Genomic DNA, 144,179 nt, shown 5'->3' on the forward strand with positions numbered 1-144,179 from the left:
TAGATTCCACATTAAGAATTGAGCAATAGCATTACTAAATAATTCACAGGCAAGACGTCCCATGTGCTCAGGGTATCACTGATGTGAAGTTTATAAAATTAAGACCTTTAACATATAGTAGAATATTTACAACTCTTTGGGATGCAATAGGAAGTACCCACAAACAATCTTTGATTCACTTAAATTTCTCTGATCATCTCAAGCTAAAATACTTTTAAAAGAGCTGTAAACTGGCCAGGCGTGATAGCTCACGCCTATAATCCCGGCACTCTGGGAGGCCGAGGCGGGCGGATCACGAGGTCAGGAGTTCAAGACCAGCCTGGCCAACATAGTGAAATCCCGTCTCTACTAAAAGTACAAAAATTAGCTGGGCGTGGTGGCAGGCACCTGTAGTTCCAGCTACTTGGAAGGCTGAGGCAGGAGAATCGCTTAAACCCGGGAGGCGAAGGTTGCAGTGAACCAAGATTGCACCACTGCACTCCAGTTGGGGGGGGGGGGACACAGAGAGGCTCTTGTCTCAAAAAATAAATAAGTAAATAAAGCTATAAACTTAAATATTAGTTTTATGTGTATTTTTTGCACAAAGAGCAAGTATTCCACATTTTCTGACCTTTCTGAGATTGTAAATGGCCACTAGTAAACTTCAAAGTAATAAATACATCTCATTTGAATTTTCAGAGTGAAAGTTATATTTCATCACTGGGACAGAAAGTAACTACTTTCAGAGACTCGTAGTATGGAGAGTGCATATAAAAATGGCTATTTGGAAATATTTTCATCATTACATGACTGTGTTGTCAAAACCTATTAATAGTGTGACATCTACAAACACTTTCACATCTACACAACTAAATATCTTGTAAGCAGAACTTTTCTAACTTGATTTAAAATCTTTGAAAGAATTTCAAAAAGCTTCGAACCTATTTGTTTTTTATGTGTTTTTGTTGTTGTTTGGGGTCTTGCCCTGTCACCCAGGCTGGAGTTCAGTGCCGCAATCACAGCTCACTGTAACCTCGAGCTCTAGCCCCCACTTATTAACAAAGTAAATGTGCAGCACCTTCTGATTAACATGCAAAAACTACATATTCACATCGAGAAAATGGATATTTACCAGCCAGATTTAAATTTAAAAAAATTTATCTTTGGAAAATTGGTAAACAGGATTGAAAATTTTAGTAGGTATAGTTTTCCTTCCATCTGAATCTGCTTCTCTAGAAGGTATCTTTTTCAGCTCTAATAGCCCTTAAGACCAAATATTGAAATAAACTGAAATCAGAACCAGAATTTTGAATCATTCAAAAGGTGTTAAAATAAGGTTTTCAAAAATAGTAAATGTCCAAAGAATTTTATTTAAAAAACATTGCTTTTTTAAAAAGTTCATTATAAATTATATATAATATATTCTACTTCAACATCATCTCATGCTGCTCTTGATCATATTGCTGTTTTTAAAAATGAGTATATTATACTTATTTATATATGTATAAAATATATATAAACAAGTATATTATAAATTATATATCATATATACTATGTCAACATTATCTCATACTTCTTGTGTGTATATTTTATGTGTATGTTATTACTCAGAAAAATTTATTATTACTTTAAGCATATAAATAAACATATTTGGGGTGGGTGCTTATAGGTATTGGAAACTACCATTAAAGGGCAGGAGGTCTATGACCATCCAGGAATAGGGAAGAAGATAACCATAAAAAGCAAACAAGAGAGCACTAAGAAGGAAAAGTAGCACAGACAATGCGACACACATATATGGACTGCCCAACACAACGCAACGCAGTAATAGAAAACTTGTTCTGGAATAATCCAAGCCTGAGACAATGCCAAGGGGATAGAATCTCAGCAGCAAACAGCAACCAACATAACAACGAGCAAGTGCACAGCACAGACAGGCCAATATTCAAACTGGTTCATTCCTTCATCAGGAATTTATTGGCTCTTCGACATTCCTGAAGAAGAATTAGGAAGGAGGCTTACCCTCGTAGCCACCAAGACTTAAAACTGTGAGAACTAAAGCAATCTGGGACTAGTGCTGAGACAGAAAAACATAGCAAAGGGACAATGAATAAGCCAGCAAACAGATTCACATATATTGGAGAACTTAATCTATAACAGACATAAAGTTACATATTCAATAAATGCTGCTGGAACAATTAAAAAAAATAATTTATTGGCTCTTTATTTTGCATGTCTGTGGTAGATACTGGAATAAACCATGAACTTGGCAGAGAATTTGCCTTTGAGGAGATCGTAGGGTAGTGGAGAAATTAAGCATGTAAACATATGACTAAAGAGCAGTGTGATCAACTGAATTTCAATGATCTCTGTAGGGGAAAAAAAAAAAAAACCTGCGACCAAGAACTGAGCTTCTGTAGTAAGACACTCATGCCTAGACACATTTATCAATCTCCTAGTTAGTAAGACTTTGTGATTAAATGTGTAATGCTCTTGACTAGAACTTTATATAGTTTACTTTCTAATTAAATTAAGCACAGTTCTGTAGTATATACAGCAAGCACAGACCTATGTTGGGGCACTGATATAGTTCCAATTTCCCAATACTTGAAACTGTTTTTGTTCAGATCTAGTTGCTATTTCTCTTCTACTCAGATTATCCCCTCATCTGAGACGCTCACCATTCTTGCTTCATGTTAGCCTGTACTGAAGTGCTTGCCTCCTGAGTCTAAGGCCTTGTCTTCAGCCTCTGTGTATGCCCTAATCAGAGTTACAGTGTTGTCATCACCTGCATCATAGGGGCATTTTATCCCTTCCAATACCCTCTGCACAAATATTGTGCATTACTGATCACGAGGGAGTGCTTCTCTTTCCAGGCCAGAGACCCTATGGCCCTCTGACTTTCTTGAATCTCAGCACCCTGCATTTTCTGGCCAGTTAACTCGGCATTCTGTCCACACTTGAGGAGCTGGTAGAGTGGTTTTTAAATGCTCTCGTTTAATAGAAGAATAACATAGACTGAGTTCAACAATACTAAACTTTCTAGACCTGCAGCAGGTCAGGAATTTTACTGCTCAACCATTTCAGACTAACAGTCATGTCAGCTACATTAACATTCATTGTAACCTTATAGTCAAAATAATACTTACCAATATTTTTAACCAGTACAATAATGTGACTTCATAGCTTGTAAGAATTCGGTTTCCTTCCCATTTCTCATCGTACATATTATATTGTACAAATCCCTATTTAGCCTAATATGGGTTTTTCAAATGTATTTTTCAAATGTTTTTACTTTTGCACATAAAACATCAAATCTATGCTATTATCCAAAGAATAATGAATGTTTTGAATGAAACACTTCCAATGTATTCAATTATTTCATTAAAAAATTATCACACACGCACACTATATGTCTAGTTGTCTACTAAGCATAAGAAGTATAAAGATCACTTCTCTTCTTTGGAGCTCACAGTACGGTAAAGGGGACAGATATGACAACAAATAATTTGATACGTAAGACAACATGATAAGCAGATCAATGGCCAGGGCCATTCAGACAAGGGAAAGAACACTCACTCTGCTTGGGAAAGTAGCAGAGGACTTCACAGCAGAGGTGATGCTATGGCTGAGTTTTTAAGGGTAAACAGCCTTCTAGATGAACAAAAGAAAGAGCATTTCAGAGAGAAATGCATGCTTACAATGTGCAAAGGGCAGAAGAAGCCTGCAGTGCTCAGTGTTACAGAAGGAGAAGATGAGAGTGGGGAGACAAGAGGCTAGAAAAAGTAGATGAGGAGACCTCTCTTAAGGAGCTTTGTATACAACAGAAGCCATCTGTTTGCTACGCAGGAGGCTCTGAACAGCCACTGAAAGACCTTAGTCAGGGGTGCTGCACGATTAGATTTGTGTTTTCTAAGATCAGTTTGACCACAGCTTGAGAAATAAACTGGAAGAGGCAAGATGGAAGGCAAGGGAAGCAGGTGTGACACTCTTGCCTAGTCCAGCTTAGAAATGCTAAAAGGCTGGACAAAAACAGTGACAGGACAATTGAAAGGAGAGAATAGATTTAAGAGGCATTTCAGAGGCAAAATCAACAAGACCTGGTGACAGGATGGACATGGGGTGTGAGTAAGAGAGCTGTGTCTATTAAGACTCCTGGGTTTCTGAGGATGACCAAATCATCCCCACAACAAAATTATTGCTCCCTAGCTGTGGTGCCATCTGCCAACTTTCAACCCACAGCAAATTTCATTTCCAAAGCAGAAACCATGAGTAAACAGAAATAATTTCTAACTTATAAGATACCAGATCTTAAACTCATCAGGTGCTGATACATGCAGTGATGGTAACCAATAAGTAGAGTGAAAGTATTTAAATCATAAAAGGTTTCCCTCTACTAACCACTAAAAGCTACAAAGTGTCCAACATAAAATTCTAGAGTGAGTAAAGGAAGTCATGATGAAGTGAGATAATATTCTTAGGGAATTCTGTATCCAAAGCAAATACCAACAAATCAATTAATAGTCCCCAAGTCTCCATGCACCTGCCAGGACTGACCAGGTCACGACAGGACATAATGAAATACAGTGTCCACTCCCAGTGAGCTTACCTTCCTCTCACACTCAGTCGGAGCACAGTTCCTCATAAATATTTAACTTAAGTTGCAAAGTAGACAGATCAACTTGTCACATTAACACCAGGAGGTTAAGCTGAAAATCATAGGCTGATAGCCTCCATTTCAATTAATATTCTACTAGTCACACTTCTATTGGTTTTTAAAGATAGTTTTATATAAGGTATTTTATAATTACAATTTTAAAATGCAGTCTGTATTCACAAAAATTAGTTGTACAATTTCAACTAATTTTTGACATGGGAAAAATACACATACTTTGCTTTACTCTCATATAAAACACTGATTATTCGGCTGTAGTAATCCAGATTTAAGATGCTGATGAGTCTTCGTAAAGGACTTCATCTACCTTCATGTCGTTTTCATTCACTGGGACCTGGAGGCAAATCTGTTCTTTGAAAGCCAGCGCTAGGGTGTAGGGCTTCACTTCCTGATGCTGCAAACAGCGCTTCAAGTAGGTATCATAGTAGCCCTTGCCCCTCCCCAGTCGGTTGCCATGTTTGTCAAACCCAAGGCCTGGCATGAAGATGAGATCAAGTCCCCCTGCGGAAAAGAGGAACAAATTTAAGAGGATTAATTGTTTCTGAAAGATCATTTCAGGATGTGTTTTTTGTTTTGTAATGACATCTATTCTTTCTCTGATTTCTAAAAACAATTTGTGACCATTAATAGCCAAAAAGCACAGAGCTGGACAAAAAAGGAAATAAAACTTACTCAGCAACTCAGTTAAGTCCTTATTCATCCTTCCAATAGATACTTTACATATATCTGTACAAAAGTGCCAGATTCCCAGGCCTCATTCATAACTAGTTAAATAAAGAGAATCTCCGGAGATAGATAGGGCCCTCTTTTTTTAGTATCCTGGTGATTCTCCATACCTGTCAGGTTTGGAAATCAATGCCCCAGGATAATGACAGTTGGAGGGCGGGAGAGGGTCAAGGAGGAGCCATAAAGGACAGAGCTGTTCTCAGGGTCAGTGAGCAGAAAGCGAGTCCACTGTCAGGCATACCAAGCAGTTCAGACAGCCTACTCCCTCCTCATTTCCCCTCCCATTGGACAGGCAAGGCCAGGCTGCCGGGCTTCCCCAGATTCATGTGAGAGTAGGCTTTGACCTACTCAGGGACATTCCAAAGGTACAAGATGGGGACCCACAACTAGTCCTCTAGCTAGAACCCTCACAAGTAACACGAAAACCAGAACTGGCTATGACATTATCAGGACAGAATGCTGAAGCTCAGGGTGGGAGGCAGGGTCCTGGAGGCTGTAAAAACCCAACTGCAGGAAGGGTGTGTGGGGATTCCCATGAAGATGGCCATAAAGGTCACTAGGTGAAGGACCTCCATGAGGGAATGGTACTCCAGCCTCTGGCAAGAAACATGGGGTACCAGTGTTAGCACAAGAGCCACATTACATATGCAACCCAGTGGTCCGCCCTGTGGCCTCCTTGTACTGAGTCCTGGCCTCCTGACAGCTGTCCTGGGGGCTTCTGGGTGACCTATAGCTTAGTCGTGGACTAACCATTCATACAGCATTGCTGACAAGATATACCAGGGTTGGAAGCCATGAATTCTCTGGAACAGGGTGTTCAGAGTAGAGAAGATCAGACTGCTAGTACGGCTGGCCCCCGCTATCAGCAGATATTCTGACTACCTACAGAACTGTGAGGTGAACTCAGCTTCTCTCTGGCTCCCAGCATACACCGGTCACCCCTGCCTGCCAAAATCCAGCAAAGCATGCCTCAGATTATAGTAATGACCTTCCCCTGTAAACCTGCTTGTCTATTTCAATTCCAACTTGCTAAAGAGATCCTAGTCACTGACTTTTGTCTTTCCTCCCTGCCCCGTCCAGCTCATTGACAGTGGACTGTGAATTTGGACTTTACTCCCTTGTGTCCTCTTTCTGTTGCCAGAGCACCGTCAGGCTTGAAGTTCAGTTCTGTCTTCCATACCTAGAACACACAATGCGCACACCTTTCTAAGGATTCCTGCCTCTTTACAGTATGACAACGTGCTCTGTAAGGTCCTCTGGAGGACACACAGTCTCTTCCCTTCATGAGGTGGCAGTTCAGTTAGTACAAAATATATCCACATGTAATATCCATTCCAATGCGCAGCAGCAGTCTCTGCCAAATGCCTCAAAAGCAACAGAGACAAATACTAGAGACCTCAGCAGCGGGAGAGCAAACGCTGGGTGGTCAGGGAAGAATTCATGGAAAACTCAACTTGACCTGGATTTTTACGATGTGTCAGAGTTGGGTCTAAATATCTTTCAGAAACCAAAAGAAGGGTGGCAAGAGCCGAGCGAGGGAGTAGGAAGTGGGGAGCAGTTTACTTGCTGGGACAGAAGGATTAAGCTGAGGAGTAGCAGAAGACATGAATGTAGAGTTCACCAGGTACAGGCATGGAGATTTGGGGTCAAAGGCACAGAGACCCCCTAGAACACAATAGCAAAAAACCAAATAACCCAATTAAAAACTGGGCAAAAGACTTAAACAGGCTGGGCACGGTTGCTCATGCTTGTAATCCCAGCACTTTGGGAGGCCGAGGCGGGTGGATCATGAGGTCAGGAGATAGAGATCATCCTGGCTAACACGGTGAAATCTCGTCCCTACTAAAAATACAAAATATTAGCCAGGTGTGGTGGCAGGTGCCTATAGTCCCATCTACTCAGGAGACTGAGGCAGGAGAATGGCATGAACCCAGGAGGTAGAGCTATCACACCACAGAACTCCAGCCTGGGCAACAGAGTGAGACTCTGTCTCAAAAACAAAAAAGACTTAAATATACATTTGTCCAAAGAAGACATACAAATGGCCAACAGGCATATGAAAATATACTCAACATCACTGATCATCAGGGAAATACGAATAAAAACTTCAATGAAACATCACCCCACACTCACGAGGATGTCCAATATCCAAAAAATAGAAAACCACAAATGTTGGCAAGGATGTGGAGAAATTAGAACCCTTGTACACTGCTGGTGGGGATGTAAAATAATGCACCCATTAAAGAAAAGAGTATACGGGTTCCTCAACAAATTAAAAGCAGAACTACCATATAGCTCAGCAATCCCACTTCTGGGTATCTATCCAAAAGGACTGCAAGTCAGGGTCTTGAAGAGATATTTGCACTCCCACGTTCACTGCACCATTATTCCCAAGAGCCAACATATGGAAACAACCTAAGTATGCATCGATGGATGAACAAACAAAATGTGGTACATATATTCAATCAATATTATTCAGCCATATTAAAGAAGGAAATTCTGCAGTATGTAACCCATGGATGAGCCCGAAGGATATTATGCCAAGTGAAATCAGTCGGTCACAAAAAGACAAATACTTTATGATGCCACTTACATGTGCTATCTAGAGTAGTCAAAATCTTAGAAACAGAAAGCAGAACGATGGTTACTAGGCGTAGGAGAAAGCGGGAGACAGAGAGTTGCCATTCAACGGGTACAGAGTTTCATTCATGCAAGATGAAAAAGTTCCAGAGATCTGCTGTACAACTGTGCTTACAGTTAACAATACTTTCCCAGACACAACTTTCAGGAGGGTAGATCTCACATTACACGTTATTTACCACAATAAAAAATTTTAAAAAGCAAAGAGATCAAAAGAGAAGCCAGGAGAATAGTCAGGATTCCCACCAGAGTCAATACACAAGAAAGAAAAGGCAGAATTTTGGAATATCCACATTTAGGCAGTTGGAGGAAAAGAATGAAGAAATGAAACAGGTAAGAAAACAACGTTCTCAAATCCCTTGAGCAAGAGTTAATCTTACTGCCTCTTTTCTCGTTACTCCCTGTACTTTGATCACAGCTCTCACTGAAGTCTACCTTGTACCACAGTTGATGGTACACGTCTCTGTCTCCCTCACCAGACAGAAAATTTCTTTGAGGGCCATAATTTTTCCAAGTCCTCTTTCATCCTTGGATTTTAATAGAATTTTAGGCCAAAGAAACTCTGAAAAATGAGTATTTGGCTTGCAGAATGGATCAATCCCAGCATGACATCCCCTATTTTAGTAATTCCAAAGTACATAAATTTAGCTCAAAGAGGCAAAAAATAATAATAATAAAAATACAACTTTGTATGGCTGCTTTTTCAAAATGAGTTTTACACTTGAGAAGCAAGAGGAGAATGGTTTTGGGATTCCCAGGTAACCAAAGCTCAGAAAAGGCCTTTCCTACGTGGAGGTCCTTGCATCATACATGGGGTATTGTTGTTGTAGCCCTGCCCACAGAACTGTTCCTGCTGCTCCCTTCAACCACAGGGATCACAGGTTGCTCCTGGCCTCAGGTCCTTAAGATATACTTCCTAGTCTGCTCCCACTTCTGCTACTTGGTAAATCCAAGTGTTCTCCCTGAAACACATTGTGTATTCTTTGCTTGACTTTATTTGTTGTCACCCTTGAAGCTCTTCCTGTGCCTTACCACCATCTCCACATGCATCACCCACCCGCCACACACACCCCTGGGGCTCCTCACACTTTGCGAACACTATGCTGGATGTTTTTCCTCCTCAAAGGTGACAGCTCAGTGGGGTTTAAAAATCAAGCAGAGGCTCAACAAGCTTCCCTCACACACACTGGTCCCACTAATAGAGGTAGACACCAGAGACACCTTCACATACCACAAGGTTAGAACTCAATAGGGGAGACAGAAGAAAAAACTTAGTCCATGCACAGTTCATATGCCTCTGGTATGGCTCTATTTTCAGATCACCAAGGGCTCATTAATAGTGTCCACTGACAGCGCAATGTGCAAGAGCCAACCTGCTCTGATTTTGTTTAATCCTGTGTGCACTTACTTCACATTCTGTACTAGTGGGCACAGAGCTCTCTAGATGTCACAAGATTGTTCTGCAGAGTCACGGTTTGTTGAGTGTTTTTCTCCAGGTTTCACTAGCTTTCTAATGTGATCTTGCATTCCAAAACTGCAAAGGTAACCTTTGGAAAACTCACCCAACCCACACACACTGCATTTATTTGCTCAAAAACATCTTCTGTCTTTTCATTTGGTGCTGCCTCTGAAACAGCAGTGCCCTCTGGAGTCAGTCTGATGTGGTGACTCCACATCAGAGGGCATGGACCCTCAGGCTATTTCTTAGCTGTGTGATCACAAGCAAGCTACTGCAATCTCTGTGCTTCCATGTGTTTTCTTATCTGTAAAATGGAGCTGGTCATGAAAACTGTATTAGATAATGCAGTGTATCTGTTCACAACAATTACATTTATTAGGATAACTTTCTATTTTTTTTTTAAAGAAATCTCAGGCACTATTTCTTGAACCAGGTAGCAGGGAAAGAGGTATAGTTTCTCCAATACTTTATTTTTTTTTAATTTTTTTTATTTTTGAGATGAAGTCTTGCTCTGTCACCCAGGCTGGAGTGCAGTGGCCAGATCTCAGCTCACTGCAAGCTCCGCCTCCTGGGTTTATGCCATTCTCCTGCCTCAGCCTCCCATGTAGCTGGGACTACAGGCACCCGTCACCTCGCCCAGCTAGTTTTTTGTATTTTTTAGTAGAGACAGGGTTTCACCGTGTTAGCCAGGATGGTCTCAATCTCCTGACCTCATGATCTGCCCGTCTTGGCCTCCCAAAGTGCTGGGATTACAGGCTTGAGCCACCACGCCCGGCCTTCAAGTATTTTTTGACCAGAGTTTTTATAATCTTACCTTAGAACTGGCTCTTACATGTTCCCTCAGCAAAGGGGTTCAGCAGAGCAAAAAAAAGGAGGAAGAAAACCAGGGGAGAATGAAGGTATAGGATGCAGATTAGCAAATTTTTCCTACAAAGGACCAGAGAATCAATAATTTAGGCTTTGCAGGCCTTAGGGTCTCTGTTAGAACAACATAACTCTGCTGTGTAGTATGAATGCAGCCAAAGACAAATGTAAATGAATGAGTTTGGCTGTGTTCTGATAAAATTTTGTTTACAAAAACAGATAGAGGGCCAGATTTGGCCCGTGGGGCTGCAGTGTGATAACCCCCATCATAGAACATAAGGAAAGAGAGTTTCAGGGACAGAGAAGTAGACACAGTGTCAAATGTGGCAGAATGGACAAGTAAGGTAAGGACACAAAAATATCTAATAGATTTGGCAACTAGGGAATCAACAGGGCAAGGATAATATAAGTGGAGAGATGGGGACAGATGCTGAGCTGCAGAATCTTCGTTGACCAGGAAAAAAGCCTAGGTAATAGGCCTTGAAAAAAAAATGAAGAAGTAAGACTCTATAAATGCCTCTACTTCCTGAGACAGAAGTATTAGGCTCTGAGGATTCAGTTCACCTTCACAAAACATTCTTATTAATTCTGGCAGCGAGGCAGCCTGGGCCCCTGACACCTCCTAAGATGTCCTGAACTCAGACTCCCTGTCCTGAGCTTTGCAGAATATAATCAGTTCAGCCAGTGGACTGTCTTTACTGTAATACTGAAGAGAAGGCTGAAAATAAGTGTTAGAGCCCATGAAGTATGTGGGCACCTTCCTACCTGCATACCTTTGCTCCTGTGATGCTGTTCTTCATTCCTGTAAGGGCCTTCTACTCTTTTTGTTAACTTATTTATCATAACAATTATAATATCACAAATCTTAAACTTCCATCGAGTCCGCCCAGTCCATGCAGTTTGGTGTGACCAGCTCTTATCCTATACTGTAAGAATGCCTGTGGTCCATTAAGTAGTAGGACTCCTTCTCCCTTCCTTCTGGGAACAGAGCTTTTGTCTTTCCCCAGAGAATTTGAGCTCAATTCTATTTACTGTGAAAAAAAGAATGACAGTGAAGGATATAAGGGCTATAATGAGTAGTCTCCTTGTTATATTTATTTTAGCTTCCTGACTATATCCAAGGAGTGACTTGTTCAGATTACCCCATGAGACACCTAACTCTTAACCAAAGTCCTGCTTCTAAAAGAGAAGGACAGCACAGAAACTAACATTTGTACAGTGCCTACAATGTGTCGGGCAAGATGCCATACCCTGGAAAGAGAAGGATAAATAAAACCAGCTGGTCAGTACATCTACCTAGGGAGGCAGGAGGGTGGGAACTATTATCCCCATTTCACAAAAGAATAAACTGATGCTCAGAGAGGTCAAATTACTCCCTAAAGTCATTCAACTCATAAGAGACTCAGCTTATAAGAGATGAAGCTGAGGGCTTGCTGTTCCAAATGGATAATGATTCAACAATATACATGGCTTCTATTGCCAAAAGATACAAATGAGATTAAGTAAAGATATGGAGGAAACACAACAAGGCCAAGCATCTTGGAGGCAGTAGAGGGGAGGGGTTTAAGTGTGTAGGATTCTAGACAGGCTGCCTAGGTCTGAATCCAGCACTACCACTAATAGCTACGAAACATCAGTCAAAATTACCTTCACCCAAAATCTAGAATGGATAAGCATATTAAGATGTAAAGAGTCTCTAAGCTATTAATACCAAATGTCAACTTAATCAACTGCAGCATGCCTACTCCTCAGGCCACGTGGCTGATTACAGAGAGACACAGGCACTTCCATCAGACATGCTTCTAAAACATGAAGAAGCTGAAATCCTAAAATAAAATACAGAACCAATAATTCATGATAGCTCTTGAGGCAGAACTGTCAAAAATCAATACCATATGTTTTGAATTCATTATGATTGCCTTAGAAAGAACAGACTGAAGCACAACCTCCTTGAAACACTCTTCATATAAAACAGTATAGCACATAGAAGGTAATAAAACCTTTTACATGACTGCAGCAATAAAATATATTCAACTTCTGATTATATATAAAAATTGGGTTTTAAAAAAAATATGGTTCCCTGCAAATCTATAACATACTTAAGGAGGAGTTAACTGAGCCACCGCTAATTTTTAAAAATTACACTGTAAACACACCTTCACTCTTTCTGCTATGAATGGTCACAACCTATTTTGGTCATCTGGGAATATTCACACCGAATCAAACACACTGTAGTAAGAATCATCTATTAAAGACATGATCATCATAATTGATCACTTCTGCATTGTTACTATAAAATTCTTTCTTTTAACTTGGATACTAACATTTGCACCAGAATATAGGGACCATATCTGTCACAAAAGCATTAGAAATAAGTACCAACCCCATGTGAGATAGCTCTTCTCCTAGTATCCCTGGGTGACACAGGTCATTCTGCTAATCAGTTAATGAGGTATTCAGAACATAAGACAATCTGTGTGTGTCTTATATTTAAAACCTAAGTGTATTATGGGTTCAAGGCTTTCACTCAACCTTATGAACACTACGTGTTTAAATGAAGGAAGTAGGAGGTGACAGGAATTTATACTCTTCTAAGTAAAGCTGAAAAAGCAAATAAGAAATGTGAATAATATTTAGCGACTTCGCTGCTGAAGATTTCACAGCAGCACTCTCCTCCTACCTAATCCAAAGAGCCTAGAAAAATATCAAGGACAACAGGCCAGAAGTCAAGATAAAATGGGTTATAGAAACCAATCCTTCTATCCATAATACAGGTTCACCCCTTTAAGGATATCACAGGAAGGATACGAAAGAAGAGTGGCTACCTCTGAAACAAGGTATTAAGTAACAGGAGACTTGGATGAGAAGAATATTTTACACTTTCACAGTACTCTTCTGTATGGTTTAAATTTTTATCACGTGCATATGGAATCAAATTTTAAAAAATATCATCCTTATAGCACATCAAGGACAAGAGCCTTGGAGGCAGTCCTGCACAGCAGTTTATCTGTGCAGGCTTCTACAGAAACTGCCTGGGCTTGAATCCCATAAATACCATTACTAGATAAGAAACATTAGTAAAGTTACTGAGTTAGTAAAGTTACTCTCTTTGAAACCCAATTTCTTCTCCTTCAGACAAAAATAATGCTATCTATTTTATAGGGACTAAATAAAGGAGGTAAAACTCTAGTAAGTGTTCAATAAATTATAGCTGTATTATACTTGGGGATATGAATAATGCCTATCCTCTTCCTGTTGACTCTGAAAGTTATTTCTTGAGTCATAATACTAACACTCCAAGAGCTATCTTGCAGATTTCCTATCAGCCCAAACCATGGGCAAGGGTCGGCCTAGCTCTCTACCGCCACCTCCTGTCAGCTAGAAACATGCAGGTGAGAGCGGTCCGTAAGAAACTGCTCAAGCCTTAGGCAGAGCAGGAGCCGTGATGGCTCACTGAATACACAGTCTCCGAAACAGGTGTGATGGGAAAGCATTCCTCTGTTAGAAACAACCTTTCTCTTTTAAAGGATCCTTTGAGGTGTATCTGTTTACAAACCAAGAAAAATGAAGTTGCTCTTTTACAATCCCTTTCAGCACATTCAGCTGTGTGCTAGACACTGTGCTAAGCTCTTTGAAAACATGACTTAATTTAACCTTTCCAACAGTTCTGTGAGGTATATATTGTTATCCCCTTTTTTCAAATGGGAAAATCAAGATGATGTAATTTGCCCAAAGTCATACAGCTAGGATATGCAGGCATGGGAATGTGAATGGTGGTGTAGCTCTAGTGAAGTGTGGAAACTCTTTGTTCTTTGCCTATGAAATTAAAGCAGACAGGGAAAGCTCTGTTTATCTGCCTTGGTGGCAGAATCAGTCAAACTGGATGCAGCAGCTGTACCAGTCAGGTCAGGACCATGGTGAGGGACAGATGGCACACTCAAACCAAGGAAACGAGAAAAGATTAATAAAGAGATGGAGATGCTTAGAGAAAGCAAGAGAGATGGCACAGTCCCTGGGGTAGCTGACAGTACCATCAACTTGGCCTGAAGGTGCAAGGGGCAGCAATGCAGAGGGCATGGTTATAACAACCCGCAGAGCTGCGATGAGAAGGCTGCCTGACTGGAGTGTGGATGTACACTGGGGGCGAGGGGTAACACCCTGCAGCCTCTGGTCTTCATTGCTGCCTGCTGATATAGTCCACAGAGGCTGGTCTTCCCCACCACTGAGCAAGTAGAAAAGATAGACAGTGGATCTAGAGGAGGCCAACCAAAATCACCTAGCAAAAGACCGAAATGTGGTTATTATCAGTGGTTACTCTTGGCTTGGAGATTTGGGCTTATTTTTAATTTATTCTTTATGTCTTATCTTTATAATAAGAACAAAGTTATTTCCTTTAGAAAAAAAATTTTTTATCAATACTCAGAAAAATTTCCAGTCTTCTTTTTGAAGATGTACTTCAAACATGCTATTTTCTTAAGTATGTTTTTTATATCTTAAGCCTACTACATTGTCTAGAAAATAACTCTAAAATTATGTCAACAGATAATAATAATTTGATTTATACTATTTTCTTAGTCAACATCATCATCACCATCACCATAAACAACTACAATTGTATATGAAAGAAGCAAGCTAGGTTGCTGCAGACTGAAAAGTGGGAATGGTGTCCCAATACTTTACCACTGGGGTTTGCAAACTATAGCCTGCAAGTCAAATCTGGTCCACTGCATGATTTTATAAATAAAGTTTCAATGGGACACAGACACGCTCTGTCTTCACACTAAAATAGCAGAACCGAATCACTGCAACAGACACAGACACTGTATGGACCACAAAGCCCCAAATATTTACTATCTGGCCCTCTGCAGAAAAAGCACCCTGCCAATCCCTACTTTATAGCTTCTGCCATAAGGTTTTTAACAACAACAACAAAAATCTATATATCAGCTTATCCTATCTTAGCAGATATTGACAAAAATAAATCTTACTGGAAAAAAATATAATTTAAACTCTCTTTACTGCAGATATGTAAAAATGCTCTGCAGAAAATAGGATCCACATCAGCAGTAGCTTAATCTAAATGGCATTTCTAAATGTTATATTTATTTGGCATCTGAGTCGTTGATAATCAGATGGACCTAAAAATGAAACAGAGAAGACATTACAAAACTTCCTATGATTTTTTCACTAACTGTAGGCAACCCCTGCTTGTCTGATTTTACTCATCTGTAAAATGGGTGGATGGAACTTTTCAATATCTTTTTTATTAACTTTCATATTAGGTTCAGGGGTACATGTGCAGGTTTGTTATACAAGTAAACTCATGTCCTGGGGATTTGGTGTACAGATTATTTCATCACCCAAGTACTAAGTATAGTACCCATTTAGTACTTTTCCTTTCATAGTACTTTTCCTGATCCTTTCCCTTCTCCCACTTCCCACCCTCAAGGAGGCCTCAGTGTCTGTTGTTCCCCTCTTTGTTCCATGTGTTCTCATCATTTAGCTCCCACATATAAGTGAGAACATGAGGTATTTGGTTTTCTGTTCTTGTGTTGGTTTGCTTAGGATAATAGCCTCCAGCTCCATACATGTTGCCACAAAGGACATGATCTCATTCTTTTCTATGGTTGCATGATATTCCATGGTATATATGCACCACATTTTCTTTATTCAGTCCACTAGTGATGAGCATTTAGGCTGATTCCATGTCTTTGCTATTATGAATAGTGCTGCAATGAACATATATGTGTATGTGTCTTTATGGTTGAATGATTTATATTCCTTTGGGTATAGACTCAATACTGGGACTGCTGGGTCAAATGGTAATTCTGTCTTTAGTTCTCTGTGGAATCGCCACATTGCTTCCCACAGTGGCTGAACTAATTCACGCTCCTACCAGCAATGCATAAGCATTCCCTTTTCTCTGCAACCTCACCAGCATCTGTTATTTTTTGACTTTTTAACAATAGCCATTCTGACTGGTATGAGATGGTAACTCTCTGTGGTTTCGATTTGTATTTCTCTAATGGTGAAAAAATTTGAGCATTTTTTCACATGCTTGTTGGCCATGTATATGTCCTCTTTCAAAAAGTATCTGTACATATCTTTGCCTACTTTTTTAATGTGTTTGTTTGTTTTCTTTTTGTAAATTTGTTTAAGTTATTTATAGATTCAATATCTCAGATCTCTTTAGAATCAAAGCTTAGTGACTCTGAGAATTTAAGGAAAATTCCTTGTTTATCTGTGTGACTCAATCAAGAAATAAATTAAGCCAGTCACACACAAAAACAACCATTATATGATCCTAATTAAATGAAGTCTTGAAAGTAGTCAAACTCATAGAATCAGAAAGTAGAATGGACCAGAGGCTGAAGAAAGGGGGGAAAGAAGAACTGTTTAATGGGTATAGAGTTTCAGATATGCAATATGACAAATTCTGGAGATCTGTTGCACAGCAATGTCAATATACTTAACACTCCTGAACTGTACCTTTAAAATGGTTAAGATGGTAAATTTTGTTATGTGTTTCCTTACCACAAAAAAAAAGAAAGAAAGAAATTAGGCATTGAGGGAAGAGTCTAAAGCGCAGTCCATCCTATGCTCATGTTCATGTGAGGGTGTATTCAACAAAGAAAAGTCTCTTGAAAGCAGTGAAGAACAATTTCTTCAGATACAGAAATACAAGGGTATTTTGGAGCTATTTCTGTTTTTCTCAGTTTTTAGGAGATGAGCTCTCAAAGTCACTTTTTTTTTTTTTGAGACAGAGTTTCACTCTTGTTGCCCAGGCTAGAGTGCAATAGCGCGATCTCGGCTCACTGCAACCTCCACCTCCCAGGTTCAAGCCATTCTCCTGCCTCAGCCTCCCAAGTAGCTGGGATTACGGGCATGCACCACCACACCCAGCTAATTTTTGTATTTTTTTAGTAGAGACAGGGTTTCATCATGTTGGCCAGGCTGGTCTCAAACTCCTGATCCTCAGGTGATCCACTCACATCGGCTTCCCAAAGTGCTGCGATTACAGGTGTAAGCCACCATGCCTGGCCCACTATTCTTAATTAGTTATTGCATCGTATGATTTCCAAGCCTTAAGAGTTCAGTAAAATGGAAACTTCTGTCTGCCTTTCACCATTTTGTATTTACTGAACTGTTAAATGAGCACTTGAAAGTCCTGCAACCTCTCTGGTTCAGTACATTTAACTAAAATAAAATTACACGGTACATTATATTTCTTCAGCTTGCTCTCTTCCTGCACGCCTAAGAGGACTCATAGTTCAGCTAATATGAGTCTTGGGCCATCTAGAACAAATTCTGTTACAGTAAGTCTATGATAAAGTAACCTATTAGTTTGAAATAATAGTACCTGGATTTTATATAATGTCCTTTTCCAGTGAGTTCCAAGTGTCTTTTTCACTGCAACTAGGCTTGTTATCTGCTTCAATAAGTCTTCTTCTGGTGGGGGAGAAACTTGCTCTTAAAACCCAGAATCTCGTAGGGCACAGTGGCTCACGCCTGTAATCCCAGCACTTGGGAGGCCAAGGCAGGCAGATCATGAGGTCAGGAGTTCGAGATCAGCCAGACCAACATGGTGAAACCCCCATCTCTACTAAAAATACAAAAATTAGCTGGGTGTGGTGGCGCGTGCCTGTAATCCCAGCTACTCAGGAGGCTGACACAGGAGAATCGCTTTAACCCAGGAGGCAGAGGTTGCAGTGAGCCGAGATCACGCCACTGCACTCCAGTCTGCGTGACAGAGTGAGACTCCATCTAAAAAAAAAAAAAAAGAAAAAGAAAAAAATAATCCTCCCTAAAACCTTCTAAAACAGCTTGACAGGAAAAAAGAAGCAGAAAAAAGTTTCTAACGATTGGTACTTCAATCAAAATTTAATGGATTCAAATCAATAAATAGTCATTACTAATACCTCACTTTATGGAAGGCCATGCCCAAGGAACTATAGAGAACACAGAGATAAGTTGCTATCAATGTCCTCTAGGACCTAAAAACCTGGTCAGCTAAAAATGCATCTAATCTGTTGTCTGTAAAGAGATAATTAAATAATTGTAATAAGAGGTAGAATAATACAAGTTCCAAGGTAATAGGTACAAAGGAAGAAAGTTGTATTCCTTTGAGAAGGGAGTTAAACACAGGAAAACCTCTCTAGGAAGGTGGCCTGTTGTATCAACCATGAAAGGATGAGTCTTTTAGAGAGGAAAAGTCTTTTGGAAACAAGAACATCTGGGTTTTATCCCTCCTCTGTTTGACTGTGTGACTGCAAACAAGTCATTTCCCACCTAGGCCCGCTCTCTTATCTACAAAATGAAAAATTGCCTTAGATGATCTTCAAATCTCTTCCAGTTCAGATAATCCCCTGTGCCAATTAAATAACTAAAGGATATACAAATTGGGAGACTGCAGACAAATCCATCTCCATGGACTAACAATAAATTTGTCAAACACTGACATCTGCTGGAAATTGAGAAAACTACTCAATCCATCTCATAAATAGCCTTTAAAAACCTAGTCTTGAACACTTTGTTTTGAAAACACATTATCAAAGATCCAAGTTTCTTATGAAATTAAATCTTTTAATATTATTTTATCAAACTTAAGAAAATTTTGAAGAAAATAACTTTAAAATTACTTCAGAAACGTCTGTTTCCATTTGGAAATTTGGGCCTGTGCTCCCATGCTTTCCTATATGACAAAAATAACCAGCTTAACAACACAATGGACAAACTTCTATTCATAAGAACAACAAATATAAACTGATCCGGAATACACTTAACCAAGCTTTCAAGGGGATTTTGGAAGACAAACTAACAAAATTCTTTTAAAGTTAATCTTAAAAAACACACGTAGAATAGTCAGCTAAATTTTTCAAATTAGAATAATGGGGCAGGACTCATCCTGCCAGGTATTAAAATCCATTGAACAGCCATCATACATCTGTATTAATCAAAATACTCCGGCACTAGCGCCAAAATAGGCAGATTCCACAGATAGGTGGAAAAGACAAAAACAGCCAGATACAGACCCAAACATATATAAGAATTTTGTTCATGAAAATGGTGAATCTCAAGTCAGCAGAGAAAGGGTAGATTACTCATTAAATGTGTTCAGACACCTGGCTAACATTTATTTATAAAACATATTCTTGGCCGGGTGCGATGGCTCATGCCTGTAATCCCAGCACTTTGGGAGGCCGAGGCAGGCAGATCACCTGAGGTCAGAAGTTCAAGACCAGCTTGGCCAACATGGTGAAGCCCTGTCTCTTAAAAAAAAATACAAAAATTAGCCAGGCATGATGGCGGGAGCCTGTAATCCCAGCTACTTGGGAGACTGAGGCAGGAGAATCACTTGAACCCAGGAGGCAGACGTTGCAGTGAGCCAAGATCGTGCCACTGCACTCCAGGCTGGGTGACAGAGTGAGATTCCATGTCAAAAAAAAAAAAAAAATCTTATATTCTCTCCCTATATACATAAGGATTCAAATATAAATTCAAAAAGGATTAAGACTTTAATATTTAAAAACATAAAATACTAAGATAAAATGATGATTTATATAAACTCAAGAGAAGTAAGACCTCCTAAAAATAAAACCAAAGGCAAAAATCCTAAAAGAAAGGATTAATAGACTTTACTAATAACACTTTAAAACATCTGTATCCTCCCCCACAAAATACAAAAAATTAAGAAAAAGGTTTAAAAATGAACACAAATTGGCTGGGCGCGGTGGCTCACGCCTGTAATCCTAGCACTTTGGGAGGCCAAGGTGGGCGGATCATGGGGTCAGGAGATCGAGACCATCCTGGCTAACATGGTGAAACCCTGTGTCTACTGAAAATACAAAAAATTAGCCGGGCTTGGTGGCGGGTGCCTGTAGTCCCAGCTACTCGGGAGGCTGAGGCGGGAGAATGGCGTGAACCCAGGAGGCAGAGCTTGCAGTGAGCCGAGATCACGCCACTGCACTCCAGCCTGGGCAACAGAGCGAGACTTCATCTCAAATTAAAAAAAAAAAAAAATGGATACAAATTATTTGCAGCATACATGACAGACTAGTGGTTAATCTTTTAATATGTAAAGAATTGTTACCAACCTGGAAGAAAATAAATGAATACCAAAAGAAAGATAAATCTCCAGAAAGAAATGGGGCAAAGAACAGCACTTTACAAAACATGAATTAAAAAGGTTAAAAAACATTTTAGAAAGCTTAGTATATATTTTGAAACTTTCATAAGGAATATATTTTAACCATTGTAACTTTTAAAAGAAGTAAGGAGAAATTAAAATTTAAGGATTATTTTTTTGATTAGTACTTCAAAACAAAACCAGAAATACTGATAAGACAAAATTAAGTTACTTCCAAGGTTGAAAATTCACACAACAGGATTATAAGATGCCCCAAATGAATTTCTTCTGAGAATAATTTTTTCAATATATTAATGAGGTTTCCTGTTACAGTGTGCTTTCTTGAGAGACTTATTAAAAGGGGTATATTTCCTTCAGATACAACCTCATGGAAAACTACTATTCAAAATTAAAGACTTGACTTAATTACACCTTCCCTTCTGAAGCCTTCTCAGGCATTTTAGGCAAAGAGCACTCTCCATCCTGGGTCCCCGGAGCACTCTAGGCACATCCCAATGGGATCCTTAGCACCAGGATTGAAATCACTAGTTCACGTGGAATAGTCATCGTCATCATCATCAACATCAAGCACAAATATGCAGTGGCATTGTACTAAAAGTTTTATGTAAATTTCCTATTTAATCTTCAGAACAATCCAGTGAAGCAGATATTATTACCCTCATTTTCAAATTATCAGAGGTTTAGGTGAAGGGGTTTACTCATGTCACTCAGCAGGATGCAGCAGAATCAGTAACTAAACCCAACTCCACCTGAGACCAAAACCTTGATCCTAACCACTCCTTATCCATCATCCCCTCCATACAGCAGTCTTCCCCAGCGAAGTGTGAACTCCTGTGGCCAGACACCACTGCCCCTTATTTATCTTTTTGTTTCCAAGGCATCATATGGAGGCTGCCACACAATTGGTAGCCATTAGTGTATGTTCATTAGTTATTTCAGCCATTCATTCACTCAGAGAAAGGTCAACATACTCTCATGTGTTAGTGATGAGTATGTAAAGTGGCATAACCTTATTTGGTAAGCAATACAGAAACATCTATAAAAATTTAGAATTCACAGCCATTTCATGGATAGAAGTTGATCCCATGGACTTACTTGCATAACTATGCAGAAACATATCTATCAGGATGTTCTTTTTTATTTTTATTTGTAATATCTAAAAAACAAAAGCAACCCAATTAGCTATCAACAAAAGACTGGTTAAATAACTTAGAGCACCTCAGTGCTGTGTAACTATTTAAAACACTATGCTAAATCTGTATGTGTTGCTATGAAAAGAGTTCAACAGTTTATTAACAAGTGAAAAAGCAGGATGCAAAACAAAATGTGAAGTCCGATCTTATCTGTATAAATTTTTTAAAAAGATACAAATATATACATCTAGAAGGACACCCAAGTATGTTAACAGTGGTCACATCTGGGGAACAGGCTGGGAAGAAGAGGGGTGGGACTTTTTCTTTTATACCCTTCTAAACCATTTAAATTATTTACCATGTAATTAGTTAGACTGGCACGTAATTACTTTTATGAATGAATGAATTGTTGCTCTACTGTTTGGGTTTTTTTTTTTTTCCTTTTTGTTGTTTTTAACACCAACAAAGACTAAGATGAAGTACAGTTAACTTGGGTTGGCCAAGATGGCTAGCTGTGAATCCATCCTCTCATATTCCTGTTTTTCATTCAAAGACTATATCCTTATCTTAAAGATTTGGCAGCTTGTGCATACATATCCCTCCTTCCCACCCCCAAAAAACTAACTAACACACCCTATAAGTAATATCAACCTTTCCCTCAAATTTTATTTGTTAAACCTTCAAAGGGTACATGAGAAAGGCAAGTCTTACCTGTGGTCAGCCAATTAAATCTGCTTTTATTTATGGTTTATCACTAACTAAACATACAGCTAAAAGTACAAAGTTAATTACTACTCTTGAAAGGAGAAATTGAAAATGCTGATGGGTGAGCAGCAGGACAATTCTTGTATTTCTAATGTCTTACTCTCATTGATCATATCAGCCCTCACAAAAGACTGTCTTGCCTAAAGTTACCATTCCTTATTCCAGCATCCCTTTTTCATTTTATTCTGCCCTTTCTAAGCAAAAAGAGGTACCAAAAAAAACTATCGTTACCTGTAGTCTCTTAATTCTAGCAAATTAATATCAATTTCTATATATTTGAAGATTCTGCTATTTTCTCCTTTTAGCTAAACCCTTCCAAATTTACATTTATAGTTTCTCTCTACTTTTATAAATTATACTAGGCTACAAAATAGTTTCAAAAACATTTCACCTAGAAAACCTCATCTAGAAAGGCAAATTGATCTTAGTCTGTCTACATTTGCCATGGCCTCATCCCCTAGCCACTAAGATCCCTGTTTGTAATCTCAGGTCTCACCCCAAGACCATACTCTGGCAAGTCCTGAATCAATCTCTCTTATGTCCTGACCTCCAGAGCTATATATCCAACTAGCCATCTACCAGCATTTCTGGGAGGTCCCAGAGCAACCTCAAATGGGATTCACTATGTGTCCCCCAACCCCCACATCTCCTCTCTCGTCTGCATTCTTTGCCTAGGTTAAGAGCATCATATGCAGATGGCAAAGCCAGACTGTCCTTCAATAGCCTCAAGTGGCCTGGAGACTCCACATTCTGCATATGTCAGAACTTGTTCCATCCTCCCCATTTCTAAAAGTGGTCGTCATTTCTCATCCATTCGAATCCATCAGATTCCCAAGGGATGGCCCACACCTCGTTTCTTTGGCCTTCATCTCACCTAGCCTGTCCTCCTTATTTCTGGCAGAAAAACCTTCCACAAATGTAGAACTAGTCATGTCACTCCTATGATTAAAGTCTTTCAATAACTAACTCCCAGCACCTACAAAATAAAGCTCAAATCCCAGATGCCTGACATACAATACCCTTCACAATGTGGGCCTCCAGCCTCAGCTCAGGCCATGACACCAACTGAATCACAACCTGTCTTGAGCTGAGTACAGCAGAGGCTGCTGGTTGCCCATCTGGACATCATTCTCTGTTTCTCCTTAGTAGTACAAAACGAACTTTATTCAGGAGGCCATGAATCCCACTGCAACACCACATTTCTCACCTTCCCTGGTAGTTATGTATGACCTTGTGCCTAAGTTCTGACAAATGGGACTTTCAAAGTGAAGGATGCTCTTTTTCCCCCATCACCCTCTCTTTCCTCCTGCTGACTAGAATTCAGAGTTGATAGCTGAAGCTTGAGATGCCAGGTAGGACCATATGGCAGATGTGGCAGATTTGTCCCTGATGACTGTGGGGCCTCTACAACAGCCACAGACTATAAATACAACTCCCGGACTTCTCCCCCAACCATCTCACTGATATTTTGCAGTCCTCACTGATATTTTGGAGTTTTCTGTTATATACAACCAAATCTGATTTTAACTGATAAGCTGCGCATGCCCTTCTTTTACCCACCTCCACAGCACATGACGGCAGCAAGAAAAGGCACCGTGTGCCATCCCACAAACTGCATGCCTTTGGGGAAAGCAGACCTGGCAGGAAGACCTGGCTCTGCCTTTTAACTGTGGCATGCCCATAAATAATGCTCTCTCTGAGACTTACTTTCTGCAACTGAGAGAGTAAGAATCTAGAAATTCTTATGAGATAATAATATAGTCATGATGAATAAGCTTACATATGTAAGAGCACTTAGCATAAAGCTTAGGACTTAGTAGACAAAGGGTAGCTACTAATTTACCCGTATCACTGTCTTTGTATAAAAACTCCTTGGGGCCAGGTACGGCGGCTCACACCTGTAATCCCAGTACTCCGGGAGGCTGAGGTGGGTGAAACACCAGAGGTCGGGAATTTGAGAACAGCCTGGCCAACATGGTGAAACCCCATCTCTACTAAAAATAAAAAACTAGCTGAGTGTGGTGGTGCGCGCCCATAGTCCCAGCTCAGGAGGCTGAGGCAGGAGAATCGCTTGAACCCGGGAGGTGGAAGTTGCAGTGAGCCTAGATCGCGCCATCGCACTCCAGCTTGGGCGACAGAGTGAGACTCCGTCTCAAAAAAAAAAAAAAAGTCCTTGAGAGTAAATGTCCAGAAACTGAGCTTTCATAGTCCTGTACACACTTTCTGGTGCTTCAATACAGTGTAAGAAACTTGAGTCCTAAGCAGGGTCCAGGCTTATGACAAATTAGTACCCCCATGCTTGGCACAGTGTCACACACAGCAGGACCTTCAGAATATTTGTTACACAAGCGAGTGAACCAATACAACACTTTAGAAAGGAAAAGAAAAAGGCAGAGTGTACATAATTGATCACTGGGTTCAGCTCCTGATTTTCATTTGCCTAATTCTGATTTCATTTTGGCCTTAGGCAAATAGAATAGAGAGTATTTTTATACTAGCATTTACACTTTTTTAAACAACAAAAACTGGTTTTTAAAAAGTCAAAAAGAAAACACCCAAAAAAATGAATGTTCACTCCAGGCAAACTTCCAAATACTGTGATATGTTTTCTCTTTGTTTTAGGGGAGAGGTTCACAATGAAACAAAATACTACAGCAAACTTTTGCAGATTCAAAAGGTTAAATTCAAAATGTTATCAATAATGTAACTCCCACTGTTTTTACAAAGAAAACCTTGATCCATAAAGATACACAATTTCTATTACAAGACGACGAAGTGGAAATGTACCTGAACTTGTAAAACTGTCATTACTTAAATATAAGTCTTAAAATTCAAGATAAAGACCTTGGCACAAATATTTGACTTTCTACTTTCATTTCCAGTGAACTGAACAAAGGAAAACAAACTTGGGAAAAATGTCTATTATGATTAGAAACCAGGGAAGAATGCCATACCTAAGTTGGAAACTTTGAGGTATTTCTGCAAGATATAATTTAGGAAAAAGGGAATTTGATAATGAAGTACATGTTAAAGAAAAGGCTGCCTTGCGAAGAGCCAGAAGGAAACCAATGTGGAACTGCAGTCAAGCCCCGAGCCAGGAGGAGCAGGTATATATATTGTAACAATGGGTCTCTGGACAGCAAGCTGCTAAAAAGCAAATCTTGACCCTTCTTGGGCCTCAGATACCTAGTGCAAAGCAGATTTAATGAGGAAGACCGACTCAGCCCTCATCCCTGCTTACCCTCAGCAGTGTAGCACACTGTGGCAAAATGTGGGTATGGCCATGACTCCTAACAAAGGCTCCATGTTTGGATCTTCTGCCCCTGTAAGTATTGGGCTATGCTGAAAACAAACAACTATGGAGAAAACAAATCCTTCACACAGTGGCAAAGCTCCCTCCAGCAGGTGCCTACAATAATTGCGTATTCCCTTCTCCCCTCAGTTTACTGCATCTTTCTCAAGCAAAACGAAATGTAGCAAATTTAAACTATTCCCTTCTTTCTTTCTCTATCTGGGCCTGAACACCAACCACACAATCTCTAACAGAGCCCATCAGAACTACCAATAGCAGGCAAACCTAAACTTCTTTAAGGTGAGAGAAGAGAGAAAACAGTCACTGCAGTTTGAAATTTTATACTTTTTTTTTTTTTGTACTCAATGGAGTAAAATCAATATGCTCTTTCTAAGGAAGTAAGACCACGTAGCAAAAAAAAAAAAAAGGGACAATGAAGTTTCCTTTAGGCCTCTGTATGTATATTACCATATGTCACATGACAAATTTATCCCATTTTCACTCATTATTGTCTAAGTATTTTTCTTATAATCCAGCTAAATCTTTATTCTCTTGTAGCTTATTATAACCATCAAATTCTGAAATATTTCCAAACATTTTTAAATGTAGCTAAATGAAAAAATAGAAAAAAATGTAATGATGGTCATAAAAAAAACCAACAGAAGTTTTCCAAACACATTTCTTAACAATGCCTTAGTCACCGGTAAATTACTAGAGCTAGTATACATGAGACACAAATTTCTAATTAACGTACTAAGATAATTTTTTAGAGAAAGTTTCTATCAGAAATCTAAACATGACAATTTTCTAAATATACAGATGAAAAATCAGCACTAAAAATCTAAAGTTCTTTTTTAAATCTTCAACTTGGAAGAATATCTCCAGTCAATACAGAGACCTACAATCTACTGGGATCATAGAAGAATGCGCACTGAAGCTTTGAGTGGGGGGGGGGTGTGTGTGTGAGTGAGAGTACGAGCGAGAGAATGAGAGAGATCACACACATGTGAGAGTAAGCCCAACAATCCAACGTTGGTATAGACCATGCTAATATTTTTGATTTTTTATTTCAAGCGAGGTCTGAATTTTCTCTAAATATTTTGCAGTCTGTAGCACAGTGCTAGCAGACAGTAAAAGTGATAGCCAAGGTGTTGCATGCAAAATCAAGTATCTAGCTTGTTTTAAGCAGACTAAACTTAAATAGGAATTTCCAATGAATAAAGCAGATTAGGGAGAAGCACAAAATATGTAATAGCTTTTACTTTATATTAACTTTTTCTTTCCCATTTCAATGCAGCATTCAATATATAATAGTGAATTTCCTGCAACTTCTAATATAATTTCATGATGTTGAAAATAAGTCATTATTGAAAGAACTCTGTATCAGGTTTCTGTGTGGAGCAGATTATTTCTTCATAGAAGATAATCTTCTTAGATTCAAAGTGAAATACCGCACGTACTATGAAGAGTTTGGGGAAAGGAGAGGTATTTCTTGGTGTGATGGTTAATTTTATGCATCAACTTGATTGGGCCAAGGGGTGCCCAGACTAAATATTATTTCTGTGTGTGTCTATGAGAATGCTTCAGGATGAGATTAACATTTGAATGAGTGGACTCAGTAAAGGGGACAGCCCATCTCAACGTGGGGTGGCCTGAACAGAATAAAAGGCAGAAGAAGGAATTTGTCCCTTCTTTCTTGCCTAACTGCATGAGCTATGCCATCTCATCACATTTCCTGCACAAGGACTAGAATTTACAACATAGGGTCCCCTGGTTCTCAGTCCTTCAGACTTCGAGCAAAAACATCACCACCTTTCCTGGGTCTCTAGCTTACAGACAGCAGACTTTGAGACTTCTAGGCCTCCATAATTACATGAGCAAATTCATTATAATAAAGCTCCTAAAAGTATAGATAGAGATGTATACAGATGCATACACACATGCACAAACATAAAACTTACTGGTTCTGGGAACCCTGACTATGCACTAGGTGCATTTTTTTTAATGTAAAACTTTTCATGAAAAATGAAAAAACAGTGAATGTTGGTAGCTTATTTGATAATACATACAGTACTTTGGGGTACTATGGCTACATCAGGTCATAAGTAATAAAAGTAAATACGTATTTATGCCACCAGCATTTAATAAAATATACAAAAGGAAGGAAAGCAGACTCTTGACAAAGTATTTTTAGTCATTGTACTTACTTAAAGAGAAAACAACTCTACAAGTATCCTTACTTTGTTGTGGTATTTAATTACTATTTTAAAAGTTAAATTCTATATCTCTCACAATAAAGATGGGGGAAGGACCAGTCTGAAGAATCAGTGCAAATATTTCCCATTAAAATAGACGTATTTAAGGACAAAGCTTTTAACAATGAGATCTGAGAATATGCTGCATCTATAATATAAAACTAGAAAACACAGTCACACAAAAGAATAATCTGAGATTTGTAATAATTGCTTAGAGGTTTTTTTGGGTTTTTGTTTTATTTTTTTGAGACAGAGTCTTGCTCTGTTGCCCAGGTGGGAGTGCAAGCATAGCTCTCTGCAACCTGGACCTCTTGGGCTCAGGAAATCCTCTCACCTCGGCCTCCCGAGTAGCTAGGACTACAGGCGCATGCCAACACAGCCAGCTAATTTTAAATATTTTGTAAAGATGGGGTCTCACTGTGTTTCCCAGTGAATTCCTGGGCTCAAATGATCCTCCCACCTCGGCCTCCAAAAGTGCTGGGATAACAGGCATGAGCCACTGTGCCTGGTCTACTTAAGAGATTTTTTTTAAAGATTAATAATTTTAAAATTTTAATGATGGCAAAGGAATAACAGGATAGACAGAAGAAAAACCCAAATCAATAAAATAGACAAGATAGGGAAATTCTGTTATAAATCCAAATGATTTTGAAAGTGATGGGCATAAAAAGATGAGAGAAATATATTGCAGATCCAGAAGAACCAAAGTAACTATCATAATAATTTCAAAAACAGAGGAAAGAAGGGATTATCAAAAAAGATAGTTGAAAATACTTCCCTGGAGTCAAAAAAGACATGAAACTTTAGGATGAAAGAGATGACTAAATACCAATTAATTCACAAAATTAATGAATATTAAATTTGGAAATTTCAGAAATAATAAAAATTCCTAAAAGAAGCCAAGCAATGAAAAAACAAGTTTCTTACAAAGGAAAAAACGAATGTGACATCAGACATCACCTACAATACTAACCGCCACAAGACAACAGACTAGTTGTCTAGAACACAGGTCACAAACTGTAGCCCTAAGACTGAATCTGGTCTGTTGCCTGTTTTTGTAAATAAAGTTGTATTGGAACACTGTCTGTTTTGGTACTGTCTGTGGTTTCTTTCATATTGAAGTGGTACAGTTGAATTGTTGTCAAAGATTCCATGGCCTGAAAAGCCTAAAATATTTACTATCTGGCACTTGACAGAAAATAATTGCCAAATCCTGGGCTAGAATTCTGGGTGGACAAAAGAAACAAAAACAAAAAACAGTGACCTCAGAATTCTATCCAATTCAAGAATTCACTGATGCATACAAAGACAGCCTCAAAAATAAAAGCATTGTGAAAACATACCACGCCATGGACCATGCTGAAAAAATTACTTAAAGGAATATTCCATCTGACCAAGAAATTAATCAAAATATATAAATCAAGAATAAGGAAGATACGCTATAACAGCAGGAACAAGGAACCATGATGAACCCAGGAAATTTAGAGTTCAGTTTAAATGACTGTTCTCTATAATATAGTAAGAAAATAATCGAATGTCAACGAAAAAAATTCCTTAAAGAATATACACATCTTTAAACTACTATTAATTTTAAACACCAGTTTATGGTGACAAAAGCTAGAAAGAAAAAGCGCATTGGCTGGATGTGGTGGCTTATGCTTGTAATCCCAGCACTTTGGGAGGCCGAAGCAGGCGGATCACCTGAAGTCAGGAGTTTGAGACCAGTCTGGTCAATATGGTGAGACCTGTTTCTACTAAAAATATAAAAAATTAGCTGGGTGTGGTGGCACATGACTGTAATCCCAGCCACTGGGGAGGCAGAGGCAAGAGAATTACTTGAACTTGGGAGGTGGAAGTTGCAGTGAGCCAAGACTGCTCCATTCAACTCCAGCCTAGGCAACAGAGCGAGACTACGTCTGAAAAACCAACAAGAACATTGGGAAAAATGGTCAAAATCAACTTTTCGAAACTCTAGAAATTAGCCAAAGGCTTACAACAATCCAAATGTTTATTCTCTGTAAGAACAGTGAGCTTTGTGTCTTTTCAACTTGTCCCATTCCCATCCCCCTCTCCCCAGCTTCATGGTAAACTTGAAAATCAGCAGCCTCACAACTAAAGTAGCTGTGACAACCACCAACAGCCTGGCAGCCAATGGAGGGGCAGAACAGGTTTGGAGCTCAACAACAACTCCATCCCAGAAAACTGTCACTAATTAATTTGCCTGGCAGTTCCCCGAAAAAGTGCATTGTCAGGTCTTATCTTTACTTGATCTGACTCATAGCTCTCTCTGTGCAAAAAGCCCTATCCCTAGGACATTTATTTTAAAAATCAATGGCAATTGTTTAATATCACAGCTGTCTGGGGCAGCAATCCAGTTAGAGCTAACAAGAGGCTAACCAAAAAACCTAAAAGGAAAAACTGGGGAAGAAGATGTCCTGAGGAGGCTTTGAAAAGCTCTGACATATTCCAAGGAATCTAGAAGGCTATCTACGCAAATATGCATGGCTATGTGAACGCCCGTAGAACCTTAAAAGGCCCTAATCTCTGATCTCTGGCTGATCTTGAAGTTCTATGCAAGCAGGAAGTGAAAGTTAAGGCAAAGTTGTTAACTTACCTTTAAAATGGTGAAAGTAGACCCCAAACAGAGGCCCTCTAAAAACAATGAGAGATTGGCTCAAGGCATTTAAGGAAATCTCTCATTGATTAGCTGAAAATTAACCTTAACAAGCACAAATGGCAACGGCTACACATAAAGAATACGGACTTTACAAAATTGATCCAAGAAAATCACTAAACAGGTGGCTGAGAGCAGTGGCTCATGCCTGAATCCTAGCACTTTGGGAGGCTGAGGTGGGCGGAAAGCTTGAGCTCAGGAGTTGAAGACCAGACAAGGCAACATGGCAAAAATTCATCTCTACAAAAAATACAAAAATTAGCCAGGCATGGTGGCATGCACCTGTAGTCTCAGCTACTAGGGAGGCTAAGGTAGGAGGATTGCCTGAGCCTGGGAAGTTAAGGCTACAGTGAGTCATGATCACACCACTGCACTCCAGCCTAGGCAAAAGGGTGAGACTCTGTCTCATTAAAAAAAACAAACAAACAAAAAAAACTAAACAAATAACAACAACAAACAGCAACGACCAACAACCATAATAGGATAAAGGGATCTCATAGCCCTGCCACGTTTGAATACTTTTGTCCCCTCCAAAATTCGTATTGAAACTTAATCTCCAGTGCAACAGTTTGGGGAGAAGTGCCCTTTGGGAAGTGATTGATTCATGATTCTTGAATGCATTAGGGCCTTTATAAAAGGGCTAGATGAAGGGAGTTTTTCCCTTTTTCCCCTTCCACCTTCTGCCATGTAAGGACACAGCATTTCTTCCCTCCAGAGAAAACAGAGTTGGAGACATCATCTTGGAAACAGAGACTAAACTCTCATCAGACAATAAACTTGCTACTGCCTTAATCTTAGACTTCCCAGCCTCCAGAACTGAGAAAATAAATTTCTGTTATTTATAAATTACTCCATCTGTGGTATTTTGTTATAGCAGCACACAGGAAAAAAATTGGAATTACCAAACAAAGAATTTAAATTAGCTCTTGCAAATATGTTCAAAGAACTAAAGGAAAGCGTGTATGAAGAATTTTTTTAAAGTATGAGAATAAGGTATCACCAAATGGATAATATCAACAAGGAGATGGAAATTGTTTGTTAAAAGAAGGAAAAGAAAAACCACTACCACCAAATAGATATTCTGAAATTCAAAAGTGTAATAACCAAAGTGAAAAGTTCACTAGAGCCACTCAAGAGCAGATGTAAACTGGCCAAAGAAAGAACAAGTAAATCTGAAGGTAGGTAAATTAAGACAATTCATTCTGAGAAACATTAAGAAAAAAGAATGAAGAAAAACAAACAGATCCTCAGAGACTTGTAGAACACCATCAGGTATACCATAACACATAACAGATAACACATACGAAAACAAGTAAGACATACATGTGCTGGAAGTCACAGAATAAAAGCAAGAAGGAAAAGAGGAAGAAGTATATTTGAATAAATAATAGCTAACAACTTCCCAAATTTGATGAAAACCATTAATATGAACTTCCAAGAAGCTCTACAAACTTCAAATAAGATTTAAAAAAAAATACACACCTAGACACATCATAATCAAACCGTCAAAAGAAAAAGACAAAGAATCTTAACAACAGCCAGGCACAGGGGCTCACGCCTGAAATCCCAGCACTTTGGAGGCTGAGGTGGGTGGATCACTTGAGGTCAGGAGTTTGAGACCAACCTGGGCAACACAGTGAAATCCCATCTCTACTAAAAATATCAAAAATTAACCAGGCATGGTGGCATGTACCTGTAGTCCCAGCAACTTGGAAGGCTGAGGCACAAGAATTGCTTGAACCCAGGAGCCAGAGGTTACAGTGAGCGAAGATCACACCACTGCCCTCAAGCCTGGGTAACAGAGTGAGGCTCCATCTCAAAAAAAAAAAAAAAATCTTAAAAGCAGCAACAACAAAAAAACATAAATCACTAGAGATCCTCAGATCCTCATAAGATTAACAGCTGAATTGTCAATGGAAACCTGGAGGCCAGAAGGCAGTGAAAACAACAAATTCAAAGTGCTGAATGAAAAACACTACCAGCCAAGAATTCTATTTCCAGCAAAACTTTCCTTCAAAAACAAGGAAGACAGGATGCCAAGACAATGCAATATGAAAAGAATCATCTTTTTAAAGATAGTGCTGGGACAACCAAATATCCATATACAAAAGAATAAGTTGACCCCAACTTACACTATTTACAACAATTCAGTCAAAATACATCAAAGACCTAAATGTAAGGCTAAAACAATAAAGCTCTGAGAAAAAAACAGAGGCATAAATCTTCATGACTTCGGATTAGGCAATGGTTTCTTAGCTATGACACCAAAAGCACAAATAACAAAAAATTATTGCATAGGACTCTATCAAAATTAAAAACTTTGCTTCAAAGGATACCACCAAGAGAGTGAAAAACCACAATGGGAGAAATACTTGCAAATCACATATCTCACAAGGAACTTATTATCCAGAATACATAAAAAACTTAGATAACACAACAGTAAAAAAGCAACTCAATTAAAATTGGGCAAAAGATGTGAATATTTGAAGAAACAATCATTGGCTCACCAGTAAGCTATACAGACACAGGAGCAGCACCTAGGAAGCCAGGCCAAAAAATAAATCTAAGCACACAAAAATTGAGCAGAGATATCTATAGACACATATCACAGATTCTACAGGCTAAGAGCAAGCTAGTTACCAAAAAAACAAACAAACCAACAAAACACTTTAAAAAGTAAATCAGAATCCAGAGATACTACAAGATATTGTCAAAAAGATTTCAACAACAACAAAAATATAGGACATGCAAAGAAACAAGAAAGTGACCTACAATCAAGGGGGGGAAATCAGTCAAGGAAAATGAAGTCTAAGTGGGCCAAGATGTTTAATTTAGCAAAGACTTCAAAGCAGCCATTATGAATATGAGCCAAGAATTTTTTAAAAATCTGTTCAAAAAAATAAAGTAGGCCAGGCGCGGTGGCTCACGCCTGTAATCCCAGCACCTTGGGAGGTTGAGGTGGGAAGATCACAAGGTCAGGAGATCGAGACCATCCTGGCTAACATGGTGAAACCCGGTCTCTACTAAAAACACAAAAAGAAAAATTAGCCGGGCATGGTGGCAGGCACCTATAGTTCCAGCTACTCAGGAGGCTGAGGCAGGAGAATGGCGTGAACCCGGGAGGCGGAGCTTGCAGTGAGCCGAGATTGCACCTCTGCACTCCAGCCTAGGTGACAGTGTGAGACTCCATCCCTGTCCAGAAAAAACTAAAGGAAACTAATGTTCCCAGAATTAAATGAATATATGACACCAATGACTCAACAAATAGAGAGTAGCAATGAAGAAACTGAAACTTTAAATAAGCATTAAACTCTACAGTTGAAAAGAACAACTACTGGCCAGGCACAGTGCCTCACGCCTGTAATCCCAGCACTTTGGGAGGCCAAGGGAAGTGGATCACAAGGTCAAGAGATCAAGACCATCCTGGCCAACATGGTGAAACCCCATCTCTACTGAAAATACAAAAATTAGCTGGGCGTGGTGGCGCATGCCTGTAGTCCCAGCTACTCGGGAGGCTGAGGCAGGAGAATCACTTGAACCCGGGGGCCGGAGGTTTCTGTGAGCTGAGACCACACCATTGAACTCCAGCCTGGACGACAACAGCGAAACTTCGTCTAAAAAAAAAAGAAAAGTACAACTACTGAAATAAAAAATGCATTACATGGACTCAATAATGGGTTTGAGATGATGGAAGAAAAAAGGCAGTGTACTTAAACAGATCTATAGAAATTACCCAACATGAAAAAAGAAAGAAAAAAAGACTGAAGAAAAATTAACACAGTCTAAGTGACTTGTGGGACAATATCAAGAATACCAATATACTATACGTGGAATAAGAGTCCTAGAAGGAGAAGAGAGACAATGTGGCAGGAAAACAAATTTTTTTTGAAAAATAATGGCTGAGAACCTCCTATAGTTGATGCACAAATTAATCTGCAGACCCAAGAAGCTCAATAAATCCCATATAGGATAAAACTAAAGAAATCTACATACACCAGGTACGGTGGCTCATGCCTGTAATCCCAACATTTTGGGAGGCCGAGGTGGGTGGATCACAAGGTCAAGAGATCAAAACTATCCTGGCCAACATGATGAAACCCCGCCTCTAATAAAAATACAAAAAAAACTAGCTGAGCGTAGCGGTGCGCTCCTGTAGTCCCAGCTACTTGGGAGGCTGAGGCAGGAGAATTGCTTGAACTTGGGAGGCAGAGGCCACAGTGAGTCAAGATTGTACCACTGCACTCCAGCCTGGCAACAGAGCGAAACTCCATCTCAAAAAAAAAAAAAAAAAAAAAGAAAAGAAAAGAAATCTACATTTTTACACATCAGAGTCAAACTGCTGAAAGAGAAAAATAACTTACTATAAATAGGGAAATACAAAAATACAATGACTGACTGACTTCTCATCAGAAACAACGGAGGCCACAAGGCAGAAGAATAACACTGAAAATGCTGAAAGGAAAAAAATGTATATGTCAACTAAGAATTTTATATTCAGCAAAACTCTTTCAAAAACAGAGGCAGAATAAGACATTTCTAAACAAAAACTGACAGAATTAATTACTGGCAGAGCTGTATGAGAAAGACTAAAGAAAGTCCTTGGGGCCAAAAGGAAATTACACTGGATGGTAACTCAAATTCACAGGAAAGAATGAAGAACACTGGAAATAGTAAGTAGGAAGGTAAACACAAAAGACTGTTTTTTCTTTTTTCTTCTATTCCTTTTTACAACATAAGCATTCTTAAAGCAATAATTACAATACTATTTGTTGGATTTATAGTACATACAGATGTAACTTATATTGTTGTGTGAATTAGGAGGAGAAGAGAGACCTTGGGGTAAAGAAGGAGGATCTTTTCTGAGTGCACTCAGACCCAGCAGACTCAACATCCAAAAACTGGGCCCAGAACAAAGACATCACTTGACTCTTATACATACTTCTAAAAGGGGATGGGCTAACTTGAGTCAGGCTTACACTGGTGCAAAGCGAAAGCAAGGAAACAGAGGCAGGACTGTTGAAGCAAGTCCCCCAAAATCTGGCCATAAACTGGTCCCAAAACTGGCCATAAACAAAATCTCTGCAGCACTGTAACATGTTCATAATGGCCGGAACACCTGGCCCGCCCAGGGTGGAAAACTGCTTAAAGGCATTCTTAAGCCACAAGCAACAGCATAAGCGATCTGTGCCTTAAGGACATGCTCCTGCTGCAGTTAACTAGCCCAACCTGTTTCTTTAATTGGGCCTATCCCTTCATTTCCCATAAGGGATACTTTTAGTTAATCAAATATCTATAGAAACAATGCTAATGACTGGCTGGCTGTTAATAAACATGTGGGTAAATCTCTGTTCAGTGCTGTCAGCTCTGAAGGCTGTGAGAACCCTGATTTCCCACTTCACACCTCTATATTTCTGTGTGTATGTCTTTAATTCCTCTAGCACCACTGGGTTAGGGTCTCCCTGACCGAGCTGGTCTCAGCACAGGACAAAGAGAGTTAACCAAATTGTAACAGGTTCAGAACTCAGGATTACACATGACCATTGCTATGCAACTCAGATGGCCATTATCTAGGTTTGCCCTAGTGTCTAGCAAGCCTTATTCTATGGCCTTCACTATGGTGCCAGGTGGTCATATCTCAGGCCTGCTCACTCAGTTTATGACCTTCACTCCGCTACTTAGATAAAACAGAATACTTGAAGTCACTAGTTACAGAAAACAGGAATCTATAAACTCATACTGTAAAACAAAGGAAAATTTGTTTTTCTTCTCCCTATGTGGTGTGAGTGGTGAGAGAATCTCCAGAGCACATTCTTTTGTTTCCTGGCTTCTTCGATATTATTATCAAGACTTTTCCTGGGTCTGGACTGTGCCCGTTGCTGCCTCTGAGACAAGTCAGCCTAATACAGGAAAGCTTATTTCTTTTTGTTTTATTTTTCTTTCTTTAATTTCCTGCCTCAATATGACAATAATAACATAAATGGGGAAGGAAGAATGGAATTATATAAGAAGAAAATTGCTATATTTTACTGGAATCAGGTGAATACTAATCTGAAACAGACTATACTAAATAAAAGATGTAATCCCTCCAGCAACCACTAAAACAATTTAAAACATAGCTTAAAAATCAACAGAGGAAATAAAAGAGCACTTTAAAAAAAATTCAACACAAAAAATTTTCTTTTTCATTTGTATCATGCTTTTGAAATTCCACTAAATGACCAGTACTTCCCAAATTTTTCACTAAGGTAACTGCAGAGAAAGTTAAAATCCCTGGAGGGTCTGCCTGCAGGCCTGCCCACAGAGCCAGTTTTTGCTTTAATATTTTGTGTTTTACCTTTAAATTTTTATCCTTTTTTTTGAGTTGGAGTCTCATTCTGTCCCCCAGGCCTGAGTCCAATGGTGTGATCTTGGCTCACTGCAACTTCCGTCACCTGGGTTCAAGCAATTCTTCTGCCTCAGCCTTCTGAGTAGCTAGGATTACAGGCACCCACCAGCATCCCCAGCTAATTTTTATCCTTAAAATTTGTGAATTTTATTTATCTTCTATATGCTACCTTTGTGATTGTGTTTGTTATAAAAATAATGCGTGGTTTTGTATGTTTGTATGTTTGTTTTTCTGGTTTATTTCTGCTAAAATGTTTAAGTCAAATTAATAGTTGAAGAAAATTTACCCAATAGGGCCTGTAATAGATGCATGCCTTCTTGAGAAGCAGAGGCCTAAATCAGTGGCTTTCAAACATTTTAGAACCTACAGTAAGAAAAACATCATGACCCATTTTATACACAGCACATGCATATACACACACGTGCACACATATATACACACAAAACTCTGACTAAAATCAAAATTTCTTTCCTAGCTCTTTCTTGTTTTTTAATTAATCACAGGACTTCTTGCAAGTGATTCTGCTTCCCTGTGTCACTACATCCAAAGAACGCTTAAATTTTTGCAGTGGATTTGACTGCTTTAACCCAAAGTAATGACATGGGCAGTTAGGAAGATATTTTTTGTTTCTGTTCAATTTCCATCTCATAATTTGCTGCCTACTTCATCTAACAGTATATTCTGTTTTTTATTTTGTTTTTTTTTGAGATGGAATCTCACTCTGTCACCCAGGCTGGAGTGCAGTGATGCGATCTCAGCTCACTGCAAGCTCCGCCTCCCAGGTTCACACCATTCTCCTGCCTCAGCCTCCCAAATAGCTGGGACTATAGGCACCCGCCACCACGCCCAACTAATTTTTTTTTTTTGTATGTTTTAGTAGAGACGGGGTTTCACCATGTTAGCCAGGATGGTCTTGATGTCCTGACCTCGTGATCCACCCGCCTCAGCCTCCCAAAGTGCTGGGATTACAGGCATGAGCTACAACACCCGCCTCTGCTTGTTTATTTATGGGTAATAATCAAAACAAATCTGATTTTGTAGATGACGATTAGCATAAAAGATAAACATTGATGGATCATGTGCTATTATATCTGCATTTCTTTGTAGTACTATCAGTCATTCACTCAATATACAATTTTCAGGTGTACTTTAAAAAGGATGTTTAAGTTACTGAAGAAAGAGATGGTACCTCAGATTCATCAGGGCACTGTGCTAAGCCCAAACACACCAAAAAAAAAAAAGTTTGAAGATTATTTATATGTTTCTCTAAAGTACCATCAGGTGAAAGTTACTTGAAGCCATAAGCTTAATATGGAGAGTAATTTTCTAACCTTTTATAAAGTGGGGTAAATGAAAAAGGATTCCCTATTAAATGGTGGACTCCTAATCCCTGCAAGTAGTAAAGCAAAAACTTTTAAATTACACATATAGGATATAATAAAGCAAATCCAATAACAAAAGGTATGCTAGGGTGTTAAAATACAGGGAGAAAACAAAGGAAGAAGTGTTTAAATATGACTGAGAAATCTAAGAAGACTTTTGGAGGAGGCAGCATTTAAGCTGGGCATTCATTTACACACAAGTCTTTACTACCCTAGCTTGAAATTTAAGGTTCAGAGAGGAATAAACTAAAAAAAGAGTTTATTTTTTCTAACACAACTTCGCTCCTCTTAAAAATTCTGCCCTTCCTCTGAATTAAATGTATACAGAAATATATATAAACCTAATAGACATTTTAATGTCTCAATTAGGTGATAAAAGTTGACGGCCGGGCGCAGGGGCTCACGCCTGTAATCCCAGCACTTTGGGAGGCTGAGGCGGGCAGATCATAAGGTCAGGAGATCGAGACCATCCTGGTTAACACAGTGAAACCCCGTCTCTGCTAAAAATACAAAAAATTAGCTGGGCGTGGTGGCGGGCGCCTGTAGTCTCAGCTACTCAGGAGGCTGAGACAGGAGAATGGCGTGAACCCGGGAGGCGGAGCTTGCAGTGAGCCAAGATCGCGCCACTGCACTCCAGCCTGGGCAATGAACAAGACTTCATCTCAAAAAAAAAAAAAAAAGTTGAACTGGAAAAGCAGTTTAAACACCTGAAGTTCTATATATAGCGAGGTTTAAGTCACCTGGGTTAGTCCTTTTACAGATAGTTAAGTGTTCAATAGTACACTCAATGAATCATTATGCTTGAGTAGAACATTTAGCAGGCTAGCCCATCTCGGGAAGAATAACAGGCCATAACCCCTAAGGAACTATCTTTTAATCTTAATGGGCTGGGAGTTAACAAGAAGTAAATTACCATTCTCTAAAATGAGGATATATTCTAAAGCCGCTACAAAAGATAAAATAGACAATTCTGGAACAAGCCCAAGGAAGCCTATCATGAGTGCACTTATAATTCAAATGAAAGGCCCTGATAGAAATCAAAGCTGTAGCTGGTTCTTCCTGTGTATTTAGTTGAATACAAAATGACTGAAAAAAAAGCTTAACTTTGAGACCAGTGTACTTTTAGATACATATGACTCAGTCCAAGTTCTTACTTGGGAAAATATGACAATGTTCCCATGCACACAATTACCAAGGGTACCTGTTCCATGAATAACAGTTTTAATGCAGTATGCTATCAGGAGAGAGAAGAAAATCTAGGTAGTAAAGCAATCTTAATGAATGAAGTGTGAAGAAAAATGGCACTTCAAAGGGCACTGGAGTGGAAACCAGAACTGGGTGACCTCGCATTATCATTAACTGCCTGTGTGTCCTTGGGGGAGTGACTTAACCTCCCTGGGTTGCAGTTATCCCATCTGAAAACAAAGAAGATGAAGCAAGGACAGTAAGGGTTCACTCTCCCTCCCACAGTGCCTAACTCAGGAGGCAATGTTCTCAATTGTCCAGAGAGGGAGGTCACCCAAAATGCCTACAATGGCATGTGCAATGTGAAAAAGCACATTCCAAAATTACAGTTGCTTTCATTTACTTTTAGTCATAATTTATTTCAAAAGTTCAAATACAATTAGTGAGGAGGATTTTTGTTAAGCTAAAGAAACACGTGTTAAAGGTTTAGAAACACTTTCAATGAGAAGATAAGCTGTAACTCATATCAAAATATCACACCATGTAGGATCTTATAACTACTTATTTCTAGGCTTAGTAAAAATTAAACATTCTCATAGACATGCTGACAGTCACTGGTGGGACCAGTGGTGTTAGAGTCTCCACAGAATATTATTAAAAATACCCAGACTGTCAGAAAATAAATTTCTGTTATTTAAGCTGCACTGACCACTCCCCACAAAAAATAAAAAACAAACCCAGAGACTGTATTGACCCAGCAGTTGTTACAGATTTGACTTGGCACATGGGCTCAGGAAACAATCTAAGTATTACTCCACATACTTAGCCTTACAGACGAACACACAAGAGGAGATATGGCAGGTTCAGCATCTTTACCTCATCCAGAGCCCAGCAGCTACCTCAGCACACTGCTTCTTTTGCCTTCTCACTCACACAGGGTGCAGCAAGAGCCAAGGGGCACATAGGCCACCTTCACACAGAGAAGCTGCAACCTCCATTTCCTGCCCATCTTTTGTAGAGATCTAGTTCCACAGACCCAAGGCTTCCATGCCAACTCACAGCTCCCAATTCAGGTATAGTAGCACACAGTAACAGGCAGGTACAGGTACATCCCACGTTATCACAACTCTATGGCTTCCCAAAAACTAGTGCTGAGAGAAGATAAGTTCCAAGGATATTCCCCCAGGCAGGTCTAGCTTAGTCCAGGACTGATGTTAACTCTTTACTCACAAATATTAAAAATGTTGGTTGGGTGCCGTGGCTCACACCTATAATCCCAGCTCTCTGGGAGGCCAAGGCAGGAGGATTTCTTGAGGCCAGGAGTTCGAGATCAGCCTGGGCAACAGAGTAGACCTGTCTCTACAAAAAAATTTAAAAATTAGTTAGTCAGGCATGGTAGTGTGCACGTGCAGTCCCAGCTACTCAGGAGGCTAGGGTTGGAGGATCACTTGAGCTCAGGAGTTCAAGGTTACAGTGAGCTATGATTACACTCCTGCACTCCAGTCTGGGCGACAGAGTGAGACCTTGTCTCTAAAAACAACAAGTTACAGCACCTTATAAAACAACTGACTCTGGTATACTTTTAAATGTGTCCCTGTGTACATGCATATAGTTTTTTAAATCCAGCTTTTCTTTTATAGCTATAAAGTGTTGATCATCTATTCATTTACACAGGCATTCTTTGAATTCAAAACTGTTAGCTTCACCTCAAGAAACCTTTACTGAAAGTCTACCACATAAACCACATGACTATGTACCAGGGATACAAATGATTTAGAAGAAGGTTTCTGCCCCTAAAGAGTCTAAGTCTATCAGCAAAGAAAAGGGATATATTTCCAAAAAGAATTAATAAAACATGGTAATATATGTAAAGTGCCAAGTACATAAGAATTAAGGAAGAAAGAGACCAGTACATTGTAGACAGCCAGGGAGGGTTTGGGGAAAATAATTTCTGCTTACTGTTAGTAACTACCATGCATTGATCTCTGACTACATGGCAAACTGTACTAGGCACTTTACATATATCATCTTACTTTATCCTCTCAACAACACAGTCAGTCAGTACTGTAATTATCTCCAATTTTCAGAAGGGAAATTTGGACTTTGAGATGTTAAGTAATTCCGCCCAAGTGGTAAAGGCCAGATTCAAACTCAGATCAGTCTGACTCCAAAGCTAGTGATCTTAAGCACCAGACTAGAAGAGACTATCCTGAAGAAACATATAATATATTCTAGCCTGGAAAACGGTATAAACAAAATCACTTTCACAGTAAAGCACATAACATTACCCTATGCCTGACCACTCAACATCAGCAAAAACAACAGCATCCACAGCAGCAACAAGGGCATTTTTACTGAGCACCTACTATGTGTCAAACACTATTCAGACATTATCTCATTTAAGCTCCATAACAGATATGTAAGGTAGGTCTGAATCCACTTACAGGTAAGAAGACTGAAACCCTGAGAAGTTAAGTGATCTTCCCAAGGTAACACAATTAGAAAGGAGCAAAACTAGAATCCAAATCCAGGTTGGTCTGATTCTGAAATCCATATTTTCCATTACTAGGAAATACTGTCTTCCAGCAGACCACTTTGGCTGAAATGAGGAACTGTACCAAGGAGGCACAAGTATTAAGGCAGAAAGGCAGGGAAGGCCCAGAAAGTGGCCTGAATGTTTGGATTTCATCCAATGTCCCTTTTTTTGGCAACAACCAGCAGGAACCATTGTTTGCTCAGGTACACAGATCTATTCAGCATACAGAGAAGGCCTGAATAGGGTAGATGACCCGTACAGAAAGGTACTTTGGAAAAGTTAATATGGCCAGGAAACCAATTTAAAGTTCACTCCAATGGAACAGATACGAAGAATGAAAATTGTAGACAAAGAATTCTCCCAAAACTGGAATTAGAGAAAGACAGGTGATAAAAACATTACAAAGAAAAATCTGGTAATAACTGGATGGTGGGAAGGAGGCAAGGATAATTCCATGTCTACAAAGGGGCTGCTAACAGAAATATGAAAAACACAAAAAGAATAAGAATGAATTTCGACATGCTGAAAATAAGGAACAGTGAGACATCTAAGTGTTCAACGAAAGCTGAAAAAAGCTAAAAGTTCAACAAAAAGTTGAACAGGACAGCAAAAAGGAGAGAGCCTGTGACATGCCAGCACAAACCTGCTTCTGTGAGAACAGGCTAGTTAACTCCACAACACTGGGAACCAAGTCCATGCTGTTCCCTGCTATTTCCCCATCACACCTCCCACAGAGCAGTGCTCTACACATCTTTTCTGAATAATTATGAGCCAATACAAATTTCTCCAGCATCCCGAGGATATCATGACTCCATCAAATATGCCTTGATGAAATCCATACCCACTATCTCTTATTATATTCTTGCAGATGCCATGCAATCCTAACAAAGAAAGAAATGAAGTCAATGTGATCTACTCACAGTGAACCAATCATAACCCTCCCAAAAGTACTGATCATGAACAACCTAGAAGGGTAGTTCAAAGACTCTGTCCTTGATGACTAGAAAGTCTTCATTATGATCATTAAGTTATGGCTCAGGTACCTACACATAGATATTAATTCCCAAAAGCCTCCAAGAAGATCATAAGTTAAAAATCAGCACTGGCAAAGCTATGACTGCAAAGAGCCTATTATACTCTGCAGAATTTCAGAAATGATTGATAGCAGAGGTGAGTTTAGTTTTGACTCCCTAGTATCCATTCCCCCTTGTTCTGGAAACACAACAAACACTCTCACCCTACTGTCAGCTCAGTGGTTTGGGTAGGGCTGCCGAGCTGGGCATATGACCTAGTCTAAGTCAATTGGCACTTCTTTTCTTTCTGGTCACAAAGAATGGGTCAAGGACAGGCACGTAAGACCCAGGCCTAAGCCAGTCAGCCAATTCCATATCTCTGGCCATAGTGATTAATTTCAAGATGCCCATTCGGGTCAAGAAGAGTTAGGACCAGGACTTTATCAGACTGTTAGAAAACAAACTTGTTCTTTATTGCTAACAGTAAGGATGCCATGGAACCTAGAGCTGCTATGGGTCACCATGTGGCATCAGTAAATGAAACTGATATAGATGGAAGCAAAGCCAAAAGGCAGAGATAGACTGGATCCTAATGCCACTGATCCAGCCAGCCCTTCTGTGAACTTTTCAGTCTCTGGGCCAATAAAATCTCATTTTTGCTTAAGCCAGGTTGAATCAGACTATATACTTGCACTGGAAAAATTCCTGCCCTAATCTAATTGCCCAAGTAGCCCTTACCTTGAAGACAAACTTGGGAAAGAATCCGACCCTCTATTTCATTTAGCAATCTATTTCTTTTGCTACATATATAATACAAGAATAATAATAGCCCATGGGAAATTTTTGCTTAGGAACTTATCATTGCAACTGAGGACACAAAAGCTCACTCTTTTCTAAGCTCTGATAATGTGAGCAAATAAGAAAGATAAACAGACAACGAAAGCTACACCAAGGACAGTCTGAGCTCTGATCAGCTAGTCCCAAACATTGTAAAGCTAGATTTATGCTTAAGCACTGAAGTTGCCACATTTTAAGTTGCTGATGCAAGTAGACATCCACATTACAGAGGGTGATGTTAGGAGACAACAAACAGCTGAGGCTGCCTACTCAAACATTTCTATAAACAACAGCAGCAAGCTTTGACCCCAGACTGTAGTTTCGAGAAACTGTGGGTATAATCCACTATCCCTCTGCAACCCAGATTGCAAGTATCTGCAAAGAAAAATGCATGGGGGAAAAAAAGTCCCTGTTACTATAAATACAGCATGAATAAATGCTATAAAGGAGAAAAAAAAAATGAACAACCAGTTGTGGGGTATTTTTGGTGGACTTTTTTCTATTCAGAACCATATTCTAAATTTCTATTTTTAATATTCAGTATCTTTTCATTTGACACTTATATTTGACATATACTATACGTTAGGATATTCTGTTTATGTTCATTTTCTGTCTCACCAGCTACAGTGTGAGTCCCTTCAAATCAGGGTCTTATCTTTCCAGACCTAAAATAGTATCTGACACAAAGTAGATGTGTAAAAATATCTGCTGAAAATTACCAAAATATTAACTACTTGGCTAGTAATGAGTTTATCTTATAATGAATAATTCTGACTTCCTTGCTTAAAATTAATATATTACCATTTATTCGATAGCTCCTATGTGCCAAACAATGTGCTAAAAACCATACACAGGCCGAGTGTGGTGGCTCACGCCTGTAATCCCAGCACTTTGGGAGGCCGAGGCAGGTGGATCATCTGAGGTCAGGAGTTCGAGATCAGCCTGACCAACATGGTAAAACCCCATCTCTATTAAAAATACAAAATTAGCTGGCCATAGTGGCACATGCCTATAATCCTAGCTACTTGGGAGGCTGAGGCAAGAGAATCGCTTGAACCCAGCAGGCGGAAGTTGCAGTGAGCTGAGATCGCACCATTGCACTCCAGCCTGGGTGACAGAGCGAAACTCTGTCTCAAAAAAAAAAAAAAATCATACATAAATGATTGACTCACTTATTTGGATTGAGATTATCCTAATCAGGAAGTGCAAATAAGTTAAAAGGAAAAATAATGCTTCTTCCTTACTCTTTTCACCGCTGTGCTTGAATAGAACTAGAACAAATGCACAGAAGTTCAAAGTGATACACTTTAGCTCAACCCAAGGAAGATGTTCTAGAAGGAACAGAGCTGTTCTAAAAGGAATGAGTTGCCTCTAGAGGAATTGGTTACTGGAGGAAACCAAGTAAAATTTCAATTAGAGATGATGCAGGCATTGAAGGAGCTGTTAACAGTATTTGGGAATTGGGACAGTATCCTGGGTTCCACCATTAAGCCTGCAAGTCTGGAGTAGCTACATTAAGTTTGAGCAAAGTCAGTAGTTATAATTTCCCATCTTTTCTTATCTATAACCCTAGACTGTTCTCCAAGATACTCTGTATTCCCTTATTATCTCATTGCCTTGAAATGCTTGCAATCTTTCCCCTTGAAAATATGAAAGAGTTTTAAAATGCTGACATTCATCTGGCCTATTGATGCAGGACATGAAGGAAGTAGATCTGAATATATTTTTGGTGCCTAAACATCTAGCAAAGCCCAAGACTAGACAATACAGGGAAAGTTAAACTAGCAAAGTGCATAATCCCTCTACTGTTATGAGCCCTTGACCCTCTCCCCTCCCACTCCAACATACTGACTTTATAGGCAATGGCATTGTATTGGAAGGGGCAGAAACTGAGTAAAGACTGCATAAAGTTGTGCTGGGGCTTCTTTGCAACCATCTAAGTCTCAGTCAAAAATATACATCTCTAAGATGGGTTTCAGGCATTATACTAAAAAATAATACCCTTAGCTTATTTTGCTTTCAGCTCTTTACCTGTTTCATAATGATAAAACTTCCCAAGCATCTGTTGGCCAGAAAACAGCATGTATTAAGACCCAGCAGTAGAGAAGGCAAAGTGGAGTTGGGAAACAGAGATACTCAGAGTGGCTGGAACTCAGACTATGAAGTGGGGAGTAGAAAGACATGAAAATAGTAAGATAGCAGGGCCAAGATCAGGAAGAACCTCATTAAGTAGTGTTTACTTCAACCTAAGGGCAATAGTAAGTCACAGAAAGACTTTAAGGAGGGGAGAGAAGTGGCAGATTTGCGTTTTCAAAATCTTGTTTCAATTATTTTTAAATAACCAATAAAGAGGAAAGAGAAGATACAAGACATGGAGAGAAAGAACAGGTAAGAGGCCTTTCCAGGAACGCAGGCAGGAGGAGATGTCAGCTTAGAATGCAGTAGTAGCAGTGGGTTAGAGAGAAATGGACAGATTCACTAAATATGCAGTAGGTAAAATCATCAGGACTTAGCAATAGACCACATATGGGGCATGAGAGAAAGAGGGGAGTCAAGGATGACCTGGAGACTTCTGGCATGGCCAGCTGGGTAGCTGGCGGTGCCATGTACTGAGATAAACACATAGTAGGTAGTCGAGGCTGAGGGGACCATGACTCAGTTTGGAACATCTCATGTTTGAGATGTACATGTGACATCCAAGTAGAGATGTCCAGAAAATAGTTTTCAGGTCTAAACTGGAGATATAAGTGCTAATTAGCATTAATAATAATATGCTCATTAGCAAGCAGACCATAACTGAAACCACAGGAAATAATGATTCACGAAAAATACATAATTCAGCCCATAAGGTAGGGCAACAATATGTGAGAAGTCAACAATATTATTTGTTTACACTTCACAGTTTTCAAAAGGCATCACATCCTAAACCAAGTAATACAGGTGTCTTGGAACGTAGGCAAAATACAAATTAATCCCTACAGGAAAAGCAACCCCCACTGACCCACACATAACAGGTGGATCTGAGATCTAACAACTGGTCATAACCTAACAACAACCTAACACCATAATACTCACCTGTGGACAAGGCCTCCTCCCGAACATCACCCTCACCAGGCTGAGGGATATTCCAGGATGTTTTGGGAAGTAAAGAAATTTCCTCTGGTGATTCTAGTCTCACCATATCCATGTGATTGCTCTGGAACTGATACCGAGGGATGAAACAGACTTTGCCTCGTTGGAAAATGTCCTTGATAATCTCTTCTGTCTCAATTTCATCTTGCATGCTCAGAAAGATGGAAATTCTTTTGGACTTTTGATACTCACTGTGGGCAATCACCTAAATGGGAAATTATGGCAATTATATTTTCCAAGAGTATATTTAGTAACTCCCCTTAACAGTTCTTCCTTTCTCTCTCAGCCTTGTCCTATTTCTTTAAATATTAAAAAGAAAAAAAAGGGGGGGGGGGGGGGCAGAGTGATATAGTGGGTCAGACAGTGTTGCATCCTGAAGCCTGACTTTTAGATTGGGACTCAGCACTTACCTGCTCCTTTTATCCCTTCCTGGTACACCCACTCTGGTAGGTGTGAAAACCCATTAAAAGGTCACTGTGGAGACAAGCTGTTTATCTACAGAATTCCAGGCTTGATCCCCACCTACCCATTTTAGTAGTCTTCGGTCATTTCACATGCTTTCCCTAGAGTCTGCTTTATTTTATCTCTGAATCTTGGCTCCCACAAGCTTCTCCACTCCTTGGATTGTCAGGCGTCTCTCTCTTCCCAAATTCTACCCATTTAAAGTCCAACGCAAGCCCTAACTTTTCCTATTTCTGCCAAACCCTTACTACATTTAGAATTAATATATAACAATAATGTATTGTCATGAGTGGATCACTAATTGTTTCATGTGCCCTAAATGTGGTATCTCTAACCGGTCCATGAACTGAGCTCTCTGAGGCAGAGAACATGCCTTATAATTCTCTCTTAGCTCTGCCATCCCCATCCCATTTCCTAAATTCATCTGTTCAAATGAATATCAAAATATTCACAATTATGGGGTGGGGGCAGATCCTGATGAAAGAAATCATTTTCAATTGAATCATCCATCAGGCAAGAGAAGGGAACTGAGCTTTGCTCATCATAGAAATGTCAACAATCTCAGGAACTTATCCAGACTCAGAAGTTAGTCCTTCACTCTCCCTTTTCCTTTTTTTTTTTTTTTTTAATATATAGACAGGGTCTCCCTCCGTTCCCCAAGCTGGAGTGCAGTGGCACAATCTGCAACCTCTGCCTCTTAGGCTCAGGCAATCCTCCTGCCTCAGCCTCCAGAGTAGCTGGGACCGCAGGTGCAACCACTATGTCCGGCTGATGTTTCGTATTTTTTTGTGGAGACAGGGTTTCACCATGTTGCTCAGGCTGGTCTCAAACTCCTGAGCTCAACTGATCCACCCACCTGGACCTCCCAAAGTGCTGGGATTACAGTTGTGAGCCACTGCGCCTGGCCAGCTCTCTTTTTTTTCCCTTCCTTTTCTGTTCTTCCCTGTTTGCCAAACTAAAAAGAAAAGAATACTTTTCTTATTCTTTATCAGACTTTTTAATACTTTTGTTATTATTATATAATTGTAAGCCATAGAAGTAGCTTATAAATATGACTAGCAAAAAGATACAGGAATAGAAAGTCAAGTTATTACTAATAAAAAAGGAAACACAGAAATCAAGTAGATACAGCACATCAAACCAGTCTAAGAAAGAAAGTTAACTCTCACATTCTGAAAATTTACAAAATTGTTTTGAGGCCTGAAATGGGCAAAGAAAGGAAATGTGAAACCTAGACCTGGGCAGGCCTGGGGCTTTGGGCATCCAACTACTATATGAGAAAGTTAAGTATCCTTTTTGCTGTCTTTACAGCAGAATATAGAAGATCGAGAGTTGAATAAGCAGTAATAAACATCAGTTAACATTCAGTGCGAGACTGTGCATACATATTTATCTTCCTTCCTCAAATCCCATTAATGTGACGGTAAAGAAGCACAAAAAAGAAAATCCATTAGAGTACTGAGAACAAGGGAACAGAGACCTAATTTCTGTAAGAAAAAGAGTGGATGGGACAGTATTTTGCTGACAAAACAGCAGCAGATCACAACACTCAGAGAATAAGGGTGCAGGTCAGGCAGAATCCATTCCTCCTTTGAAATCCCAAAGCAACTATAAAAGGCAGAGGAAATCCCCATTAGCTAAGACACCTTCATTCACAAATATGTACAGACAATAAAGGATCATCAAACATTTTGAAAAGTCAAAATACAAAATAGAAGGATGGAAAAAAAAAAAAAAAAAACAGGAAGGGGAGAAAAAACGGACAAACAGGACAGACAATTTTTTGAAATTCTAATTAGTTTTCTCAGACAAACTCAAGAAGATAATTGCATTTCTAAAATAACAATAGACTGCAGGGGAGGAAGCAATCAGGGAATCATGAAATAATCAATGGAAACTAAAATTGTGATTAGCAAAATTAAAGCAACTTAGGAGACAGCCTTGGAGTAGGGGAAAAGACAAAAATAGGAAAAATGAAAAAAATGTTAAGAAATACAGAAGATCAATCTATGATTTTTATTATCTGATTAACAAGAGTTCCAAAAAGGCACAAAGGAAAAGAAATAATCAAAGAAGATATACTTGGCTCACACCTGTAATCCCAGCACTTTTGGAGGCAGAGGTGGGTAGATCATCTGAGGTCGGGAGTTCGAGGCCAGCCTGACCAACATGGTAAAACCCTGTCTCTACTAAAAATACAAAATTAGCCGGGCGTCGTGGCACATGCCTGTAGTCCCAGATACTTGAGAGGCTGAGGTAGAAGAATCCCTTCAACCCAGGAGGCAGAAATTGAGCCAAGATCATGCCATAACACTCAAGCCTGGGCAACAAGAGCAAAACTCTATCTCAAAAAAAAAAAAAAAGTAAAAGAAAAACACTAGTCTCCATATTGAATGGGGGCCATGGGTGCTGAGCAGAACAAGGAAAATAATTTTAAATTTGAAATTCAAACTATCAATCTAGTATGAGGGTAAAACATTTCCTAATGTATATTTAAAAGTTTACCACTCCCATAGATACTTTCTCAAAAAAAATTATCTGAAGATATACTCTAATAAGATGAAAGGAAAAGAATCCAAGAGAGACAAAGATACTAGACTCAAAAAGTTACTAGACCCTAACTCAGAAGTGGAGTAAGGAGGAACCCCAGGGCAATGGCAGTGCAATGGGCCGGAGGCAACCAGACCAGAAGAAGCAAGGGGCTGGAGTGTTTTCAAAAAGAGAGTGGATTTATTTTAACAGACGATGAAAAAGAATATATTGATAAGACAAACAGATATTCTTGATTTGTCAAAAAAAGAAAAATAAAGGCAATCAGAAGCTCCTGGAAAAATACAGAACTAAATTAGAAATACGCTCCAAATGGGAACAAAGTAAAACAGAAAATGATTTTGAGCAATTATGGAGGAAAAGAGAAAAGCTTTGGTACTAACACTTGAAGCATTACCTTCCTAGTTACACATATCTAGTGACATAAAGTCATGTCTTTTCTTACATATTCAATCATACAACTTGGTTCTGTGATGAATACCATCTATAGAACAAAAATACAGCTGGGCGCGGTGGCTCATACCTGTAATCCTGGCACTTTGGGAGGCCAAGGTGGGTGGATCATGAGGTCAAGAGGTTAAGACCATCCTGGCCAACATGGTGAAACCCTGTCTCTACTAAAAATACAAAAATTAGCTGGGCGTAGTGGTGCACGCCTGTAGTCCCAGCTACTCGGGAGGCTGAGCCAAGAGAATCACTTGAACCCGGGAAGCAGAGGTTGCAGTGAGCCAAGATTGTGCCATTGCACTCCAGCCTGGAGACAGAGCGAGACTCCATCTAAAAAAAAGAAAAAAAAAATACAAGGTATGTATTCAGTGCTTTACATATTTTTGTAAATACTGTTTACTGTAAATACTATTTACTGAAATCTCAAGTTTGGAAATCGATCACAAATACTGCTGAGTAGACTCATTACAGTTACAGAGCAAAGTTTAAATATTACAAAACCTGGCCAGGTGTGGTGGCTCATGCCTGTAATCCCAGCACTTCGGGAGGCTGAGGCGGGTGGATGATGAGGTCAGGAGTTCAACATCAGCCTGGCCAAGATGGTGAAACCCTGTCTCTACTAAAAATACAAAAATTAGCCAAGCGTGGTGGCAGACATCTGTAATCCCAGCTACTCGGGAGGCTGAGGCACAGAACTCCCTGAACCCGAGAAGCAGAAGTTGCAGTGAGCCGAGATTGCGCCACTGCACTCCAGCCTGGGCGACAGAGTAAGACTCTGTCCCAAAAAATGAAAAATTACAAAACTTGACAACATAAGTATAACAATATAAATGTCAGAAACTGACAGAGGGAGTAGAAAACATAGTGAGTAAAGGGACACTAATTTCCTCATCTTATTAGTTAGAGAATCAAGATATGACATAAAGCTGAATTTCTTCACCATTTAAATTACTTCTCTGATAAATTTCTAAGTTATAAAAAGGTACAGTGACAATAAGAATAAATATGCTTTTCTAAATGAAAGATATCATTTAACACCTTTATTGAGCATTCACTATGGCAAAACACTACACAGTACACTGATGTTTCCAGAGATGATCCATTGGTTAGTCATGAAATCAATAGCAGGCTATAATTTTTAAATGAAATAGAATAGCAAATATTAAAGTTCGAGTCAGGCACAGGGGCTCACGCCTGTAATCCCAGCACTTTGAGAGCCAGAAGCGGGAAGATCATGAGGTTGAGTTCGAGACCACCCTGGCCAACATGGTGAAACCCTGTCTCTACTAAAAATAGAAAAATTAGCTGGGCATGGTGGCATGTGCCTGTAATCCCAGCTACTTGGGAGGCTGAGGCAGGAGAATCGCTTGAACGTGAGTGGCGGAGGTTACAGTGAGCTGAGATCATGCCACCGCACTCCAGCCTGGGTGACAGAACAAGACTCTGTCTCGGAAAAAAAAGAAAATATTACATTTCATTGTATGTGGTAAGAACTGTAAAATGTTCCTTGTATGTGTATATTTGCTTGTACAGAGTAAAATGTATTTATTACTGAGGGTCATGGGTCTGCTTTTTAATTTTTCTCTCTCCTCCTTTAATGCCAGCTCTCAGTTGTCATTCTATTGCTGTCAGTGACTCTGTATCTATGTAGCCACTATTCCCATCTATAGTTTATGAATTCTAATCTTCCATGGACAAAGACAACATAGAAGATTAGAAACTGAATTCATCTTTATTTCCCCCATGCTACTCCAAAATTTGTTCCACTTCCTATATTCTTTATGCCCAAGGTTAAACACCATTATACCCAGCTCTAAATTTTGGAATCATAGGTGACTCTCCTCCCCTTCCAGTATTCTCTAACCTCTTCCAATCAGTTGCCAAGTACTGCTGTTTCTCACTTAACAGTCTCCCATTTGCCTCCTTTCCCCCTATCTTCACTGCCCATGCTCTAGTTTGCATCTTTTTCATCTTTCACTTGAATTGGCACAACAGCCCCTTAATGGTCTCCATATTATTTTTTCTTTCTTCATTCCTCAACCCATTAACCAAATGTTGCCAGTATACCCTTCCTAAAGGACATATCAAAAAATAGGTAAAGCACTGAATACATCCCTTTACACACTTCTTTAACTCTCACAATCGACCTACAAGAATGATATTATCCATTTTATAGACAAGGAACCAAGGGTTCTGAGAGATTATGAGACCTGTCCAAGGATATACAGTTAAAAGACAGTGGCGCCAGATTAAACCCAGATCTGTGTAGTTCCAACGCCCATGCTAAACTGTACCCTGTCATCTCTTGCCTAAATATCCCTACTCACACTCCCCTATCCCATTTTTCCCTTCACCTGAAAAAATTCATCTTGTTCTCCAAAATTCATCTCAACATTTTGCAATAGAAAGCTTTCCAAATCCCCCTCCCCAAGGCTACATTTCCACAATATTGGTGTTTACCTTTATCATATATCTGGCTTCAATGCAATTCTTTATTCATGTCTGTTTCCTCTTTGAGGCTATCCACCCCTTTAGAGCAACAATCATCTTTTTCATGTCTACAACCCAGTACATAGCCAAGTGTGCACTACTTAGGTGTTCAACATATGTGAATGAATTAGCTAAATTTTAAACAACTAGATATAGACAAGAGTCTATATCCTTTACATATACTAAAACACCCAGCAATGCTTCCTCATAATAGCTAAAATAATTGTTTGAACGACCGAATTAACATCTGTATAGATTCCCTCATGCACACCTACATAGATGAAGAGAGGGGTGAAATAAGTATATTTGATTTACTGCTTTAACCCATTGGCACCTTGAATTTGAGCAAATAACGGATAATAGAATAGTGAGGGGTAATTAAGAAAGCCTGATGGTATAACTAATTCCAAGGAACATCAAGTCTCCAAATATCCACTGGTGTCTCTGAGGCATGATGCTGGGAAAACAGATCATCAGTTTGACTTACAACAGAATTACACATACGTACTTATTCGGGGGACATTAAATTTTTCTTCCTCTGGTGTCTAACAAAAATGAGTCCCCAAAAACTCTTTAGAACATGCCTTCAAGACAGGATATGACTCCCATTTTATTGATAAGAAAACTGACATTACATAGACAGACTAAAAATACGTAGCAGTGCAGTCGGTGAAAGTAATAAAACAGAGGTCTGCTAACCAACAAACAGGGACTCTCACTTATTCCTCTCATTTCTCTCTTCTGTTTCCTATGTTCTTGGGAAGCCTGGGTATGACAGCCACGTCTTCCTTTCATTCACTCAAGAAAAAGCATTTAATGTTGACCAACTCTGAGACAGGAAAGGCCTAGGCCCTGGAGCTACTGAGACACAGCCTTAGCCCTCCATATGCTTAGTGAAGTGCAGTCAACATCTGAGTTCTGACCTTTGGCATCTCCACACTTTTTTTGGTGTTCCCTTGTCTGAAGCACCTGCATCTTTCTCTGGCCATTTTACGAATGTAACTGGAGTCTGACTCGTAGCTCATTAACTTTAGGACTCACTGAGGGAACCTGGGCACTCAAGAGTTCACCCATCTCCTCTACCACAACTTTCTGTTCTCACCCTGCTCTCACTATAGTACCGTCATCCCCACGGAGGAGTTTTCGAGCACCAAAGGTGCCACCCATGCAAACGAACTCCCCTCCCAGAGATACATCTGTCAACCCCTGCCGTCCTCTCGCTCTTTAGCCCCACAACTTTCACTACCGGACCCTCTCTCCGCCACAGTGCGAAGAACAGCCAGACTACGACCAGGGGACGGGCGCGCGCCAGGAACGGGCGTGCAGACGCCGGGAGGGGAAACGTGCGCGCGCCTGGAGGGGAAACGTGCGCGTGGCGGGAGGGCCTAGCCCTGCGCCTGCACTGACCATGCACGGATCAGCAATCGCTGGCCGCCAGGCGTTCAGAGAGTCTATCTGCCGCGGCTTCCGCTACAGGCGGCCTCGCACCTTCTGGGTCAGTACGCGGGACTGACGTAGCCTCTCCTCGGCGCTCATCGCCCGCAGACGCTGCTTCAGCTCTCCTCGCAGGCTCCGCTTGGCGCTGCTCACCGCTGCCGCCGCCATCTCACGCCCAAGCCCAGTCCAATCCTACCCTCGGCGCCCTGGGGTTTGGTCTCCGCCCCTGGCCGCTCCCAGGTGGATCCGCGGCCTAGGGGCGGGTCGGGACTCGGGGAAGCGCTCCCACCCCGCTTCCGGGACGCGGGCCCTCGGCGCGCCGCGCGCTTGCCTAGCCCCCGGCCATTGGCACCCAGCCCTCGTGCGGCCGCCGGTGGTCCGGCCCTCCCTCCCCGGCTACCGGGAGCTGTGGCGAGGCGCCGTCGCTGCCCTGCCGCCTGACCTCCCTGAGCCCGAGCCCTCACCCGGACCGCGGAGGCGGCAGCGCCACTGGCGGGGATGGTAAAGACGGCCGGCAGTACCCACGGTGCCTGGCATCTCTTGTACTGTTGAGTACTGGGACTTCAGGGGCCAGAAAAGAAGGGCAAGGCAGGACAAGTAGCGAAATCGTCACGAGTCGCTTAACTCCAGGGATACGTCTGACAGATGCCCCGATTTCCTTCTGGTGCAAACATAGTGTAGTTACAAAGTTACTACACACCTATGCTACACACCTGTACAGCATATTTTGTACCAAATACTGTAGGCAATTGTAGCACCATGATCCTTGTGCATCTAAACACAGAAAAGGTAATGTGTTGGTTGGCTACCACATCAGTAGGTATTAGGAATTTTTCAGCTCCATTATAATCTTAAGAGACCACAGTGGTTGATGGAAATGTCCTTATGTGATGAATGTATAGACGATACATAGTTGGGAACATTGGTAAAGCAGTAACTGTAGTGTAAAAGCCAAATTTTGTGGATTCTAGTGTGAATGTATTCCAGGTCACAGTGCCCATATAGGTACTTCCTGTTATAACCATCAGTGACTGTTCATTCCCACCACTCAGCTCTGATTAAAACACAAAAATGAATTGAAACTGAAAGCAGTTTGGGGGGGTGGGTGAGGCACTTGCAGGAAGAGGTAAAAGAAACTGTGAAGTCTTGAACTGCTCCCAGTAGACAGGCGCCTCAGATTGCATAGATGGTTGCCTCTCAGATGTGACTTCCTAAAACCAGAGCTGCCTCTTCCAAACTACTTCCTTACTGACAGCCCCCGTGTCCTAATCCCCACCGTTAAGAATCACACCTCCTAAGTAAAGCATAAAAGTGCCCGGCGAGAATGCACGTGGCTTGAGAGGGGAGATCTGGCTTCTTTATGGAATCTATCAACAGCTTCCAGGGAAAGGTAATGCAAGTCCCAGGGGGATTGTGTTGTAAGAAGGGAAGGCCAGGCAGGTATAGCGTATACATATTGCAATCAGATTTGCTGACCTAAAAATTAGAACACGAGGTCTAACAAACTACATAATTTTCTAATCTGTTCATTTTTACAAAAAAAAAAAAAAAAAAAAAAAAATTAACACTAGCTCCACGTTGAATCACTTACCTAATTTTCTTTGTTCAGAATATCGCAGAGTATCCTGCATATCAGGTTGCCATATCCATCAACCCCAAATGGCAAGCCAGAGAGAGAAGGCTGGGGAGGAGGCATCAGTGGAAATTCTAAGCAGCCAGGGGTACTGGAAACTGCAGACAGCACGGGAAAGAAGGAAGGAAGGAGGGAAGAGGGAAGGCGACCTGAGTCTGCTTCTAGCCTGAGTCTGCTTCTCAGTCTAGTCTGCAGTCTAGCCTAGTGACACGGAGGACTTTTGGGTAATGGGCACACCTTAAAAGTCTGCAGAAAAGATACCCCCTTCCTAATCATCATCCCATAATTAATTGCCTGGCTCCTGTGTTGAGCTTTACCCTTTGGCTGAATTTCCAGGCAGACTCCAAAAATGAAAACAAAAATGGCATATAGAGAAAATTACATACAATTTATTTATTAAATAGGGATAAAATTTCTGTAACTCTGGAAGGTCAAGTTACATCATCAAAGTTGTTTATTTAAAAGTAGAAGTATGTGTTGGCAATCGTTTTCTTACGAGTCAGAAAAATTAGGCCGGTTTCACAATATGGAGTGTCCTTTCTGGTCAACAGTATTGCTTCAGAAGAGATAGCATTTCACAGATCTTTCCTGTAACTTCTAGAAAAGTCATCCAGCCAGATTTAGGCTCAAGCTTCTTTACAAAGCCATTTTCCTGAGAGAATAAATTTAACATTTTAAAAAATCACTGGAGATTATGCTGGAATAAAAAGCAAAAATATTTTCATTTAAATAATGCAATAGTTAATCTTCTACCTCTTCTGTCCCTCTAAAGGAAGCATTGTGTAACGGAAACACAGTGTGACCTACATCTGTAATTTTAATTTTTGGTAGCCACATTTTAAAAAGTATAAAAATCGGAAAAATTAATTTTTAAGATATATTTAGTGATGATTTCAATATGTAATCAATGTCAAATCACTAATGAGATATTCTTTTTTTTTTTATAACAAACCTTCAAAATCTCATGAGTATTTAGTACTTACAGCACATTTTAATTCAGACTAGCCACATTTCACTACCATAGTGGACAGCAAGCACAGCTCTAGAGGATAAAAAGTCTTTTGTTGTTCTCGTTCTTGTTTAATTGTCCATTGATTTCAATGCACTTATATTTGTAATATGAATTCTATTATACAGTAAACTGCATTGTATTGAAACTCATGAGAACTCACAGTAAATCCAGATTAAACCAATACCTTTGAAGCTATGAAAAGGTTGATGGTTTCTTTTATAATCTACTCTCTTTGTGATTGGACATAGTTTTAAAAATATAGGATAACCCAATTAACTGGACATTTTATTTAATTTATCATCTATAATCATAAAATCCTCACTGAAAAGTACCTCTGAGATCATCTAGCCTAATGCCCTCTCTTAACAAATGAGGAAAGTGAGGTCCACAAAAAAAATAAGTTATCTAAGATTAGGTAACCCTTTGGTGCCTGGATCTGGATTAGAATGCAAACACCCTACTTCTTTCCACTCCATTCATTTCCAAACAAGTGCAAAAATATTCAAAAATTGTTAAAATAATTTTTTTCAAATATTCATTTAGCAAACATTTGTGTCTGCATCTTATAGGTTCCAGAACCTAGGGTTACAAATGCCTGCAAGTAGCTCAGAGCATAGTGTAACTTAATATTGAAACATAAACCAAGCATAACCCTTTGATAGTTGGGAGAGATTCGAGAGCTCTGTGGTGCCTTGGAATCATTTTATAAGCATCACTGGCAAAGCACATGAATACCACCAGCCAGGGGGATTTCATTTGAAAGATTGCCTAAGAAAGTCATTTTCTGCCTACATGTTAAGTGTGCATTGTGCTCTGAGACATGCTGTCATGCCTTGAGAGAGGAAGGAAACTGCCCCTCTCTCTTCTTCCTCTTTCCCTCCTGCCAGTCCATACTCATAGATTACACTCTAAGGAGGTATCCACTTCATTATGCTCCTTCCTAAACCCCATGTTTCACAAGTATCATGAGGCCCTCTGAAATGATTTTTATTATGATGATAATCATTGTCTATTATCATTGAGCAGTTAACATGTCATATACATCAATGTCTAAAGAAAGGACAGTGTACAAAGAAAATATTGATGAATTCAGCCAGATGAAGATTAAAACATTTTTTAAATATGAAAAACTAAAAAGAACAATACAGTAGGAAAATATTTACATATACCATGAAAGTGTTCATCCAAATGTGAGAGAAAATTCTCAGGCCCTTAATAGTTTAAAAAGGACAGACCATTAAAGACAGAAATATAAATCATTCACAAGTATATGGGAAAAACATTAATAGTAGTTAAAGAAATGTTCATTTTAACAAAGTTTTATTGTTTTTTAGACCTACTAAATTGGCTTTATTTGATGCCTATTAAACCCTCAAAATTATTAATAGTACCACCCACACTGATAAGGTTGCTATGACATTGTTCTATTGATATAATGCTTTTGGAAAGAAAATATGTTCCCAGTATGCTAGAATATTGTAATTCTACACACATCTTATGAACCGGTTATTGCACTGTTAGAAATTTATCATGAGGCAGTCTTCTAAAATATTGGAGGGTAGGGGGCACCAGAAAAGCATACCCATGCTTCACTATTGAAGTATTATATCTAAAAGGGGAAAACTCTGGGCGAAGTGGCTCAGAACTATAATGCCAGCACTTTGGGAGGCTGAGGTAGGGAGATCACTTGAGGTCAGGAGTTTGAGACCAGCCTGGCCAACGTGGTGAAAGTCTGTCTCTACCAAAAATATAAAAATTAGCTGGGCGTGGTGGTACATGCCTGTAATCCCAGCTACTGAGGAGGCTGAGGCAGGAGAATTGCTTGAACCTGGGAGGTGAAGGTTGCAGTGAGCCAAGATCAAGCCACTGCACTACAGCCTGGGTGATAGAGTAAAACTCCGTCTCAAAAAATTAATAAATAAATAAAAGGGGAAAAATCAAAACCAAATTGTCTAACAATTGGGAATTAGTTAAGTAAATTATGATATGACAAATTAATGAAATATTCTGTAGACATTAGAAATTAATGCCTAATGTTAACATGGAGTGAGACAGCGTTGAAAATATTTATATGTCACACCAAAAAACTCTTATGTACACCCTAATTATTGCATACAACGTCTGCATGTGGGTATGTTAGGGTGATGGGAGTGACTTTTCTTCCTTTCAAAAATGTTATTTTCAAATGTATTTTCTTTAATGATGCTATTTGTATCTCAAGACCATTATATGAAAATAAATATACAAATAAGGATTCAATATCCTATCAGTAATGTAGTAGTAAATAAGAATTGTTCAGGCTTTATTATTTCTGGGAATAGTGATAGTTTGTTAAATTCAGCTACCTTGGTTTCAACAAAACCTAAAGCATAAAATAATATATAGTATTGGTAATTCAAAGAAAATCAGAACCTCATAATTTTTAAAGATACAGGCAGCCAGGCACAGTGGCTCATGCCTATAATCCTAGCACTTTGGGAGGCTAGGGTGGTAGGATTGCTTGAGCATGGTAAGTCAAGGCTGCAGTGGGCCATGATCACACCACTGCACTCCAGCCTGGGTGGCAGAGCAAGACTTTGTATGAAAAAAAAAACAGGCAAATATCATGCTTTCTCACTTCTCTAAAGACTATTCCTTTGTTCACTCAGGAAATAGTCATTGAGCATTGGCCACATGCCAGAACCAGTTAAAGTGCTGGAAACACAGTGGTGAAGAAAGCATACAGGATCTCTGTCCTCACTAAGCTTATGTTCTCATGGCAGACACAGACGATAAACAGATAAGCACATAAATATGCAATGGGATGTCCAGTCATGAAAACTATTATGAAGGCAATAAAGTAGGGTAGGGAGACAGAGAGTGACAGTGGTACTTTCTTAGATGGGGTGATCAAGAAAGACTTCTCTGAGGAGAAGAATTCCTCGGAAGGGACACCTGAGCAAAAAGAAGAGGGAAGGCAGGCAAACTTCCAGCAGAAAATTATTCCAGGCAGAGGCAACAGCAAGTGCAAAGGCCTGGAGGATGGAGTGTACTTAGCTTATCCAAGGAGGCTGGAGCTGTGAGAACACAGAGGGATTCGTAGAAAATGAGATTTGAGAGACAGGTAGAGGCCAGGTTATAAAGGGCTTTGGGTAACTCATACTCAGGATGTTGTACTTTTGTTCCCAGGGTGAAGGGGCACCTTGGAGAGTTCTGATTCAGCCAAGATCCAATCTAATTCAAGTTTGTAACATCACTGTGGGTACTATGTGGAGAACAAATTATAGCCGATAAAGGATGGAACCATGGAGTCTGGCAGGAGGCTACTGACAGAGTCAAGTGAGAGAGGAAGGTGGCCTAGATGCACAGGGGATTACAGCATTTCAAGGGGCAGCCAGGGGGATTTGCTGATGGATGGATGTGGGCTATGAGAGAGAGGAGTGCAGGCTGACTCCCAAGGTTAAAGAACTAGCACTTAAGACAGCTTGACTGAGGGGCCCCAGAGAGGTGCTTTTCTCTAACTCCTGTGTCAGTATCATACATTTCTGCCTGACTTGAGGGTCATTTATTTTTCACTAAATGATTTTAAAATCTCAAGTAAAAATTCAAAAGAAACAGAAAAATTTTGCCCCAAAACTTATTTAATAAAAGGATATATATGAATACTTGGGATTATATCACCTTGCTGCTAGATCTTTATATGTTTGGAAATGCCTTTGCCAAACTGAATGATTAGTCAATCATCTCTGTGTCTCTGTGTGCCCATTTATTTGGCCTCAAATTAACCAGACTATTATTTAGGGTAAGAGGACAACAAAGAAAATAGAAACCTCTTGGCCTAACTCTATGACCCAAGCTTTAAAATGGTGGTTACTTGGAAAGCACCAACTCTGACGGTACATCCTATTTTCAGAAGGGCAAAGAATTACCTATCTAAACTTCCTGGAATTTCCCATATAACCCTCATAGTTGCATAGCTTGGAAAGCACTTTAAAAAAAAATGTTTTATAAGCCTTTAACTTTCCATTAAAGATAGGTATTACTGTTTTCATTAAATATTATATATAATAAATTATCATATGTCATATCATATTATTATATATATTATATAAGGAATCTGAGTCTCAGAGTACCTCAGTAACTTACCCAAGGTTATACCTCTAGTGAGGGAGAAAACCAGAGTTCAAATCTCCAGTTTCAGTGTTGCTTCACTGAATCATTCCATCAGCAAATACTTGTTGTTACCTTCTATGCAACAGGTCCTAGGCATGAGGTACACAGTGATGCATTAAGTAGACATGATTTCTCCCATGTGGAGCTGAGTGCAAAACATTCTTTTTACTCCCCCAGCATATGCAGAGGAGAATGCTTCATTGAAGGTGGAGGAAGTAAGAAGAGCCACCTGGTTCAAAAGGAAGGGTGATCCCAAGGGAAGAGACATGAGTTTCATCTCAGGATCATTCTAATGGTTTTTAAGAACCATCCTTTCCTCATGAATGCTGAAGGCAGCCAAACGGCACTAGCTCTCCTATCAGATCTTGTGAGAGCACATCCTTTCTCAGCACTTCAAATTAGGAGAGGGGACAGGAGGAAATCATGGTAAATGTGGAAGAGGAGAAAAAGAGAGATGAGAAGCCACAAAAAAAGAGGGCAGAAAGGCAGGCAGGCAAGAAAGACAAGCTGATAAAAAGGAGAAAGAGAATAAGGAAAGAGATTATGAGTCCTGTTACTGATAGACTAGTCTTGTTTCTTCCCATTAGGGGATCTGTTTTACATGGTAACTAGTATCTAACTGTATTTGATCATATAATTTATGGAAACGAAATAATAGATTCTCTCAATAGAAGCTAGGTAATACTACTGTTACTAACAACAACAACCCTAAACTTGTATTGAGTACTCATTTTCAGGAATTGTTCCAAGTGCTTTGTTTACATTAACTGATTTGATCCTTATACAAGTCCCAGGAGATAGGCTGCAATATTTTCCTGTTTTTACAGATGAGGAACCAAGGCTTAGGGAAGTTAAGAAACTTGTGTAAGTCCGAGGTCAGGAGATTGAGACCATCCTGGCTAACACAGTGAAACCCCATCTCTACTAAAAATACAAAAAAAAAAAAAAAAATTAGCTGAGCATGGTGGCAGGCGCCTGTAGTCCCAGCTACAGCCTCCCAGCTGCCTGGGAGGCTGAGGCAGGAGAATGGCATAAACCCAGGAGGCGGAGCTTGCAGTGAGCAGAGATCATGCCACTGCACTCCAGTCTGGGCAACAGAGGGAGACTCCATCTCAAACAAAAAAAGAAAGAAAAGAAAAGAAAAAAGAGAGAGAGAGAGACAGGAAGGAGGAAAGGGGAAGGGAAGGGAAGGGAAGGGAAGGGAAGGGAAGGGAAGGGAAGGGAAGGGAAGGGAAGGGAAGGGAGGGGAGGGGAGGGGAGGGGAGGGAAGGGAAGGGACAAACTTGTATAAGTGACACAGGTAGTAAGCACTTGAGCCCAGAAATGAAGCCAGGTCTGTCTGCTTCCAAGTTGGTGCTCCAAATATCTGTGCTGTACTCACATACTACATTCTTAATACAAAGTTTTCACAAAGTCTCTGGGTACTTTTAAAATTAAATTATACATTGTATGTTTTATGATCAGTGATTTCTTGAGAGTTTTTTCAGGCAAGTTAAAGCCAGTGCTCACATCTTGATAAAGTTGTGAGTGCCTCCTCTACTCTTACCTCTTCTTGTGGGCCACTGACTACTAGCATGAGGAAGTGATTGTGCCATTTCCCCTGAAATGAATCATTCAGGAGTAAATTCATTCATTTGAGCAGATTTGTCAACATCACTATGAAAAGAAGGTAACAGTTTTCCATGCCAGTTTGTACTGACCCAAAAAAGCACTGCTTTTCCTTAAGAAGATGAATGTCTCATCTGAGCTGGAAAAGCAGCACATAGATTGCTTTGAAGTGACATCTTCAAGAGTATTTATTTCATGTCTACAACCTGAACTATTCAGGTGGTTTTTTAAAAAAAAACATCACATAGATTGCTTTGAAGTGACATCTTCAAGAGTATTTATTTCATGTCTACAACCTGAACTATTTAGTTGTTTTTTTAAAAAAAAAAAAAAAAAAAGAGAGAGAGAGAGCTTGGAAACTTTCGAAAGGCTGAGTGTGTGCATGTGCAGGCAATGTGTGTATTTGTATCTACACTTGGGAGAGGTTCATCCGGCCACACTCATGTTTACATCTGTACCACCCTCAAAAGATGAGGGTACTGCTAGAAATTCTCAGAGACAATTCCACACCCTTTGCTAACAATGAGTTCCAGGAGCTCACAAAATTTACTGTGGAGAAGTTAAATTTTTAAGTAATATTTATTCACTGTCTGTGTGTTCCAAGTACTAAGCTAGGCATTGGGAATACAATCCAAACCCACAAAGAGCCTGCAAACTAGTAGAGTATTTCTCCGCAGGCTCATCTGTGGTCCTCTGTGCTAGAGAACGTTTGCCTTCACCTGAAATCTACACAGTGCTGCTGAAATTTCCACCAGTCCTCAAGTATAGCCTCCCACAGCCAACCAGAAGCAAACATGACAAAACATTTCGCATGCTTCACCCAGCCTCAGTCAGGCTGAGTTAGAAAGAACTAAGTTCCAGGAAGAAGGTGACTGAGAAAGGGGAGTAGCTGCAGTAAGCTCTATCATGCAGGAAGGCCTTAAACAAAACGAAAAAGGCATCAAGTAAAAGATCAATAAATTTGATGGCAACAAATTTTTAAACAGTTATAATGACTGAAGACATTGTCCGCTTTAAAGAATAATCAGCAGGCCGGGCGTGGTGGCTCACGCCTGTAATCCCAGCATTTTGGAAGGGTGAGAAGGGTGGATCATGAGGTCAGGAGATCGAGATCATCCTGGCTAACACAGTGAAACCCTGTCTCTACTAAAAATACAAAAAATTAGCCAGGCGTGATGGCGGGTGCCTGTAGTCCCAGCTACTTGGGAGACTGAGGCAGGAGAATGGTGTGAATCCGGGAGAAGGAACTTGCAGTGAGCTGAGATTGCGCCACTGCACTCCGGCTGGGGGGACAGAGCGAGACTCCATCTCAAAAAATAAAAAAAAAAGGGGGGTAATCAGCAAACTAAAGTTAACTGCCACATATATAAAAATAGTTTGTATCCAGAATATTCAAAGAATTCCTACAAATCAATAAGAGACCAAATAATAGGAAAATGGGAAAAGGCTGTAAACAGGCAATTCCCTGCATAAGATTTACAAATGATCAGTTAATATACGAAAAGATGCTCAAATGGAAAAAATATTTAACCTGACTGGGAATCAAGGAAACAACAATTAAAACAAGATAAACTCTGTAGTTTTTTAGCCCAACAAATTAAGGAAATTATAACAGATTGCTACAAACTAACCTTAGTCAGCAGGGTGGGGAGAAACGGATACTCTAACAAGCTGCTGATGGGAGTGAAGCTTGGTGGAGCCACTTTGGAAGGCAAGGACCTAGTAAATTAAAAAATGAAGGCCGGGCGCGGTGGCTCAAGCCTGTAATCCCAGCACTTTGGGAGGCCGAGACGGGTGGATCACAAGGTCAGGAGATCGAGGCCATCCTGGCTAACCCGGTGAAACCCCGTCTCTACTAAAAAATACAAAAAACTAGCAGGGCGCGGTGGCGAGCGCCTGTAGTCCCAGCTACTCGGGAGGCTGAGGCAGGAGAATGGCGTAAACCCAGGAGGCAGAGCTTGCAGTGAGCTGAGATCCGGCCACTGCACTCCAGCCTGGGCAACAGAGTGAGACTCCGCCTCAAAAAAAAAAAAAAAAAAAAAATGTAGGCCACCATGACCCAGCATCTACAACCCAACATCCACCCTGGAAAACTACACGCACGCACGAGGAAAAATGATATTCAATAAAGCATTGTGTGTGATAACAAACTTGAAATAACCTAAACAGCTATCAGCTACAAATGGCCACTCTACAGCATTTACATACAATAGAATATACATAGCACTCTTAATAATACTATTTTAAATAACTTTGGATAAAAAAATTTGCAGAAGTACTACCATGTACTGTTTTTACATATATCCATGTAAATATATGTATGCAAAATCTTTATGTATATATAAAATACATAAACATGTATATACTATATATATGCTTACATAAAATATTTTACATAAAACATTTACAAAAAGTTTTTTTACAAAGAGGTATTATGTTAGCCTGGCCAACATTGTGAAACCCCATCTCTTCTAAAAATAAACACCAAAAAAATTAGCCAGGCATGGTGGCAGTCACCTGTATTCCCGGCCGCTCCAGACGCTGAGGCAGGAGACTCACCTGAACCTGGGAGACAGAGGTTGCAGTGAGCCAAGATTGTGCTGTTGCACTCCAGTCTGGGCGACAGAGTGAAACTGAATTAAAAATAAATAAATAAATAAATAAATAAATAAATAAATAAATAAGAAAGAAAGAAAGGAAGAAATAAGAACTTACATTACCAAAGCCCTAAAACCTACATTCTTTTACGAGTTCATTTTTGCTACTAAAAACTAGTGCAACAGGAGTCACATACAATGTACTTTGGCTAGTACAGATAATTACTACAAGAAACAGCGTATTATGGTAACACAAACCATTTACATTAAGCCATTACTTAATTCTGCTATTTACTGCCAAAATTGTCTTTTTCAAATATCATGCCAAAATTACATGAATTTATATAGTTGGAGACATGTTCCTAGCAGAAGGGCAGGGAGGCAGGGGTCTGGGTAAGGGGAAGGAGAAGGCAAGTAGCCCTTTTGGGCTACCAGGGCATCAGGACCAGGTTCCCTGAGCAATTTGGCACAGGGATTTGAATGCAGGGTAGCCTCAAAGATGGGACAGAGGAGCAGTAGCAACATTAGCCATCCAAAAGGTTCACAGGATGTGAGCAATACTGCTTTGGGTTCCTTATCTGATATTCCTAAAAAACAAAGTTGCTGCTGTTTTTCACAAAAACAGACTACATAGTTTATTTGGGTAAATATGATAAACGTTTTAATAGTTACACTTGTGCAATTTCATTTTCTAAATGTAAAGTTAGGCTGGATGCAGTGGCTCACGTCTGTAATCCCAGCACTTTAGGAGGCCAAGGCAGACGGATCACCTAAGGTCATGAGTTCGAGACCAGACTGGCCAACATGGTGAAACCCTATCTCTACTAAAAATACAAAAATTAGCCGGACATGGTGGCAGGCCCCCGTAATCCCAGCTACTTAGGAGGCTTAGGCAGCAGAATCACTTGAACTTGGGAGGTGGAGGTTGCAGTGAGCCGAGATCAGGCCACTGCACTCCAGTCTGAGCGACAGAGTGAGACTCCATCTGTAAATAAATAAATAAATAAATAAATAAATAAATAAATGAAAAGTTAAGAATAAGAGGCATTCTAAACCACTTTTGGTCATGGATGCTATCCAAGAAATTTTTTTTGTACAATTAAATTGTTAAATTTAAAACAAACAAGTATAATAGATCATAAAATCATATCAGCTGTCTTGGGTTCCAATTCCATCAAAAATGCATATCTAAACTTATTGAAACCAAAATTTCTCCATCTGTGACGTATAATCTTACTAGCACTAAGTAACAAGGAAAACATCAATGGCTTTTAATGTATCAGGTTATATTGTGATCCCTACATGACCACGGGGTAATGAAACTGATAAATTTTATCAGTAGAATTTTTTAAATTATAAAAGCAGTTCATGTTCATATGAGAAAACTTAGAAATCACAAAAAGTACAAGGAAGAAGTTTAAAACAAAGTGCTTCTATAATCCTACGAAACAGAGCCATGCCAGTATTTTGGTTAATTTTAAAACTGATTTTTAAAATCAGACTCTAGATCTAGACAGTATTTTCTTCTTTAATTCATCATGGGGAGAGTACCAATTCAATACTGCCATTATTCAGAATCTGTGTGAAATACCTCATCTGTAACTGGCATAAGGGTCATGTAAGAAATTTGGTCTCATCAGTTTATAGCTTCACCTCATTTTAACCTAAATCACTGACAGATTGATTTCATTTAAATTAGTATAACTGAAGTCTTACTATACTGTGGTTCTGTTCAGAAACATAAAGATGAATATGGTACTGTCCTCCTGCTTAAATTGCTCACAATCTAGACTACACAGACCAAAGCACAAGGTGGCTATGTTAAATACACTCTAAGAAAGGAAATATAAACAGTGATAATGTATCCAGAGTTGGTTCCTTCCAGTGGGTTCTTGGTCTCCCTGACTTCAAGAATGAAGCCGCAGACCTTTGCAGTGAATGTCACATCTCTTAAAGATGGCACAGACCCAGACAGTGAGCAGCAACAAGATTTATTGTGAAGAGCGGAAGAACAAGGCTTCCAAGCAGATTGCCTCTGCTGGCTGGGGTAGCCAGCTTTTATTCCCTTATTGGTCCCCGCCCATGTCCTGCTGTTTGGTTCATTTTACAGAGCGCTGATTAGTCCATTTTACAGAGTGCTGATTGGTGCATTTTACAGAGTGCTGATTGGTGCATTTTTAGAGAGTGCTGATTGGTGCATTTACAATCCTTTGGCTAGACACAGAGCACTGATTGGTGCGTTTAAAATCCTCTAGCAAGACAGAAAAGTTCTCCAGGTCCCCACTCGACCCAGGAAGTCCAGCTGGCTTCACCTCTCAATGGGTTAACATTAAAGAGGAAGTAAACCAAGTTAAAAATTCAGGAGAATTTCACAGTCGAAAGAAAATCTGCATTGTGCTTGAAGAATAAGGAAAATTTTGGTAAGAGGAAAAGAAAAAAAGGTATGAACATCAAATGCCAAAGGACGTAAATGTTCATAAAGGTTCTGGGAAAAGCAAGTAAATCTAGGAAAAAGGCAAATTGGCATTGGACTGCCGAGGACTTCTAAGTATCTTGCTAATCCATCTTTATTCACCAGGCATGATAAGGACTTCTAATGGTTTTCAAAATTCAAACCTATCCTCAAGAGGAAAACAATTGGCCACTCCTAAGGATATTCAGAGAAATGTGCCATAGACTTAAAAATAAAAAATCCATGATGCTTCCATTGCTAAAGATCTCTCTCACACTTAAGCTTAGCACTTTGTCTTGAAGGTATCTTATGCTCCCACGGAGACCGCAACAGAATTAAAAGAACACTTAGAATTCAGATAACTTTTTTACTTCTTTGTAACATCCCCTGCCAGAGGAATATGTGAGTCTTCTGTCCACAATTTTTTCCAGTAATCCATATCATCCAAAAACAGCTCTATTAGAAAATCCTTCCTTCTACTAAATCAAAATTTGCCTGCCTCTAATTTACACCTATTAGTGTAATGATGAGGAGTTATATAAGTAATAATCCTTATTACAGTCCTTCAAATATTCAAAAAGTTCTCTTCCCAAGCTAAATAGGCTAAATAAAACAACATCAAACGTTCTTCATTAGACATGACTTTTAGGTTTGCTGTGAATCTCAATTGCACCTTATTAGCTATGCGACTTTGGGTTTAGCTTCTTTTACTGTAAAATGGGGATAACATGACACATTCTACCACATGGATGCACTGTGAAGACATTATGCTAAATAAGCCAGACACAAAAAAACAAATATTGTATGATTCTATTTATATGAGGTATCTAGAGTGGTCAAAATCATAGACACAGAAAATAGAATGGTAGTTGCCAGGGGCTGGGGGCCATGGGAACAGGCAATTGTTGTTTAATGAGTACACAGTTTCAATTGAGGAAGATGAAAGTTCTAGAGATGGATGGTGGTGACGATTGCACAACAATGTGAATGTATTTAATACCACTTAACTGTACACTTAAAAATGATTTAACATGTTAAATTTTGTTATGTACATTTTACAATAAAAAAAGAATAGTAAGTATGACAAAATTATACACTTTAAATGATTTAACATGTGTAAAGGAGCTGGGTATAATGGCTCACGCCTGTAATCCCAACACTTTGGGAGGTTGAAGCAGGTGAATCACTTGAGCACAGGAGTTCAAGACCAGCCTGGGCAACATAGTGAGACCTTGTCTCTACAAAACAGAAAAAATAAATTAGCCAAGCGTGGTGTAATACACCTGTGATCCTAGCTACTCAAGAGGCTGAGATAACACAATTACTCAAGCCTGGGAGGTCAAAGCTTCAGTGAGCTGTGGATTCCACCATTGCACTCCAGCCTGGGTAACAGAGAGTCTCTATCTCAATTTTTTTTTAAAAAAATGTGTGGCCAGGTGCGGTGGCTCACGCCTGTAATCTTAGCACTTTCTGAGGCCGAGGCAGGTGGACTGACTGAGCTCAGGAGTTTAAGACCAACCTGGGCAACACAGTGAAACCTCTTCTCTACTAAAATATTAAAAATTAGCCAGGCGTGGCGGCATGTGCCTGTAATCCCAGCTACTCAGGAGGCAGAGGCAGGAGAATCGCTTGAACTTGGGAGGTGGAGGTTGCAGTGAGCCAAGATCACACCATTGCACTCCAGCCTGGGCGAAAGAGCAAGACTCTGTCTTAAAAAAAAAAAAAAAAAAAAAAAAAAAAACACACACACACACACACAAACACACACACACACAAAACATAAAATGCCTTACACTAAGTGTCTCCAACCCCCAGGCCGTGGACCAGTAACAGTCAGCAGCCTGTTAGGAACCAGGCCACATTGCAGGGTGAGTGGCTGGGCAAGTGAGCAAAGCTTCATCTGTATTTACGGCCAGTCCCCATTGCTTGCATTACCGCCTGAGTTCCACCTCTTCAGGTCAGCGGTGGCATTAGATTCTCATAGCAGCATGAGCCCTATTGTGACTTGCGCACACAAGGGATCTAGGTTGGGCACTCCTTGTGGGAGTCTAATGCCTGATGATCTGCTACAGTCTCCCATCAATCCCAGAAGGGACCATCTAGTTGCAGGAAAACAAGCTCAGGGCCCTCGCTGATTCTACATTGTGCTGAGCAGTATAATTATTTCATTATATATTACACTGTAATACTAACAGAAATAAAGTGCACAATAAATATAATGCATTTGAATCATCCTGAAATCAACCCCCATCTGCCACCCTCAGTCCGTGGAAAAATTGTCTTCCACGAAACCAGTCCCTGGTGCCAAAAAGGTTGGGGACTGCTACTTACACAACACTTGTCCTATAAAACATGGGCACACAATAGTGACTATAATAGACTGTTACCAACTATGGGGCCTTGCTTGGCTAAATTCTATTTTTTAAGAAAGTAAGAACTTGCATTATCGTGTCTCTCAGTGTTCCCAACACTGTGCTGCACACAGGTACTCTGAGAATTTGTTTCATTAAAGAAAAAATTTTAAAGCCATTTTAGGATGACTGGAAAACCACTGCAAACAAGGGAATAGAGGGCCAGACATGGTGGCTCGTGCCTGTAATCCTAACACTTTGGGAGGCTAAGATGAGCAGACTGCTTGAGCCCAGGAGTTTGAGACTAGCCTCGGCAACATAGCAAGACTCCATCTTTAAAAAAAAAAAAAAAGGTTGATTAATCTAACACACACACATAAAGAAACCATATTACTTTAAAGTAACATCTCCTTGGTACAGAAGAGTCTAGAAAACACAAAACTTCCCAAGATGTTAGTGTGTTAATCAGTGAATGACTGCCAAACTATTCAGATAAGTGGTGATAAGTACACAAATTGCTTTATTAACTTAGGCTTATCAAATTAAATTACAGGCAAATTTTACCAATGGCCCTCTACAAAAAGCATACATAAACAAAGAAGTCATGTAATAAATAAACTCAGCAGTGAAGAGCCACAAGTGACAAAAAAGAATAAAATCCACAGAGCTACCTGTCTCTGAATTGGGACATTTATCAACAAAGGTTATTGATGAGAAGTCAGTATGAGTTTAAAGCATCTTCATAAACTTAAGATAAAATTGATCCAGTGCGCCAGGATGTAGCTTGACATGGGTTTAGGCATATCACTCCCAGTGATGGAAAGGAACAGAAATTTTATCACTAATATCATCGTGAACATTGGCAGGATCAAAAGTCTGGATAAAAGGAAATATGAGAATTTCTCAAGAGAAAAAATAAGCAGTGTCTAGAAAGTCCAGACCAAACTGATTCCTTGCAAAATTCAAAATTAGATTAAAAAGAATGTTTGGAAGTTAGTAAAGGAAAAGTGAATACATGAAATCCTAGCTAGAAGATTCACCATGAACAAGTTCAACCAAATCAACTGCAATGGTTATTTTCATAGCTTAGTAATGTAGTATTCTTCGCTGTAGGTGAGAATATTGTAGGCACAGTATAGCTTAATTATAGTACGGCATTTGACAAAATCTTTCCTAATATCCACACAAAATGTCATATGGGCCTGACAATAATAGATAGAACAATGCCGGGCGCGGTGGCTCAAGCCTGTAATCCCAGCACTTTGGGAGGCCGAGACGGGCGGATCATGAGGTCAGGAGATCGGGACCATCCTGGCTAACCGGGTGAAACCCCGTCTCTACTAAAAAATACAAAAAACTAGCCGGCGAGGTGGCGGGCGCCTATAGTCCCGGCTACTCAGGAGGCTGAGGCAGGAGAATGGCGTGAAACCGGGAGGCGGAGCTTGCAGTGAGCTGAGATCCAGCCACTGCACTCCAGCCTGGGCGACACAGCGAGACTCCGTCTCAAAAAAAAAAAAAAAAAAAAAAAAATAGAACTAGTAGTTATTGAACAACCATAATGTGTGTTGATTAATGGACTGGTGTTAATCTGAAGTGAGTCTAGTTGACTTGCACACTTCTGAGTAATTTATTCTGTCAATATTTTTATCAACAATTTGAATGAAGACATAGTAGGTATGCCTACCAAATATAAAGATGACCAAATAGAAAGTGTAATATTAAATGTCTAAAAACTAACAAAAGGAAATTTAAAAGCCTTATATTTAAGCACACCTAAAAAAAATAAAAAATAAAAATAAAAGCCTTATAGTTAAGCTAAAAAAAAAATCCACTTCACAAAAACAGGATTAGGGAGACTCAGTTTAACATCTTATGTATAAAACATTTTGGAGAGAAGTTGATACTTCTGGTTCATATTAAGCATAAGTAACAGAAGTTGAAACTGTTAATGAAATATTTGATTTAAAAAAAAAAAAAAAAAAACAGCATTTGGCTCATTCCCACCACACACTCTGGTCAAATATCATCTAAAATGTTGGGTATAATGTATAATGACAATGATCAATTAAGGCTTAATTCAGAAAAAAATAACCATGGTTGAAGGATCAGAGCATTACGTTATCTAAGAAATGGTTAAACTAACTGGGATTATTTACTCTGAAGAAGAGAAGGGAATGCCCACCATGTATGGCAGGGAGTAAGAGTCAGCAGTGACAGGACAGTAGTCTTCAAATATGTGAAGGGGCCATTCATGTGAAAACGGGATCATACTTGGAAAAAGCAAAATACAGTGAGAACAGCATAGGCTATGACGTATCAAGACCGATATTCAAATCCTGGTGCCATTATTTACTATGTGTCACTTGGCTTGGAGAGATTGGTGCCCTTACCTAGAAAATGATACCTACCTCATAAATGTATAAAAATTAGAGGCAAAAAATATTTATAAGCTGCCTGACACAGACTGACACACGGTGATGCACAGTGATGTTAGTTCTCGTCCCTAGACCTTTCTGTTATTCTAGAACAGTGTTTTCAAAGTGAGAATTGAAACTCATTAATGGGTCAAAAATCAGCTTAGCTGGAAAGTAACCAGCATTTTTTTCTAATGAAACAGAATAGAAGGAAAATATTAGAGCACACCATTTGTGGTAAATGTAATCATAATTTTGTGAAACTTCTGTTTCAGTTATTCATATACCTGTGAATAGATTGAGTTAAAATATATTTCTTATCATGAAGTTGGATCCAATAAAAAAAAGTCTGAAAGTGACTACTGCAGAGTACTATTTTTATGTGTGTTCTATAAGATACTAGTTCCTTGGGAGTTCGATTAGATTTAGGAACAAACCACACTCCTTAGAGATTTACTATGTTCAGTATACATTAGCATCTCCAAGAGCCCAGCATTAAAGAAACTGTTATCTTTGTTGAATCCAGTTTTTCCCACATTTATCAACCCCAGAACCCACCCACTTTTTTTCCTACATGGTATTTATTGACATCTTCAGAACAAGCACTTTGTTGCATATACACTATACACTCCGGAGGAAACATTCTTCTAGATAAAAAGAAGATGCAATGGCTAGAAGTTTCAAAAGGTAGATTTTTAGCTTGCTAAGAAAGAAAAAAATCTCGACTTTGAATCTTCCTGCCACTGATACCCACCCCCAATAACTTTTACCCTACACACATGCCCCAATGCATTTTACATATGGTTTATCCAACTCTCAATTCACACAAATGTTCTCAGAAAAAGTGTAGGACATCTATAATATCTAGATATGAAGCCAGGATCAAAGCAATAAGCAGGAATCATCTGGTCAAAAGAAATTCCTGGCATAGTATTTAGGAAGACTTGACAAAGCTTAACAAAGCTCATGCTCAGGAACCAAAGCAGCTTCTCCAAATGGACTCAATGTGTTCTAATAATACATAATATAAAATGGGCTTGTTATAAGTGAAATGTTTATTTAGAAACAGAATGCTTGCTCCTCAGTACTGCAAGGAAAAATCAGCATTTAGATTAAAAGTTTTTTCAGCAAGGAAATTTTACTTTCTGCAGAAAGGGTGCTCCTCACAGATGAAACAATGGTGACAGCACACCCGAACAAAGGAGGGAAGCAGTTTTTATCCCTTATGCAGCTTGTCCCTGCTACTGTGTCCTGTCTCCATTGGCTGGAGCTGGACCTCACAATTTAAATTAAACTCGACTGGCTAATAACTTAAAACTTTCCTAAATAGGGAAAGGCAATAGAGAACAAAGGAAAAGAGGAAGTTGCTTGCGAAAGGACTTAGAAAAGTAGTAATATTTCCAAATAAGGAAGGGGCATAGGCTGCAAGCTGGAACGTGCCTGAGAGCATGTCCAGCACAAATATCTTGGTTAAAGTACAAGGACATAGAATATACTTATTCCCTTATATCTAACAGCTACATAGGACAGGGCTTAACAAAGAGTTTTAAGGAGAGGAGGCTTGAAAGAAGTTAGTCTTTAAAAGAAACTATTATTTCTCACTTATCATTTATTCTTTAACAAGAAAGGAAATTTCGAAAAGGAAACTTTTTACTTTCTACAGGCTGATGAGTGCAGTTAATCCTCACTGTTATGAGCATCACTATTATCATCACTTGCAAGAGCCATGTGACAATATTTAGATGATTCTGGCTTCTTTTAAAGTACATACATACTCAGGATTCCTTTGGGAGGATGCAGTTTCACATTTATATGAAAAACTGTCACTACCATACCCAGCTCTAATAATATTTGATATCACTTGGTAATAAAGGTTTGTCGGCTAGGCACAGTGGCTCACGCAGCACTTTGGGAGGCCAAGGCAGGCAGATCACGAGGTCTGGAGTTCAAGACCAGCCTGGCCAGTATGGTGAAACCCCATATCTACTAAAAATACAAAAATTATCCGGGCATGGTAGTGGGCACCTGTAGTCCCAGCTACTTGGGAGGCTGGGGCAGAAGAATTGCTTGAACCCAGGAGGCAGAGGTTACAGTGAGCTGAGATCATGCCACTGCACTCCAGCCTGGGTAACAGAGCCAGACTCTGTCTCAAAAAAAAGGTAAATAAAAAATAAAGGTTTGTCATCATATACTCAAAAGTACTTCTGTTATTCAAATCTTCCTAACTGGGAGTTAGAACTATCTCTGACTCTGTTCTTGTAGTTGTCAGAGCATAAAATGCCCTTCCCATTCTTTCCTCATTTCCAGACTCCAAAGCCATCTCCTCCTCAAAGTTTGGCCCATCTACTTTGGACTACTGTTTTCTTACTGAGCACTGACAGTACCTTTTATTCTCTCTCTCTTTTGGTAATATCTCTTTTTTGGTAATTCACTATACACTTTCTAGTTTATTTAACTGCATAAAACTTAGTTCTCCACAAGACTATAACTGCCTTATGAACAGGGATCAACACCTGAGAATCTTCAGAGTCTTCTACTACATCATGTAAGAGCTCACTAAATGTTTGATTTAAATAACTAGGCTTAAGAATAATATATTGGCCGGGCGCGGTGGCTCAAGCCTGTAATCCCAGCACTTTGGGAGGCTGAGGCGGGAGGATCACGAGGTCAGGAGATCAAGACCATCCTGGCTAACACGGTGAAACCCCATCTCTTCTAAAAATACGAAAACAAAAAATTAGCCGGGTGTGGTGGCGGGCGCCTGTAGTCCCAGCTACTCGGGAGGTTGAGGCAGGAGAATGGTGTGAACCTGGGAGGCGGAGCTTGCAGTGAGCCGAGATCGCACCACTGCACTCCAGCCTGGGCGACAGAGCGAGACTCTGTCTCAAAATAATAATAATAATAATAATAATAATAATAATAATAATAATAAACAGCAGCTAGTTTTGGAGAGTTTATTGCCACATCCAGTGCTAAATGCATACGTGGATTATCTTACTAAATTTTCTGAACTCTATAGAGTAAGTGCTATTATTGGAGAAAGAAACTGAAGCTCAGAATAACTTGCTCAGGGTCATACAGAACCAGGGCCTGAATCCAGCAAAGCTCTTAACTACCTCAGAACACTGCACAGTTCCAGCCCTGCTATACTATAGTCCATGAATGATTTCGATTTCACTAAGTTAGAAGTTTGAATTTCAGCTGAGCAGAGACACTTTAGCTAAAAGGTAAAATTTTTAAAAGGATGAATTAAGAGAATTTCCCACAGACATCTTTATAATAAAACGAGGGGAAAAGCCTCCCATGCCCTATTTATGAAAGTGATATTAAGGTGTGGGTCCCAATTTCGTCAAGAAGTGGCTTATGACAATACAGCTTTGGTTTAGATATTTAAATAGGACTCTTTCTCTGCCCCTAGGAGGACGTGGAAATGAAGGATGGATGTGATAACTGTCAATTCAGAACTCTGCAAAATGCCAGACTCAATTCTTGTTTTAAGAAGAGCCAGGGCTCTTGTTCCACCCTGGATTCTTCACACAAAACAGCACCATCCTCTGACCTCTTCACACAGAGCAAGCTTTACCCCACTACCCAAAGGGGAGTGCTGATCCACGTGGTCTCCCCATTCCCGCTAGAAATTGATCCCAAACACCAGCCGCTGCACAGACGTAGGCTACTTTGGTCTGCAACCCCCGAACTTGGTAATACCTCATCAAGCCGACCCCTCCCCAACATTCAAAATGCCCAGACCACCATCCGAAAGCCAGTCTCTTATACAAAGGAGAATCCCTGCCTACAAAGTAGTTTTCCACCTCCGACTCCTCCCCACAGCGAACAGCCCTTCTGGATCCAACTAACAGGATCCACAATCCAGAGGGTTCACAATCCAGAGAAGGAGCTAGAAGCCCTGTTACTCGCAAGTCTCGAGCGCCCAACTCCAACTGACCTTCCCTCTGCCAGAGCAAGAACACCACGAGTACCCGCCGAGAGCGAACCTGGCTACACAAAGCCAGGCGCCCGACCAGAAGGACCCTCGGGGATGCCCTCCGCCCCTGGGGCTTCCCCGACCAGCCCCGCCCGGCGCCCCGCGCTCACCAGCTCTCCTCCCCCTCCTCCTAGCCTGACAGACGTTCCAGCTAGTCCAGCAAGCCGCCCTCCCCCGCCGCCAGCAAGGAGGTGGCGTCCCGCAGCTTCTGGTTACTCTTCCGCCTCGGGTACATAGGGCCCCGCCGCCCGACTCGGCGCTGAGGCCCAAGGGGAAGCCCCGAGGGGACCCGGCGCCGTAGGAGGGAGTGGAGGCGCTGGCGAACCACCCAGCCGGGTCGATGGAGCCGGAGCCCCGCACAGCGCGAGCGGCTCCTCAGCTGTTCGTGCTGCTTCCCCAGCTTCTTCACCGGCTCCAGCAGCTTCCGCACCTCTTGGTCCGCGTTCACGTTGGAGTTAACGTCCAACATCCCGGCCCGGCTGCCTCAGTCGCTCGCCGCCCACTCACTCTCGCAGCAACAGGGAAAGAGCCGGAGGAAAGAGGCGTCCCCGCCGCTCACTCCAGCCGAAGCGCCCGCATGTAGCAGGGACAGGCCCCGCCGCCAGGGTCCCCCCAGCGCGGGTCCCGAAGTGCCGCTGGCGCCAGCCGAAAGGCCTCCTCGGCGCCGGTCCGGGTTTCAGGGAGGCAGCACCAATATCTGGCCTCTGCCGCCATCGGCCCTCCGCCCCCCCGAGGGTCGGCCCTGTAAGTGACCTCAAAGCGTCGGGGGTGGGCGTGGCCGCCGGCGGGCGTTGAGAGAACCCGGCGCAGAGAGGATCACCGAGCTCCCGACAGGGCGGGGCCAGGTGTGTGAGGGGCGGGGATTGGGCCAGGAGGGGCGTGTCCGGACTGCTGGCTGAAGTGGCGCACTACTGGACCCGCGACTGAAAGTCCCTGCGGTCCCGGAGGCGAGCAGAAGGTATGCCGCGAGCCGGGCCGAGGTGGTGAACATGGTCGGCTTGTGGTTCCCACGGGCCAGTCCCGCCCGACTCCAGGCCGGATCTCGAGTGGGCACTCAACGGGTTCCGGGGAGAGACAGTTAACTTTGTTCAGCAAATATTTAACCGATGCCTACTTTTAATTAGAGATTGTCTCCGCTGGCGGGAGCCTCAGAGACAGCGTGTGTCCTCTTTCTTCACCTGAAAGAAACCCAAATTTCAGACAATTAAGAGAGGTCTAAGTTAAAAATAATAATCATAATTTCTTCCTACTGGCCAGATACTATGCTAAGCCCTTTTTTTAATTATTATTTTTTATTTTTGTCGCCCAGGCTGGAGTGCCATGGCGCGATCTTGGCCAGTTGGATCGAGTATTTTCCTAGCTATACAGACCTAGTCAAAGAACGTATTTGTTTGCCAACGTAATTGTCAAGTAATATATATTATCTATATAATGGACATCTAAAAATCATTGCTGTTGCTGACCAGTCTAAACTTGTTGCCAGAGTGTTGAAAATCATGACTACTGGCCAGTCACGGTGCCTCACGCCTGTCTGTAATCCCAGCACTTTGGGAGGCCGAGATGGGCAGACCACAAGGTCAGTAGATAGAAACCATCCTGGCCAACATGGTGAAACCCCATCTCTACTAAAAATACAAAAATTAGCTGGGCGTGGTCGCGCACACCTGTAGTCCCAGCTACTCAGGAGGCTGAGGCAGGAGAATCTCTTGAACCCAGAAGACAGAGGTTGTAGTGAGCTGAGATTGCGCCACTGCACTCCAGCCTGGGGACAGAGTGAGACTCCGTCTCAAAAGAAAAAAAAAGACTACTTCATGTATAGAAGTTTTCACTTGCATTTAATGCTTTGTGAAATAGATTCCAACTAGTCAGTGTCTGTAAGGAGAACCCTTCCAATATACTCCTTGAAAAGAATAGTTCACTGGACATATGAAGTTAGCACTGATGTTTGGAGCAAGAAGAGCTTGTTGTAGTGTGGAACAATGAATTAAGAATCAGAAAGCCTGATGTTGGGTTCTAGCTGTACCATAAATGTGCTTGACCCTGATCACTGGTCTCTTAATCTCTGGTCCTTAACTTACTTTAGAATATGTGAGTTGGAGGATCTCCAATATTTCTTCCAGGACCAAAAAGTAAAGGATTCTGATGAGTCCTCATGGTTGCAAAACATAAGAGTAAATATACTTAAATATATAGAGAAGTTCATAGTAGATAGATATACTTGGATTTTTTAATTCAGTTACCTTACTCAATATGTTACCTTTTTCACTCGATAAATATTGAGCTTCTACCACGTGGCAGGCACCAGTCTAGGTATTTGGATGTTTAATAGGCCGTGTAAGTACAAGACAACTTTCATGGGGTTTTTTTTGTTTTTTTGGGGGTGGGGACAGAGTCTCACTCTATTGCCAGACTGGAGTGCAGTGGTGCGATCTCGGCTCACTGCAACCTCCAACTCCCAGGTTCAAGCTATCCTTCTGTCTCAGCCTCCTGAGTAGCTGGGATTACAGGCACGCACCACCACGCCTGGCTAATTTGTATTTTTAGTACAGACGGGGTTTCACCATGTTGGCCAGGATGGTCTTGATCTCCTGACCTCGTGATCTGCCCGCCTTGGCCTCCCAAAGTGCTGGGATTACAGGTGTGAGTCACCGTGCCTGGTGACAACTTTCAACTCAAACCCACAGACACACAAACCCTCAAGTCTGCTGGTCCTGTAGTTTTCACCATTCCAGTAAATGGCAGCTCTTTTCTTCTAGAAAAGAGCTTTTTTGGCCTTCCAAAGTGTTGGGATTACAGGTGTGAGCCACTGCGCCCGACCTACCAAATCCATTCTTTAAGCAAGTCATGCTGGCTCTGCATTCAAAATATGTCTGATTATTTCCCAGTACCCCCACTGCTGCAACTGTAATTCAAATCACCATCTTCTCTTGCCTAGATTACAGTGGTACTGTTTTAATGAGCTATTCCACTTTGCTACTTACAGTCTCTTGTGTACACGGCAACCAGATGATCCTTTGTGTAAGTCACATCAGGTTACTCTCCTGCTCAGAATCCTCCAGTTGCTTCCCAGTGTATTTCAGAGTCTTTTCCCTGGTCTATAAGGCTCTAGATACTTGGCACCTTCCACAAGTATCTCATTAAACCACCCTTCCCCTTCTCACTGTATCACACTGGCCTTCCCGATGTTCTTCAAACAAGCCAAGCGTGTTTCTATTTTAGGAACTTTGCACTTGCTTTTCCATCTATCTAGCATCTATTCTTCCTCCACGTTGTCAGGTGACTGACTCCCTCACTTCATTCAGGTCTCTGCTCAAATATCACCTAAGTTCACTATCCTCGTTATGCTGATTCTCCATAAAATAGCATCCCTATACCCCATCCTCTTAATCCTGTTCATTTTTCCTCAGACACATCTTTCTTTCTTTCTTTCTTTCCTGCCTGTCACTCCCCAATAAAATGTGAACTTCATGAGAACAGAGTTCAGTTACATCCCCAGTGCCTACAACAGGGCCTAGGACATGCTAAGTGCTCAATACATGTTTTTTGAATGAGTGAGTGAATGGATTTAGGTTAAGTGAAGCCTCCTGAAAGAGAATTTCAGATAATGTGGTTATATCTCCAGTCATTGAAGGGGAAATTTGTAATCATTTTGAATGGCTGACTTTTTTTTATTTTGAATCAGAGTTTCGCTCTTGTCACCCAGGCTGCAGTGCAATAGCACAATCTCGGCTCACTGCAATCTCCACCTCCTGGGTTCAAGCGATTCTCCTGCCTCAGCCTCCATAGTAACTGAGATTACAGGCTCCCACCACCACGCCTGAGTAATTGTTGTATTTTTAATAGAGATGGAGTTTCACCATGTTGGCCGGGCTGGTCTCAAACTCCTGACCTCAGGTGATCTGCCTGCCTCGAATTCCCAAAGTGCTAGGATTACAGGCGTGAGCCACTGCACCTGGCCAAATGATTAATGGTTGACTTTTTTTGGTTTGTTTTTTGAGATGGAGTCTCGCTTGCTCTGTCGCCCAGGCTGGAGTACAGTGGTGCAATCTCAGCTCACTGCAACCTCCGCCTCCTGGGTTCAAATGATTCTCCTGCCTCAGCCTCCCGAGCAGCTGGGATTACAGGCATGTGCCACCATGCCCGGCTAATTTTTGTGTTTTTAGTAAAGACGGGGTTTCACCATCTCGACCAGGCTGGTCTTGAACTCCCAACTTTGTGATCCACCCACCTCAGCCTCCCAAAGTGCTGGGATTACAGGCATGAGCCATCACACCCAGCCGGTTGACTTTTACAATTATATTTTCCCCTTCCAAAAGAGCAGCATGTCATACTATGTATGTTGTCTTTAAAACTAGGTCAGTCTCCACCTCCTGAGAGCCAGCATCCCTTAAGAGTTGCTGAGGAGGGCCAGGTGCGGTGGCTCACGCCTGTAATCCTAGCACTTTGGGAGGCTGAGGCCGGCGGATCATGAGGTCTGCAGATCGAGACCAGCCTGGCTAACACAGTGAAACCCCATCTCTACTAAAAACACAAAAAATTAGCTGGGCATGGTGGCGGGTGCCTGTAGTCCCAGCTACTCAGGAGGCTGAGGCAGGAGAATGGCGTGAACCCCGGAGGCGGAGCTTGCAATGAGCAGAGATCATGCCACTGCCCTCCAGCCTGGGTGACAGAGCAAGACTCCATCTCAAAAAACAAACAAAAAGAGTTGCTGAGGAGAGAGTATGAGGACAAGAATATTTCCTTTCTATCCTTAACCTTGGCAGGATCTTCCTCTTTCAGGTTAACTATGATACCCTGTCCTCTCTGGTGACTCAGAAGTGTTACAGCATTTTTTTTAAGTCACCCTAAATGTGACTGTTACATAGATACAAGAACTGTTATATAGATACAGAGCTGGTAGGTGTCTGAAGTATGCATCACAGTTAGCCCAACTAGCTTTTCAGGTGTTGTATTTTATGATAACCTTGCTTTCTTACTGAAAGAGGGACTTTCTTCTTTTCTAAGCAGGTGTGGCCATTTTCATGACTTGCTCCTACATGCATGTTAGCTCTTAGCAAAATTCCTGACAAAGTGGAAAATATTACAAGCCACTAAAAGCATTTAGAATGAAAAACTATTCGTCAGTGGCTTAAAGATATTTAGCCATTCTAAATCCTAAATCAAAGTGTGTGTATGTCTGTCTGAGCACATGCTAAAAAGTAATTTAGAAATTACTAGACACAGAAATATTTGCATTTCCTTAGAAAATGCTCACATTCTTTGACAAAACCTTTGCCATCCATTTTTTAAAATAACAGATAATTTCACTAGACAGTCTGTTCGTTTAAACTTCATGGGTACATGTGGTCAGGAATTTTCTATTTATCCTCTTTCATCTATTCCTTAACAGCATCCTTCCTCCAGATGTGCCTCCCTCTGGTCTATCAAAGGGCCTCTTCTTCACTGTCTTGGCACAATGCAATTTTACAAAGGAATCCCAGAAACCTTAAAGGTTAGGTATGTAAGAATTGAATTGAAAGCTTGGTGGCAAAAAGAAGGGGGACTTTTTTAGGGAGATTCTGTCTAGATGGTGGTCCTATACCACACTGTTAGGGGGCATATATTATATAGATGTAGGGGTGAGTAAGTCTGTGATCAGAGCAGAGGGTGAACAGGTTCTTGAACTGTTAGGAAACTGCTGTCTTACCCAAAGTGAAGCAATACCTTGTCTTTCACCGTTTTTCTGGCAGGAGATGGGAAAATAAGATTCTTAAATAACAGCTACTATTTCTTTTTTTTTTTTCTTTAAGTAGTATATCAGTAGGTCAGTGAAGTTGGAAAAGTGGAATATGAACCACTTCTGAATGTCTTTGATGTTCTAGAGAAACTACTATTTAAAGATGGAAGAAAACATACTAGGAATAATCCAAATCTCCAATCTCCAAGTCAATAAGATAAGTCTCAATAATCTGCCCTAGGATTTAAAATATATTATTCTGAGTATTGACTTGGAGATGCAATGGAGAAAGTAGATTATAAATAGAAACTTGTATCAAGCAAAAGTAAATTAAGCTGCCATTAAGATAATAGCCTTATAATTAGCCTTCTAGGAAGTTGTAGAGAATTCCATTTCTGAGTCTTTGGGTACCCCTGGAGTATTACACAGACTGAAGGACATCATTAGCTATTCAGTTTGACCAAGTATGTCCACAAAGTTACTTTCTATTCATCATCCTTCTTATGTAGACAAAGTTATATGTGTCCTGGAAGTTTAATTCTGTAAATATCCAGGTCTCCAAATTGGCCCAGTAATAATAGTAACTAATAGCTATTGACCACTTTTATGACACGTAATAATTCATTTAAAACTCACAATAGTCTTTGGAGGTAGCTTCTGTTATCATCATCATCTGCATTTTACAAATGAAGGAACTGAAACACAGAGAGGTTAGATAATTTCCAGTCCCATAGCCAGGAGGTAGTGGAGCTGAATTTGAACCCAGCTGGTCTGACTTCAGAATTGTGCTCACAATCGTCTTTGGCCCATGAGCATGATGAGTTCTCCATTCTTTTACTTAAGAGAGTACTAATACCTAGTTAACCACCCTCTGGGGTGGGGATTGAGGAACAATGTTGAGAACTTAAGGGTCATTGCCTTTGTGATACCCAACAACTCAATCTTCTCCCTCTAAGAGCAAGTTTGCCAATTTTGATGTCTCAGCACCTCTGGAACCCAGCACTGAAGGAATCAGTTCCTTAGAGAGGAAGGTAGTTCCTGGTTCTCTTACTCCAAAGTTGGCTGTATATTTGGGCAGTACTCCAGGTACTAGAGAGATAGGTAGGAATGCCGGGAGACCCATCAGTCAGCAGTTTGCTAAAGTGAAATTTCAGTGTCCGGGCACAGTGGCTCACGCCTGTAATCCCAGTATTTTGGGAGGCCGAGGCAGGCAGATTATTTGAGGTCAGGAGTTCGAGACCAGCCTGACCAATATGTTGAAACCCCATCTCTACTAAATATACAAAAAAATTAGCCGGGCGTGGTGGTGCGTGCCTGTAGTTCCAGCTACTTGGGAAGCTGAGGCAGGAAAATGGCTTGAACCCAGGAGGTGGAGGTCGTAGTGAGCCTAGATTCCACTACTGCATTCCAGCCTGGGCGACAGAGTAAGACTCTGTGTCAAAATAAAAATAAAAATAAAGCTTCAGCATCTGAGCTTCTCATTGCAAAGGTTAGTGAACTAGCCCAGCCTGTAGGCGTTTTATGGGGGCAGAAGTTAGTGGAAGGAGTCTTTTACCCAGGGTAGTAGTGCCACCACAATCAACAAAGCAAGAAGATTTGAGAGTCAGAATTTACTGGCAAGAGTCCTGGGTCCTGAAATAAGATTAGAAGCAGATCTGAAAAGCCAAAGTATAAGGCCAGGGAAACAAATGAAAGCCAGGAACAATGGATTCAATGCTAGATGAGAGGGTGATTCTTTGTGAATGCCAAAAGGAAGTGGTTGCAGGCAGTTGCAACCTTTGTTTCCATGCCCTTTGTAGCAGGGCATTTGGAAGAAACAGTTGCATTTAAGGGTTAGGGATTCTGTGCCTTGGCAGGATTGTGAGTTTCCAGCATTGAGACAAATTGGTAACCAGATCTGCTGGACTAGAGCCCAATCTGCAAAGCTCCCTAATGCAGAAGAGTGTAATCAGATTCTATTTTCCCATAATTCCTAGAAACCAGATCGCCTTCATCGCACATCTTCACTCTAGTCCAGAGAAATGAGGGCAAGGTGTTAGACAGGGCAGGTTGGAGATGAATCGTTAGGTGTGGCACCGGTGGCTCCCTGTTATCAGTGGGTATGGTTTACTTCACATAGGGCACCTACAAATGAAGTAGTGGCCAACAGAGCTGCTTTGTCTGTGGGCATGTTTGTCTACCTGCATTATTAGAGGACTTGTTTCCTCTTCCCTACCACAACAATCCTCCCAAATTCTTTGAGCTTTTTAGTAAACCACCAAAATTCTGCTGTGCAGTAACAGCAGGGCAGATCACGGTGTTAAATGTATTTATCTTGGCAGGGAGAGGGTGTGTGTATACTATAGGACAGCTGGAGTGTGTGTATTGCTTTTCAAAGGGGGGATTGCAGGCTACATGAGAGGCAGTGAATTTCCCCAACCTCTCCAACAGCCAAGATAAAAGACATGCCTTTCTATCGCTTCACCTTTGATGCATTCAGAGCTACATCATCATGTTGCACAAGGTCCCCTTTAAGAGTAGGCATAGCCTGGGCCAGGCATGGTGGCTCACGCCTGTAATCCCAGCACTTTGGAAGGCTGCAGTGGGTGGATCACTTGAGGTCAGGAGTTCAAGACCAACCTGGCCAACATGGTGAAACCCCATCTCTACTAAAAAATACAAAAATTAGCTGGGCGTGGTGGCAGGCACTTGTAATCCCAACTACTAGGGAGGCTGTGGCAGGAGTATTGCTTGAACCCAGGAGGTGGAGGTTGCAGTGAGCCGAGATCATGCCACTGCACTTCAGCCTCTGGGTGACAGAGCGAGTTTCTGTCTCAAAAATAATAATAATAATGCTGCAAAAATAACATTCTCATTCACCAATCTCACTCAGTTGTTGGAGAAATTACTTAATTTTCAAAATTGTGGGGTAAGATGTGTAAAACCTATGCACAAAGCTATTTATTATGGTATTGCAATAGCAAAAGACTGAGAACAACCCAAATTATCAATGTGGGACTAGTTTTAAAAAACTATGATACATCCACTTGATGGAGGACTGTGCATCAATGAAAAGGAAAGAGATGGAGATCATGTAGTTCCAGGATAACTGGTTCAGAATGGTGCTTATAGCATGCACCTTTAGTACATGAAGCAGGAAGGGATATGAAAATATATACATATATACTTATGTTTGTAAGAAGCTATGATGAGAAGATAAACCCAAAATAAATAAAAATGGTAAACAAATGGAGAAGGAGGGCATAGAGTGAAGGGCATAGAAATAGTCCTATGGAGAAAAAATACATCAAGGAGGGAGGAATAGGGAGGTTGTTGGGGGGCGGAGGGCAGGATTGCAGTTTTACCATTTATTTATTTATTTTGAGACAAAGTCTTGTTCTGTCACCCAGGCTGGAGTACAGTGGTGTGATCTTGGTTCACTGCAATCTCTGCCTTCTGGGCTCAAGCAGTCCTCCCACCACAGCCTCCCAAGTAGCTGGGACCACAGGTGCTTGCCACCATGCCTGGCTAATTTTTGAATTTTTTGTAGAGACAGGATTTCACCATCCTGCCCAAGCTAGTCTCAAACTCATGGCCTCAAGTGATCCACCCAGCTTGGCCTCCCAAAATGCTGGAGTTATAGGCCTGAGCCACCACGCCCAGCCAAGGCTGCTTTTTAAAACAGCTTTCTTGACACATATCATATTCACCTTTTTTTTTTTTTTTTTTTTTTTTTAAGACAGAGTCTCACTCTGTCACCCAGGCTGGAGTGCAGTGGCACTATCTCAGCTCACTGCAACCTCTGCCTCCCAGGTTCAAGCAATTCTCCTCCCTCAGCCTCCCATGTAGCTGAGACTACAAGCGCCCGCTACCATGCCCGGCTAATTTTTGTATTTTTAGTAGAGACAGTGTTTCACCATATTGGCCAGGCTGGTCTCAAACTCCTGAGCTTGTGATCCACCCCCTTCGGCCTCCCAAAGTGCTGGGATTGCAGGCATGAGCCACCGCGCCCAGCCAATATTCACCCTTTTAAGTATACAATGCAGTTCATTTGAGTAATTATACAAAGTTCTGCAATCATCACAACCACTGAGTTGTAGTATATTTCCATCACCCCCCGAAGTCCTTCATGCTCATTTGCAGTTACTCCTTGTTCCTTTCCCAGCCCCAGCCAACCACTAGTCTACTCTTTACTACTACAGATTCGCCTTTTCTAGACATTTCCTACAAATAGAATCATTTTGTGTCTGGCTCCTTTTGCTGGGCATAATAATTTTAAATTTCACTGAAGTGGTAGCATATATCAGCATTTCATTCCTCTTTTGTTGCTAAATTATATTCCATTGTATGGATATACCACATTGCGTTTATCCCTTCTCCTGTTGGTGGCCACTCAGGTTGAGTCCATGTTTTGGCTATTATGAAGAATGCTGCTGTCCAGGCTCAGTGGCTCATGCCTGTAATCCCGCTTTGGAAGGCTGAGGTGGGTGGACCACCTGAGGTCAGGATTCGAGACCAGCCTGACCAACATGGAGAAACCCTGTTTCTTTAAAAACTTAGCCTGGCATGGTGGCACATGCCGTAATCCCAGCTGCTCAGGAGATTGAGGCAGGTGAATCACTTGAACCCGCGAAGTGAAGGTTGCACTGAGCCAACATCACGCCACTGCACTCCAGCCTGAGCAAGACTCTTTCCAAAAAAAAAAAAAAAAAAAACTACAAAAATAACATTCTCATTCACGAATCTCACTCAGTTGTTGAAGAAATTACTTAATTTTTAAAATTGTGAGGTAAGATGGTATAATTTGGAGTTTTTCCTCTCGTTTCCGATTTCTCAGAAATTTGGTTACACTGTATTTACAGTTTTAAGAATAAATTTTATTCATTTGATTTAAATTTTATCATAAAATAGTTCAGTCATATACAATGGCCTAAGAAGTGTAACAACAATTATGTACCCACTACAGCTCAAGAAATATCCCTTCCTCCAGGAGAAAACCACTATCATGAATTTGTGTTTATCATTCTCACATTTATCTGTATGTACTTTTACCAACATATACACATTCTTATACAAATACAGTATTGTTTGGCATGATTTTAGATGGAATATGCACTGCATAAATATAATCCTGCTATGTATTCCTATTACTTTAGTACTAACATATTGTAATTTTCACAATAACCATAAGATGTGGAAAATATTATCCCAACTTTACAGATAAGAAAATGGAGGCCGATCAAGGTTGGAGACGTGCCAAGGTCTTACTGTCAGGAAAGAACAGAGGCAAGTTTGAACCAAGTGAGTCTGACACCAGAACATCTGCATGACTATGCCACACTGTTTCAAATGCTGTTATACTCTTGGTATTCTTATGCCATCTTCTTTTTCCCTCAGCATTATGTTTTCAGGACTCACCATGTTGATACATGTAGCCCTAGTTCATTATTTTCATTACTGTATGGTATATTGTTCAATAAATAGACCATAGGTAATTTTTTCATTCTTCTATTAATAGAAGACATAACCAACAATGTTGCAAGTGCATACTTGTACATGTCTCCTTGTGCATATGTGCAAGAGTTTCACTAGGGTTTACACCTACAGGTACAATTTCTGGGTTACATGGTATGTGCATCTTCAAATTAACAAGATATTACCAAGTATTCTCTAAAATGGATATCATTTTACTTTCAGGAAATAAGTTTGTAAGAAATTCTGCTGTCCATAGTTACCATGTATAAAAAAAAGATACTACAATAAAAGAGAAGAAAACATCAAGAAAAATGACAAAAAATAGGAGCTAAAATAGAATAGCAAAGTAACCCAAGTCTGCCATTTATTTATACATTCTTCCTCTTAAATGCATGCAACAGAAGTGAAACACAGCATTTCTCTACTCTCAATTTTCCTTGCCTTCAAAGCAGTATTCAACTCTCAGACCTTCTCTGAAGAGTGTGGACATGAGAGTTTACTACAAATATTAAAATTTCTGAATTTGACATGAATCACGTTAAGGTGGATTTCCCTCACAATTCGGCACTTCATTTGATCCCTCTCCTCCTCAAGCATTGCCATTCCCTACCAGCTTGAAATTTGCTATTTAATTTCACTCACAATGATGGAGTACGAAAGAGCTGAAATGCTCTATTTCATATGGAGATGTAGATACACTGTAGAGACATAGCTATAGACCTCAAGTAAGTTTTCTCAGCAAAGACCTATGAGAAAGTTGTAAGAAAACAACAAATTTGGCATGATATTTTAGTTTGATAATTTAGATGCATCCAAGTAATAACAAATCTAACTGCATTTTAAAATAAAAATATAGCCCTAGTGATTTTCACTACTGTATGTATTGTATGTATACTGTTCAATAAATAGACCATAGGTAATTTGTTCATTCTATGCAAGTGAAGGATGATGGCAGCCTGAACTAGAGAATCTGATAGGTATGGAGAGGTGGTGACAGAGAGGAGGCAGAGTGGCAGGATTTGTCAATCAGATGTGAAGGGTGAGAAAAAAAGAGAGAGGGAGGAGGTATGTTCCAAAGTGTCCAGACTGTGCAATTTAATTTCCTTCACCTCCCTGTCAAATGGTAAGTTTGATTGCCAGCAGCACCAAAGCATCCTGTGATTGAAGATCTTTTGTTTCCCTAGATGCATAGTAAGGCAAGGCTAAAAGCCTCCAAGAAAATCAGAATGGCAAAATAGCCCCATCACATATTCATGTAGAGGAAGAGAACTCAGAAATGAATATTCTCTCTCAAGTGATAGCCTGGTCTCCCTTTGCCATTTACCTCCTCCTTTTCATCATATTGCTTCTTACCCTGTCTTAAGGTGCAATGTTTGGGGTAAAAAGAGTACTCACTCTCATACAACAGTCAATGAAAGTGTAAATTACAGAAAGCTGTTTGGTTTTTGTTGTTGTTGTTGTTTTTGAGACAGAATCTCACTCTGTCACCCAGGCTGAAATGCAATGGCACCATCTTGGCTCACTGCAACCTCCGCCTCCCAGGTTCAAGTGATTCTCCTGCCTCAGCCTCCTGAGTAGTTGGGACTACAGGTGCCTGCCACAATGCCCGGCTAATTATTTGTATTTTTAGTAGAGACAGGGTTTCACCATGTTGGCCAGGCTGTTCTTGAACTCCTGACCTCAAGTCATTCGCCCTTCTCGTCCTCCCAAAGTGCTGGGATTACAGGCATGAGCCACTGCGCCTGGTCTACAGCAAGCTTTTTGAAAAACAATTTGGCAATATTCTCCAAGAGCTTAACTATATTGATAGGTTTAGTCCAGATAATTCTAGATCTGATAATTTAACTTAAGAAAGTAATTATCTGGAAAAAATATTTATGTACATAAATGTTTATTTTGGAAATATTTATAACAGTAAAAAACTAAAACCAATCTCCATGTAAAAAAATTTGTACCTTGTGAAATTAGACACATCTCTGTTTTCATTAATGTTTTAAAAGAATTTGTAAATGAAAGAATGTTTATATTATAATGTTAAGAAAAAGCCAGGCAAGGTGGCTCATGCCTGTAATCCCAGTACTTTGGGAGGCCAAGGCGGGTGGATCATGAGGTCAGGAGATTGAGACCATTCTGGCTAACATGGTGAAACCCTGTCTCTACTAAAATAAAAAAAAAATTAGCCGGGCGCAGTGGCATGCACCTGTAGTCCCAGCTACTCAGGACGCTGAGGCAGGAGAATTACTTGAACCCGGGAGGCAGAGGTTGCAGTGAGCCGAGATCACGCCACTGCACCCCAGCCTGGGTGACAGAGCGAGACTCTATCTCAAAAAAACAAAGCAAAACAAAAAGAAAAGAACAAGGCTGAGGTGGAGGATCACTTGAGACCAGGAGTTCGAGACCAGCTTGGGCAACATAGCGAGCCTCTGTCTCTACAAAAAATATTCAAAATATTATCCAGGCATGGTGGCTCATACCTATAGTACCAACTACTCAGGAGGCGGAGGCAGGAGGACTGCCTGAGCCCAGAAGTTCAAAGAGGTTATAGTGAGCTATGGTCGCACCACTGCACTCCAGCCTTGGTGACACAGCGAGACTGTCTCAAAAGAAAAAGAAAAAGAAAGAAAAGCGGAAAGAAGGAAAGAGAAAGAAAGAAAGAGAAAAAACAGTATAAAAGTAAATATCTATTATAATGTCAAGTTTATTTTATAAAAGCATAGCAAAAACTGGAAAAAATATATCAGAGGATTGTGATATAGGAGATTTTTGTTTTCTTCATTTTATTTTCCCCAAATTTCGATAATGTAATGATATCTTATATAATGAGAAGAAAGGGTGCTTTTTTTCAACCCTACTCCACATCCACCTGGTAGATCAATTCCGAGGTGTTAAAGCAAGATCATTGACAAAGCAAAATAGTTAAAAGACAAGTACAGTTTGACTGGGTGCAGTGGCTCACGCCTGTAATCCCAGCACTTTGGGAGGCTGAGGCTGGTGGATCACAAGGTCAGGAGTTTGAGACCAGCCTGACCAACATGGTGAAACCCCATCTCTACTAAAAATACAAAAATTAGCTGGGCGTGGTGGCGTGCACCTGTAACCCTAGCTACTCAGGAGGCTGAGGCAGGAGAATCGTTTGATCCCAGGAGGCAGAGATTGCAGTGAGCCGAGATCGCACCACTGTACTGTAGTGTGGGTGACAGAGTAAGACTCTGTCTCCAAAAAAAAAAAAAAAAAAAAAAAGACAAGTACAGTTCAACTGGACTCCTGGGTAGATTACTAGAAAGAGTGCAGCATCAACCTGAGCTACCCATAGAAGCTCAGCAATTAGTTAGCAGCTAATTAATACTAAATTTAAGCCAGAGTAGGAGAGAAGAAGAGCTGACCTTTGGGCTTTACCCATTAGAGATTAGGATTGAAAGCTACAGGATAAAGAGCCAGCCAGTGAGGCTGAACTGATGGCCTCGTACCTTTTACCACTGCCTCCATCTTTGAATTAGAACAACTCTGTCACCAGGACATCATTCTCTCTACCTTGTGGGCTAGGACCAAGGCTTAACTTCTCACGTTCAATTCTTGGACCCTTTGAATAATTACTAGGAAGATAATAAGCACGGCCGGGGAAATATGCTCATCTTTATCTATGATTAATAAGGCCCTTAATAATTTGTAATATGTCAAAAAACATTAGAGGGAGAAGAACTAAAACACTAGTTGTCAGTGCTGGGACAACTGAATGTCCACATGCACGAGAAGGCAATTGGACCCCTGCCTAACATCATATTCAAAATTTAACTCAAAAAATATCAAAGTCCCGAATATAAGAGCTAAAACAATAAACACTTAAAAGAAAAATAGGCATACATTCTTCATCACTTACATCATCAAGTTCATAAGTGGTTTCTTAGTTAGGGCCCCAAAACCACAAGCAACAAGAAAAAATAGGTAAACTGGACTTCATCACACTGAAATATCTGTGCATCAAAGGACACCATCAAGAAAGTGAAAAGACAACCTATAGAATGGGAGAAAATATTTGCAAATTATGTATCTGATAAGGCATTTGTATCCAGAATATATAAAGAACTCTTACAACCCAGCAATAAAAAGACAGATAATCCAATTTAAAAATAGGCAAAGGACTTGAATAGACATTTCTTCAGACAAGATATATAAATAGCCTTTAAGCACATGGGAAGATGTGTTCTAATGATGTTCAACATCATTAGTCATTAGAGAAATGCACTTCGAAACCACAAAATAGACACCACTTCACACCCACTAGCATGGTTGTAATTTTAAAAAAAAAAAAAGGAAATAACAACTATTGGCAAGGATGTGGAGAAATTGAAACTCATACCCATGGGAATGTAAAATGATGCAGACAGTTTGGAAAACAGTTTTGCAGTTCCTCAAAAAGTTAAATACAGAGTTGTCATATGGCACAGTAATTTCACTCCTACATATATACTTAAGAAAACCTATTCACATAAAACTTGTTTATGAGTGTTCATAGCAGCATTATTCACAATAATGAAAAAGTGGAAATTTCTGTCAAGTTTCTACCAACTGATGAATGTCTAAACAAAATGTAGAATTTTCATACCTTGGAATGTTAATCATAAAAAGGAATGAAGTACTGGTATATACTGTGACACAGATGGACTTTGAAAATTGTATACTGCCTGGCTCATGCCTGTAATCCCAACACTTTCAGAGACTGAGGTGGGGGGATCACTTGAGAGTTTGAGATCAGCTTGGGCAACATAATGAAACCTCATCTCTACAAATAATAATTTTTTAAAAATTAGCCAAGTGTGGTGGTATGCACCTGTCATCCCAGTTACTCGAGAAGCTTAGGTAGGAGAATTGCTTGAGCCCAGGCAGTCTGCAATGAGCCATGATTATGCCACTGCACTCCCAGCATGGGTGACAGAGCAAGACCCTGTCTCAAAAAAGAAAATTTTTTTAAATATAGTAAGTGAAACAAATCAGACACAAAAGGCCACGTATTGTATGATCCCATTTATATGAAATGTCCAGAGCAGGCAAACCCATAGAAACAGAAGGTAGATTAGTGGTTGCCTGGGGCAACTGGTAGAACTAGGGTACAGGATTTCTTTTTGAGTTGATGGAAATGTTCTAAAGTTAGAGTGTGGTGATAGTTGCACAACTCTTGACTATACTAAAAACCACTGAATTGAACATTTTAAAAGGGAGTTTAATGTTATGTGAATTATATCTTCCTAAAATAAAAGAGATAAAAGAAAATATACATTGTAGGGGGGAATGCAATAAACATAAACCAAAAACAAACTTTGGGTACCTACAGGGAAAGGGTGAGAGCTGGGTGGAAAGAATGGGAGGATGGGAATGGAGTAGCAGTGATGAGGAGAGAGTAGTATTTCTCCTATTGTAGTTTTGTATATAGTTCTGACTCAGAACCATGGCAATGTTTCACATACCAGGGTGTGGAGGCAAGCCAAAATAGAATGCAAGCAGAAAACGAAAAAAAATGTGTTATAAATGACTAACATCACCATCACAAAGTGGGTGGAGAAGAAAATCACTCACTTAAGTAATTTAGGAAACTTTTATTTTGACTATGTCATAAGACTAAAGACAAAAACACTTCATACAAATATTGTCCTCTAGTTAGTACATTTGTTTTTCACAGGGGTATAAATTAGCAATTGTGAATCTACCTTATCTGTATCTGTGTATCATTGAACAAATAAGTAAAGTTGTTGTGACTAATGACAATCGGGATTCTCCCTGTTGGAAACACAAGTTATAAATAAGAAAAGGGGGAAGGCTAGAATGTCCTCTGTTGTTTTGGATTAGAATCAGAGGTGTCAATCCGAGGTATGAACACATGGTTTTTAGTGTACATACACAGATAGATATGGCAGGAACCCGCATCCAGGAACAGAGCCCTATGCTCCTCCCTCAGAATGAATAGAGACCAGAAATCACATGTTTATGCCCAACAAAAGCGGGATTTCTTTCAGCACTTTTCCCAAATCTTTGGGGCGCTGACTGAGGATGAGATGGGGCACCCAGAGACAGGAGATGCTATTGTCCGGCTCAAGGTGGTCCTGGAGTACAATACCATTGGAGACAAGTATCACCGGGGTTTGACAATGCTAGTAGTGTTCCTGGAGCTGATGGAGCCAAGGACACAGGATGCTGATAGTCTCCAGCAGGCCCTGACTGTAGGCTGGTGTCTAGAACTGCTGCAAGCTTTCTTCCTGGTGACAGATGACATCATGGATTCATCCCTCACCCGCTGGGGACAGATCTGCTGTTATCAGAAGCCGGATGTGGGGTAGAATGCCATCAATTATGTTATCCTTCTGGAAGCATGTATCTACTACCTGCTGAAGCTCTGTTGCCGAGAGCAGCCCTATTACCTGAACCTGATCAAGCTCTTCCTACAGATTTTCTATCAGACTGAGATTGGGCAGCCCTGGACCTCGTTGCAACCCCCTAGGACAATGTGGATTTTGGCAGATTCACTGAAAAGAGGTACAAATCTATTGTCAAGTACAAGACAGCTTTCTACTCCTACCTTCCTGTAGCTGCAGCCAAGCACATGGCAGGAATTGATGGCAAGAAGGAGCACGCCAATGCTTAGTAGATCCTACTGGAGATGGGAGAGTTTTTTCAAATTCAGGATGATAACCTTGACCTCTTTGGGGACCCCATTGTGACCGGCAAAGTTGGCACTGACATCCAGGACAACAACCTGCTGGCTGGTGGTTCAGTGTCTGCAATGGTCCACTCTGGAACAGTACCAGATCCTGAAGGAAAATTACAGACAGAAGAAGGTCAAGAAGGTAGTCCGGGTGAAGGCACCGTATGAGGAGCTGGATCTGCCGGCTGCGTTCTTGCAGTGTGAGGAAAACGGTTACAGCCACATTATGGGTCTCATTGAACAGTACGCAGCGCCCCTGCTCCCAGCCATCTTTCTGGGGCTTGCGCGCAAAATCTACAAGCAGAAAAAGTGACCTAGAGACTGCACGGATGGGGAGAGGAGTTAATAAATAAATAAATTATTGTGTAAAAAAAAAAAAAAAGATACAAAATATATAGAAATATCTTTATTTACATTTTTTTCCTATATTTTATTAACTAGTTCTGTTTGTGAGAGGACCTAGAAGCAATTATACACCAGTAGCAATGAAATCTAACATCAAGATCTTGGTTCCTTAATATCATTTTCCAATTAAAAAAAAAAAAGAGCTTCTTGGAGAAATGACTGATTCTAGAGTTGGGGCTAGTGAAAATCAGCCAAGACTGGAGCATCTTGTGGTACCACAAAGCAAGGACATGCTCTGAAAGGAAGGAAGCATGACAAAAGGGAGCCAGGAGCTGAATCGGGGTTCCCAATGGCTAATGCCTGGACAATCTGAGCAACAAAATAATGATAATCTTACATCATAACCCATAAAATAAATATCCATAGTGCACACTGATATGAATAAATAGGAGAGAAGAGATATGCTTCCTTGTCACATAATTCCAGTTAATAAATGTGGAAGGAATCATGGAAATGGAAAATCACCATGAAGCAAACATTGCAGTTATAATTGTTGCAGATGAAAACTACTGATGGATGCTAAGCTTTAATAGGTGGAAGAATGATGAGAAACATCGTAATCTCAAAAACATCATAATCTCAAAAATATATCCCCACAAGAAACTTAATGGTGGAGAAACCTAGCAGACACCACCTTAACCGAGTAGTCAGTGTTAGCATTACCAGTAAGATGATATATGTTCCCCCCAGTATGAGGCACTGGAAAGGACAGTTTTCTGCTGTAGTCCTGCCGGAAATGTATAACCTCAATCTAATCATGAGAAACCATCAAACCCAAATTGAGGGACATTCTACAAAATGCCAGACTAGTACTCTTCTGAAGTCCCAAAGTCATGAAAGACAAAAGACTGAGGAATTGTCACAGCTTTAAGGAGACATGACACCTAAATTACATGGTCTGTTTTCGATTTTGGACTGGAAAAGGACATTAGTGAGAAAACTGGGGAATACCAGTAAGATCTGTAGATTGGTTAATCATACTGTATCAATGTTAGTTTCCTTGTTTGGATAGTCGTACTATGACCATGTAAGATGTTAATGTTGGTGGCAGCTAGGTGAAGTACTATTTTTGCAACTTTTCTGTAAAACTAAAATTAGTGCAAAATAAAAGTTCAAAAAAATTTTTTAACTGTTAAATAAACTGTGAAAGCGTGTGATAGGAGAGACCATCCTGTGAAAAACATGGAAATTTTAGTTGACCCTATGTGTTCAGTCAAAAACCATGTAGCTGGGCACAGTGGCTCATGCCAGTAATCCCAAAACTTTTGCAGGCTGAGAGAGGAGGATTGCTTGAGCTCAAGAGCTCCCGACTGGCCTGGGCCACAAAGCAGGATCTCCATATCTACAAAAAAAAATTTAACATTAGCCAGTTGTGGTAGCATTCACTTGTGATCCCAGCTACTCGCGAGGCTGAAACAGGAGGATCACTTGAGCCCAGGAGGTTGAGGCTGCTGTGAGCTATGACTGCACCACTGCACTCCAGTCTGAGTGACAGGTGCTTTATTCACTAGAACTCCTCTTAGGAAAGTACCATGTGTATGAGCTCTTTTTTTAAGAAGTACTTCTGGAAGTCACTTGGGGTAGAGAGCTGGAAGCCAAAATGATAAAACATGGTCCCTCAACTGCTGTACATAAGATGACTACAGGACTTAAAGTTGCTTCTCAAAGGGAAGAGTGGAGGGAAATCACTCAAACACAAAGAAAAGATTGTGGGGATAAGAAGGCTAGTTTCTCCTGCATTGGAGGGAGAGGAGAGAAGGAGAAAGTCCCTGGAAACAGCACAGCCAGGAAGAGAAACTTTGAAGAATAAAAATGTCTAAGAGTAATTTTTGTTTCCAGTTATATCTTATGTGGCCTCTCACCTCTCTCCCCGACAAAATATTCAGTGGTCCTTATTGCACAGTTGTGTGAGTGGATTCTTGTGGGTAAACATAAGGCTGATTAGCATGGGACAAAATTTAAAAACTGGAAGATGAGCCTGGGTGCGGTGGCTCACGCCTGTAATCCCAGCACTTTGGGAGGCTGAGGCGGGTGAATCACGAGGTCAGGAGATCAAGACCATCCTGGCTAATACGGTGAAACCCCATCTCTACTAAAAATACAAAAAATTAGCCGGGCATGGTGGTGGGCGCCTGTAGTCCCAGCTACTCAGGAGACTGAGGCAGAAGAATGGCGTGAACCTGGGAGGCAGAGCTTGCAGTGAGCTGAGATCATGCCTCTGCCCTCCAGCCTGGGTAACAGAGTGAGACTCTGTCTTTAAAAAACAAAACAAAACAAAACAAAACTGGAGGATGAGAGGAGAATGGGCATCTGGACTAGAATAAGGCCAGTGATAATCGGTACCATTTTTTAGTTTACTAAATGCCAGGTGCCATGTTAAATTTCTTATGTACTTTCTATGTTCCTCAAAACGAACCACAAAGTACATATTATTACAGTATTTTTATAGAAGAGGAAACAGGTTTGGAAATCCTAGGTGTCTTGCCCTAGCTCATGTAGGTACTATATGAAGGTTATCAGATTCTAACCCAGGATCTCTAAAACTGGCACTAAACTGCACCTCCTCCTCTGTCACAGCACTGTTTCATTAGCTCTGTAGCTCTGTTCTTGTTCTTCCTGTGGAGTATGAGATGGGCCCATGTTCTGTAGTCACCTGTATCTTCACTGCTAAGCACCAGGCCTGATGTGGAAGGAATGCACGGCAGATAGTTGCTGAGTGTGTGAGGGAAGGCTGTGTCATGTGACAACGAGGTGGGAAGAGCAACTTATTAAGCTAATAAATAACCGCTGCTGTTTGTTGGAAGTTCAGATCAAGAGAAGAAACCCCATTGTACTCTTTGCTGATGGAGTTACAGCTGAAGCCCTGCACCACACTTTAAGGGTGGCATGGCAAGCTAGTTTTCAGAAGGGGCTGACTCCCTCAGCTCGGGGTGGTAGGTAGTCATTATAGAAATTTAAAAGAAAAGCCACAGTGTCACCAGGGAAAACCCAGTAACCAACTGCCATGCGGTCTCACTGGTTGTGTTTGGGAAGTACTACCATTAATCAATGAATAAACCAAGTGTGAATTTGCAGGAAGAAAGAAAATTATCATGCAAATGATATTATAGCCAGCCTGCACAGAGCATTATCTCCATTTAGATAGATCAGGAAGTTGCTGGTGACCCCTCCTTCCCCCGTTCCACCATCACCCCACCCCCATTCCAAGGAAATGACTTTTCAGCTGAAATCACAAGGCTAAGTATGCATTCATTAGTTGAGAGAGTGAGTGAGAACAGGGAAGAGAGAAAAACTAGAATATTTTTCATAAATAAACAACTGTATATACAAAGGTTCTAAAGGGAAACATGGCATGATATTTGAGAGGAATGGAAAGGTGGCCACAATGGCTAATCAACCAAGAGCCAAGAGGAGAGAGACATGAGATGAAGCTGAAGAACCAGGGTCCAGATGACATGAGCTTGTATTTTGTTTGTCTAGTTTTTTTGTTTTTTTTTTTTTTTTTGAGGCGGAGTCTCGCTCTGTCACCCAGGCTGGAGTGCAGTGGCATGATTTCAGCTCACTGCAACCTTTGCCTCCCAGGTTCAGGCAATTCTTCTGCCTCAGCTTCCCAAATAGCTGGGATTACAGGTTCCCGCCACCATGCCCGGCTAATTTTTTGTATTTTTAGTAGTGATGGGGTTTTGCCATTTTGGCCAGGCTGGTCTCGAACTCCTGACCTCAGGTGATCTGCCCGCCTCAGCCTCCCAAAGTGCTGCGATTACAGGCATGAGCCACTGAGTCTAGCCAGTGTCTGTCTGTGTTTGTTTTGTTTTGAGATGGAGTCTCACTCTGTCACCCAGACTGAAGTGCAGTGGCACGATCTCGGCTCACTGCAACCTCTGCCTCCTGGGTTCAAGTGATTCTCCTGCCTCAGCCTCCCAAGTAGCTGGGATTACAGGCACCTGCCACCACGCCCTGCTAAATTTTTGTATTTTTTTTAGTAGAGACGAGGTTTCACCATGATAGCCAGGATGGTCTCCATCTCCTGACCTTGTGATCTGCCTGCCCCTGCCTCCCAAAGTGCTAGGATTACCAGTGTGAGCCACCAAGCCCAGCCGTCTGTTTGTTTTTTAATGAACATTTTGGAAAAATTTGAAATTCACATAAAAGTTGCAAAGATAATACTAATAGTTCCCACATATCCTTTATCCAGTTCCCCCTAATGTTAGGATCTTACATTAGCATGGCACATTTAACAAAACTAAGAAACACTGATATATTACTATTAAATAGACTCCAAACTTTTTTTACTGGTTTTTCCAGTGATATCTGTGATATCTATTTTCTGTTCTAGGATCCAATCCAGGATACCACACTGTGTCTCTATAGACTCCTCTTTTTTTTTTTTTTTTTTAGTTGGAGTCTCACTCCGTCGCCCAGGCTGGAGTGCAATGGCACTATCTGGGCTCAGTGCAACCTCTGCCTCCCAGGTTCAAGCGATTCTCCTGCCTCAGCCTCCTTAGTAACTGGGATTACAGGCTTGTGCCACCATGCTGGCTAATTTTTGTATTTTTAGTAGAGACGGAGTTTCACCATGTTGACCACGCTGGTCTTGAACTCCTGACCTTGTAATCCGCCCGCCTCGGCCTCCCAAAGTGCTGAGATTACAGGTGTAAACCACTGTGCCCGACCTATAGGCTCCTCTTAAATGTGAAAATTTCCTCAGACTTTTTGTTTTTGATGACCTTGACAGTTTTGAGAAATACTGGTTGGGTATTTTGTAGAATGTCCCCAAATTTATGTTTGATGTTTTCCTGGGATTATGGGTTTTGGGGAACCAATACCACAAAGATTAAATGCCTTTTCATCACATGATATCAAGGTGTGCTATCAGCTTATCACCTTAACCTTGATCACCTGGCCCAGCTAATTTTTGTATTTTTAGTAGAGACGGGGTTTCACCATGTTGCCCAGGATGGTCTCGATCTCCTCACCTCGTGATCTTCCTGCCTTGGCCTCCCAAAGTGCTGGAATTAATCAAATGATTTTTAAGCAGTATCGTGACATCAGATTTCCTTTTTAAGATTAATATGCTGGCTGTATCAAATGTACCAAATGGAGACAGGAGTAGATATGGATACATCAGTAAAAAGGTTGCGGCTGGGGCCAGGCGCAGTAGCTCACGCCTGTAATCTCAGCACTTTGGGAGGCCGAGGCGGGTGGATCACGAGGTCAGGAGATCAAGACAAGTTTGACCAACATGGTGAAACCCTGTCTCTACTAAAAATACAAAAAATATTAGCCGGGCGTAGTGGCAGGTGTCTGTAGTCCCAGCTACTTGGGAGGCTGAGGCGGGAGAATAGCTTGAACCCAGGAAGCGGAGGCTACAGTGAGCTGAGATCTCGCCACTGCACTCCAGCCTGAGCAACAGAGCAGGACTCCACCTCAAAAAAAAAAAAAAAAAAAAAAAAAAGTTCTATCAGTGGTTGGCACAAAAGTTAAGAATGAGAAAAGTGGGTAGATTAAGAGGCATTTAACAAGTAAAACTGTCAGGATTTGTCCATTTTTAGTTGAATAGAAGGAAGGAAGAAGGTTTGAGAATGACTGCCAGGAACCAAGTTTCTGGTTGAGAAGCTGATTGGATATCAACAAGGGTGAAAGCAAAAGTACACTGAAGAGGCAGGCAGAGCAGCCTGAGGACTTGCTGATGTAGGCAACCCCAGCGCTATGGAGGAAGAAGAATGCTGTGGGTCAGATGCCCCTGCGGAATTCCAGAGGCATCGATTTTCTGTGTATCCATATCTACTCTGATGATTCTGCACCCTGGACAGAACCCTTTAAAAATAAAACACCCCTGTCCAGTTAGGTAAAGCTTTGATTCCCTTGAGGGAAAAGTCTTCCTCATTTGCTCGAAAATCCTTGAGAGTGACAACAATGTAGTATTCATACTCTGCATTTCCATCAAGGATTGTACTTTCAAAGCACCAGCACTTGTACATGCAACACTAGGTGTGAAGTTCATTATGGTTCTGAGTCCCCAGAGAGCTCTGTGGACATTTCACCAATTTTGTTTAAGCCTCAGTAGCCATATTACCAAGGCAGAGATCAAGATCCTAAAAAAAAGACTCAGTAACATAAGAGGTTTCAGATATTGAGAAGAGAGAGTGTGGTTGACACTGTAGGGAAGCTTCTTGAGCAAGGGAAAGATGAAGTCAAGCTGTTCACAGGGAAGTAAATTGTGAAAGTCCTTGGAGCCCATTTTAAGAACTTGGATTATTTCTCTGTGTGCAGCAGAAACCACTGAGTTGTGAACGGGGAGGGAACACAAGTGATCTTACATTTTGAAGGATCCTTCTGGCTGCAGGTTGGGAACAAATTGCAGAGGAGCAAGGAAATAAGCCAGACAACCAGCTAGGAGATCACTGCAAAATCTGTACAAGGGACTTCAAGTGGCTTGAGTCAGGATAGCAGTTAGTTTAATAAGTAATTTTTATATATTCAATTATATATATTAATTTTTATATAAAATATAATTTATATGTTAATTTATATATAAGTATATATAATTTATATATAAGCATATATAATTAAATATATAAATTATATATAATTATATGTATATAATATACATATATTTTGAGACAGAGTCTTGCTCTGTCACCAGACTGGAGTGCAGTGGCGTGATCTCAGCTCACTGCAACCTCCACCTCCTGGGTTCAAGTGATTCTCCTGCCTCAGCCTCCTGAGTAGCTGGGATTACAGGCACGTGCCACCACGCCCAGCTTATTTTTTATTTTTGGTAGAGATGGGGTTTCACCATGTTGGTCAGGATGGTCTCAATCTCTTGACCTCGTCATCCGCCCGCCTCGGCCTCCCAAAGTGCTGGGGGTGAGGGCATGACCCACTGTGCCTGGCCCTGGATGTATTTTGATGAAAGAACCACACAGTTTTGCCTGATGGACTGAATATGTATAGTGAAAGAAAGAAAAGAGTCAGTGGGTCCAGAGGATTTCCACCTTTAGTGGGTAAAAAGATGGAAATGCAATTAACTAAGATGGTGAAAGATTCAGGGGTTAGAGGTTCAGATATTCAGATTTAGACAGTAAATCTGAAGTGCTTGTTAAACATCCAAATAGACATCAGGTCAGCAATTGGATATTTGAGTCTGGAGTTGAAGGGAGAGGTCTTGTCTGGAGATATGATTTTGGGAGTCATCAGCACATGGTGGATCGTAAAAGCCTTGCTACTGAAAGAGATATCTAGCACCTGAAGGCAGGTAAGGAAAAGAAGTAAGCCAAAAACTAGCCAGGGCACTCCAATATTTAGAGTTAGAGAGTTTAGCTTGGGGAGATGAGGAAGATTCATCAAGGGAAGCAGAGTAATCAGTGACATGGGAGGAGAACCAAGACAGAGTAGTATCCCAGAAGTCAAATTAAAATATGTAGAAAGTCATATAAAAGTCATATAAAAATATAAGAAAGTCAGATTAAAAAAAAAAAGTCTACATAAAATATGTAGAAAGTCACTGTGTCGAATGTCACATCAAGGAAGTTGAGGACTGAGAATTCATCCCTGAACTTAGTAGTGGGGATGAGAGTCTGTCTGATTGATATATGAAGAGACAATGAGAGGAGAGGAACTAGAGACAGCAAGTATTATAGACAGCTCTTTTGAGGATTTTTTCTATGAAGGGAAGCAAAAAAATAGGGTAGTCACTGAGAGACTGTGTGTTTGGTTTTTTGTTTGTTTGTTTTTACCATAGGAGAAACTATAGCAAGATCAGGTGCTAATAGAACTGGTCCATTAGAGATGGGAAATTGTATGATGCAGAGTACTTTCCTCCTGCAGAGGAAATAAGAAAAAGGTCTAACACGCAAATGTAGGGGTTGGCCTTAGAATAACTGATTCACCGTAATAGCAGGAAGGGAAAATGAACCAGTGTAGATGCAGCAGGGAAGGTAGATATGGCAGAGAGAGGATGTTGAAGTTCTCAGTGAAATAGGAAGCAAGGTCAATGGAAATGAGGTTGTGTCAAAATAATTGTGTTGCAAGAGTTTATAATACCAAACTCTTTATATACATTCTTCTGTTGCTCAAATAGCCTAGTCATCCACCTCCTACTTTAAAACAGTATAAGGAATCATGGGTCATGGTGTGGATCTCACATGAGCTGGTCAGGCTTAGCTTTTAAGGCAATAAATTGTAGCCCTAGGCTCAGTCAGCTGTCTTGAAAATGCTGCCTCTAGTCATAAGGTAGATGAATCCACAAAAACCCAAACTGTAGAAAAACGATTTAGCGTTGCCCTGTCCTAGTGATGGGATCCTAATAGCAGAAATAACCACACAGCAGAAATAGCCACACAGAGCTCCCAATTATAAATAAAGGATTTGTTGTATTTTCATGTTCTGTGGGATGTTACAAAGCAACGTTTCCCGTGAGCAACTTTGCACACTATGCAAGACATGTCCAGATCCAAAAGAGTGGCAAGCAGTTTAAGGTGGGGACAATACAACTGGGAGGACACATATAAAAGGGTGGAAGGTGAAAAAGAGGGAGTATGGGAATGACCACCTGGCCACCAAAGGTCTTCACCATCAGTGGGGAAACCAGTTTCACCTAGCTGACCTTCATGCAGAGTTTCAGCCTGTGAAAGGGATGGGGAAGGAAGCAGAGGGTCTAAGTGGCCCCATGTGATCAGAAGGAAGTGGTGCAGTAGGAGGACGCCCAGTGACTGAGAGCCAGTGAGAACTACTGGGAGGTCAGATGCCTCCAACTCTGTGACATTGGGCATGTTTCTTACTTGTTTTAAGCCTGTTTCTTCAACAGTAAAAGAGGGAAAATATCTACTTCAGAGGGTCATCACGAAGATTAAAAATTTTGTATCTAAAGTTTTTCGCACATGGACAACGACCATGAAATAGCCATCACACTCACTCATGCTGTATTAGTCTATTTTCTGTTGTTTATAACGAAATACCTAAAATGGGTGATTTGTAAAGGAAAGAAATATATTTTTGTACTGCTATGGAAGTCAGGAAGTCCAAGGTTGAGGAGGTGCATCTGGTGAGGGCCTTCTTTTTTTCTTTTTCTTTTTTTTTTTTTTTTTTTGAGACGAGGTCCCACTCTGTCACCCAGGCTGGGGTGCAGTGGCGCGATCTCGACTCACTGCAACCTCCACCTCCTGGGTTCAAGTGATTCTCCTGCCTCAGCCTCCCAAGCAGCTGGGACTACAGGTGCACACCACCACGCCTGGCTAATTTTTGTATTTTTTTTTTTCCAGAGAGACAGGGTTTCACCATACTGGCCAATGTCTTGAACTCCTGACCTCGTGATCCACACATCTCGGCCTCCCAAAGTGCTGGGATTACAGGAGTGAGCCACTGCACCTGGCCTTGGTGAGGGCCTTCTTGCTAGTAGGGACTCTGTGGAATCCTAAGGCAGTGCAGGGTATCAATGGCAAGAGGACTGAGCATGCTAGCTCAGGTCTCTTCCTCTCCTTATAAAGCCACCAATTCCCCTCCCATGATAACCCATTAATGTATTAATCCATAAGTGGATTAATTCATTCATGAGAGCAGAGCCCTCATGATCAAATTAGCTCTTAAAGGCCCAACCTCTCAACACTGTTGCATTGGGGATTAAGTTTCAACATGAGTTTTGGAGCAGTCAAACCACAGCACATGCTATTACTGAGAATATGATGTTCAGCCTCACCCCAGCCTCATTTGCTACCAAATGACATAATCAAAACCAATTAATGTTCATTCCCATTTGTTGTTGTGGTTTTTGTTGTTCTTGTTGTTGAGACAGAGTCTTGCTCTATCGCCCAGGCTGGAGTGCAGGGGCACCATCTTGGTTCACTGCAATCTCCATCTTCTGGGTTCAAGCAATTCTCCTGCCTCAGCCTCCTGAGTAACTGGGATTACAGATGCGCACCACCACGCCCAGCTAATTTTTGTATTTTTAGTAGAGACGGGGTTTCACCATGTTGGCCATGCTGGTCTTGAACTCCAGATCCCAAGCAATCCACCCGCCTCAGCCTCCCAAAGTGCTGAGATTACGGGTGTGAGTCACCGTGCCTGGCCCCCATTTCTTTTTAAACAAAAATATTATTGAGCTCTTACCAGGCTCTGAACTGAGCTCTGAAATAAAATGGTAAACAAAAACAGCCATGGTTCCTGCCCACACAGAACTTAGTATCTGTTGGGGAAACAGATATATTGATTTAAAAATCACACAAGTGTAACTCTGTAATTGAGACAGTGGCATTTTATAAGACTATAATTGCAGAATTTAACCTAGTCAGGGAAGGCATCCTGAAGAAGTGAATTTTGAGCTGAAATCTGAAAGGCAAGTAAGCATTAACCAGATGCAGAGGCAGAAGGAACAACATGGGCAAACATCTGTGGCAGAAGGTCCTGAAAACAGCCCAGCAAAGCTGCAGAAGAGAGAGACCCCCGAGGAGGACACAACTGAAATGAAGTAGGACAATCATAGTAGAGACCAAACCACGTAGGGAGGGCCTGGTAGAACGTGAGCAAGGCTCTAATTTATAATGACAAAGTTCTTTTAAATGACAAGGCAAACAAAATAATGGTGCTTCAGGACTTTATTCATGGCATTAATAACTTTCCAGTTTAAATTAGTAGTTGGAGTGATTTTTATTTCTTTCATTTTGTATGTTTTCTTATTGTTTACATTGCTTCTGATAAGTGTTTATCATTTTTCACAAAACCACTTTTTTCTTTTCTTTCTTTTCTTTTTTTTTTTTTTTTTTTTTTTTGAGATGGAGTCTTGCTCTGACACCAGGCTGGAGTGCAGGGGCGCAGTCTCGGCTCACTGAAACGTCCGCCTCCCGGGTTCAAGTAATTCTCCTGCCTCAGCCTCCCTCATAGTTGGGACTACAGGTGTCTGCCACCACACCTGGCTAATTTTTGTATTTTTAGTAGAGACAGGGTTTCACCATGTTGGCCAGGATGGTCTTGATCTCCTAACCTTGTGATCCGCCCGCCTCGGCCTCCCAAAGTGTTGAGATTACAGGAGTGATCCACCATGCCTGGCCCAAAACACTTTTTTCTAAGTCAACTTCATTAAGATATTATTTATCTACAATAAAGTGCACCAGTTTTAAGTGTACATCTCTATGAGTTTTGTAACTACTACTACAATCAAGATGAAGAATATTTGTATCACCCCAGGCAAACTTCTTTCTCAGTCAGTACTCACATCCCAGCCCCAGGCAACAACTGACCTGCTTTCTGACACTACATATTGGCCTTTTTTGAGTTTCACATAAAGGAGATAATACACTATGTACTCTCGTGACTGGCTTTTTTCACTTGATATGTTTTTGAGATTTATCTATTCTGTTGCATGTACAAGTAGTTCATTCCTTTTTATTGCTGAGTGACATTCTGTCTTATGGATATTCCAAAATGTGCTTATTTACTCCCCTGTTGATGAACATTTGGGTTCCAGTTTGGGCTATTATCAATAAAGCTATGAATAATATCAGTATATGTTTTTATTTCTTTGGGGTAAATATCTAGGAGAGGAATTTCTGGGTCCTACAGTAAGGTATGTTTAACTTTATAAGAAATTTCCAAGCTGTTTTCCAAAGTAGTAGTGCAATTTTACATTATCATCAGTAGTGTGTAAGACATCCAGTTGCTCCACATTTTCCCAAAAGCTTGGCATTGTCTATGTTTTTCATTTTAGCTGTTCTGGAGAATGTGTAGTGGTCTCTTGCTGTGGTTTTAAATGCATTTCTCTGATAACTAATGGTGCTGAACATCTTTTCCATGTCTACTGGCCATTTGTGTATCTGCTTTAGTGAAGTGTCTGTTCAAATCTTTTACCCATGCTTAGTATTAGGTTGATGATGATCTTGTTGCAGAATTGTAAGAGTATCACATATCACAAGTCCTTTATCAGATATTAGTGTAGTACAGATCGTCTTCCATTATGTGGTATGCCTTTTTGAGAGCTTTTTTGTAATAGCTTTATTGAAGTATAATTCAAATACCTTCTGTTTGAGTTCTTGAAGTGTCTTTTTAAGAGTAAAAATTAAACATTTTTAAATTTTCAAATTATCAATATTTTCTTTTCTGGCTCAAGCTTTGTGTGTTCTGCCTAAGAAGTCTGCCTACACCAAAGTTGTAAAGATTTTCTCTTACATTTTCTTCTAGACGTTGTATAGTTTTCACATAAATTTAGACCTGTGATCTGTTTTCATTTAATTTTTCTGTGCCACGTGAAGAGTTGAGGTTTATAAAAACCGTTTTTGTTTGTTTGTCTTTTGAGACGGAGTTTCGCTCTTGCCACCCAGCCTGGAGTGCAATGGTGCAATCTCGGCTCACTGCAGCCTCTGCCTCCCGGATTCAAGCGATTCTCGTGCCTCGGCCTCCAGAGTAGCTGGGATTACAGGTGTCCCCAACCACGGCACGGCTAATTTTTGTATTTTTAGTAGAGACGGGGTTTCACCATGTTGGCCAGGCTGGTCTCGAACTCCTGAACTCAGGTGATCCACCCACCTCGGCCTCCCAAAGTGCTGGGATTACAGGCGTGAGAAGTGCTGGGATTACAGGCCTGAGCCACCGCACTGGTCATAAGAACCTTTTTTAAAATTAAATTAATAAAACACACAGCAAGGCACAGTTTAAAAGACCGGGTCACAGACCAAATCAGAAATAGTCACTGATTTCCCAGTGTCACATTACTAAAGAAGTAACTGCAGTGGGGCCGGGCACAGCGGCTCACACCTGTAGTCCCAGCACTTTGGGAGGCCAAGGTGGGCAGATCACGAAGTCAAGAGATCAAGACCATCCTGGCTAACATGGTGAAACCCCGTCTCTACTAAAAATACAAAAAATTAGCCAGGCATGGTGGCAGGTGCCTGTAGTCCCAGTTACTCGGGAGGCTGAAGCAGGAGAATGGCTAGAACCCGGAGGCGGAGCTTGCAGTGAGCCGAGATGGGACCACTGCACTCCAGCCTAGGCGACAGAGCGAGACTCACCTCGAAAAATAAAACAAAAAAAAAAAAAGGAAGGGAAGACCAGGAAGGTCTAGAACAGGGTATAGCTTCCATATTGCAATCAGATTTGCTGACCTAAAAATTAGAACACAAGGTCTAACAAACTACATAATTTTCTAATCCGTTCATTTTTACAAAAAACAAAAAAAACAAAAAAAAATTTTTTTAACACTAGCTCCACATTGAATCATTTACCTAATTTTCTTTGGTCACAATATCCCCGAGTATCTTGCATATCGGGTTGCCATATCCATCAACCCCAAATGGCAAGCCAGAGAGAGAAGGCTGGGGAGGAGGCATCATTGGAAACTCTAAGCAGCCAGGGGCACTGGAAACTGCAGAGAGCATGGGAAAGAAGGAAGGAAGAAGAGGGAAGCCAACCTGAGTCTGCTTCTAGCCTGAGTCTGCTTCTCAGTCTAGTCTGCAGTCTAGCCTAGTGACACAGAGGACTTTTGGGTAATGGGCACCCCTGAAAGAGTCTACCGAGGGGCAGAAAACACACCACCTTCCTGGTTGTCATCCCATAATTCATTGCCTGTCTCCTGTGTTGAGCTTTACCCTTCGGCTAAATTTCCAGGCAGACCCAAGAAATTAAGACAAAATGGCACATAGAGAAAAATACATACAATTTATTCATTAAATGGGGAAAAATTTCCATAACTATGGAAAGTCAGGTGACATCATCACAGCTGTTTGTTTAAAACTAGAAGTATGTGTTGGCAATCGTTTTGATGAGAGGTAAGAAAATTAGGCCGGTTTCACAATATGGAGTGTCCTTTCTGGTCAACAGTATTGCTTCAGGAGAGATAGCATTTCACAGATCTTTCCTGTAACTTCTAGAAAAGTCATCCAGCCAGATTTAGGTTCAAACTTCTTTACAAAGCCATTTTCCTATGAGAGAATAAATTTAACATTTTAAAAATCATTGTAGATTAAGTATGCTGTAATAAAAAGCAAAAATATTTTCATTTAAATAGTGCAAATAGTTAATCTTCTACTCCTTCTACCCCTCTTAAGCATCATCATCTAACAGAAATACAGTGTGACCTACATCTGTAATTTTAATTTTCTTGTAGCCATATTTTAAAAAGTAAAAAAATAGGTAAAACTAACTTTTAAGATACATTTAGTGTTATTTTAATATGTAATCAGTATAAAATCATTAATGAGATATTCTTTTCTCATAACAAATCTTCAAAATCCAATGAGTATTTAGTACTTACGGCATATCTTAGTTCAGACTAGCCACATTTCACTACCGTAGTGGACAGCAAGCACAGCTCTAGAGGATAGAAAGCCTATTTTTTTTTCTTGTTCTTGTTCAATTGTCCAACATTTACTTCAATGCGCTTATATTTGTAATATGCATTCTATTATACTGTAAACTGCATTGTATTGAAAATCATGAGAACTCACAGTAAATCCAAATTAAACCAATACCTTTGAAGCTATGAAAAGGTTGATGGTTTCTTTTATAATCTACTCTCTTTGTGATCAGACATAGTTTTAAAAATATACGGTAACCCAACTAACTGGACATTTTATTTAGTTAATTTACAGTCCGTAATCAAAGAATGCTCACTGAAAATTACCTCTGAGATAATCTAGCCTAAAGCCCTCCCTTATTTTAACAAATGAGAAAATCGAGGCCCAGAAAAAAAATAAGTTATCTAAGATTAGCCAACACCTTGGTGCCTGAACCTGAATTAGAATGCAAAAGCCCTACTTCTTTCCACTCCATACATTTTCAAACAAATGCCAAAAGAATTAGAAAATTGGTAAAATACTGTTTTCAAATGATCATCTGGCAAACATTCACGTCTCCATCTTATAGGTTTCAGAACCTAGGTTACAAATACCTGCAAGGAGCTCAGAGCATAGCGTAACTAATATTGAAACAGAAACCAAGCATAACTCTTTGATAGTTGGGAGAGATTTGAGAGCTCTGTGGTGCCTTGGAATCATTTTATGAGCATCACTGGCAGAGCGGACGAATACCACCAGCCACGGGGATTTTCCATTTGAAAGATTTCCTAAGAAAGTCATTTTCTGCCTACGTGTTAAGTGTGCATCGTGCTGTGAGACATGCTGTCATGCCTTGAGAGAGGAAGGAAACTGTCCCTCTCTCTTCCTCTTTCCCTCCTGCCAGTACATACTCATAGTTTCCCATACACTCTCAAGAGGTATCCACTTCGTTACTCTCCTTCCTAGAATTTTCATAAACCCCATGTTTCGCAAGTATAATGAGGCCCTCTGAAATGATTTTTTTTTTTTTTTTTTTTGAGATGGAGTCTGGCTCTGTTGCCCAGCCTGGAGTGCAGTGGCGCGATCTTGGCACAACTCAGTCTCCGCCTCCCGGGTTCAAGCAATTCTCCTGCCTCAGCCTCCTGAATAGCTGGGACTACAGACGCATGCCCCCATGCCTGGTTAATTTTTGTATTTTTAGTAGAGATGGGGTTTCACTATGTTGCCCAGGCTGGTCTCAAACTCCTGACCTCATGATCCAGTCACCTCCGCCTCACAAAGTGCTGAGATTACAGATGTGAGCCACTGTGCCCAGCATGATTTTTATTATTATGACAATGATCATTGTCTATTATCATTGAGCAGTCATAACATATCATCTTATATACATCAATGTCTAAAGAAAGGACAGTGAACAAAGAAAAAACTAATGAATTCAGCCAGATGAAGATTAAAATTTATTTATTATTATTATTTTTTGAGTCAAAGTCTTGTTCTGCCACCCAGGCTGGAGTGCAGTGGCACGATCTCGGCTCACTGCAACCTCCGCCTCCTGGGTTCAAGCGATTCTTCTGCCTTAGCCTCCCAAGTAGCTAGGACTACAGGCACACGCCACCACGCCCAGCTAATTTTTGTATTTTTAGTAGAAACCAGGTTTCACCATGTTGGCCAGGATGCTCTTGATCTCTTGACCTCGTGATCCACCCACCTCAGCCCCCAAAGTGCTGGGATTATAGGCGTGAGCCACTGTGCCCGGCCTAAAATTTTTTTTAACTATGAAAAATTAAAATTAAAAGAACAATAGACTAGGAAAATATTTACATATAGCATGAAAGAGTTCATTCAAATGTAACGGAAAATCCTCAGGCCCTTAATAGTCTAAAAGGGAAAGACCATTAAAGAGAGAAATATAAATCATTAACAAGTGTATGGTGAAAACATTAATAGCAGTTAAAGAAATGTACTTTCAACACAGTCTTATTGTTTTTTAGACCTATTAAATTCGCTTTGTTACTTTATGCCTATCAAACCCTCAAAATTATTAATAGTACCACCCACGTTGTTAAGTTTGTTGTGACATTGTTCCATTGATATAATGCTTTTGGAAAGAAAATATGTTTTCCAATATGCTGGAGTATTGTAATTATATACATATCTTATGAACCAGTCGTTCCATTGTTAGAAATTTATCATGAGGCAGTCTTCTAAAATATTGGAGGGTAGGGGGCACCAGAAAAGCATACCCATGCTTCAGTACTGAAGCATTATATCTAAAAGGGGAAAACTCAGAAAAAAAACTGTCTAACAATTGGGAATTGGTTGAGTAAATTATGATATGACAAATTAACAGAATATTCTGTAGATATTAGAAATTAATACCTAATGTTAACATGGAATATGTGAGACAATGTTGAAAATATTTATAATATGTCACATGAAAAACTCTTGTACGCCCTAATTACAGTTGCATACAGTGTCTGCATGTGGATATGTTACGGTGATGGGAGTGACTTTTCTTCCTTTCAAAAATGTTATTTTCAAACATATTTTCTTTAATGATGCTATTTGTATCTTAAAACCATTATGTAAAGATAAATATACAAATAAGGATTCAGTATCTTATCAGTAATGTAGTAGTAATTAAGAATTGTTTCGGCCTTATTATTTCTGGAAATGGTGATAGTTTGTTAAATTCAGCTACTTTGGTTACAAGACAACCAAAGCATAAAATAATATGCTGTATCAATAGTCCAAAGAAAATCAGAACTTCAGAATTTTTAAAGATAGAGGCAGCCGGGTGCAGTGGCTCAAGCCTGTAATCCTAGCACTTTGGGAGGCTGAGATGCAAGGATGGCTTGAGCCCTGGAGGTTGAGGCTGTAGTGAGCCAAGATCGCGCCACTGCACTCCAGCCTGGGTGACAGAGCAAGACCCTGTTGCAAAAAAAAAAAAAAAAAAAAAAAGATATAGACAAATACCATTATGTTGTTCCCACTTCTCTAAATATTATTTATTCATTTATTCATTCAGGAAATATTCATTGAGCATTGGCCACATGCCAGTAGCAGTTAAAGTGCTGGAAACACAGTGGTGAAGAAAGCATACAGGATCCCTGTCCTCACTAAGCTTATATTCTCATGGCAGACACAGACAATAAACAGATAAGCAAACAAATATGCAATGGGATATCCAGTCACAAAAACTATTATGAAGGCAATCAAGTTGGGCAGGGAGACAGAGGGGCAGTAGTACTTTCTCAGTTGGGGTGATCAAGGAAGACTTCTCTGAGGAGGCAACCTTGGAACAGAGGCCTGAGCAAAGGGAAGAAGTAAGGATAACAAAGAAAAGAGAAACCTCTTGGCCTAATGGTATGACCCAAGCTTTAAAATGGTGGTTACTGGGAAAGCACCAACTCTGACTGTACATCCTACTTTCAGAAAGGCAAAGAATAACCTATCTAAACTTCCTGGAATTTCCCATATAACCCTCATAGTTGCATAGTATTTGACAGCTTGGAAAGCACTGTTTTACAAAAAGTGTTTTATAATCGTTTAGCTTTCCTTTAAAGGTAGGTAAGATTGTTTTCATTAAATATTATGTATAATAAATGATCATATGTCATATCATATTATGATATGCATTATATAAGGAATCTGAGTCTCAGAGTACCTCAGTAACTTACCCAAGGTTATACCTCTAGTGAGTGAGAAAACCAGAGTTCAAATCTCCAGTTTCAGTGTTGCTTCACTGAATCATTCCATCAGCAAATATTTGTTGTTACCATCTATGCAATAGGCCCTATTCTAGGCATGAGGTACACAGTGATGCATTAAGTAGACATGATTTCTCCCATGTGGAGCTGAGTGCCAAGCATTCTTTCTACTCCCCCAGCATATGCAGAGGAGAATGCTTCATTGAAGGCGGAGGAAGTAAGAAGAGCCACCTGGTTCAAAAGGAAGGGTGATCCCAAGGGAAGAGACATGAGTTTCATCTCAGGATCATTCTAATGGTTTTTAAGAACCATCCTTTCCTCATGAATGCTGAAGGCAGCCAAATGGCACTAGCTCTCCTATCAGATCTTGTGAGAGCACATCCTTTCTCAGCACTTCAAATTAGGAGAGGGGACAGGAGGAAATCATGGTAAATGTGGAAGAGGAGAAAAAGAGAGATGAGAAGCCACAAAAAAAGAAGGCAGGCAGGCAGGCAGGCAGGCAGGCAGGAAGGCAGGAAAGACAACTGATAAAAAGGAGAAAGAATAACGAAAGAGATTATGAGTCCCATTACTGATAGACCAGTCTTGTTTCTTCCCATTAGAGGATCTGTTTTACACGGTAAACAACAACCGTAAACTTGTATTGAGTACTCATTTGCAGGAACTGTTTCAAGTGCTTTGCATATAATAACTAATTTGATCCTTATACCAGTCCCAGGACATAGGTTGCAATATTTTCCTGTTTTTACAGATGAGGAAACAAGACAGGGAAGTTAAGCAACTTGTACAATTCACACAGGTAGTAAGCAGTCGAGCCCAGAAATGAAGCCAGGTCTGTCTGAACATCTATGCTGTGCTCACATACGGCCTTTTTTTTTTTTTTTTTTTTTTTTTTTGAGATGGAGTCACTCTGTTGCCCAGGCTGGAGTGGCACAATCCCGGCTCACTGCAACCTCCGCCTCCCAGGTTCAAGTGATTCTCCTGCCTCAGCCTCCCAAGTAGCTGGGATTATAGATGCCCGCCACCACACCCTGCTAATTTTGTATTTTTAGTAGAGACAGGCCTTTACCATCTTAACCAGGCTGCTCTTGAACTCCTGACCTCAGGTGATCCACTGACCTCAGCCTCCCAAAAGTGCTGGGATTACAGGCATGAGCCACCACACCTGGCACATACCATATTCTTGATTAAAAGTTTTCATAAAGTCTCTGGGCAATTTTAACATTTAATTAAATTACAGATTGTATGTTTTATGATGACTTCTTGAGTTTTTTCAGGTGGGTAGAAGTGAGAGGCTGGTGCTCACATCTTGATAAAGTTTTAAGTGCCTCCTCTACCCTTACTTCTTCTTGTGGGCCACTGACTCTACTAGCGTAGGCATGTGATTGTGCCATTTCCCCTGAAATGAATCATTCAAGAGTAAATTCATTCATTTGAGCAGATTTGTCAACATCACTATGAAAGAAGATAACAGTTTTCCATGCCAGTTTGCACTGAATCAAAAAAGCACTGCCTATCATTGACAGAATCAATGTCTCATCTGAGGCGGGAAAGCAGCACGGAGATTGCTTTGAAATGACATCTTCAAGCGTATTTCATGTCTACAACCTGAACTATTCAGGTGCTTTAAAAAAAAAAAAAAAGGAGAGCTTGGAAACTTTAGAAAGGCTGAGTGTGTGCATGTGCAGGCAATGTGTGTATTTGTATCTACACTTGGGAGAGGTTCATCCGGCCACACTCATGTTTACATCTATACCACCCTCGAAAGATGAGGGCACTACTAGAAATTCTCAGAGACAATTCCACACCTCTTGCTAACAGTGAGTTCCGGGAGCTCACAAAATTTATTGTAGAGAAGTTAAATTTTTAAGTAACATTTATTCACTGTCTGTGTGTTCCAAGTACTAAGCTAGGCATTGGGAATACAATCCAAACCCACAAAGAGCCTGCAAACTAGTAGAGTATTTCTCCGCAGGCTCATCTGTGGTCCTCTGTGCTAGAGAACGTTTGCCTTCGCCTGAAATCTACACAGTGCTGCTGAAATTTCCACCAGTCCTCAAGTATAGCCTCCCACAGCCAACCAGAAGCAAACATGACAAAACATTTCGCATGCTTCGCCCAGCCTCAGTCAGGCTGAGTTAGAAAGAACTAAGTTCCAGGAAGAAGGTGACTGAGAAAGGGGAGCAGCTGCAGTAAGCTCTATCATGCAGGAAGGCCTTAAACAAAACGAAAAAGGCATCAAGTAAAAGATCAATAAATTTGATCGCAACAAACTTTTAAACGTTTATAATGACCAAAGACGTTGTTAGCTTTAAAGGATAATCAGCAAACTAAAATATATCTGCCACATATATAAAAATAATTTGGCTGGGTGCGTGGCTCACACCTGTAATCCCACAACTTTGGGAGGCCAAAGTGGGAGGATCACCTGAGGTCAGGAGTTCGAGACCAGCCTGACCAACATAGTGAAACCCCGTCTCTACTAAAAATACAAAATTAGCTGGGTGTGGTGGCGCACACCTGTAATCCCAGCTACTTGGGAGGCTGAGGCAGGAGAATTGCTTGAAACCAGAAGGCAGAGGTTGCAGTGAGCTGAGATCACACCATTGCACTCCAGCCTGGGCAACAAGAACGAAAACTCTGTCTCAAAAAATTTAAATAATAATAATAATAATTTGTATCCAGAATATTCAAAGAATTCCTACAAATCAATAAGAAAAAGACAAAATAAAAGGAAAATGGGCAAAGGGTGTAAACCGACAATTACCTGCATTTACAAATGATCAGTTAATATACGAAAAGATGCTCAAAATGTAAAAAAAATTTAGCCTTACTAGTAATCAAGAAAATGAGAATTGAAACAAGATAAACTCTATATTTTTAGCCCAAAAAATTAAGGAAATTATGACGAAATGCAACAACCTAATGTTAGTCAGCTGGGGTAGGGGGACTGCGAGATACTCTAACAAGCTGCTGATGGGAGTGGAACTTGGTGGAGCCACTTTGGAAGGCAAGGACCTAGTAAATTAAAAAAATGTACGCCACCATGACCCAGCATCCACAACCCAACATCCACCCTGGAAAACTACACACACGCACAAGGGAAGATATATGTAAAATGATATTCAATGAAGCATTGTGTGTGATAGCAAACTCGAAATAACCTAAACAGCTATCAGCTACAAATGGCCACTCTACAGCATTTACATACAACAGAATATACACAGCATTCTTAATACTATTTTAAATAACTCTGGATAAAATAATAAGTGGCAGAATTAGTATCATGTACTATTTTTACATATACACATGTAAAAATATGTACACAAAATTTATTGTATATATAAAAAATTATGTGTATATGTAAAAAAGTATGTGTTATATGGTATAACAGATACGTTATGTAAAACATATACATAAGCATACATACACATTTTACATAACTTTTTTACAAAAAACTTTTTACAAAGAAGTATTGTTTATTTTCTATGGATATATGCAGTAGGCATGTTTTGCATGCAAAATAATTGATAACAGTGGTTACCTCTTGGGAGAGGTGAAGGCCAGGAATTAGGGGTTGGAGAGAGGATTCATGAACACTTACGTGCTTTAAAAAAATAATCATTAAGTATATTGGGATATAAAGGAAAGCATATACATGCAGCTGTGTCAGGCTTTTTACCAACATGAGTTTCAACACAGGCCCCTACACAGTCTTGGCTTTTTGAGGCATTGGATAATAAAGTGAATTTTTAGTTGAAAATTCTTGAATAAAGTTTCTTGCTGGTGATACTGTACATTATGTTTTAATCAACAAACTTTAACAGCCCAGAATTTATTATTAGTAATAATTTGTTATACATTATATATAATTTGCTAACATTAGTATATGTTACAATTTGCTATGTATTAGTAAACTGAAAAACACCAATTTGTAAGCAATGAACTTACAAAACTTTACACCTGTCTTTTGCAACCTTATAAATACCTAAAAATAACAGCATCTAATAGCAACTCTTTCTGTACTGATTGTGGAAATTTCTGTACTGTCTGTACTGTCACGACAACCCTAGCAAAAGCTAAGTACTAGATTACAGTGTGTACACAGCTGACGGTGAAGCTGCATGAGAGAGGTGCTTTGTTAGCCCCCAAACTTCACTACTGTAATTTATACTGTTAGGAATAAAAACTGGAAACACAAGTACTTTCCAACTATAAAGTTCAAGTTCAAGGATTCATCGGAAATAAGCCAGAAAGTATATTATTTTAAAAATTAAAACAAACCACCCAAGGAAACTAGTATTCTTAGGTAAGTGTTTTGTTGTTGTTTTAATTAGCAAGGAAATTCTCAATTTCTATTTCACAGTAAAGAACAATGAAGAATTTTTCCATCACACATACCCAGCCTCCGTTTTGCCTTATCCATTCTCCTGTGTTATTCGTTATGAACTCAGCAACAAAATACGAAATCTCCTTATAAGTATCCACATCCGGGGCAATTCGCTGTCGTAGAAGTTTCTTGATGAGAATACCTTCAAATGCAAATATGGTTACAATTCTTCCCCAGTTAATGATGCCATCTTCAAACTCCTTTTCCATCACTTGATTGAATAGTGTTCTGGCAGTGTCTATGGATGCAACATTAACATTGTCCAAGCATGGCTTCAGATTCTTTTCCACTTCTTTTTGGACTGAGGATGCAACCTTTTGTAGCACTCTGGACGTTTTGCTTGGACCCGATCCAGGTTGTGGTATCTGCAGGACGTACTGCAAATAGTCCTGAGCTAGCCTGTAAATATATCCAAATTCACAGTCTGTCATCTTCTGCCTGGTGGAGAGCAAAGTCTTGAGCTGGCTCACCTTGAAGCTGTTGAGGCAATGTGACGAGAATGCTCACTGAGCTTGGCTGAGTTATGACACATGATGATACGTGGAGGTTGGTGGAATTTCTGTTTGCATCACTTTATAATGGCCTTCCTCCTAGTCACTTTCGTGCGTAGGCTGTGTTTCATGTCGTGTATGAAAGAGAAAGTTTAAAATGTGAAAGAGGAAAATGTTTCAGAGAGGCCACTTCCTCATCCTGTGATTAATTCAGCTTTACAAGTCTTAAATGCAGGATGTGGAGAAATTAGAATCCTTGTAGATTGCTGGTGGGAATGCGAAACGGCGCAACCGCTGTGAAAAGGTTGGCAGTTTCTCAAAAAGTTAAATACAGAATTATCAGAAGACCCAGCAGTTCCATTCATAGGTATACAACCAACACATCCTCAAATACTTACATACGAATGTACATGGCAGCACTATTCACAATAGCCAAGAGCTGGGCACAACTCAAATATTCATCAAGAGATGAATGGATAAATAAATTATGGAACATTATTCATTCAAAAAAAGGAATGAAGAACTGATACATACATGCTTCACCAGGAGGTTGTATGAACCTTCATTCAGCATGTATGAACCTCAAAAACATTAGGCTAATAGAAAGAAGCCAAACAGAAAAGGTCATCCATTATGTGATTCTATTTCTATGAAATATCCAGAATAGTTAAATCCATAGAAATAGAAAGCAAATTGATGGTTGCCAGGGACTGAGGAGAGGGAGGAGTAACTGCTTAATGGGTAGAAGGTTTTCTTTTGTGTGATGAAAATGTTTTGCAAGGCCAGGCTGTTGGCTCACGCCTGTAATCCTAGCACTTTGGGAGGACAAGGCAGGTGGATTGCCTGAGCTCAGGAGTTTGAGACCAGCCTGGGCAACATGGTGAATACCTGTCTCTACCAAAATACAAAAATTTAGCCGGCGGGCAGCATGTGCCTGTAGTCCCAACTACTCGGGAGGCTGAGGAAGGAGAATTGCTTGAACCCGGGAGACAGAGGTTGCAGTGAGCCAAGATCACGCCACGGCACTCCAGTCTGGGCAACAAAGCGAGACTCTGTCTCCAAAAAAAAAGAAAAGAAAATGTTTTGCAACTAGATAGAGGTGGAAGTTGCACAACACTGCGAAGGTACTAAATGCCACTGAATTGTTTACTTTAAAACGGTTTTGTGAATTTCAAATTTAAGAAAAGTCTTAAATGCCATCCATGGGGTAAACCAGAGTAAAGACAATTTGGAATGGAGACTACAGAACAGTCTGGGTGGCAGAGAACAGGGCCTCTCGAGGTGACTCTGGCAGTACTGCCCTTGATCATCTGTAATTGAGTAAGGATGATACAGAGAGGGAAGAAGAAAATACCCTCTTTTCAGGAGATCGAGACCATCCTGGCTAACCCAGTGAAACCCCGTCTCTACTAAAAAATACCAAAAAAACTAGCCGGCTGTGGTGGCGGGTGCCTGTAGTCCCAGGTACTTGGGAGGCTAAGGCAGGAGAATGGTGTAAACCCAGGAGGCGGAGCTTGCAGTGAGCTGAGATCCGGCCACTGCACTCCAGCCTGGGCAACAGAGCGAGACTCCGTCACAGAAAAAAAAAAAAGAAAATACCCTCTTTGGGCCAGGCACCGTGGCTCGCGCCTGTAATCCCAGCACTGGGAGTCCGAGGCAGGCGAATCACGAGGTCAGGAAATCGAGACCATCCTGGCTAACACGGTGAAACCCCGTCTCTACTAAAAATACAAAAAATTAGATGGGCATGGTGGCAGGCGCCTGTACTCCCTACCTGGGAGGCTGAGGCAGGAGAATCGTTTGAACCCAGGAGGCAGAGCTTGCAGTGAGCCGAGATTGCACCACTGCACTCCAGCCTGGGCGACAGAGCGAGACTCCATCTCCAAAAACAAAAAAAAGAAACAAAAAAAAAGAAAAAGAAAATATCTTCTTTGGTCTTCACCTTCCGCCTGCTCTAGGATTTCTGATAGAAAACAAAATTCTGCTTTAAGCCTGACTTAATTCACATTTTTAACTCAGGTAAACTATCCGATGTGTGGATTAGAAATTTCGGGACCAGAAAGAGCACTGGACTTACAGTCAGAGGGCCTGGACTCAGTCCCAGTCAAATCTCTCTTTCTTTCCTCAGTGTGTACCCTGGGTCTGTGCTTAATTTGTAAAATGAGGCAATACATGTTGACCTCAGAGGGCTGAGGTGAAGTTCAAAGGGATGACCTGTGTAAAGCCTCTATCACCATGCCTGGTAAAACGTAGGTGCCTAATCAAAGCTAGTTCCCCATTGTTCTTTTGTAGACTAATGAGGAATTTGGCCTCCCAGTCATCTCTTTACCTAGCAAGGGTATAACTTCGTAAGTGAAATGCAAATCTCATTTTATTTAGCTATGACAGCAAATCTGAGAAAAGGTTTGCAGTGGGTGGATGAAAAAGGAGACAATTCATGGTCGCTGGAGAAATTGAATTCACTTTTTTTTTCCATCCACATATGGAGTGACTTTGAGTCTTTTATCTTGTCTGTGACCAGCTGCAAATAGGAAAAATGATTCATATAAAACTTGCGTTTCTGAACTATCACCATAGGATTAAGGAGAAAAGGAGAGGTATTGTTTAGAATGCTCGTTAATAGAGTGGCAGCCATGAAAATGCACCTTTCAGACCTACTGCAGTGGTTTAATTGACTAAGGGCCCCAGCCGCAGTGCTTTGAATCTACCACAGCTTTGCACTGAGGCCACATATCCTATAGGCTGTTCCCAGACAATGACTGAGCAAAGCAGGAACCTTATGACCGGTTCCTGCAAGTCAACTTCCTTTGATAGGTAACTTTGGTTCAATGACTCCCCATGGGCTTTGCTGAAACTTCCTTTGACTGCACTGTCATGGAAGACTTCCCTACCCCATCTTCCTCCTTCTCTCCTTCGCAGAGGTCAGTCCTGAATTGTAGTCTGTCTGACGGCTCTGTAGTCTCTTCTGCCTCCCTCCCTTTTTTCCCTCACAGGTATTTACCACAATCATTTACCAATTAAATCTGTTAGACATTTAATCCCCTCATGACATTTTCTTGGAGTACCCAGACTGATACAGGACCTGTAGAGCACAAAGGAGCATACAGATATGTGGTCAAGCCACTTCTCCAGGAATTCCACTGGGAAAGTTCTCCCATGCCTCCTAGACTGTGCCCGTTGGCCCACAGGAGCACAAAGCCAAGAGCAGGCTGCTTTCCCTCCTTAAATCATCTTTGAGCATCATAAGAACCAGGGAAAGGATGGGAAGATTGAGTTTTCTCTCCCCCATTACATTCCCTTGGTGCTGAACATTTCTTCAAAAATAACAGCAGCAGCCGGACGTGCTGGCTCATGCCTTTGGGAGGCCAAGGCGGGTGGATCATTTGAGGTCCGGAGTTCAAGACCATCCTGGCCAACGTGGCAAAAGCCCGTCTTTACTAAAAATACAAAAATTAGTCTGGCAGTAGAGGCACATGCCTGTAATCCCAGCTACTTGGGAGGCTGAGACAGGAGAATCTCTTAAACCCAGGAAGTGGAGGTTGCGATGAGCCGAGATTGTGCCACTGCACTCCAGTCTGGGCAACAGAGTGAGATCCTGTCCCCTCAAAATAATAATAATAATAGAAGCATGTGGTTTTAAAATTGCAATCAAGCATCTTTGGCTGTGTGTGGTGGCTTATGCCTGTAATCCCAGCACTTTGGGAGGCCGAGGCAAGTGGATCACTTGAGGTCCGAAGTTTGAGACCAGTCTGGCCAACATGGTGAAACTCCATCTCTACTTATTAAAAAAAAAAAAAAAGTACAAGGCCAGGCAAGGTGGCTCATGCCTGTAATCCCAGCACTTTGGGAGGCCAAGGCGGGTGGATCACAAGGTCAAGAGATTGAGACCATTCTGGCCAACATGGTGAAACCCCGTCTCTACTAAAAATACAAAAATTAGCTGGGTGTAGTGGCACACCCCTGCAGTCCCAGCTCCTTGGGAGGCTAAGGCAGGACAATCATTTGAACTTGGGAGGTGGAGGCTGCAGTGAACTGAGATTGTGCCACTATAGTCCATCCTGGGCAACAGAGCGAGACTCCATCTCAAATAAAAAGAAAAAATTTTAAAAAATAATAATTAGCTAGGCATTTCATTTATTCAACAAAGATCAACTACCTTCCTTCACTGGGTCCTGGCTTGGGCAATGGGTGGAGACAGAAAAAAGATAGACCCTTGTTTTTGTTTTTTTGAGATAGAGTTTTGCTCTTGTTGCCCAGGCTGGAGTGCAATGGCACAATCTAGGCTCATGGCAATCTCTGTCTCCCAGGTTCAAGTGATTCTCCTGCCTCAGCCTCCCAAGTAGCTGCGATTACAGGTGCCTGAGACCACGCCTGGCTAATTTTTGTATTTTTAGTAGAGACGGGGTTTCACCATGTTGGCCAGACTGGTCTCAAACTGCTGACCTCAAGTGATCTGCCCGCCTCAGCCTCCCAAAGTGCTGGGATTACAGGCAAGAGCCACCACACCCAGCCTAGGGCTTTATATTTCTAATCTTCTGTATACAAAAAGGAGTTGCTTTAAAAATTCTTACATATTGTGGGCCAGGCGCAGTGGCTTACACCTGGCAATCCCAGCACTTTGGGAAGCCGAGGCAGGCGAATCACCTGAGGTGAGGAGTTTGAGACCAGCCTGACCAACATGGTGAAACCCCGTCTCTACTAAAACTACAAAAGTTAGCCAGGCATGGTGGTGGGTAACTGTAATCCCAGCTACTCAGGAGGCTGAGGAGGAAGAATCGCTTGAACCCAAAGGTGGAGGTTGCAGTAAGCCAAGATTATACCACTACATTCCAGCCTGTGCGACAAGACTGAAACCCCATTTCAAAAAAATAAATAAATAAAAATAAAAAATAAAGTCTTATATATCATGGCCTGCTTTAATTTCTTTTGGGGAGTTTCCAAATTATCACTTTTCAAGGATAGGTGGGAGAGAGAAAGACAAAGTTCTTTCCAAAAAAAGGAAAATTCTTTCTTTCTTTTATATGAAATGCAAAAGGACTGGTGTGGGGTGGAGTGGAGGGAAGTGTGGGTCAGAGGCAAGTAGCTGACCATGGGCCAAGTGTGAAGACATGGGGGATATATTTCCTCAGTGCCACTGCAATCTGAGTCTGCATTCACCAGGGTCTAGTGTACAGGTTCATAAAGACCAGCTCATGGTTCCCCATCCTCTGAGCTGCTCTGTCAATGCATGGAATTTTGTATGAAATTAGGGGTCCACCCCAAGTACATTCTGAATGAGTCAATCAGAAGGCATATTGTCTGGAAACCGTATGTGTATCCAGTTATCCCATAAACATACACTAAACTGCTACTATGCAACAGGGACCGTGTTAGGCGCTGAAGATAAAAATTCTTGCCTTCAAAGGATTTTCAGTCTAGGAGAACCTATGCCGTATTATAGGCAAAGGAAATGCATAAGGGAATAATTAAAGTAGGTCACTGCAGTGGCCCCAAATGCAGAGACCCTCCCTGGAACCCTTGCTCAGGCCCTGGAACCAGGTTTGCAGCCTCACAACTGGGAGGTTCTGGAAAATGCACATGTGTAACACTCTTCTATCATAGGTGGAAAGGGCAGCCAGTTGGGGAGAGGGTGATGATGGAAGATAATTGGTGAAACCTGTTCACACTTAACAAGTACCTAGCCGGGCGCGGTGGCTCACGCCTGTAATCCCAGCATTTTGGGAGGCTGGCGGGCGAATCACAAGGTCAGGAGATCAAGACCATCCTGGCCAACATGGTGAAACCCCCATCTCTACTAAAAATGCAAAAATTAGCCGGGCATGGTGGTGGGCGCCTGTAGTCCCAGCTACTCGGGAGGCTGAGGGAGGAGAATCACTTGAATCCAGGAGGCGGAGCTTGCAGTAAGCTGAGTTCATGCCACTGCACTCCAGCCTGGATGACAAGAGCAAGACTCCATCTCAAAAAACAAACAAACAAGAAATAATAATTATTATAATAATAAGTACCTATGGCCCAACCAAGGTTCTCTCTGTGCTTATTTTGTCCAGAAGTTCTTACTGAAGAAGCGTGAAGTCCTGGCTAGGACTGAGGAAACTACTTGTGTTTGTCATGAGAATAACAATAAGAAGAATATGAACCATCTTAGTAATTAACAATTTCTTCTATTTGTAAGGTGCTTTGGACTTCATTCTTGTGATTCTTATATACAAATATGTGAACTACAACCTCATGAATATTCATTGTGCCTACATAAATTGCCACATTTATATACATATGTTCCAGTTATACATTGCTTTGGTAACAAACTAAGTTCTCAGAACTTAGTGGCTTAAAACAGTAATAATTTATTTTGCTCATTAACCTGAACTTTGGGCGGGACTCATTAGGAATTATTGGTCTCTGCTCCAGAATGTCTGGGGTTTAGCAGGAATGATTCAAACAGCTGGGGCTTGGCTCTCCTCTGACCAGGGAATAGAAGCCATGGGCTGACACCCTAGCCAGGTAAGTCTTGATGGGGAATAAGAGGGAAGAACCCTGAGGCCACCCTGGCTGATGAGTGGCCAGAGGAATGCAAGCTACAAGACAAGGTTTGTAACCTCAGAAACAACTCCTGAGGTCAACTTCTCCTTTCTCCAAAGTTGGCTGGGCTTTTGGCTGCTTCAGAGGAGGTGACTCAGGGGAACTCCCACCCCTACTGTGCTCTTTAGCTTCTCGAAGCTTATCATGGCTACTTCCCTATTCCAAGGCCCCGACCAGAGCAAATTATCTGTAGGGGAGAACGATCTTCAATAGTGACACAATTGTAACACAAAAGGGAGCGGGAAAATATGCATGAGAAGCCACTTGCATGTCCTCCAGTCATCCCCCTTGGTCCCATGGGGCCAAGTCTTGATGGTCAGAGAACACAATGAGGGAAAGTCCCCCAGCCCATCAAGAAAAGCCAGAGGCCCAGTGTGACAAGGCTTCATTCAGTGGGAGCTTGGTTTCTATCTGGGGAGATAATTTCCAGGAAATCCTACAAGCACAGGATCCATGTCAGCAGGATTTCCCCCCCAATTTTCCTGCTATCTTTGGGAACAAGGCTTAAGAGGGTACTGGAAAGAGTGACTAGTTGTGAACCAAGGGAGCTGAGAGGTAGGGAGGGAAGGAAAGAAGTTTCACGAAGCCTGCCTAGTGGGGCAGAATGTTTTGACTGAGGTTGTGGAGAACTCAAAGGAGATGGAGGAGGAAAGAGTTGGGGAAAGGAAGCAAGAGGGGAGTTAGAGTTATGGATGGTCTATATAAGATGGAGTACCTGAGTGCAACTGTCATCACGTCACTAATTTGTCCTTCCTCATCCCCTCCGGCACACCTGTGCGTGCAGGTGTGTGATCAGCGCAGCCTTGCCTTACCCTCTGGGAATCTGACTTTACTGTCCACTGGCCCTTCCAGTAATCAGCTCAGGATCCTCCAGAGGATTCCCATTGCCCATGAAGAGGAGCTCAGATTCCTAAAAGACTCTTCATGCTCTGACTCAGCCTCCCCAGTCAACCCAATCTTACCCCACTCCGGTCCCCTGCCAGTGCCTGCCCTAACACCGATAGGCACTTACTTCCCTGGCACCAGCAATGTGTTCTTACTGTTGTCTCTAACTGAAATGGCTCTTCTCTTTCATTCTCGTGTCTTTAAATCTTCTCCATCTCCAAGGACCAGTCAAATAAAGCCTTCTTTGTTTACCCTGGCCAAAAAAAACCTCTTAGTCTGTGCCCCCAAGGAATTTGTGCCTGTGAAATAGCAGGTCTCATGGTGTATCTTATACTGCAGCCATTGTGCTGTTTTATACCCTTTGCTGGACTCCAGACTGGCAGCTCTCCCAGGAAGAGGGCTGTCTTACTTCTCTTTGATTCCCTTAGAAGGCATAGTGACTGGACTGCCATATGCTAAGCACATGAGAAACGCTGACTGGATTCTATTATTATCATTGCCGGTAATGTTGAGTATTCTACAAATGGCCTGTTTCATAATCAGGGTGATACTGTAGCTGAAGCTAAATTAGTATTTCTGTTCATTTTTACTCCACAAAGCAAAAGCAAAATTTTCTTTTCTTTCCCTAAATGACATCTGGGGGGAAGTACAAGAGAAAAACCTATTTGAATAAGACCTTTAAGTGATTTGGGCAGAAGGCCTTGGACTTTCCACTGCTCTGAATGGAACAGCAAAATATTCAACACGAACCAAAGAAGCAGAAGTACTCAGTAACAGCAAGCACAGCCGGGCCCCTGGAAGGTAATTCTTTGGGAGAGTCGAGGCCTCAGAATGCACCAAAGAGCAAAGTACAGAGAATCCACAGCACTCACTCAGCCCGTTGCTCAGTCAACTTTACTGAGCACCAACTGCATGCAGGGCCCTGCACTGGGCTCCAGGAATACATACGCGGGGATGTTGTTTTGCTCACAGGGCAGTAGGGGTGCCACACCTACTGCCAGAAAATTCACCTGCAGAAGGTTAAGTGCCACAATACAAAATGACATGCAGTTCATCCTAGAGGAGTAAGAGAGGCCTTGCAAAGTAGGCTGACATACAAGCTGGCTCTTATGGGACTAATAGAATGCCACTGTGCAGACAGCATAGCACTGGTAAATGTCAGGTGTGAATCATGAACTGTGCTTCTAATGAAGTTGAAATGTAGAATCTGGGGCTGTGGATAAGTTGTAAAAGGGGAGCAGAATTCTGGTTGTAGCAGCCTTGTGTACTGGGTCAGAAATTCAGAATTGACTTTGAAAAGTAACAGGGGCTGGGCGCGGTGGCTCACGCCTGTAATCCCAGCATTTTGGGAGGCCAAGGCAGGTGGATCATGAGGTCAAAAGATTGAGACCATCCTGGCTCACACGGTGAAACCCCGTCTCTACTAAAAATACAAAAAAAAAAAAAAAAAAAAAAAAAAACTAACCGGGCATGGTGGCAGGTGCCTGTAATCCCAGCTACTTGGGAGGCTGAGGCAGGAGAATGACATGAACCCAGGAGGCGAAGGTTGTAGTGAGCCATTGCAATCCAGCCTGGGTAACAAGAGCAAAACTCCATCTCAAAAAAAAAGAAAAAGAAAAGAAAAAGAAAAAGAAAAAAGAAAAGGAACCGGAACTTTTGAAAGGTTTTAAGCAAGAGAGTAACATGGTTAGATGTGCATTTTAGGAAGGCTATTTGGACAATCCTTTTTTTTTTTTTTTTTTTGAGACAGACTCTCACTTTGTTGCCCAGGCTGGAGTGCAGTGGCGCCATCTCAGCTCACTGCAATCTCTGCCTCCTGGGTTCAAGCAATTCCTGTGCCTCAGCCTCCTGAGTAGCTGGGACTACAGGCGCACACCACCATGCCCCACTAATTTTCGTATTTTTGGTAGAGACAAGGTTTTGCCATGTTGTCCAGGCTGGTCTTGAACCCCTGACCTCAAGTGATCTGCCCTCTTCTGCCTCCCAAAGTGCTGGAATTACAGGCATGAGACACCACGCCCAGCCTAAACAGTCCTATTTCTAATGGACTTGTTTCTGGGGAAATTGGAATCAAGAATAGCAGAGATTATTTTGTAAAATCAACTTTAAGGAGGTGTAATTTCCAAAAATAAAATCCACTCTCTTTAAATGTACACTTTGATGACTTTGGAGGGAGGCGGTATTTTGGTTTTTGTTTTGTTTTGTAGAGACAGGGCTTTGCCATGTTGCCCAGGCTGGTATTGAACTCCTGAACTGAAGGGATCCGCCCACTTCGGCCTCTCAAAGTACTGGGATTACAGGTGTGAGCCACCGCATCTGACTATTGACTTTGATAAGTTTTGACAATTGTAAATACAAATGTAAACATCTCTACCACAATATAATACAATATAAAACATTCCTACCACCCCAAAATGTGCCCTTATGCCCTTATGTTCCTTTGCAGTCAATTTTTTTTTTTTTTTTTTTTTTTTTTGAGACAGAGTCTTGCTCTGTCTCTTAGGCTGGAGTGCAGTGGCAAAATCTCAGTTCACTGCAACCTCTGCCTCCCAGGTTCAAGTGATTCTCCTGCCTCAGCCCCCGTGCTGAGTAGAGTAGTTGGGATTACAGATGTACGCCCCTACGCCTGGCTAATTTTTGTATATTTAGTAGAGACGGGGTTTCACCATGTTGGCCAGGCTGATCTTGAACTCTGGACCTCAGATGATCCACCCATCTCGGCCTCCCAAAGTACTGGGATTACAGGCGTGAGCCACCGTACCCGGCCTTATAGTCAACTTCTTACCACCCTTAGCCAGAAGCAACCATTGATCTGCTTGCCATCACAATAGATTCATCTTTCCTATCCTAGAATTTCATTAAATTGGCTAGGCATGGTGGCTCATGCCTGTAATCTCAGCACTTTGGGAGTCTGAGGCAGGTGGATTTCTTGGGGTCAGGAGTTCAAGAGCAGCTTGGCCAACACAGTGAAACCAGTCTCTACTAAAAACACAAAAATTAGCTGTGCATGGTGGTGCACAAGCTTCCAAGTAGCTTGGGAGGCTGAGGTGGGAGAATCCCTGGAACCCGGAGGCAGAAGTTGCAGTGAGCTGAGACTGTGCCCACTGCACTCCAGTCTGGGTAACAGAGCGAGACTCTGTCTCACACACACACACAAAATTTCATATAAGTAAAATCAGTCAGTATGTACTCTTTTTATGTCTAGCTTCTTTCACTTAGCATGATGATTTTGAGATTCGTCAGTGTTATTCAACACATCAGTAGCCCGTTCTTCAAAACTGAGTGAGGTATTCCATTGTGTGAATATACCACTATTTGTTTATCCATTTTCCTGTTGATGAACATTTGGGTTGTTTACAACTTTTGGCTATTATGAATAAAGTGTCTGCGAACATTCACATATAGATGTTTTATTTACATAACTATTCAATGTTGTAAGTATGTCACAAGTATCATTTGCCTGTTGCTACAATAATGCTGCATAATAAACTTCCCCAAAACTCAGCGCCATACACCAATAATCGTTCAGTATCATGGCCACCAGTTTGCAGGATTGGCTGGGGCAATTCTGCTACAAGCTGCAGAGCTGCGGGTTAGCTGGGCTGACTCTGCTCCCCCTGGCTCTCATCCTGTGGGACTAGGGGCCTCCATGGGATGTACTTTTCTCATCGAGGTGGCAGAGGCACAAGCAGCCCCAACGACAGAAACTCATTTCAGGCCCCTGCTGGAGCTGCATCTGTTAACACATGCCTTAGACAAAGCAAATCGGATGCCCAGTCCTCTAGTGAAAGGGCAGTGAATATTTGCTGAATAATCCAAACTCTAACACCAGCTATAAAGGAAGTCCCTCCCTTGGTAAAGAAAAATTGGTCTTTACTGATCTGCTATTGTAATGGACATCTATTGTTTGTCTGCCCTGCACGCTTCCCTCCTGTTTAGAAACAGCACTTCCCTTTTTACTGAGAAATTTTCCGCTCACCAACTCTAATCGTAAGGTTTCAATTATAGGTATCAGATTTGCCACAAAACCCTTCAACCCCCAAGTGATAGTATCTAACCCCACCAGAGGCCAATTAGAGCCCTCCCTCCAGATTTTTAATTTTAATAACACAGCAAGAATAATTCTGTTCCCTCCAGCATGCACGTTCTGGATAGGAGGCCCAACAGCTTTAGCGGTGTGTTTCTGACTTTGGGAAGGAAGTTGGTAAACATAAATGAAGTTTGTATGCAGGAGAAGAGATGGCAGGGGGAGGGCATCCTAGTGGCCTTCAGGTCCTTTTTTTTGAATTGTTCCATCCTGTATTTAGGTGCAAAAACATCTCAGAGCCCCTCCAATAAATTCTTTTTGTCATCTCTAACTACAGGGCTTCCAACAAGTATATTTCCCCAATACAGGACCATCGGGAGAATCTGCTTTGGCTCTACTGAGAAAATTGAACAAGGGTCAGGATAAAAGACTTCGAGAAAGAAGGCCGGGTGTGGTGGCTCAGGCCTGTAATCCCAGCACTTTAGGAGGCCGAGGCAGGTGGATCACGAGGTCAGGAGTTCCAGACCAGCCTGACCAACATGGTGAAACCCCGTCTCTACTAAAAATTCAAAAATTGGCCGGGCGTGGTGGCGCCTACCTGTAGTCCTAGCAACTCAGGAGGCTGAGGCAGGAGAATTGCTTGAACCTGGGAGGCAGAGGCTGCAGTGAGCTGAGATCGCACCACTACACTCCAGCCTGGGCAACAGAGTGAGACTCCATCTCACAAAAAAAGACTTCTGAGAAAGAAACACTGATCTTAGTGGACTGGAGTGAACTGCTGCAATAGTGATTTAGATGGATAGTAAGCCTCAGGTGTTTCTCCCTGCACCCCTTCCCCACTTTTTCTGGTTGATAGAACTGCACTTTCCTGGAGGGACAATTCCATGTGGTCTGTTGCAGAGGGACTGTCCTTGGCATTCCCTTCCTGCTTCTGTGCTCCTTGACAGTGAAGGCACTCGGATCATTCAGCTTCTTGCCCAAGACTTGCTTCTGCAGCTTTCTCCACGATCTCTCAGACTAGCAAATGTGTCCTTCACTAATGGAACATTCCTCTCTGTCTGCAAGATAAATATTTTGGAATTATCTCATCTTCAAAGAAAAAGACATAAACTCCCTTGATTTCCAACCCTCTATAGTTGCCACCACATTTTTCTATCCTTCACAAGAATTTTCTGTACTTTCTATTTCTATTTCTTCCTGTTCCATTCTCCCTCAAACCTACTCCAATTAGCTCTTTGTCCCCACCATCTCACCAAAAATGGCCTTGGCCAGTGGTGACATGGGAAGCAACAAAGAAACATCTGGACTCTCTCGGCCAGGCACGGTGGCTCACGCCTGTAATCCCAGCACTTTGGGAGGCCAAGGCAGATGGATCACGAGGTCAAGAGATCAAGACCATCCTGGTGAACGTGGTGAAACCCCGTCTCTACTAAAAACACAAAAATTAGCTGGGTGTGGTTGCACGTGCTTGTAGTCTCAGCTACTCGGGAGGCTGAGGCAGGAGAGTAGCTTGAACCCAGAAGATAGAGGTTGCAGTGAGCCAAGAACTCACCACTGCACTCCAGTTTGGTGACAGAGAGAGACTCCGTCTAAAAAAAAAAAAAAAAAAATCTGAATTCTCTCTTTGACTCCTGTCAATGTAGATGTGGCAGGTGTTAAGTGGTGTGACTCAGAACATGCAGAATTGTAGTAATTCTTCTTCTCTGCTGATCAATATCTCCATCATGTCTTTCCTCCAAACTCTAGACTCATATGTCCAACTACCTACCTTACCTCTCTCCTGAAATATCTAATAGTTATCTCAAGCTTAGCATGTCCAAACTCAACTTCTGATTTCCCACTTGCCTTCTAACCTACTTCTCCCATGGTGTTCCTCAACTTAGGAAAGGCATCACCATCCACTCCACTCAAAACACTCAGAACACTTGCGTGTCTTCTCTCTTTATCTCATACCCCATATCTATCAGCATGTCCCAACAACCGTACCCTCAGAATATGTCTCAATCTGACCACTCCTACCACTTCCACGCCTACCAATCCTACTCCAAACCACCATCATCTCTTAACTGAAATATGCGATGGTCCCCCAACTGATGTCTCTGACTCCATTCCTGCCCTACAATCTGGGCTTCCCAGGACCACCAGTTCCCTTCATTCCCTGTAAACATGCACCCATCCCCCATCCCTCATGCCAACATTCCCTCTGCCCACACCCTGCTTGCCACTGTCACCCAACCACCTGCAGTAGCAGGCCACCTCTTTCCCTTGAAGAAGCTCAGCCTGGCAGATAAGGGCTGAGAGCAAGAGGGAGATCTTTCAGGAGTTTTCAGAGTCCACTACAACTAAAGAACCTGCCACCTGCATGAAACATGAACCACATGGAAGACAAGCGAAAATTGCAGCTGTGCTCCATGATTCCGATTGAATGACATGACATTTGGCAGGTGTACCAGAAAGCCAAGGTTTCCTATTAGACAGTTGAGGAGGTAGATTTCTCCCAGGACATTGAGCACTGGAAGCCCTGAAGCTTGTGGAGACAGATTTTATATCACAGCTTCTGGCTTCATGGCAGCAAGTGATGGAGCTGGACTTGCTGAGCTGATTTAGTAAAACAGGACACGTTACAGAAGCACAGTGTTTCTAAAGTTTCCTAGGTAATGTGGACAATGTGTATGCTGAAATGTAGAGTCTCTTTTTCAGACAGTCTCCCTCTGTTGCCCAGGCTGGAGTGCAGTGATGTAATCATGGCTCACTGCACCCTCGACCTCCCAGGTTCAAGTGATCTTCCTGCCTAAGCCTCTCGAACAGCTGGGACTACAGATGCACACCACCATGCCCGGCTAACTTTTTTTAATTTTTTTAGAGATGGGGTTTCCTTATGTTCCCCAGGTTGGTCTTGAACTCCTGGCCTCAAGCAATTTGTTCACCTCCACCTCCCGAAGTGCTAGAATTACAGGCTTGAGCCATTGCTCCTGGTCTGAAGTATGGAGGTTCTTTGTTAATATTTACACAAAAGATTCCAAAAAGGAGACCTCTCTCTTCAATGCCATCGAAATAATGCCCTGTGTAAAGAAGAAGGCAGAGAAGCTGCTCGTGGAGAATGGCTCTTTCAGCAGTAGAGGAGAGCTCTTTTGGTGGTTTTGCATGGACATTCTGTCTCAAGAAGTGAGGATAAAGACCTGGGACCATAGCAGCCAATGAAATTACCAGCAGAGGCCAGGCAAGGTGGCTCATGCCTGTAATCCTAGCACTTTGGGAGGCCGAGGCGGGCAGATCACCTGAGGTCAGGAGTTCAAGACCAGCCTGACCAACATGGTGAAATCTCATCTCTACTAAAAATAAAAATATTAGCCAGGCATGGTGGCAGGCACCTGTAATCCCAGCTACTCAGGAGGCTGAGGCAGGAGAATCACTTGAACCCAGGAGGCAGGGTTGCAGTAAGCCGAGATCGCACCACTGCACTCCAGCCTGGGTGACAGAGTGAGACCCCATTTCAAAAAAGAAAGAAATTACTAGCAGAGATGAAGGTGACACTGTGACTTTGCCTGTCTCATATTTGATCACCTGTTATATAAACCTTCAGAGTGAAAGCTAAATGAAATAATGGTCAGTGCTATTAGGCATTGAACAAAAGCTCCTGAGGCCTGTTCTGAGGCTTATTAGAATGAATTGCATTTTAATGAGTCAGTACAAGGAATTCGTAGCAAACAGACATGACAAAACTGAGTTTTAGCAAAGATTTGGAGTAGAAAAGCCATTTGACATGTTTTGTCATAAAATATACAAAGCATATACTTTAGCCATTTTTAAGTGTACAGGTCAATGGCATTAAGTACATTAATGTTGTTTTGCAACAATAACCACCATCTATCTCTAGAACATTTTCTTCATCCCAAACAGAAATTCTGTACTCTTTTTTTTTTTTTTTTTTGAGACGGAGTCTCACTCTGTCGCACAAGCTGGAGTGCAGTGGTGCGATCTCGGCTCACCACGACCTGTGCCTCCCGGGTTCATGTGATTCTCCTGCCTCAGCCTCCTGAGTAGCTGGGGTTACGAGCATGCGCCACCATGCCCAGCTAATTTTGTATTTTTAGTAGAGAGGGGGTTTCTCCATGTTGGTCAGGCTGGTCTCGAACTTCCCACCTCAGGTGATCCGTCCGCCTCGGCCTCCCAAAACGCTGGGATTACAGGTGTGAGTCACCGCACCCGGTCAGAAATTCTGTACTCTTTAAACAATAACTCCCCATTCTCCCCACCCCAGCCCCTGGTAACCACCACGTAAAGAAGGCAGAGAAGCTGCTCATGGAGAACGGCTCTTTCAGCAGTGGAGGAGACTTCTTCTCCTCATAAAGACTTTATGTCTTTGATAATTTGACTATCCTTGATATCTCATGTAAGTGGAGTAATACAATATTTGTCATTGTTATGTCTGGCTTGTTTCACTTGGCATAATGTGTTCAAGGTTCATTCATGTTGCAACAAGTGTCAGAATTGTATTCCTGGCCAGGTGTGGTGGCTCACACCTGTAATCCCACTCCAGTAATCGGGAGGCCAAGGTGGGTGGATCATTTGAGGTCAAGAGTTTGAAACCAGACTGGCCAACATGGTGAAACCCCATCTCCACTAAAAATACAAAAATTTGGCCCGGCCTGGTGGCTCAAGCCTGTAATCTCAGTACTTTGGGAGGTCTAGGCAGGCAGATCACTTGAAGTCAGGAGTTCCAGACCAGCCTGGCTGACATGGTGAAACCCTGTCTCTACTGAAAATACAAAAAATAGCTGGGCATGGTGGCAGGCACCTGTAATCCCAGCTACTTGGTAGGCTGAGGCAGGAGAATCACTTGAACCTGAGAGGTGGAGGTTAGAGTGAGCTGAGTTTGCACCATTGCACTCTAGCCTGGGCAACGAGAACGAAACTCTGTCTCAAAAAAAAAAAAAAAAGGGTGGGCGGAGCAAGATGGCCGAATAGGAACAGCTCCAATCTACAGCTCCCAGCGTGAGCGACACAGAAGACAGATGATTTCTGCATTATCAACTGAGGTACTGGGTTCATCTCACTGGGGAGTGCCAGACAATCGGTGCTGGTCAGCTGTTGCAGCCCGACCAGCAAAAGTTGAAGCACGGCGAGGCATCGCCTCACCTGGGAAGCACAAGGGGGAAGGGAATCCCTTTTCCTAGCCAGGGGAACTGAGACACACAACACCTGGAAAATCAGGTAATTCCCACCCCAATACTGTGCTTTAAGCAAACGGGCACACCAGGAGATTGTATCCCACACCTGGCCGGGAGGGTCCCACGCCCACGGAGCCCTCCTCATTGCTAACACAGCAGTCTGCGATCTAACTGCAAGGCAGCAGCGAGGCTGGGGAAGGGGCACCCGCCATTGCTGAGGCTTAAGTAGGTAAACAAAGCCCTGGAAAGATCGAACTGGGTGGAGCTCACAGCAGCTCAAGGAGGCCTGCCAGTCTCTGTAGACTCCACCTCTGGGGACAGGGCACAGCTAAACAACAACAACAACAAAAAAGCAGCAGAAACCTCTGCAGACGCAAGCGACTCTGTCTGACAGCTTTGAAAAGAGCGGTGGATCTCCCAACACGGAGGTTGAGATCTGAGAAGGGACAGACTCCCTGCTCAAGTGGGTCCCTGACCCCTGAGTAGCCTAACTGGGAGACATCCTCCACTAGGGGCAGACCGACACCCCACACCTCACACGGTGAAGTACACCCCTGAGAGAAAGCTTCCAAAGCAAGAAGCAGACAGGTACACTCACTGTTCAGCAATATTCTATCTTCTGCAGCCTCTGCTGCTGATACCCAGGCAAACAGGGTCTGGAGTAGACCTCAAGCAATCTCCAACAGACCTACGGCTGAGGGTCCTAACTGTTAGAAGGAAAACTAACAAACAGGAAGGACACCCACACCAAAACCCCATCAGTACGTCACCATCATCAAAGACCAGAAGCAGATCAAACCATAAAGATGGGGAAAAAGCAGGGCAGAAAAGCTGGAAATTCAAAAAATAAGAGCGCATCTCCCCCTGAAAAGGAACGCTGCTCATTGCCAGCAACGGATCAAAGCTGGACAGAGAATGGTTTTGATAAGATGAGAGAAGAAGGCTTCAGTCCATCAAATTTCTCAGAGCTAAAGAAGGAATTATGTTCCCAGCGCAAAGAAACTAAAAATCTTGAAAAAAGAGTGGAAGAAGTGATAACTGGAATAGTTAATGCAGAGAAGGCCATAAATGAACGGACAGAGATGAAAACCATGACACAAGAAATACGTGACAAATGCACAAGCTTCAGTAACCGACTCGATCAACTGGAAGAAAGAGTATCAGCGATTGAGGATCAAATGAATGAAATGAAGCAAGAAGAGAAATCTAAAGAAAAAAGAAGAAAAAGAAATGAACAAAGCCTGCAAGAAGTATGGGATTATGTAAAAAGACCAAATCTGTGTCTGATTGGGGTGCCTGATAGTGAGGGGGAAAATGGAACCAAGTTGGAAAACACTCTTCAGGACATCATCCAGGACAACTTCCCCAACCTAGTAGGGCAGGCCAACATTCAAATTCAGGAAATACATAGAACACCACAAAGATACTCCTCGAGAAGAGCAACTCCAAGACACATAATTGCCAGATTCACCAAAGTTGAAATGAAGGAAAAAATCTTAAGGGCAGCCAGAGAGAAAGGTCAGGTTACCCACAAAGGGAAGCCCATCAGACTAACAGCAGATCTCTCAGCAGAAACTCTTCAAGCCAGAAGAGAGTGGGGGCCAATATTCAACATTCTTAAAGAAAAGAATTTTAAACCCAGAATTTCATATCCAGCCAAACTAAGTTTCATAAGTGAAGGAGAAATAAAATCCTTTACAGATAAGCAAATGCTTAGAGATTTTGTCACCACCAGGCCTGCCTTACAAGAGACCCTGAAGGAAGCACTAAACATGGAAAGGAATAACCAGTACCAGCCATTGCAAAAACATGCCAAAATGTAAAGACCATTGAGGCTAGGAAGAAACTGCATCAACTAACGAGCAAAATAACCAGGTAATATCATAAGATCAAGTTCACACATAATAATATTAACCTTATTGTATGTAAATGGACTAAATGCTCCAATTAAAAGACACAGACTGGCAAACTGGATAAAGAGTCAAGACCCATCAGTCTGCTATATTCAGGAGACCCATCTCACACGCAGAGACATACATAGGCTCAAAATAAAGGGATGGAGGAAGATCTACCAAGCAAATGGAGAACAAAAAAAAGCAGGGGTTGCAATACTAGTCTCTGATAAAACAGACTTTAAACCATCAAAGATCAAAAGAGACAAAGAAGGCCATTACATAATGGTAAAGGGATCAATTCAACAGGAAGAGCTAACTATCCTGAATATATATGCACCCAATACAGGAGCACCCAGATTCATAAAGCAAGTCCTTAGAGACTTACAAAGAGACTTAGACTCCCATACAATAATAATGGGAGACTTCAACACCCCACTGTCAACATTAGACAGATCAACGAGACAGAAAGTTAACAAGGATATCCAGGAATTGAACTCATCTCTGCAGCAAGCAGACCTAATAGACATCTACAGAACTCTCCACCCCAAATCAACAGAATATACACTCTTCTCAGCACCACATCACACTTATTCCAAAATTGACCACATAATTGGAAGTAAAGCACTCCTCAGCAAATGTACAAGAACAGAAATTATAACAAACTGTCTCTCAGACCACAGTGCAATCAAACTAGAAGTCAGGACTAAGAAACTCAATCAAAACCACTCAACTACATGGAAACTGAACAACCTGCTCCTGAATGACTACTGGGTACACAACGAAATGAAGGCAGAAATAAAGATGTTCTTTGAAACTAATGAGAACAAAGATACAACATACCAGAATCTCTGGGACACATTTAAAGCAGTGTGTAGAGGGAAATTTATAGCACTAAATGCCCACAAGAGAAAGCAGGAAAGATCTAAAATTGACACTCTAACATCGCAATTAAAAGAACTAGAGAAGCAAGAGCAAACACATTCGAAAGCTAGCAGAAGGCAAGAAATAACTAAGATCAGAGCAGAACTGAAGGAGATAGAGACACAAAAAACCCTCCAAAAAATCAATGAATCCAGGAGTTGGTTTTTTGAAAAGATCAACAAAATTGACAGACCGCTAGCAAGACTAATAAAGAAGAAAAGAGAGAAGAATCAAATAGACGCAATAAAAAACGATAAAGGGGATATCACCACCGACCCCACAGAAATACAAACTACCATCAGAGAATACTATAAACACCTCTACGCAAATAAACTAGAAAATCTAGAAGAAATGGATAATTTCCTGGACACTTACACTCTCCCAAGACTAAACCAGGAAGAAGTTGAATCCCTGAATAGACCAATAGCAGGCTCTGAAATTGAGGCAATAATTAATATCCTACCAACCAAAAAAAGTCCAGGACCAGATGGATTCACAGCTGAATTCTACCAGAGGTACAAGGAGGAGCTGGTACCATTCCTTCTGAAACTATTCCAATCAATAGAAAAAGAGGGAATCCTCCCTAACTCATTTTATCAGGCCAACATCATCCTGATACCAAAGCCTGGCAGAGACACAACAAAAAAAGAGAATTTTAGACCAATATCCCTGATGAACATCGATGCAAAAATCCTCAATAAAATACTGGCAAGCCGGATCCAGCAGCACATCAAAAAGCTTATCCACCATGATCAAGTGGGCTTCATCCCTGGGATGCAAGGCTGGTTCAACATACGCAAATCAATAAACGTAATCCAGCATATAAACAGAACCAAAGACAAAAACCACATGATTATCTCAATAGATGCAGAAAAGGCCTTTGACAAAATTCAACAGCCCTTCATGCTAAAAACTCTCAATAAATTCGGTATTGATGGAACGTATCTCAAAATCATAACACCTATTTATGACAAACCCACAGCCAATATCATACTGAATGGGCAAAAACTGGAAAAATTCCCTTTGAAAACTGGCACAAGACAGAGATGCCCTCTCTCACCACTCCTATTCAACATAGTGTTGGAAGTTCTGGCTAGGGCAATCAGGCAAGAGAAAGAAATCAAGGGGATTCAGTTAGGAAAAGAAGAAGTCAAATTGTCCCTCTTTGCAGATGACATGATTGTATATTTAGAAAACCCCACTGTCTCAGCCCAAAATCTCCTTAAGCTGATAAGAAACTTCAGCAAAGTCTCAGGATACAAAATTAATGTGCAAAAATCACAAGCATTCCTATACACCAGTAACAGACAAACAGAGAGCCAAATCATGAATGAACTTCCATTCACAATTGCTTCAAAGAGAATAAAATACCTAGGAATCCAACTTACAAGGGATGTAAAGGACCTCTTCAAGGAGAACTACAAACCACTGCTCAGTGAAATAAAAGAGGACATAAATGGAAGAACATACCATGCTCATGGATAGGAAGAATCAATATCGTGAAAATGGCCATACTGCCCAAGGTAATTTATAGATTCAATGCCATCCCCATCAAGCTACCAATGAGCTTCTTCACAGAATTGGAAAAAACTGCTTTAAAGTTCATATGGAACCAAAAAAGAGCCCACATTGCCAAGACAATCCTAAGTCAAAAGAACAAAGCTGGAGGCATCACGCTACCTGACTTCAAACTATACTACAAGGCTACAGTAACCAAAACAGCATGGTACTGGTACCAAAACAGAGATATAGACCAATGGAACAGAACAGAGTCCTCAGAAATAATACCACACATCTACAGCCATCTGATCTTTGATAAACCTGAGAGAAACAAGAAATGGGGAAAGGATTCCCTATTTAATAAATGGTGCTGGGAAAATTGGCTAGCCATAAGTAGAAAGCTGAAACTGGATCCTTTCCTTACTCCTTATACGAAAATTAATTCAAGATAGATTAGAGACTTAAATGTTAGACCTAATACCATAAAAACCCTAGAAGAAAACCTAGGTAATACCATTCAGGACATAGGCATGGGCAAGGACTGCATGTCTAAAACACCAAAAGCAACGGCAGCAAAAGCCAAAATTGACAAATGGGATCTAATTAAACTAAAGAGCTTCTGCACAGCAAAAGAAACTACCATCAGAGTGAACAGGCAACCTACAGAATGGGAGAAAATTTTTGCAATCTACTCATCTGACAAAGGGCTAATATCCAGAACCTACAAAGAACTCAAACAAATTTACAAGAAAAAAACAACCCCATCAAAAAGTGGGCAAAGGATATGAACAGACATTTCTCAAAAGAGGACATTCATACAGCCAACAGACACATGAAAAAATGCTCATCATCACTGGCCATCAGAGAAATGCAAATCAAAACCACAATGAGATACCATCTCACACCAGTTAGAATGGCAATCATTCAAAAGTCAGGAAACAACAGGTGCTGGAGAGGATGTGGAGAAATAGGAACACTTTTACACTGTTGGTGGGATTGTAAACTAGTTCAACCATTATGGAAAACAGTACGGCGATTCCTCAAGGATCTAGAACTAGAAGTACCATATGACCCAGCCATCCCATTACTGGGTATATACCCAAAGGATTATAAATCATGCTGCTATAAAGACACATGCACAAGTATGTTTATTGCGGCACTATTCACAATAGCAAAGACTTGGAATCAACCCAAATGTCCATCAGTGACAGACTGGATTAAGAAAATGTGGCACATATACACCATGGAATACTATGCAGCCATAAAAAAGGATGAGTTTGTGTCCTTTGTAGGGACATGGATGCAGCTGGAAACCATCATTCTCAGCAAACTATCGCAAGAACAGAAAACCAAACACCGCATGTTCTCACTTATAGGTGGGAACTGAACAATGAGATCACTTGGACTCGGGAAGGGGAACATCACACACCGGGGCCTATCACAGGGAGGGGGGAGAGGGGAGGGATTGCATTGGGAGTTATACCTGATGTAAACGACGAGTTGATGGGTGCTGACGAGTTGATGGGTGCAGCACACCAACATGGCACAAGTATACATATGTAACAAACCTGCACGTTATGCACAGGTACCCTAGAACTTAAAGTATAATTAAAAAAGAAAAAAATACAAATACAAAAATTAGCCGGGCGTAGTGGCATACCCCTGTAATCCCAGCTACTTGGGAGGCTGAGGCAGGAGAATCCCTTGAACCCAGGAGGCGGAGGTTGCACTGCACTCCAGCCTTCATGACAGAGCAAGACACCGTCTCAAAAAGTAAATAAATAGGTGGGGCTCAGTGGCTCATGCCTAGAATTCCAGCACTTTGGGAGGCCAAGGAGGCGGATCATGAAGTCAGGAGATTGAAACCATCCTGGCCAACATGGTGAAACCCCATCTCTACTAAAATACAAAAACTAGCTGGGCATGGTGGCACATGCCTGTAGTCCCAGCTACTCGGGAGGCTGAGGCAGGAGAATCACTTGAACCTGGGAGGTGGAGATTGCAGTGAGCCAAGATTGCGCCACTACACTCCAGCCTGGCGACAGAGTGAGACTCAGTCTTAAAAAAATAATAATAATAAAATAAAAATACATAAATAAATAAATTATAGCAAATTGGAAGATGTCAGTTTTGTAACTTCAAAGGTAACTTGGAAGTCTCCTTGTTAAATAGACTTTAATAAGTCCATTTAATAGTCCATAAGTTTGTAGCACATTTTACATGTGTGTTTATGTGTGTGTGTGTGTGTGAGTGTGCATATATGCACACCTTAAAATTCCTCATTGTTCAAAATCCTCTACAGTTTACTTTAGCACTGGAACAACAAGAAACCACACTCTAATATGCCTGGAAGAGCCCATGCTATCTGGCCCTGACTCCTACTTTCCTCTTCCCTCCCTTCCTGTTGCTCGCCTGACTCCAACCACACCATTCGTCTTGCAGTTCCCAGCACACCCCATGCACACACCATGCCTCTCAGCGCCTTTGTACTCACAGCCCTCTGCTGCCTGGAATGATCTCCTCTGACATCTGCATGAGTTTTCCCTTCACCTTATCTTCTTCATAGTGCTTATTGCCACCTGACAATAGATGATTTATTTGTTTGCTTCAGCTTCTGTCTCTCCCACTAGAACGTAAGCTCCCTGAGGAAAGAGGCCTGTCTTTGTTCACCGCTGTAAACTCAGTGCCTCGAATATAGGATTTGTTGAATGAAAAATAGATGGGTGGAAAAAGACTGTTTGAGACACAGAGAGTAATAGGACCCTAATGCTATTGTTTAAGATCCTTAATCCAGTCACATCTGCACCAGACACGCTGCCAAACTTTTCAGTTCTCTCAACCAATAAAGTCTTTTTTGCTTAAGTCAGAGTGTAGCCAGCTATTGCTGTGATAGTGCTATGTTACAAACAATTCCCAAATCTCAGTAGCCTACATATACAAACATGTTTTTTTTTTAACTTGCAAAGTCTGTGAATTGGTTGGCGTGACTTTGTTTTAGGCTGTGGGTCAAGTTCTAGTCTGCAACGTTATGTCCCTCATACTGGGTCCCGCAGCTACACCGGGCCTGCTTTTCTCACAGCAGATAGCAGCAAAGAACCCAAACAGAACTACCGAGCACACACACACCTCTGCTCACGTCACGTCTGCTCACACTCCCAAAGCCAGTGGGGCCAGGAAATAGCTACTCTAGTGGGAAGTACTGTAAAGTTATATGGGAAAGAAAAGGCATGGATTTATAATTTCAGTACAGGGAAGAAGCGAAGAATCAGCAACAGTAATTCAATTGATCACATTCAGTAAGCAAGCACCTGTTGCCTAAAAGTGAAAAAGTTGGGACTGATGCAAATCTACTGCATTAGGGCTAAAGCTGCAGTGGAGAAGTCGGACTAAGTGACATGGGCGATAGAGGTCACAGGTAGAGACAGGGTGGGTAGAGAAGGTCATGTGAGTGAGAAAAGGCTACAGGGGAGCTGATCAGGAGAAGACAGACATAAGGACAGCAGTCCTGAGCATATTCATGTGGCAGTGGAGGTGCAGACTCTGCATTCAGTACTCTGGAGCCAGCCGACAGAGAGTGGAAAGAGCCAGAGAGAACTGGACTCTGACCCAGCTTGGTCACTGTAACTCTGTGGTATTGGAGAAGTTTTCTAACCTCCCTGAGCCTCAGTGGCTTCATCTGTAAACTGGGATGAATAGTAGCAATAGTAGGTGTGTTTCAATAGTAGCAATAGTAGGTGTGTTTTGAAAGTTACAAAAAAAAAAAAAAAAAAAGCCACTAAAGGACCTAGCACAGAACTTTGGCCCACAATAAGCCCTCATAGTGCTCCTACACTCCCCAATTCTTGCCTAAGGGCAGAATGGAAAGTGGCAGCCTCTCCGTTGCTGACTGTACTGAGGTTCCAAGACCCTTTGAAAGTTATGTATCTGGGATTTAGTGCTAAAGAACTGGCCACCCCTGCCACTCAGATGCTGCCTGGCCAGTCAGTGAAGGAAAGATTCACTCCCCATCAAGCATGTATCCCTTCATGCCCAAAGGCTTCTGGAACACTCTGACCCTCCCTCCCCCAGCTCTGCATCACCTTCAGCCACATCAGGGAAGATGTTCCTGCTTGGTGGGGAACCTTGAGCCCAAAGTCACAATGGCATCCTAATGCCTGGATCTTACCAAAGAGACCAGATTTCCGGCCTTCACAAAGCCACTGTCATTGTGGTTTTTCCTCTTCAGGGTAAAACTGCAAGAGATGCTTGGGGTCTCAAAGCTACTGGATCCCAGAGGCAGGCAGCCCAGCTCTGGAGCATCCCACCTTTCACCTGGGACACAGCCAAGCCAAGAGAAGGACCCTGGGCTGGAAAAGACATTCTGAGACCTTGAGGCTAATCCTGGATCAGTCACTGACTCAAATCCCTTTACTTCCTGAACTTCCTATTGTGTTTACAAAGATAACACCTACCATTCATAGACTTTGTGAGGATCAAATGTTCTGATCAAAACGAAGGTGTTTTGCAAACTCCTAAGCTCTGGGTCCATGTGAGCTGCCTCATGATGTTCAGTGGGTTTTGAACAGGAAAGTGTCTCAAGTGTTCTTGCAACACTCTCTCTCCTTCATAATAGATTTTGCTGCAACCTTCAGTGGCTGGTCATTGCCTGAAGCTGGACAAGTCAGCCGCTGGGAGGTCTAGGCTCGGTCTCTAGCCCAGGCCCAGACTCAGGCTTTCAGTGTGCATTTTCCTCTCTGAGTTTCAGTTTTCCTACCTGTAACCTAAGTTGGACTAGAACATTTCCCAGGTTCCTCCCAGCCTGTAAATTCTATCTTTGATATTTATCTTAGATCTTTACAAGGGCTTAGCAGTCTCCTAAAATAAGGGAAGAGAGTTGCTTCTACTCTAACAAAAAAAAAGTTGGGGAGAGATGAAGGAAGAGTGGGTGAAATGTTGGAAAGTTGTGAAGCTGAGTGAGAAGCAGGTGGGGGCTCATTATGCTTCTTTCACCATTTTGTGTATTTTTTTTTTTTTTTTTTTTGAGACGGAGTCTCGCTCTGTCGCCCAGGCTGGAGTGCAGTGGCGCAATCTCGGCTCACTGCAAGCTCTGCCTCCCGGGTTCACGCCATTCTCCTGCCTCAGCCTCCCGAGTAGCTGGGACTACAGGCGCCCGCCACTGCGCCCGGCTAATTTTTTCTATTTTTAGAAGAGACGAGGTTTCACCATGGTCTCGATCTCCTGACCTTGTGATCCGCCCGCCTCGGCCTCCCAAAGTGCTTGGATTACAGGCGTGAGCCACCGCGCCCGGCCCATTTTGTGTATTTTAAAATTTTTTCCTGATAAAAAAAAGTTTTTATAAAATAGAAGTTCCATTGAATTTGAGTGTCTTTACAGCCTTTGTTTTCTGGTACCCCTGGGAGGCATCCATTCTG

General features: G+C 41.2%; 2 protein-coding genes, 1 long non-coding RNA gene and 1 pseudogene across 7 annotated transcripts; 1 reads left to right on the plus strand and 3 right to left on the minus strand.

Annotated features, from left to right (window-relative positions):
- Nucleotides 1-4,747: 4,747 nt before the first annotated feature.
- MTHFS (methenyltetrahydrofolate synthetase) lies at nucleotides 4,748-65,450 on the minus strand. 5 transcript variants are annotated; one of them, XM_073012381.1, is made up of 3 exons: nucleotides 65,430-65,450; nucleotides 47,023-47,284; nucleotides 4,748-5,155 (listed from the first exon to the last, which is right to left on the minus strand). In XM_073012381.1, exons 2-3 carry the CDS (start codon nucleotides 47,228-47,230, stop codon nucleotides 4,923-4,925), a joined length of 441 nt encoding a protein of 146 aa, XP_072868482.1. In that variant the 5' UTR covers nucleotides 47,231-47,284; nucleotides 65,430-65,450; the 3' UTR covers nucleotides 4,748-4,922. The 5 variants fall into 5 exon arrangements, with proteins under 5 accessions (XP_072868482.1, XP_072868480.1, XP_008013872.2 ...); XM_073012379.1 differs by lacking the exon at nucleotides 65,430-65,450 and adding an exon at nucleotides 56,057-56,076; XM_008015681.3 differs by lacking the exon at nucleotides 65,430-65,450 and adding an exon at nucleotides 54,517-54,820.
- LOC140710506 (uncharacterized) lies at nucleotides 41,242-47,008 on the minus strand. The gene is made up of 2 exons (XR_012091574.1): nucleotides 46,900-47,008; nucleotides 41,242-46,869 (listed from the first exon to the last, which is right to left on the minus strand). It is a non-coding gene; the product is annotated as an uncharacterized lncRNA (long non-coding RNA).
- Nucleotides 65,451-92,422: 26,972 nt separating the features above from the next.
- Nucleotides 92,423-94,856, plus strand: LOC103245227 (farnesyl pyrophosphate synthase pseudogene; annotated as a pseudogene).
- A 13,707-nt stretch (nucleotides 94,857-108,563) lies between these two features.
- Nucleotides 108,564-117,826, minus strand: BCL2A1 (BCL2 related protein A1). Its single transcript, XM_008015680.3, has 2 exons — nucleotides 117,311-117,826; nucleotides 108,564-108,845 (listed from the first exon to the last, which is right to left on the minus strand). Exons 1-2 carry the CDS (start codon nucleotides 117,728-117,730, stop codon nucleotides 108,738-108,740), a joined length of 528 nt encoding a protein of 175 aa, XP_008013871.1. The 5' UTR covers nucleotides 117,731-117,826; the 3' UTR covers nucleotides 108,564-108,737.
- Between the last annotated feature and the right edge of the window lie 26,353 nt (nucleotides 117,827-144,179).

The sequence above is a fragment of the Chlorocebus sabaeus genome, chromosome 26 (assembly GCF_047675955.1).
Source record: "Chlorocebus sabaeus isolate Y175 chromosome 26, mChlSab1.0.hap1, whole genome shotgun sequence".
Taxonomy (NCBI): Eukaryota; Metazoa; Chordata; class Mammalia; order Primates; family Cercopithecidae; genus Chlorocebus; species Chlorocebus sabaeus.

Bases quoted from the DNA above. Each gene is read 5' to 3' on its own strand.
- MTHFS (XM_008015681.3), bottom strand. From the start codon at position 54,633: ATGGCGGCGGCAGCGGTGAGCAGCGCCAAGCGGAGCCTGCGAGGAGAG. The intron at 47,285-54,516 runs GTGCGAGGCCGC...TTTCCCATTTAG, and splicing joins CCCGCGTACTGACCCAGAAG to GTGATTGCCCACAGTGAGTA. The intron at 5,156-47,022 runs GTGAGTATTATG...TCTTTTCCGCAG, and splicing joins GGAGGAGGCCTTGTCCACAG to GGGGACTTGATCTCATCTTC.
- BCL2A1 (XM_008015680.3), bottom strand. From the start codon at position 117,730: ATGACAGACTGTGAATTTGGATATATTTACAGGCTAGCTCAGGACTAT. The intron at 108,846-117,310 runs GTATGTGTGATG...ATTCTCTCATAG, and splicing joins TAAGGCAAAACGGAGGCTGG to GAAAATGGCTTTGTAAAGAA.